At 36.5% G+C, this 144179-nt stretch overlaps 1 protein-coding gene across 2 annotated transcripts; it reads right to left on the bottom strand.

Moving 5' to 3' along the window:
- Positions 1-37042: 37042 nt before the first annotated feature.
- Positions 37043-113950, bottom strand: LOC149533136 (uncharacterized). 2 transcript variants are annotated; one of them, XM_089807774.1, is made up of 12 exons: positions 113529-113774; positions 110441-113357; positions 109958-110197; positions 101817-101949; positions 91997-92149; positions 91628-91872; positions 91475-91544; positions 75467-75673; positions 39345-39556; positions 38421-38499; positions 38182-38319; positions 37043-37957 (listed from the first exon to the last, which is right to left on the bottom strand). In XM_089807774.1, exons 1-12 carry the CDS (start codon positions 113641-113643, stop codon positions 37682-37684), a joined length of 4785 nt encoding a protein of 1594 aa, XP_089663900.1. In that variant the 5' UTR covers positions 113644-113774; the 3' UTR covers positions 37043-37681. The 2 variants fall into 2 exon arrangements, with proteins under 2 accessions (XP_089663900.1, XP_089663899.1); XM_089807773.1 differs by having other exon boundaries at positions 110441-113950.
- Between the last annotated feature and the right edge of the window lie 30229 nt (positions 113951-144179).

Raw genomic sequence — 144179 nt, 5'->3', positions numbered from 1 at the left:
CAAATGATATGTAGCATTTATTTAACTTCAAAACATAATTATTAAATCATGGACCCTCCACTAGTTTGTATGTAATTACTACATGTTCCTTGAATTTTCATCTAATGAAAAAAAAATTATTAACATGCATTTAACTTGTAAATAAAAATCAATTATGTATAAATATATATAATATAAGTGGAATCTCATAAATGATGAATCACATTCAAATTATAAAAATTTATAAATTTGATAAAATTTGACAAAATCTCAACAAAAATATTATGATTAACATATATTTGACTTTGAAATAAAAATCAAATTAAAATTATATAAAATATGCATTGAATTTTTAAAATGAAAAATCAAACTACAATTACATAAACTTACTGATAGCTTTACAAAAACAAATAAACATGCATTTAACCTTCACAATGAAACTCACACTAAAATTACATAATCCTATGTAACAATCATTTAAATTGAAACCAGATTTATCAAACATTTGGCCTATAATATTTTGCATGCAATTAATACATGTCTCTTCAAGTCCTCATCCACCATCCTCTATCATCTAAGTGTAAAGAAGACTCATTCGACTGAAAACTAAAATTGTACTATTGAAGAATAATAAAGGAAATTTAATCACAACCTTCTTGGATTCTAATTTTTTGAATAAGAGAATATCATTCTGCAAATTAAGAGGTCTTTTAGTGATCCTAAAAACTAAAATATCTATAGACAATTTTTGTTGTTCTTAAAACTACAAGATTTTCAGATTTGAAATGATTTCAAAGTTGAATATTTTATAGAAATAGTGAAAAAATTAGAAACTTATCCAATAGAAAGGAAAACAGGAAAATTTCCAATAGGCTTGACAAATAGTAAAAGGAAAGTTAAATATGTAAAAGATTTTTCACATCATAAAAAAGAAAAGAAAAGTTAAATTTCTAATAATTGATTTTTTTTACATGATTGGAAAATCATTAAACCAAGGTGGTCTTACAACTTTTCCATCAAAAAACTAAATTATAGGAGCAAAGCTCCCACACTAACCCTATCAACTTAATAAAGTTTTAAATAAAATATAAAATTGTTGATAAAATTTAGATTAAAACAGGGAAAATAATTTGTAAAGTAGTCATTTCAATAAGAAATTATTTATTTCTTTTTTCTTTCTTTCTTTTTTCGAAGTTTATTTTCAATATTTATGTAGTGGTTGCTTCACTAAAATAAGAGATATATCTTTTTTTAATTTTAAAAATTTGCATTGGAACACTCTATTGCTTAAATCTAACACTTTACTTTAATGGAATTCGCATAACTCTCAGAGTCTTATGTTAATAATGATAGCTCCAAGGAGTTTGTCCTAAGTGTTCTAATTGCAAATTAAGTTGAGTTTGTTGTATGTGTGCGATTATAGGAAATGCAAAGAAATTATTATTATTATTGTCTGTTTTATTTTGTCTCAAGGCATTGAAGAAGGGAAAGTAGCAGAGGCAATAGGAAAGAAGGACCACAGAGCAACTAAGAAATGCTAAAAGATGGACGGTCCCACAGGCAACAAGCAACAGAAGGAATACAAAAATACAAATCCCAACACCGAACACAAACTTCAATGGGTGTGTTTGATATTTTAGCTATCTTCTTTTCACTTAATATATTTTATGCACTAGTATTGCAAAAGCAATATTAAACCAAAACTAGTTGACACACAAACTGCATTGGTTCATTATCCTAAATCTTTCCAAGTTGGAACAAAACCTGGCACTATTTTCACATGGGGATCAGTCAAATGAAGTCAGAGGGAAAGTTAGAAATGGTCTTTCATGGGTCAAACACAAAAATTTCTCAAAGGGAGGTTGGGAATAATTTATTTATCCAACCAAGCCTAATGAATGAAACTAGTTTTAACAACAATTTTCAATTGCTAGGTCCAATGTTCAATGCCCTATATCAAGAGGGTTGTAATCAATTTTTGAGAGAGAAAACAAACTAATCACACAAAACCACTATATGTGGTTAATAAAAATGGTTTAATGGGTGTGTGGGAGGTTGTCATGCTGGACTTTCTGCAAAAAAAGGCAAGTATTGTGAACAAAGGGTTGATATTGGTAAATGCAAATCAATACAAAAGGATTTAAGACGCAGGCATAAATCAGAGGTTCAAGCAACTGCATAAGAGACATATTGTAATGTTTTTGCCACATGTGAATGGTGTCTCAGACAATATTGGATAAATCAATGTGGAACAAATAGGGCTAGAAGAGAAAGAGGACAAGGGGAATCAAAGGTAGGCAGTACAAAGCGAGAAATCTGAATCATTTACATACCAAGGAGAGTAAGGCACAGGGGCTAAAGCGGTCACCTTTTTAGAATCACGAGAAGATAAAATGTATTACATCCCAACTAGTACACCATTAATGTGGGGCTTAGAACTATACGTATAGGAGCTCATGGACTTAGAAAAGAGGCTTGAGGCTATGGAAACAAGGAATTGAGAAGAAGAGAACAAAGTGTATGAGGCAATAGAGTACAAAAATAAGATAGAGCAGGAAAAAAAATCTTTAAAGGAGTAGATCTCAGACATGCAGGAGAAAATGGAGATATGACAACAAGAGATAGAAACCATAAAACAATAAATTGAGCAATGGAGATTAGTTGGAAACAAAGGGACGGGTCTAATAAATGGAGTTGACATAATACAGATAAAGGAAATTCAAACGGCCATGGTGGATATGGAAGTCAAAGAGTCTCAATTAAAAGCACAAATATAAGAAGCAAGATCTTAGTCTTAGGTGGTTAACAGAATCAATGGACAAACAAAAGGAGATTATTGAATGACAAGTCAAAATACAAATGAAAGAAAAGGAAGACAGACGGGGCAAAATGGCTAAAATCATAGTTAAAGGAGTGAAAGATTTTAGAGTGAATGAGAAAATAAACACACTGATGAGAGATTTTCTTAGAGATCAGTTGAAGTGGATATGTAGCATTCAACAAGAAAACACATTTGGTAAATAGGTAGACAAAGGGAGGGATAGGCATATATGGGTTACCTTAAAAAATATAGAAGATAAGAACAACGTTCTTAGAAATAGATAGTTGCTCTAAGGCACAATTTTTTATTTGGATGGAGATCTTACCTTTTCCCAACAAGAAGATCAAAGAAGGGAGTGGTAAAAGGTGAAAACATCAAGAAGTCAAGAGAAATGGGTCTTGTTGAAGAATGGGAAAGCCCAAATCAGAGAGTGTTTCTCAAGGGAGAAATAGAAATTAGGGACCCCACAAGACCGCTTAAGTATTGTAAGCTGGACCTACAGAGGTTATCTGTGGAGAAGAGGTTTGGGTGTGGGGCCCATAGAAAAAGAGAGGGATATTATCATCCTTGTAGAAACACATGAGTATGATGGTTGCAAAGTACTAGATTTTGAAGGTTACAAAAAAAATTCAGTTTGGAATAAAGGGAATGAGACAAGTAAAGGACATGGTGGGATTACAGTGTTGATTTGTGCCTCAAGTGGTGTGGCATTGTGAAATTTGAAAAGGAGGACCCAAATAAATAATATATATTTAGCTAGAAATATCAGGGAACAAAATAAATTCCAGGTTAGTTTCATGTTACCTTTCTCCAAAAAACTCTAAGTTTTATAAGAAGAGGAAGCTGGACAATGAAGATCCTTATGCATCACTGAAAAAAGACATTTTAAAGTTCAACAACATCAAAGGCATAATGTTACTGGGTGACTTCAATGCTAGGATAGCTAACAATCAATCCCTATAACTGACTGAATGTGACGAAAATGAAAATAATTGTATATGGCTAGAAGAAGACAATGATCAACTTTGGAAGAGAGCCTCCAAGGATGGTGAGGGAGGTGTCTCACAATTTGGAGCTTAATCACTGGGGTTTTGTAGTATGTTTGATATGGTGATCTGCAATGGGTTGAAGAGTTGACCAAAATTAGGAGGTATCACGCATAAAACTTATAATGGACAAAGTGTAGTTGATTATGTAATATGTTCACAAAATCTTATAGCTAAAGTGCTTGAGTTTAAAATTGGGGTTCACCTCATAGAGTTGAATTCTGATCACATGCCTCTCTTTTTTAAGATGGACTTCACCTCAAATATCCCACAATATAAATATGATTGTCATGTACAAAAGACAACAACCAACAAAAGAAAAGGCAATATCATTTTAAATCAAGAGAACAAAGTCATTTTCAAGGCAGTGTTGGAGCAACAACTCTGTAAAAGTAATAATCTTTTGGTGGATGGAAATTTCAATGAGAAATATGAACCAATTCATAGTAGTGTGCTGACCTTTAGTATACATAAGGCTCTAGATGCATGTAAAAGGTCAAACAACAAAAAGAGGGCTACTAATACTTTTCTAGCTAACCCATGGTGAGATGAGGAATGTAAGGAAACAAAGAGATCGATGAACGAGAATGAAAAAAACAAAGAACTCAAGAAATGGTATAAAAATTTGATTCACATAAAAAAAGGTATGTCATAGCTAGAAGGAAAAAGTTAATATCCCTTAGAAAGCATGACCCCAAGAAGTTTTGGAGAGAGTTGCAGCAAGAGAAAAAAATAAATAAATAACAACATTATAGATGCAATGGCTTGAGTATGCTAAGCTACTTTGTGAGTGCCTACAAGAGGAGAACACCCCTCCTTTTGTGAATAAAATGAAGGAAATCTTCACGGTTGAGGATTTCAAAATAGAGATAAAGAATCTAGCGAATGGTAAAGCTAGGGACATTGATGGGTTGCAAGTTGAATTTTTAAAATGGGGAGTGGAAATCCTTACACCTCATATAAAGGATATCTTCAATCATTTTTCTTGTGAGGGTTTCCCTTTAGACTAGACAATTAGTGTGGTTATCCCCCTCTTTGAGAGTGGAGATATCAATAATCCATCAAACCACTACACTATTATGGTTAACCCACTTTTGGGCAAACTTTTTGGGAGCATGGTAGAACATCGAATCAACAAATGGGTAGAAAATAAAGGTAAGAGAGCAAGAGGGCAAGCCGGTTTTAGATCCAAACACTCTGCAACTGATCATTGCATAACTCTTTGGCACATAATAGAGAAATTGTGGGACAAATAGGGAGAAGAAGCCTACTGGTATTTTGTAGACTTCAAGAAAGCTTTTGACACGATGCCTAGAAATAAGTTATGGAATAGAATGAAATATTTGGGGATTTTGGATGAGAATAGAGTAGCAATGCATAGATTATATGATAAAGTTAGAGCCAAAATCAAAATTAGTGATGGAATGTTAGGATGTTTTGGGGGTGACATTGGCTCTAAAAAAGGATGTCCTTTTATCTCCCACCTTGTTTGGGTTGTACATCGCTAATCTAGAAGCTTGGTTAGATAAAACTGAGTGGAGGGGGGTGGGGGGGTGGTGTTCACTTGGCAAGGTACATGGTGAAGCTTCTTTTGTATGCCAATGATCTTATTTTTATATCAAAAATGATGTAGGAGTTAGGATATCATTTAGGGGCCTTAGAGAAATTGTGTCGGGAAGTTGGGATGCAGGTGAATATTACTAAAACTAAAGTATTGATTTTTTCTTTAAGGAGAAAAGAAAAGCATATCACATTCTTGTTTGAAGGCGGACCACTAGAAATTGTGAAAGAATACAAATTTCCTAGGATTGACTTCCTTTATAAGCTCGTCTGGGAGACTTGTAGAGAAAAAAGGATTCAAGGGGGTTGGAAAGTTTCATTTTCACTCCAATATAGATTCATGACAACAAAGCTATGGGACTAGAAAATCAAGAAGACTCTCTTTGGTTTGTTGGTCACACCAGTGGTTCTTTATGGCTATGAGGTGTAGGGAGGCAGCCTGTCAAAATGGGGGTTGAGACAAATAGAGAGAATTCATAAACAATTAATCTCAAGTCAAGAGTTTTGTGCCTTATGAAATTCTTTTGGTTGAGCTTGAGGCTTTTCCATTAGAGGCTTCAGCGATAATCTAATTACTTAGTTACTTAAAGAAGATTAAAAACATGCAAGATCATTGCTAGCTGAAAACTATGGAAGGAGAGGCTCTTAACCGAAGGAACAAAACATGGATGAAGTAAAACATTAAATGGTTGGCTAAATGGAACATCAAGTTACAAGATTTCCTGAACACAAATGCAGAAATAATAAAGTTTGTTAGAGGGAAGTTTCACAATGCCATGGGGAACAATAATATGAGTAGAAAAAAAGCCTATTATATTGAAGAATTTAATCCAACTAGGAACTTGGCAAAAAAGCATACCTTGGGGATACTATTAAAGGTAAGGCAAGGTTATTAGTGGTACAACTGAGGATGGAATCTCATCACCTCAGGTGTGAGAGGGGAAGATGGAAGAGACCCAAAGAGGCTTGGGAGGAGAGAATTTGCATATTTTGCAAGTCTAGAGTGGTTGAAATGGAATTACATTTTCTCTTAGAATGCATGGCATACGACAACATCTAATCTCTCTATGATGTCATCTTGAAGGCAGACAACATGCATAGTTTTTTTGAAGGGGACAAGATAAAGTAGACTACTAGTTTTTTGGTTAAGATCCATATCAAAAGATTAGAAATGTAAAGAAATTTGGGAATTATGTAGTGTAGTTGTTCTTCGGTCCCTTAGAATGCTTTGGTCTCATGGACATCATTAAAAAGCATTCATTCATTACAACTTTAATTGTCAAATCCTACCAAATTAATTATTTAAAGTTGTTATACATTTTTAGCTAACAAGTTATAAAAGCAAGGATGTGTTGATCTCATAGACACCTTTTAATTGATTATTTAAGTAATAATGTGAATATGGATTAGGTTGTATTTGAATAGGAGTTTTTAAATAGTGTATTATTTGAAAACTTGAGTAATGGAAATCATGTGGATAAATTAATTTTAACCTCGAATTTGAATGGGATTTTTATTTTATCCCAATACATGCAAGACCATAACCTTCATGAGAATATATAAAATAGATCATCAATTTTATAACTATATTGGAGACATTCTTTATTGAGATAGGTGGCTACTTTTTAAAATCAATGGTTGAGATATTGCTAATTTTTTCATTAATTTCTCTTCTTCACTAGTGAATTTTGTAGAAGCTCGTAGTAGAATGGAGCATAGACTATAATTGACAAACAATTGTACAAGACATTATAAAATAAGGAATGGGATTCAATAGTTCAAATGGGTGAACTAATGGACTTGGGCATGCCATACATTGCATTGGAAGGAAGATGACTCCCTAGGCTCAATAAAGCTTAAGTGTTGAATAGGTGAAATGATATTTCACTTGAATATAGGGTGAACTATGCAAATGTGTTTGAAAAATGCAAGATATAGGGCTAGAAAGAAGGAAAATGTGGTTTTATTTATGCACAAGATAATTGAGAACTAGCAGACCAATTATGAGGGCAAATTTGATAACTAAATATGGTAGCTCACCTCGAATCCAAACTTGAAGCAAAGTTAGATGGACTATGAAGGCTTGATCAACATAGTCTCAAGCAAAGGCTAGATTTGAAGTATTAAGTGTCATATACTTTGATGATGCAATGTTTCTTTGAATGTGATTATAAGTGTTGGTGTAATATCTTGACTCCACACAAGAAACCTAAAAGGAAATTATGAAAGATATGTAATACATAATGATTGTTGTAGTTTTCCACAATGCTTGATATAGAGAAGAGGAGTATCTTGAAAGCTTGTGAAGAGAAATCCTTTATTGGAAACTCAAAAATAAGATTATTTTGTTATGATCAATTTCCTTGATTGAAAACTTTATTAGCCTTCAATAAGGGAGAAAATATTTCTACGATGAAGAAGCTTTCCTTGGCAATTTTCCTTAGAATGTTTGAGTATCAAAAATGTTTGAGAGAGATTGAACTTATCTCTTAGTAACCCCCAAATGAGGAGAAGTAACACGTGTTGGAATAACTGACTCAAAGTCTAAGGACATACTGGTGGAATGACTAGTGCACTTAGTTATGACTATGTTGTCATTGATGTCGTGGTGAAGAAGGAATGATGACCTGTATGAATCTATGATCAGTGATGCACATTGAACTTAAATATGCAACTCTAGTTCATAAGGGTGATCAAAAAAAGGAAAGATCAAGCCCAATAGAGGTGATGACAGAAGGATAATCACTTAGATGGAGTCATGGTAAGTGAATTAAGAATGTCAAGAATGATGATAAGTATGCAGGGAAGATAGAACAACTAGTAGTTATGCAAGAGGGATTGTCTGAGTCAGCAAGAGGACGCATGTAGTAGGATGCCCATGACAACCATGTCATGAAGTAGGTAGAAGTGGACTCATCATTGTATTTAATGGTGACAAGTATTGTCACATCAAGGAATCATTGAAAGAATTAAATTTATTCAAAATTGAATTCTTTCCACTAATGCAAGTCATCGAGGTCACAAGAAATTCTATGGATTCTATTCATACACACTATATCTGATAAGAGTAGTGCATAATAGTGACAAGAGGACAAGCTAGAATAGGCTTTAGAATTTGAATTTTGAATTTACAATTTAGGGTTTCAAAGTAGAGCACACAAAGACTATAAAAGAGAACATTGCTTCAAGGGAAAAAGTTAAATAGAAAATTGATTAGCAAGAGAGCCAAGAGATTGAGTTAAGTGTAATCTTGAAGTGATAAGTGTGATAGTAAAAATTCGCAATCAAGGACTTAGCGTGTGAACCCAGTGAGCTAAAGAACACAAGTGAGAAAGCATGCAAGAGTGAGCAATGAAAATCACATTAGTGATTGAGGGAAAAACACAATTGCAAATAGGTCCAAGGAGCAGTAATGAGATCTATACTCAAGCTAAGTATAGTAGCTATTTCATTAGATCATTCCTATGTTGTTTACGAATCTCAACAACAACAAATTTTGTCGAGGGTAGACCCTAATAGGTTCTTTGTACTAAATCCCCTAACAAGGTGACACATTTACTTGTTATGAAGTCCTCTAACTAGGTTACTTCTAATAGGGTAAGATCTTCCAATGTATAATTCAAATCCCTTAACAAGGTGGTGTATACGAGGATTAGTAATGCAAAGAACACTAAATATTAAATCAAAAGTATTCACAAAATGAAATAAACATAACTTCAAGATAGACTAAGATGAGCTCTCAATTGAGAATATGAGCCATTAATGGGCTCTCTCAATGAGAAGCTCTCTTGTTGAGTAGCTTTGTTTAATTAGATAGGATATATGCTCGATTCTCCAAAGGCTTCAATGGTGTTATTGATGGATTTTGGCTTGGGTGAATGGATTGATGTAAAATGGCTTCTCAAAAATGTCATTATGGCTTTACTTCATGATCAAAATGGCATTACTTTGTTACTATGGGTGATTGTGTTAAAATGGCTTGGGAGAGGATTCCTTAAATAGGCAAAGGGCTTGAGGGATCAAGGGTAGGATGCAAGGATGGGAGAAAGCTTATGGAAGGTTTAGATTGAATTAGAGAAGAGCACATGGATTGTGCTTCCTTACAGCCAATCAGGGAGTGACACATGTCACAAGGTCATTGGTTAGAGAAAGAGGGGTTGAGGGGTCAACAAAGGAGGCTCAAAGCTCATAATGGCTTGTAAGAGCAATGAATGGGCTTGTAAGAGTCATTTATGGCTTTGTGGGCTTCATAAAGTTTTATGGTTGGGATATTTGTGAGAGAGTTGAGATATTTGACTTAGGTTGGATTAAGAAAGTCTTAAGCTTGACTTAGGAATGTGCAAATGATTAAGGCTTGGATTAGGCTTGGGTTAAGATTAGATTAGGCTTGTTAGAGATGGGGCAAGTGGATGGCATTTAATGAAGGTGGGTGAAGGAGGAGATATTTGTTGGCTTTGACTTGGGTTAGCAAGTCTTAACCCATGTTTAGGGAATGTGACAAGGTTAGGGGGGGGGATTAGGATTAGGGTCAAAGATAAGGATTGACATCTTCTAAAAGAGTCTAGGCTTTGGATGAGGATGAAGACTTTCTAGAAGAGTCTAGAACTTCCTAAGATGAGGATAAATAAGGTTTATTGGAAATAAATAAAGTTTTATTTATTTCAAGGGTTTGGGTTGAGGAGATATTTATTAAAATATTTTTAATAAACATGGGGATTAATATTTAATCTTAATTAAATATTTTGAGTTGGGATTAGGGGTAGGAAATGATGGGATTAGCCTTTAATCAAAATTAAAGAAGGATTAGAAGATTTTGGAAGAGGTTAGTGGTCTTAAGGAAATTGGCCAAGTTTTGGGCAAAAAATAAATAAATAATTTATTTTGAGATTTTTGGTCAATTTATTAATTAAATAATTAATAAATAAGAAAATAATGTTTAAATAAGATTTAAACATTTTTGGGAGGGATTCCTTAATTAAATATTTTTAATTAAGATAAAAGGATCTAATGGCATAAAAATAAATAAATTAATTAATTAATGATGATGTCATCAGGGGCCTTTTCAGAAAATAAAAATACTTTATTTTCTAAAAGATTTTTAGGTGTCTACATTTTGCCCCTCTTTGACATAGTGTTGAAACAACATTATTTCAAAGAAGTTTAGATATAAATGACATGGAGATGACTTTATGGAGCAACACAGTTGCCCTAGTCTTGGGTAGAAGAGAGAGAATGGACTACATGATGCCCCCTCAAGAAGGTGGTGGGGAGAGAAAACGAGGCTCAACGATTTCTTGAAAAATAAAAGAATCTAGGATGAGCAAGGAGACTTAGATTGGCAAAGAGAAGGGGCTGAATTAGCTCAAACTCTCACTACGGGAGAATGAGAAAGGGAGAATCAGAGGCACAAGAGTAAATAAGCTTAAGACTTTAGGGGAGACGGAGGATGAAGGAGCGGAGTGCCATAAAAAAGAATCCAAGATAAGGGAAGGGATGATGGGATGAGATAAAGCTGAGGCAACAGGATTTCAAAGAATCAGATTGATGGAAGATGGGTGTCAGAGATCCCTAGGACTAGGATTGTGGATCTCGAAAGATGAGGCTTGATGGATTGATTTGATGGGTGGATCCCTAAGACTAGGATTGTGGCTCCCTAAAGCTAAGAGTGATGATTGATTCAAAGAGATACTAATGCATAAGCTAGGGTAGGAGAGACGGATGTTGGATATGGATGGGGGATAATGGAGATGAAGGAAATCCATTGAAGCTTTTTGAGCAGGGGGATACTTCAAAGAGAAGTACCACCATGTAGTTGAGCACTAGATTTGCTATAGGACTGTTGGTTAATTTCCAAGGTTACCAAGAACATCAAGGTCATGTCACCAACCATCCAAAGGACTACAGACTGACTCAAAACAAACACACAAGGATTGCCCCAACATCACACATGAAACCTAGAGGAAACAGCATGGAACCGACACTGGGTAACCCACAAGCAAAAAAAAATAAACAAAAGACTTGATCAAAATTGTATGCTCAAAGTGCCCCATTCGTAGCATACCATGATATGGAAGATTGTGGCAACCTTGAGGAGGGAGCAAAAAGATTGCTTGGAAAAGACACTTCAAGACCCAAAAGGGAAGATTCCAAATCAAAAGAAAGCGAAAATCCAAAAGAGAACTATTTGCCAATGAGATGGGTAGGACGAGGTACTAACGGACCAAGATCAGACATGAGGAAAGCTATATCCTGCAAGGATCTATCGAAGAGCACCTAAGCTGGTGGATTTGGATGAGTGATGCACTTGGCAAGCTAAACTAAGAAGGATAACACTTTGATGATAGGAGATCTAGCTAAAGGATGCATTGGAATAACTAACCAAGATTTGTGCAATGTGTGCAAGATGTTGATCAAGGATGAACTGACACAAAAGTTGGATAGATACAATGGTACTAAGCTAAAGAGGATGTACAAGTTGACAGACCAAGATATGGTACAAATGTACAAGTTGTTTTGGATAAGATTGGATATACAAGCTATGATACAAGGTATGATACAAGCGTTGGATACAAGATTATTTACAAGCTGTATAGGAGCTCCGGATGATAAGATAGCTAGATGGCTCAAGTTGGTGTAAGATGCAGAAGCTAAGGATGAGGTGATAGTGGAAGATATGGATTTGGCAGGATGCATCCAATGATGATGATAGATGTGCGACCAAGGATGGGGACAATGCTAAGGTTGGTGGTAGCTGAGCCGATAGATGGCGCTAGAGTGAATGGCTAATGAGAGGATGACATTGGATTTGCATGAGGATAGCCTAAAGTGAGATACCAATGACAAGGGAGGATAGAAAAGACAAGATCTCCAAGGAATATAGTGCCCCTAGTCAGAAGATGACATGCGGAAGGAGGTCTTACGATGGATGTGATAGGATTGAAGCTAGGATGGAAAAGTTGAAGGCGCTAGGGAGATGGATGATAGCTAGGATGATGGGGTGAGGTTGCAGAAGATAAGTGGATAGTGATAGATAAAATCTGGAGGATGAAAGATAGGTGGATAAATTGGAAGATGGAGCTGGATGGCAAGATGTGACCAAAAGCATGAGGATGATAGGCTAAGTTGGGGATGGCTGGATTACGCATGATGCTTGTTTGCCAAGTTTTCATCATGGTACGTGTCCAAGGCACTTGAATTGCCAAGTTTTCACTAGTGGACGCTTTATTTTTCTTTATTTTTCTTACTTTTTGATGTTGGACTTAGCTGGAATTATTTTGGATTTCTTCAGCTATTTTTGGCTTTTTTGGGATTTTTCATTGGCTATTGGAATGTTCAATTTTGTTGCTAGTTGTTGGTACACTGAATGTGTGATTTATGCAATAGATTGGATTAGATGGGATTGATGGTAGGAGATGGAGGGATGAAAAGGCTAGAAAGGAGCATGAGATGGGGATGCTTGCAGGATCAACATTGGCACATGTTGGGACGAGTGTGAAAAGAGCATATGGGGGATAGATGGTAGATGCAAGTTTGATGGAGGATTTGTGGAAGCACACTTGGGGATATAGGCACCCAAGATGGAGTTAGGAGATGGGGGACATAAGTCACTGGATGGGGGATTAGTAATGGTGGATGCCATTATGCATTGGGTTTCAACTTTTTTCTTTGGGATCCACATGGTTTTGGATTTTCTTTTCATAGGCTTTTGCATTGTTTTGCATTCTTTAATTGGATTTTGCCTTTTTGGAGTATGTCTTTTAGAATAGACATATGATTGCCTAGGATGTGGATTTTTAGCTTTATGCATTTTGAAGTTGGCATTCACATTGATGTGGTAAGCTTTGGGAAGATGGTTAGGAGAAGCTTTGTGAGATGGAGAGGATATGGAAGAGCGTGTAGGGGGATGATGATGGATGATGTGCCCTGATATGTGCCTTTGTTGATCTTGCATAGGAATGGAGGGAATAGGATTTTTATTATGGCTGATAAGAGGATGGAGGATGGTAGATTTTGGGACATGGGGACCCAAAATGGATTTAGCGGATGAAGGGGGGATATGGTAGGTTGTTTTGGGTTGCAAAGATGGTGGAGGGGGGATGACATGAGATTTCTTGAAGGAGTGATGGGAGGCTAGCATGGTGGGCCTGGAGATAGGCTTGGTTTGGGGATGGCGTGTACCAACCCTTTTAGATGGTGAGCCTTTGGATACATATCCAAGACCATGAAATCTTGGATTCTTTTGTGCAATAATAGGCTTTATGATTCCTTGCTCTCATGGTCCTAAACCTTGACCTTGATAATGCCATCGATTGAGCATTTGAACGAGCTAAGGAAACTTTTTGCTTGTAGAAAATGGTAGAAGTGCTTTATTAGATGTACTGCAATGGGGAGATACTATTCTTAATTCTTCTGCTGAGAGGGGGCCACCATGGATGAATGCAAGTAAACCAAGAGGGTAGATTATAGATGGTGGAATAGCTTGGATAGGTGGTAAGATGGAAGCATGGAGCGGAGGAGATGGTAGGATAGGATCTTGATTTAGCTAATGGGATGAAAAGATATCCTGCAATAGAGGAGGTATGGCTTGAGGTTTTGGAGATGGAGGGGATGGTGACTGCACTATGGATGGAAGACATGGTACTATGATATCTTCGTTTATTCTATGGGGGATGTCAACATGCTTTTGGGCAGGATCTTGATAGGATTGGATTGGAGTGGATGGTGCGATAGGAGGTGAAGGGATGGATTCTTCAAAGGCAACAGATGGATAGATGGGAGATTCGGTAGTGGAGATGGGTGAGTAGAAGATGGATGCATAAGGGTCATTATGGGAGATTTGGGAAATGCTTGGAGGTGATGTGGATAGGATTTGGAGGGATTTGACAGGTGGTGGGATTTTGATGCTTGCGGGAAGTGGAAGGATTTTAAGCAATTTGATGGATGGTATGAGGATGATAGCTATGGGAGATGGAAGTGATATTATAGATGGGTAAGCTTCATCACTAACTACTTCACATGGTTGGATTAGATGACATGGCTTATCAACTATTGGTGGTGACTTTTCTTGTATTTCCTCTAGGAGATTCCTGGGAGACTCGTGTGTCAGAGGTGGAGGTGGTGGATTGACAGGAATAGCTGGTGTGATGGAGGTGGAAGATTGGAAGCTTGGTTGATTGGGTGATGGAGGAGAAGCTAGGATATGAGATGGCATGACTAGATAGTTTGGAGGAATGCTTGGATTTTGGGGGATGGTTGGCGGAAGGCATCTAAGGCTCTCAAGATAATAAGAACCTTGCTACCCAAGTATGCCACAAGGGTATCATTCATTCAAGAGCTGAAAAATAATAGAGAAAACATATGCATATTGTGATGCCTTAATAGGAAAGATCACTACATTTGAGATAAGAAACTATGATAATAATCAACCTAAGATTGAAGCAACATTCGAACCCTAAGTTGCACCTATTGCAACCTAGAGAGGAAAGAAGGAAGAAAGAACTTATAGATATAGAAGAGAATTGGAGAGTCACTATGTTGAAGAAGTAAAAAAAAAATATATTTTGAGGCTTTGTTCACAAAGAGAATGGTTAGAGGGAAAGTGAAGTACAAAGGTGAGCTTCTATTCAAATGCTTTAACTACAAGAAGGTAGGTCACCATGCTTCTAGATGTCCATGGCCTATTAATAAAAGGACCAGTAAAAGATGATAAAAATACTAAGGAAACAAGAAGAAGTGATGCTACATTACTAAGGAGGGTGTGTCTGATGAAGAGTCAACCAATGTTGACAACAAGGTTGAGAATGAAATATTCTTTGTCACTATCATGGAAGAAAGGGTGGAGAGAGACCTAATAAAAAGCACCATTATCCACAAGAACTATATAATTGATAGTGGTTGCTCTTGTTAGAATTTGAGGTGACTCTACAACACCCCTAGGATCAAATGAAAGACCAAGATAACTTCCACAAGAGAATGGAAAGACAACTGCGTGAAGATGCAAGAATGCAATTATTGATAATGGACTTGATTGACATCCAATGAATTCATTTAAAATGTACATAATTGGCCTCCTTATATAGGAGAGGCGATAAGAGATGATGATAAGGAGAAGATAAGCTATTACCCACACAAAGGTGGATCATCCTCCATTATGAAATGAAGTATGTGCGATGATGAGGATGATAATGTGATATGTGCATTAAAGGTGGAATGAGATAACAACTATGACCACCTAGAGTGGAATTCTCCTACACCATGTGTTTAATTGAGGTGCAAACTCCTAAGTTTCTCAATCACAAACTACTATGCAATGCATTATCTTAAGTAAGCTTAAGTAAGTGTAATTAGTGAATATTTAATTACACCAACACCCCCCCCCTTAAGTGCAACTTAGGTAAATGCCCTTAAACTCACAATGTAAGATGGGTCTCGGCTACTAGGCCATTTTAGGTACCCATGTACAATATGCAAAGCAATACATGAAATGCAATATCTCATAAAGTGGAGAAAGAGAGAAAACCTCTTGGGAAAAACCCTCCTCCAAAAAGAGATATGAAAACAAAATGCATGGATGGATGGAGTACTCAAGACCCCCCAAAAATTTCATACATCATGTATATACTAAGAATGATCCCCCCATAGGAAGGAAATAAAGAGACATGATATCCCCCCCATAATGAAGAAGCTCCAATGTAAATGAAGAGTACTCGCAAGAAAAATATAATCCAATGCCTACAAGAAACATGTCTCCCCTTAGGAAGAGATAAATACATCAAATGATGAAGAAACCACTTCGTATAAAAAGTGAGGAAGGAGGAAGAAGGTCTCCATGTATGTGTCTCTAAAGACTGAATAGGTGTCTCCAAGATCAAAGATTCTATCACACCATGAAGCTAACCTATGAGATGTGAAAAACTAAGAGAACATGAAGAGTTGGAAAACCCAATCTCCAAATAAGGTGAAGAAGTATCTCAAAGAGAAGCCTCCTCATATGTATTAACCAAATTTGCATTATGAGACTCATTTGAAAGAGCATCTAGGAATTCATCCCACACTGCAAGATCTGCAACATAAAGATTATCCCGCTAAATAGTAGAACTCATGTCTAAAAAAGCAGGAGTTGGAGGAGTAGGAAGTTCAACACTTGTCTTAAGAACAAAATGATTCAAGTGTCTAATATTCTCCTCACATAATTTTTTCACCCTTGATATAGGGTCAGGTACATCATGAATATCATCATCATTATCAACAAAATGTGTAAAAGAATACAAGCATGATGTATGATCAACAACTCCCATAGCTATGACATCTCTAGTCTCCATGTCCCTAATATAGACATAATCAGGAGTGAATTCAAAATTTTTACCTTGTGCCTCATGAGTAATTTGGTAAATGGAAAGGATATTAGTGGTCAAGGATGGTACACAAAGAACATCATTAAATGTACCCTATCCCATAGGAATAGAACCTTTCCCACAAACCTTCATGTATGTATTATTACCCATCAATATAGGTGGAGAATTACAAGGCTCAATAGAAGAAAACATATCCATAGAAGATGCCATATGATGTGATGCACCTAAATCAAGAAGCCATTTACCTTGCTCAGGATGTGTGGAAGCAATGAGTGATTTTCATTTGCCTCTAGACAATGATGTAGATGTAGCAGCTGCCTGATATTGAGAAGAAGGAGAAGACATTGATGAGGGCAACTAAATATTTTTCTTTTAAAGAATGTGAGTGAGCTCATCAATCTTCTTATGGAAACATTTATGTTCATCATGTCCTAACTTTTTGAAATAAGTACATTTATCTCTCTTTCTTCTAGATGTTTCCTCTCTTGAATAGGACTTGGATCCAATATTATGTTCTGAAGGAGAGGAATCACCTTTCTCATATTGCTTAGGATCCTTGTGTTGTTTGTTTCCTTTTCCTTTGGGAGCCTTTGGAAAGGAGTCATTTGCGACCAATGCTTGATGTTTTGAAGGTTTCAATTGACCCATGTGTGCTAACTTGCTTATTCCCTTGTGAGATGAGCTGCAAATTCATTAAGAGAAGGCATTTTGTATTCACTACCAAGAGCATCCATCATAGCATAGAATGTGAAAACAAAGATTGAATATTCAAGACCTAGCTTGGAAAGAATAGATAATATCAATTGCTCATCATCTTTACTAATGCCACAATTAGAAAGCTCTAATCTAATGGAATTGAACATAAAGAAAAAGTCTTGAATATTGTCAAAATCACATAGACTTAGACCTATAAGCTCATTCTCCAATTTGAATTTTCTTATTCTATCAAGTTTACCAAAGATCCCTTCCAATGTTATCTAGGCATCTTGTAGATGTGTGTAGGATACAACATGATATAACAAATCATGAGAGATAGTAGATCTAAGAGAGCCAAGTGCTTTATCCCTTCTATCAAACCATTTCCTTCTTTGTAGAACACCTGTAGCTAGTTATAGATCCTATCCAAGAATCATTCTAAGCAATCCAGTACTCATCAACTGATTAGAAACTACTTGTTTCCATTCATGATAGTTATATGGAGTAATGAAAGTTTTAAAAAATCCATAATGAAATCAAATGATGATTGAAATTAATTGATAACTCCTAATTCAAATTACTGACTCAATTAAGAAAATTGAAATCCAAGTATTCACCAAGTGTAAATATAGCCAAAAGAGCTATTTATGAAAGTGATATGTCTACTCCAAATCATTGAAATCTAATTATAGATATAGAAAGTAGAGTAAAAATCATGCACTTTCAAAAAAAAATTGTACTTGAAAATGTTACCAGATGTGCCCAAATAAAGCCTTGGAAGTTGCGAAAAATAGGATTTGCAATTTCAAAAAAATTCAAAGACAAAGATCCAAAATCACCTGCACCAATGTGTAGATTGTGAAATTCTACCTCAAAACAAAAAAAAATTCTCGGAAAAAGGAGTCCATATAAGGGAGATATCATTGTTTGAAAATTGCCTCTGAAATAAAAAAATTTAAATCGTCGTCGTCATACCTTCAAAAATTAAATGGCTCTAGATTTGGCCTTAAATGTTTGATTTGGATGAAACAAAATTTGATTTAGGGGTTTTTGGACCTCCTCGATATGATGCCAACCTCTAATTTGCACCAGCAAGCTTCAATTTTCACCTGCAATAGAAGGTCACAAAATAGGACTCTTGAAATCTCCTCCAAATTGTGATGTCCAAATTGCCAATTCTACACCAACAATGAGTCAAGCCAATATTGCACTTCTTGAGAAGAGGTCTTCACACCACGAGAGCTCTGATACCATGTTAGAGTTTTAGGTGACTCTACAACACCTCCAGGATCAAATGAAAGACCATGATAACTTCCACAAGAGAATGGAAAGACAATTGCATGAAGGTGCAACAATGCTATTATTGATAATGGACTTGATTGGCATCCAATGGATTGATTTAAAATGTACATAATGGGCCTCCTTATATAGGAGAGGCGATAAGAGATGATGATAAGGAGAAGATAAGTTATTACCCGCACAAGGTGGAATCACATGTCCACCAAAGGTGGATCATCCTTCATTATGCAATGAAGTATGTGTGGTGATGAAGATGATAATGTGATATGTGCACTAAAGGTGGAATGAGATAACAACTATGGCCACCTAGAGTGGAATTCTCCTACACCATGTGTTTAATTGAGGTGTAAACTCCTAATTTTCTCAATCACAAACTATTATGCAATGCATTATTCTAAGTAAGCTTAAGTAAGTGTAATTAGAGAATATTTAATTACAACAACAACTCTCACCACATGTCTAGATAGAGGATCAAATTACATGAGGTGGAGGCCTCTAATGGAGGAAGGGTGAAGTTTGGCAACAACACACCATGCACAGTGATAGGTAAGGTTATTGTAGCCCTAAGTGTGAAGGTTTTTATTTAGTGGAAGGTCTTAAATATAATCTATTGAGTGTAGCTCAACTAACGGAAAAAGGTTATAGCTTTGAATTTATCAAAGGGTCTTGTAGAATATTTGACAAGGTTGGTAAACTTTTAGCTACGGGAGAACAAAGTAGAGGTAATCTCTTCTACCTAAATACTTATGAGAATAAATGCTTGGTAGCTAAGAATGATAACAATTGGTTGTAGTAGAGAAGATTTTGTCATGTAAATTTCAAAAGCATTATGAAGGTAGGGAAGAACAAATGTGTAAGAGTTTTACCCAGCCTCTATTACTAAACCTAACAATGTGATGTGTAAAGATTATCAATTACGAAATTTGGCCAACTCTAATTTTTCATGAAAGTCATTTACCTCTAAATAATATTTAGAGTTAGTTCATAGTGACATATGTAGTCCTATTAGAGTGTATCTGGTGACAAATATTTCATTTTTTTTATCGATGCTTTTTCCAGAATGATGTGGACTATTTACTTAAAGAAAAAGTCAAAAGCCTTCCACATGTTCAAGGCCTACAAAGAAAAGGTTAAAAGGGAGACTGATAGAGTATTGAAATGCTTAAGATCAATTTGGGGTGGTGAGTTCACCTCATAAGAGTTTGAGAGTTACTGTCAAGAGCACAAAATTAGAAGATAGATGTTAGCTCCTAGGACACTACAATAGAATGGTGTTGCTAAAAGAAGGAACTAAATAATCATAGATTGCACTAGAACACTGATGATTTAGAACATTGTTGCACATATCTATTGGAGAGAAGTTGTGAGCACAATTGTGTACACCCTGAATTTGTTAGGATTAAACCACAGACAAAATAATCAATTACATGCGAATATAACCAATAACAGAAAATAATAGATCACATAGAAAAAAAATAAGACACCAAGATTTAATGTGGTTCACCCAATCCCTGAGCTACATCCACCAAACAACAAGTCTAATATTTTTATGATCCAGTGATTACAACCTAATTACAATTCGTAATCCCTTACAGCTCAATACCACCACAAGAACTAATTTCACATCACAACTATGAAAACAATCCCTAACCCTAAGCTCTTTTTATAAAAGTATTTTTATTGCTTTAGGGTTATAATTAATAATTACATGTCGGCCCCAAAGAATTTATAAAGTATGTCCAGTACTTTCCTTATCAATCACCACAATCTAATAGTCTCCCACTTGGGGACTAATCAGGCTCCACACTAAACAACAATCTCTCACTTGGAGACTGATTCTATAGCTATGTCACTATTCCATTAAGCTCTGACTAGATTAAACCACCCTGGACTCTATCGTTCTTTTATTCATGTTCAGTCTAGAAGACCAACCGAAGTTGAAGAGGAGTTCAACTTCTCTCATGTTACTACCTTTGTCAACATATATGTTGGATTGTCATTTGTGTGTATCTTCTCCAACTTTAACCAAAACTGACCGAATGAAATGGTACTGCAACTATATGTGTTTGGTCTTTGAATGTAGAGCTGAATTCTTTGCAAGATGAATGTCACTCTGACTATCTATGAACAAATAATTATCCTTCTAAGGATGTCCCAATTCTTCTAAGAAGAACTGAAGCCATATCATCTCCTTGGCTGCCTCTATAGTAGCAACATACTTTGCCTCTGTAGTGGATAGAGCATTAATTTTTTGTAACCTAGAAACCCAGCTCACAGCTACCCCACCAATAGTAAAGACATAACCTGTAGTATTCCACCTAGTATCAATATTCCCTGCCAAATTTGAGTCAACCTAGCCTTGTAAATTAGTAGTAGAGCCCCCAAAGTGTAAACACTTATTGGATGTTCCTCTCAAATATCTAAGAATCCATTTGACTACATTCCAATGCTCAATTCCTGAATGACTCATATACCTGCTAACAACTCCCACTGCATGTGTAATATCTAGCCTAGTACATACCATAACATACATCAAACTTCCTACATCTGAAGCATAGGGTATCTTGGACATCTCATACTCCTCTTCTTGTGTTTGGGGACACATCTCCTTAGTCAACTTCAAATGACCAAGTAAAGGTGTGCTGACAACTTTATCATTCTCCATAGAGAAACATTGCAACACCTTCTCAACATAATCAGCCTGAGATAGTGTCAATGTTTTTTCTTCCTATCTTTGCAAATCTTCATACCAAGGATTTTTTTTGCTTCCCCCAAATCCTTCAGAGCAAATGCATGTGCTAATTGGCATTTCAGCCCCTTACTATGATCCATGTTAGACCTAGCTACAAGCATATCATCAAAATATAAACATAAAATAATGTAGCTGTCATCATCCAACCTCTTAAAATAAACACAATGATCTAAATGACACCTATTCTTCTATCGTCTTTGCTTTTGTAATATTAAATGCCACTGATGGTGCTAGGCATAACTGAATGCTTCTGAGTGTCTTTTTGTCTAAAAGATCCCATTCATCATTTGACATAGATCCCTGATTCTTGGCTTTGCATTCTCACGACTTCCATAAATCATTTTAATACAAATAGTCTTCCATTTTTTCCCATTAAACCTATCAACCCTTAGCTTACCCTCGTCTGCCATCGCTCCCACTTAACCGTGAGACTTTCTTGTAGAGGATAACTGAAAAAACAACCTCGCTCTGATACCACTTGTTAGGATTAAACCATAGATAGAAATAACAATTACATGCAAATATAACCAATAACAAAAAATAATAGATCACAAAGAAAAGAACACAAGACACCAAGATTTAACGTGGTTCACCCAATCCCTGGACTACATCCACCAAACAACAACTCCAATATTTTTACGATCCAGTGATTACAACCTGATTACAATATGTAATCTCTTACAACTCAATACTACCGCAAGAACCAATTTTGCATCACAACTATGAAAACAATCCCTAACCCTAACCTCTTTTTATACAAGTATTTTTATTGCTTTAGGTTTATAATTAATAATTACATGTCGGCCCAAAATCTCGATAAAATAGAGCCCACAATTTTTTTTTGAGGCGATGCCTAGAGCCCCAAAGAATTTATGAAGTATGTACAGTACTTTCCTTATCACTCACCACAATCTAACAGAATTAGGGTACATGTGAAGAAGGGAAAAAAGAAAACTCCACATGAAATTTGGGTCAACGACTCACCTTTTGTAATTTACTTCAAGGTATTTGGAAGAAAGTGTTAAATCAAGTGAGGTGAGTACCAAGGGAAGTTTGATCCAAAGAGTGATGAGGGTATCTTTTCGAGATACTCTACCAAAAGACAAGTGTACTAGTACCTGAACCTCTTGACAAACAAGACAACAGAGTCTATTTGTGTAAAGGTAGATGATTTCTCAAAAAAAATGAAGAAGAAAGTAAGAAGGTACTAGAAGACTACAAGAAATTTGAATATATTCCACTAAATAACAAGAAGTTGTATCAATGTAGGCAGAAGCAATTTAGCCTTAGGAACCAAGACTAGTAACACCTAAAGGAGAGTCAGTGTTAGCCAAATATGTGAGAAAATACCACTCACTCAACCAAATCATTGGAGACAAAGATGTTGGAGTGATGACAAAGAGAAAGGTGAGAGAGATAGTATGTCTTCTCTCACAAATGGAGCACAAATCTATAAGGGAAGCACTCAAGGATTAAAACTAAGGAAAGCCCATGGAGGAAGAGATTGAGAAAATAATAAAGAATGACATAGGGATCTTGGTGACATGTTCAAAAGACAAGAATGTTATTGGCACAAAGTGGGTTTTCATAAACAAGATGAACGAGGATGGAGAAGTGGTCAGAAACATGGTCAAACTTGTCTGCAAAGGATATGCACAGAAAGAAGGCATAGACTACGGAGAGACCTTTTCACTAGTGGCCAGACTGGAAGGAGTCGAGATACTTCTAGACTTTGCAGCATACAAGAACTTCAAAGTATACTAGATGGATGTGAAATATGCACTTCTAAATGAATTTCTGGAAGAGGAACTATACATAGAATAGCTAAAAGGGTTTGAAAATTTAGAAGGAAAAATCAAGTGTCCAAGTTAAAGAAATCTCTATATGGATTAAAACAGGTCCCCAGAGCATAGTATGAGAGGTTACACTCATACTTCATAAAAATTAGCTTTATGAGAACAAGAAACAACAACATATATCTGAAGAAGGAAATATAAGGGAGTTTGTTTATTGTTGATATATTTGTGGATGACATCATCTTTGGAGGAGATAATAAGATGAGCACAAAATTCATTGAAGCAACAAAGAGAGATTTTGAAATGTCCATAATCAATGAGATAAAATTCTTCATTGGATTCAAGTGTCCCAACTAAAAGGAGGAACCTTCATAAGTCAGACAAAGTATGTGAAGAATATTATGAAGACATTTGGTATGGAGGAAGTCAAACCGATAGGCACTCCAACGATGACCAATTGTAAATTGTCAAAGGAAAATGAGAGGCCAAAAGGGATTGAAATGTTTTATTGATCTATGATTGGCAAATTGGAGTATGTTGTGCACAATAGACCAAATATTACAGAGGATGTTGGTATAGTGATCAGATTCTTGACCATCCCAAAGGAATCACACATGGTAGCTATGAAAATAATCTTCAGATATCGAAAGGGTACTGAAGAGTATGGCCTATGGAATCCTCGCAAGGGAAACTTTGAGCTCATATCTTTACTGATGTTGATTGGGTGGGGAACATAGATGACAGAGAGAGCACTATTGGTGGCAAGCTCTTTTATGGAGGAAGACTAGTTGCATGGGCCAGCAAGAAGAAAAACTCCATATCGTAGTCAATAGTAGAAGCAAACTACATAGCTGCAACAATGAACTATACTTAGGCTATTTGGATCAAAAAACTTCTTGAAGGGATTCAAGAGAAGATGGAGGAGCTAGTGGATATCAACTATGACAACACAAGCGCAATCAACATATCAAAGAACCTGGTTATGCACTCAAAGACAAAGCACATATCAATAAAATATCATTTTCTAATAGAGCAAGTAAAAATGAAAGAGGTAAGGTTGGAATATGTACCAACCAAGGAACAACTAGCAGATGTATTTATGAAACCTCTTCAGAAGGGTACCTTTGAGTATATGAGAGAGAAGTTAGGGTTATTAACCTCCATCGAGCCTAAAGTGAAACAAGAAGGAAAACATCAATCCATGTTCCATAAATGGTCAAATCAAAAGTTTGGATTGATAAGCAATGAGGACTACTCCACAAGGGGAGTAATCACATAGTTAAGTAAAATGCCTCTAGCATTGTTGTCAAAGGGGGAGAAGTTGAGAAGAAAAAGAGAAGTAACACATAGGGGGGTAGAAGTTGTGAATAAACAAGAAGAGCTAATAAAAAATGAAGAGTTCAGAAGTTAAGAAGTTAACCAATGAAGTTACCAATTGTTGGCCAAAAGAAGAAAAGACCACAAACAAGGAGGAAACAAAAAGGAAATAACAAAGAACAAAGAATAGATAGACGAAAGTAAAAGGGAAGAAGTTAATCAAAACCTAGTGAATCAACAATGACAACTCAAAGTGGTCAAAGAACATGGATGCATCATCTTAGGGGGAGATGTTGAGAGAAGATGAAAAGAAAAAGGTAAATTCATAATACAATCTATTAACCATGAAGTAGTGAACAAAGGCATAAATGATGCCAGTAAAGGATGAATTATTTCCATTAATGTCAAAGGGGAAATTGTTGGCATAACTGACTAAAAGCATAAGGATAGACTGGTGGAGTGATTGTTGCACTCAATTATGACTATGTTGTCATTGATGTTAAGGCTAAGAAGGAATGATAACTAGTGAAGCACATTGAACTTATATGTGCAACTCTAGTTCACAAGGGTGACTAGAGAAGGGAAAGACCAAGCCCAACATAGGCAATTATAGAAGGATAACCACTTAGATGGAGTCATGCTAAGTAAAGTAAGAATGTCAAGAAAGATGATAAGGATGCAAGGAAGATAGAGTAGTTGGTAGTTATGCAAGAGGGATTGGTCAAGTCAAGAATAGGAAGCATGTAGTAGGATATCTGTGGCTACCACATCATGAAGTAGGTATAAGTGCACTCATCATTACATTTAACATTCACAAGTATTGTCACATTGAGGAATATTCAAAAGAATTCAAATTTAAATTCTTTCTAGCGATGCAAGCCATCAAGGTCATAGAACATTCGTGACTTCTATATGTACACACTACATCTAACAATAGCAATGCATAACAATGATAGGAGGACAAGCTAGGAATAGGCTTGAGAATTCAAATTCTAAATTCATAGTTTAGGGTTTTGAAGAAGTATAAACAAAAGGATACAAAACAAAATGTTGCTTCAAGGGAAAAGGTTAGATTGCAGATTGATTAGCGAGAGATTCCAAAGAGTTGAGCTAAGTGTAATCTTGAAGTGAGAAGTGCGATAGTAAGAAGTCGCAACCAAGGAGTTAGTGTGTTGAGGAGAAGCCAAAGAGCCCAAACAACACAAGTGAGAAAGCGTGCAAGAGCGAGCAAAAACAAGCACATAAGTGATTATATTTGAGTGCTAGAGCCAAAATAAGGTAGAGTACAGTTGTAGGTGGATCCAAGGAGCAGTAAAGGGATATATACTCAAGCTAAGTATAGTAGATATTTCATTAGATCATTCATCTATTGTTTACTAATCTCTAAAACAACAAACCTCATCAAGGGTGGACTCTTACAGGTTCTTTGTACTAAATACCCTAACAAGTTGACACATTAACTTATGTTCTGAAGTCCTCTAACCAGCATGCTCTAAGTGTGATAATAAGAAGTCATGACCAATGAGTTAGTGTGTTGAGGAGAAGCAAGTGAGCTTGAAAAATACAAGTGAGAAAGCATGCAAGAGCGAGCAGTACTAAGCACATAAGTGATTTTGTCTGAGTGGCAAAGCCAAAATAGGGAAGAGCACATTTGCAAACAAGTCCAAGGATCAATAAAGGGATCTATACTCAAGCTAATTATAGTAGATATTTTATTAAATCATTCCTCTGTTGTTTACTAATATCTAAAACAAAAAATCTCATTGAGGGTGGACCCTAACGGGTTCTTTGTACTAAATTCTCTATCAAGGTGACCCATTAACTTATGTTCTAAAGTCTAACATGGCAAGATCTTCACAGGTCTTATTCAAATCCCTTAACTAAGTGGCACCTAACAGTGTCTTCATAATCTTTTAACAAAGATAAGCTCTTGATGAGGCACACTTCAAGAAAGTGCAAGCTTCGTGATGATCTACTCACACATCGTGGTTTTTACCTTAGCTAGGTTTCCATGAGATAAATATTGTTATGTAATGATATATTTGTCCCTATTGGTTTTTCTTAATTCTAACTGGTTGATTTGTAGCTAGCATTAACCTTTAGACTAGTGTGAAGTTAGACAAGTAAGAAAAGTTCTACTTATGTGTGAACCAACAACTTGCATGTATAGCCCTCACAAATACTTCAGATCTCAATAATTGAAGAAAGTCTATGAGAGTTTAAATTTCTCACTCTGTCTCCAAGACTACTGCACATCCAATTTCAAGGAAACCATAGGAGAACTGGCCAAACAAGTTCACCTAGTCATAGGATATTCCTTAAAATTTGAACCTTGAGTCCTTGTTGAGAAGGATTTGTCACAATAGAAGTCAAAATTGGGCCTAAACAACCAAAAAATAATGCAAGAGCTCATATATCCTAAAATAGAGCTTGACAAAATTAGGAGTTATATAGTGATGTAATTCTAGGATGGTACATTTAGCCTTCACTATAGCAAGATTATGAATCCACCTCATGCTCATGGTAAAGTAGGGGGGAAGGGTGAGATAAGGCATCACTAATCTCAAGGGAACAATACCCAAACAAATATATAAACTAAGAAAACCATGTACACAAAAAAATTACAAAGATTCCAAGTCAACTAGTTGAAGTGAGTTTAGTAGAAAAAAGTGTTAAGCACTAGTATCACACTTGGAATGTTATTGAAAAAACATAAGCAGACACCTTGATAGAGAAATGACATATATAAAAGACAAGACTCCATGATCCAACAAACTAGTAAAGCTAGGAGATCATGGAGGAGATAAGAAGGCAACCATGGATGCCATGAACTAGCAAGCTATGTTATGTTAGGTGACCTATTATAAAAAATAATTGTTGTAAAGATAGAATTAATAGTCTAGCAAGTTGTGTTGTGCTAGTAAGCCTAACCAAGGATAACTAAGCAAAGTATTATATGCAAGAAAGTTTACCAAAAAGGACTGCCCCAAGAAAAACATTGTTTTTGAAGGATATTGCCATAAGGATAGTCCAAGGAAAGTAATTTATCAAAGGAAATGAAACATAGGATAAGAATAGTCCAAGGAAAGCATTATCTCTAAAGAAACTCACTAAAACAATACAAAGGAGAGTCATATGGCCCTAGAAAATTGTTATGATAGTGTACTCATCTTGGGATGTTTGAAATGACCAAAAAATCTTGCTCCCTTAAGATAGAAAATAGGTATATGTTGATATCTTAAGCAGAAGACGAACAAAGATAAAACACCTTCAACACTAGTTGAAGAAGTCACAACTCCTATGAGGCAAGGAAGAAATGGTTGTAAAGGGATATCATAATAATTATAAAATAGATCATTAAGTGTTGCATCAAAATCAATTTGTAAGAAAGTTTACCAAAAAGGATCACCCCAAGGAAAGCATTGTTTTTAAAGGATATTGCAAAAAGGATAGTCCAAGGAAAGTAATGTATCAAAGGAAATGAAACATAGGCTAGGAATAGTCCAAGGAAAGCATTATATCCAAAGAAACTCACTAAAACAATACAAAGGAGAGTCATATGGCCCTAGAAAATTGTTATGATAGTGTACTCATCTTGGGATGTTTGAAATAACCAAAACATCTTGCTCCCTTAAGATGGAAAAATAGGTATATGTTGATATCTTGAGGAGAAGACGAACAAAGATAAACACCTTCAACACCAGTTGAAGAAGTCACAACTCCTATGAGGCAAGGAAGAAATGATTGTAAAGGGATATCATAATAATTATAAAATAAATCTTTGAGTGTTGCATCAAAATTAATTTGTAAGTGTGTCATCTAAAAATGAAAGCACTTTATTTGAGACCTTTTATCCCTCCTTAGTGTGGTGTTGGTCTCTCTCTTCTTCCCAATCTTGCCCAAATTTCTAGGTCATCTCTCATATTCTAACATGGTCCTTTAGATGTTATTTTATCACCTTTTTAGTCATGTCTTCCAGTGGTTTCATAAACTCCTGGATCTTTCTACACTTTCTTTGAGACCTCAAGGACCCCTTTTTTGGACCCCTTGAGAATAGTTTCACTTAGGTCAACCTATTCCCTGATGGATTTCCCAAGAGAAAATAACCTACTATGTTACAATGTTTTACCAAACATTTTTAAAAAGTTTATATAGTTCATAAGATAACATTGCGGAAGCAATACAGGTACACATCAAGTAGTACACATAAGCAATTATAAATATAGTTTCCATTCCTCAAGGGCTCCTTCACGTTGAGTCGCATTTAAGAAAGGTTTATTAATTAGTTTTAATTTTAAGTACAATTTCCACAATCATAAATAAATAAATAAAATATAATCTTATAAGAAAATACATAAGTACAACTGATACGATAAAGAGCGTCTAGATAACAACATCCACTACACATATCATATGGTATGTAATAATAAATACAAGCACATAAAATACAATACATCAACCCACTTGATTCAAAATACAAGATAAATAAATACATAGATACAACATTTGAATAGAAATCTCTAGGATAAGAACAAGAATGATAAAGGTACAACCGCATCAATGAACATCCAACATCAATGTCAATCTATGGAGAACCCAAACGGTAAGAATTCACTACCTACAGACCACATGGTCACCTAATCAGGCTCTCACTCCACCATGCAAAGGAGATAATGTACAATCCACATATAGATATCAAATCATAAAATCAATCCTAGGCAAGGAATCCTAATAGCCAAGTCTACCTCAAGGGTACACAAACTATTGATAAAGAAAGAAAACGAAAGTTGAACATACACTCAACCAATTCCAACACTACATACCAAAGTCAATAAAAGATACCAAGTATAAATCAAGTATTGAAATCAAAGAAATGCAACACAAAAAGGAAACCACTTCCAAATCAAATGCCAAGTGTCAAAAGAATAATAACCAACAAAAAAATAACTATCATCAATAAATGTCTTCCACCCATAATAATTAAGATCCAACAATGACCATCAACTCCTAATAAATACATCCAACAAGTACACCACCAGAGGAAAATATAAAAATGAAGAGCACTCAAGCTACATATTAGGATGTTGCATCACATGCTCAAACAACTTGAGTTACCGTGCACTAGTCTCTCTCTGGACCTAGACCTTCAAGTGTTGAGTTACCTTAGACTGGTCACTTTGGACCCCAAACCCTCAACGTGACACATGTGCAACTAGAATACCCTCTTATGAAAATGGGAAAAACTAGTCATACCTCTATCTCTCTCGTCCTTAGTCTATAGAAGCACTTAAGGCATGAGATGGACAATATCTCTAACTTATCTTTTTTATTGTGTGTCTAGATATTTTAATTACTATGTTGCACTTATTACACAGCTTACAATGAGCTACCCTGGCATCTACTTTGTGCCCCGAACCCCATTGCAAGTCACTCTCATAGAATGCACCTAGACTACCTTCCAAAAACTCACAAACCACCATTGTATCACATTCCACAAAATCGCTGGTAATCAAATTTGGTTCCATGATTGGCAACTCGAAATGCATTGGTTCTCAAAACTCAAGTCATTATAGTTGTTCGTCAAAATAAATCTCATAAATACAAATCTCAATTTGAATCATAAAATTCATCATGATATCCAATCAAATAATCATCATAAAAGAAAACTCAAAAGCCTCTAGTGCACGTCCTAGTTTGACCAACTATACAAGTCACATAAAATTATTACAAAATTAAAATCTAGAGACTTTAAACAAAAGATAAAGAAACACATAGCTTTCAACCATATGATATAATTTCATCATTTGTTATGTTTAGATTGAGCCATAAGGATGTATTTAGCAATAAAGTATATAAATGTTTACATAAATTGCTAAGCTCATATGTATATTAAAGAATAAGTATTTAAATGTTAAATTTCTTTGTACATATAAAATGGCATGCAATATTATCATGTTATTAATTTAAATAATCTTAAATCATAAATGATTCATATTGTTAGATTAAATATTAATATCAATTTCATTTTTAAAATATTAATATGACTTCAATTTATGTCCAATTTTAGTATTTACTGTCCTTTAATCCATAATGCAACTATAGCTAACTCAAACATGAAATTATAATTTAATTTAATTATTTATAATATCTCTCATAATATTAGAGATTCATAACTAGATGATACCATAATGAACTCCACCATAACTTCTCTTAGAGTATAACAAAATCACACATATATTTATTAACTTCCCACTTGCATTATAAATATATAATCACTTATATACAACTAATAGTTTAACTAGACTTAAGGAAACATTAATACTAACATCAACTTCATAAATAACGGAGTAATATTTATTTAATTTTTAAAATTAATAAATTATATATATATATATGTTTGTTTATTATTTTCACATGTTTATGATCTTTTGAAACATGCAGATATAGTATACTCAGTTTTCTATCTTGAATTTCTCTATTTTTCAGAAAGGTTTTCAATTAATAAATATGTTTAAATTTGAGCCATATGTATGTTTTGTTTGATAAATCTTAGTGGGGGTTTCTATTGAAGTTTTCAAAAAAAAATCTTTTAAACCCTAGCTGATAATAATCATTTTCCTTTAAAATTTAATGTTGAATTTTCACTTGTTGCTCAGATCTAGGTTTTCTAAATCAATTTTCAGCAACATAATCCTGAAGTTTATATTTGATAGTTATATTCAACAACGCATAAATCAAATTCTATTTCCGAATTGTAAATTAGAATTATTTCACATATTTCATTCTATAAACTCCAACAAATAAATTTCAGCAACATGGCAGACACGACGTACATAAGATAAGATAAGATAAGATAAGATAAGATAAATTTATTAATGTCCAACAGGAGACCAACAAGGGTCTAAGGGACTGGAAATAGTACAAAGGGAAAACGCCAGCAAGGGGAGCACCAAATGGTGTCTGCAAAAAGAACATGAAAGAAAAACAAAAAAAGAACCAAGAAAAGGAATACCAACAACTAAGAACTTCTCACAGGCAAGAAGTAGTCCAAAATGGAAAGGTGGGCATTAAAGCAATCAGTTACTCTAGAAGGTCATTGCTGAGTGTGATCTCTGTGGGGTCTTATAGATCTAGTGTGAACCGAGATAAAATAGGGAGGTCGCTTCAATCCTTGGGCAAGGACTGTAGGATTGAAGAAAGAGGTGATGAGCTGCGTAGGGATCAATGTTGAGCAAAGCTGGCACTGTATGGTCTGCTCACGAAGTTGCATGGTCTCCTAAAGGTAGAGTGCAAGACAATGCTAGTCAATATATCTGAAGAATGAGGGAAGAGATCGACACTCTCTAAAAAAACAATACAATCTCCCTCGGATCTCATAGTAAATGGGACAACAAAAAATAAAGTGAGCCTCGGTCTCAATCTCCCTGAGATGAGAAAGCCGACAGATCCTATCCTCCCTGTCGATTTGGTGATCAGTTTGAATATGTAGCTAGTGAGATCTGACTCTAAAAGATCTCAAGGAGATGCAAAGAGCATGAGTCCAACGACGAGTGAGGTACCAGGGGTGTAAGATGATCCCATCTTGAATATCAAGGAAGTGCTTAAGCATAGAAGGCCATCCATGGGTAGAGCCCACCTGGGGGATTCCTCGAGGTTGTGATAACATATTGTCTATAGATGTCAAGTCTAACATGTTCATTCGACTCTCGTTAAGGTGGAAGAAGATGGGTTGGAGCGTCTAGAGAAAACTGAAAGGGGGGAAGACGATCCAAACTAGTACCAATCAAGCCCAAGAGGCCAAACACCTGGGTGTACCAGAAACAAGACCTATGTCCAAGGTCCAAACTTGCAACCTCCATAGAGGAACAATAAGCCAAGTAGGAATATCTGTGACAACCATCGGAGGAATGAGTGAAGCTCTAGAGCCGATGAAGACGCCAAACTAAATCAAAGATGGTCCCCAATTTGAAAGTGCAAGCACCAAACTCTGCCAGAGTGATGTTGTGCGGTGTGGACTAGTGGCATTTGATAATGCGCTGAAAGAAAAGAGTTTGGAATCTCTCAACAGAGGTCCAATCAGACTCCAAGAGGGAGGGGCCCCAAATAGTAGTCATAAAGGATACTTGGCTTGACCAGGGAGTCAAGAAGGGACATCTTAGTCGTGGTGTCTTGGAAGTGTTGTTGAAAGCACTGTCACTCAAGAATAGTGAGTTCTGAAACAATAGCCCATCTTCTTCCATCTTAGACAAATATTCTAAAATAATTTCTAGAAAGGAGTTCTCAAACCCTACTTCAATCTAATAGTTGAAAATCTGGATAATCAAACAAATACATACAATCCAAATACTCTAAAACTTCAAGCTTTCAACAATTCTTTAACTCCAATTCTCAAATTGCTCTCCCAAAACTTGTGTCGAAAAATGAACTCCTCTAATTAAGAGTCATAACCCTAACTAGTGTTTCTATTCATTAATTTTCTAAAAGTTATTTACTTTATTAAAATATAAATATTTTATATTTTATAAATTTAATTCTTTCATGCACACTTATAGCCCTTTGTAATTTAAACAATATTATTTTTATTTTATTTTTTGTACTTAATTATTTATGCAAAGCACTTTTAAAAACATAATTTAGTATTTTAATTGATAATAATAATTAAAGTTCATTATTTAAATGCAACCCTAATTTAATCATATTGATTAAATAATTATAATAAATCAATATTTACTCTTCAATATTTTAATTCTCTTTTTATCAAAATTTTCAAATTAGACTTTTATATTCAAGTACATATTTAATTAATTTTCAATTAATCAAGAACCATCATGTTTTAATAATTTCCTTCTAAATCAAGTAATATTTAATAATTCAAACATCATAAGATCAATCCAAGCATCATAATTAAACCATTTATCAAGCAAATCTCATTGTCAGACTCACATAAAAGCAACATAAGCACGACTGACCAAAACCAAAATCTAACAACACAAGCAAAGATAAACTCATGTAGGGTAAGCAATCAAATACATGTCCTCATTCTCAAGACAAGTAATTAAGATTTGGTTGGGATTGGAACTGAACATTATCTCTCATTCTTACTGTTGAGTTATTGCAATACGACACGCTTATCGTAGCAATTAAGAGAAGTCCATGCCCAGTACCTACAACCTGCATAAAAGAAAAACATGTACATATGCTTATATATCTAAGTTAAACATACAATGGCATAGAGTGGTACATCATGGTATTACGACTCCCTCTCTCAACCACATCAAACATATCAAACATAAATATAAAATAGACATGCACACCATACACATGCAACTATGGGGTAAGTATAATCAATAAATCATAAGTAGAATTATATTCTAATATAAACAACTCATCATCATCATTTGAAGGCATATCATATGACATTCTTATGGAAACAATTACATTTTCTAACTAAGAGTAATTTACGAAGGTAATCATAATCATCGAATAGACACATGAAAGTATCATCATTATAAATAAATATCCATTTCTATCTAGTATAATCAATTACCCTATATATCAAAATGTCATATTTCAAATATCAAGGGCTAACATGTCCACAGAAGAGTCAAATATAACTTTAACAATGAAGTCTACAATGATAGTAAAGGCGGAGTATTACATCTCAAGGCTCAAAGTGGCCCACATGTTTCAATCATTTGCCCTTGCTCCCTAGTTGACCTGGTTTGTTCTTTATCCCAAGAACTAGTATATAAGGAGGCTTGTGCACTTCATTTTCATCCATCACCATCCTACAAGCAACTAAGAGCAAGCATGCACGCGTACTTGAGACATCAAACAAACAATTTCAAGCAATCATCAAAATCAAGCATTTCCTTCTTGCATCAAACTTCTACCTTAAAGGTGGTACCGAAGTTTGGCTTCTAAGGAAGGCCCTCATAATCTAGCTTTTTTAGTCCATGGCCTCTAATAGACCATTAGCACCATACCCCCTTTAAGGAGACTAGAGATATATATCAATCAAAATGCAAGCCAAAGTAGATGACCTAAATTAGCAATGATTGCCTCCACCTTTAGAAAATGACCATTAGAATTTCCAATGGCATCAAAGCAAGACATTTCCTAGAAATGAAGTGGGAGAGTGGGAAAGCAAACCCATATTGAACACACATTGAGTGGTTCAGTAAGAGGATTGAAAAAAATAGTCTACAATTTTGCAGAAAGGGAATGATTTCCCAAAACCCACTATTCAGTCAAGATTAAATCACAATCATCAAAAGAGGAAAATGAAGCAATTAAAACCCCCTTGCACAAGGATGAAGACCAATGTCACTAGAAGTTAGGGGTCCCCAAGTACTAGTTACCCAGTGGTGTAAATTTGAAAGTGAGGACCAAAGGCCACAAACATGCAAAGAAAACCACAACATCGGTAAGAATCCATGTTCTCTAAAACCTCAAGGCCACAAACCACCACAGAGGAGTCCTTAGCATAGGGCAATAGGTCAAGATTTCTCCTTGGAAAGGATGTTAGCAATAAACTTGGCAATGCTAGCATAGCTCTTGCCACAAAAAGTTATAGATTTTGGAGGGAGAATTCCCTCCATAGCACCCACAAGGCCAACACAACCAACAAAAGGAGCAAAGGTCATGACATCACTAGGAAATCCCTAAATTAAGCCGAAATTGCAAAGACCAACATAGGGACAAGGGGTCTAAAGACCATCGATGAAAAGAGACAAAGGGCACAAACTTCAATGACAATGGTTGGTAGGTTGGTGACACCAACAACCCCTTAGCAATAATGTGCATAAGAGGCCTCGACCATGGCTACAAGTCCAAGGGAATTTGAAATTGCAAATCAAGAAAGGCCGCCATTAGCATCCATTTGTTGTTCTGACTCCTTAAAATCTATATGGTCTTGGACATTTGTTGGATTTATGTTTACAAAAGAAATAAAAACCACCACCAAAGCTTCTTAGTGGCAAAATGCTAAATCACAACATTTAATTGTACATAGCCCCATCTAATTATGGGTTATCTCCTGCAAAATCCATGCAAGACAAAAGGACAGTGTCTTCTTGTATAGAAAAATTCATAACATAATATTGAAACACGTTAGTACTTTGAGAGTGCTAATAAAAAGGGTTTCTAACATTTTGATGGTCAGTCACTAAGGTTTCTCTTTTAGATCTTTCAAATTCTTCAAAGTTTCCCTAGTTGAGAAGTTAATGGGTTTTGAACTAGAGGGCATGGGAAATATAGTAGATAAAATATGTAACAACCTGATACTGTTGTAGTTTGATAATGGCTAACTACTTGGTATATTATCAAGAACGGCAATGTCTATGCAAGAGCCAAAATTCACTCCTGATTAGACAACTCATTTGCTTTTCTTAACTATTTTAAAAATCACAGCACAATGCTTTTGTAAATTTTAACTTATCTAACAAATATAAACAAATTGTTAGTCAGCTGCATCTTGGCTCGTGTATAGCCATTTTGATTAAGAACAGTTGTAACCTACCAAGGCCTCAGGTGAACACTTCATGGAACTCGTCCTCTTTCTTCAAGTGCTCTTTGTCTAAAGGAAAAGCTAGCACTCTAGCCTTTGATTTAATGCAGCACTTTCTACATGCATGTTGTCTGGTACTGTGCATTTAGAGTATTTGAATGGATCAGCCCTTAACACTATCTTAAAGCATTAAAAGACAAAATTCTGATCTGATGCTGAATGTTTTTGTGCATGTCTTCATCAATGAAGATCTTGACAAGTCCACTTGTTTGCGCATGATTTCATTGAGACCCTTAACATATTTGGTCTTGTGATTTGGAATTTAATTATTTCAATATAAGACAATGCAGATAACTAAACCTAATATTATATAGATGCATGTTTAATTCATAGATGTCCCTTCCCATAGTTCCATTTGAAGTGTTTCAGATCAAGCTGTTAGAGTTGTTATTTTGATTAAGAGTGGTTATGAAACAATCTCCAAATGCACAAAATATAGCATATCTGAACCTTGACGTACATATAATGCATCTCTCCCTCCAAAATTATAAATGCTATCCTACTGGCACCTGCTTTGAATCCAGAATCCAGATCAGATGATCATGCAATGAGATGAATGTCACACTTCATTAGCCACACACAGTGGCTGCTAGAAATGGCACAAGTTCTGCCACCATGCTATGTACCTTTATCTGTACTCAAGCAATATGACTGCTTACAGCTGTTATTACATTTTTTCTGCTGTATAACAAATAATCAGTCAAGAAGAGTTCTTATTCAATTCAATTGATAATCATACACTAGAAAAATCTATAATTAAAAACGGATGTGGTTCCCATGAAATTGCACTCTTTTGTACCATTCACCATCACCTCGACATTCATGTGTGTGAATAGCAGATACGTGCATGAAATGGGATAAAGAACCTATAAATAATTAGCTTCATGAAAACATATGCAACAGTTATATTACTCGTCTATACATGTGATCTTTGAATTTAACTCCCTCCTCTCAAGACCCCATAAGTTTTAATTTACAACTTAGTCATTTGAGAAGGAGGCTTCACTCATTTACCAAATAAAATAAAATTTTGCAGACTAATTAATCACAGACCTCCAAAACATCACAATCTTCCACATACATTGAATATGTAACAATCTGAATCATCAGTTTCTTGCACTTCAAGAAGCTTGAATTCAAGCCTGCCACACCTTCCATTCCATCGGCTGATGTGTTAATATGAGATTTATGATGGTGCTTTTAAGTAGCAAACCTCCACCTCCAGTGCTCTACTCTTGTACCAATGTTCGAGCCGATGTCCCAGAAAAAAAGTTGCACACATAGTAACAGCAGAGGACGGGAAACTCCCCATGCTCTAACATGGCATTTAGATTGATGTTATCAAAAAAATTCAGAGAATAGAAGTACGAATAGGTTCTTCAAATTATATGATACACCAATTTAAAATTGACATGAAGACAAAATGCCATGAGAATAATGGCATGAATAGGTGCTTCCAATTATAGAATAGGCCATAAATGAACATGTTGCTTCAAATATCATCCCAATCATCCCATCTAGATCTATCACTTGATCTGTTGCTATTCGAAGCCCACCGAGCATAAGTGTCTGGTTGAGCAGCATCTGGGCCATTTTGCCAGCGCTGATAGTGGCTTGTATGTCCATCCCATGATTCCCAACGTTCACGTTGCCGCCTATTGCTTTTTCCATACTGATAGCGGTAAGCTTCTGACACAGCTTCTGAACCACAGTTGCTTCCTCGTGTCCGTAATTTCCGTAGCTCCTCTTCAGTATCATAGCGCATCCGCTGTTTAGTCAGGCAAATTCTTAACATGATTTTTCATATGAAGAAATGCATATATCAGAGAAACAAATCATGTAATTTCAACCATTAAAAATAGCTAAGATATGTTTTGTCGAAACTCATGCAAAGTGAAAATGCTCAAAAATGTCTTTAGAAGGAAAGAGCAACGAGGAATTATGTAAATGTCAGTAGCCAAACCAACCAAATCCAACAGCACATATACAAACCTTGCTAGAGTCGGAAAGAATCGCATAAGACTCTCCAATCATCTTAAATAACCTCTCTGCATCTCTTCTAACCTCCTCCCCTACTTCCTTCCAATGGTTGTCATCACCACTATCACTCCACACTAAAAACTGTCCAGCCTGTGGCATTGTAACAAAAGAAATTAGGGACATCATTGCAGATTTGGTTTTTATGGTACACCCAACACTGTAATTATTGAATGAACAGTTTTACATAATACCTTATCAGGATGGTGTCTCAGGGCAGCTTTTCGATAAGCCTTCTTGATCTCAGCGCCACTACTAGAAGCCTCAACACCCCTGAGAAATAGAAACAGATCCATAAGAGTTAGCACCTGCTTCATGGCAACTTTTAGACAGTTTACATGAATGTGAAAATGGCAAATTGAAACATATGATCTAAGAAGCTTGCATTATGGCAGACAATTCAATTAAATATTATCAAAATAGAGCTTCCCTGTGGCCACCACTAAGGTTAGAGTGATAACAAAGTCTATTAATTCAACTCAATGCACTCTACTCATGTTGACATCTTAGTAGCATGGTGAAAAATTGGCATTAACCACTTGGCTTTATCGTAAGGGCCTCAGGGGATCAATGTATGAAAAGCTAGCAAATGGTGAAAGTTATGTCCACTAATTTTGTGAGCTACAAAAAAGGAATTTCATCATATCAAGCATTGCTCAAACGTATTATTTCACTCCCAGCAGTTCACATTTGTAGCTCTATTATTTTCTGAAATTATGTTCAAAATTTTAAGCAGTAAATAATTTATTTGCAACTTTTTATTCTTCTAAAAAAATAAGATACATATATGTTACTTATATAATCGGATGAGAACATTGAAAATAATGAATTGCAGTCTCTAAATAATTACATTACCATATTTTAGACATCATTCTAAACAAAACTAAACTTGAGCTGAAGCAACCGTTCACCATATTCTCCATGCATTATCAATAATCAATTACAGTGTACAAGAGGATGACCTATATTTATCTATTTGACACCAAAACTATTAATTACTTAGAACAAAAGTCACGTGTAGACCAGAACATCAGGCATACCCACAAGGACAAACCAGATAATTACAAACAATGAATGCAACAAGACTTAATCATCAGAAGGTGAAGCAGAAGGCATACAAGATCAAGTAGTGATCCAAAGGATGGTCCCTTTTCATTTCTTCTTCTGCCTTGGCAAATCGCTCACGAGCATGTCTGAGGTCTTGTGTACTGATACTGCTTCCTTTGGACTGTTGCTGCTTTTCCAGAAGAGTAATAAGCCTTTGAAGATCATTAGTAGCTAGTCCATAGTCACGCACCATCTCATGCAAAGTGGCCCTACGTGATATTGCCTGCTTCATAGGACCAAGATTAATTATAAAAATTAAAAGAATTAAACCTTGCATCCATTACAAGGACATCAAACCTACTTTGCTTTCTTTGCTTTCTAAACAAGGTGAAGTTTAATTCAAAGACAGTGATAGAGGAAAAAAATTAATTAAATAGCCTATTAGACTCATTGCTAAATTGTGGATCGGCAAAAATTTGTGCACAGTAGAGCCCTTTAACCTTTTCTGTATTACTAGTCTGTTGTGCAAACTTGATGTCATTAATTTCAAAATAGCTATTACGCCTAAAATTTTGCAAGTGATTTTAGCAAAACCAAAATGTGTGGACTTAACATATTGCACAATATGAATATTCTACCATTCAATGAACTATCACCACAAAAAACATAATTGGATTTATATTTTGCTACTTGATATGTGTATGATATTGACTAATTGAAATTGTATAAATTTATTCTCTTTCTTTTTAATATGTGCATGTTTAGATTTCATTATGTTTCTATAATTCACCCCCCTTGCCCCGAAAGAATAAGTTAATCGATAGATAATAATGAACCTCCAAGGAGAAGCACTCACCGATAGATGGGTGAGATAGACAAAGTTGTACAGCGGGAGAAACTCTAATCAATCCTACTAGGGGTTGATATAAACCCCCAACCTTCGTCGCACCATGTGAACATACTTTCTAGTTTCTACGGACACAAAAGTTCAGGCAGATAAAATGGGCTGGGGAGTCACATTTGCATTTCAAATTGGAAGGGGAATCATATACATAGACAGTGAGATTTTCTTCGGAAAATCACATTCTATTAATTAAATTTCTCTATTTTGTCTATAATTAGATTATTTTTATCTATTCACCTATTTCAATTTACACTTTTTTTATTCACATGTATACTTTTAGAATTTTTTATCATTTTAAATTTCCAAATCTCAAAAACACGGATTCGGACTATCTATCCACCTTATGCAAACAATAAGTAAATCCAGCAGAAATAGTGAATCTACAGGGGCACGCAGGTAGAAAAGAGAAATAAAGATGCAGAGTGAGACAGCAGTGAAAGACACCAGAATTTTGTCCATCTGCAATTTTAATCACTTTGCAAAGGTCGTCAACTCCCAAAATCTTGGTGCACCATGTGAACAAACTGTCTACACTTTTCTAAAAACACAGGTAAACACATGGCTAGAAAAGTAACATTCATAAATTAAAAAGATAATACACATGATTACTTGTGCTTAATCAGCACATCTTTGACCCACACTAACCCATGTATTTTCAAAAAAGAAATGTTAATAAAATCAGATGTCATTCAAGAAAACACACTGGCAACATGAGTTATTGAGAAACCACATGTTCACATTTTAAAAAACTGCCATGCTTTAGGGTTTAAGGTTCAATTTGCAATATTTTCTTGCCTTAAACCCATTAGTTGAATTGCATTTACATATTTAAAATGCACATAGGAAGGGAAATCTTAGAGGGTTGAATCCATCTTGCCCAAAAAAAGGCGAGCTTAGATTAAAAAATGGCTAGTGAAACTTCAAGAGATAGAGAAACTTCAGTCTTCTTGTGCAATGAGAAGGCACTGAAAGCAAAATTATCCAAGTGGGAAATCTTTCTGTTAAAACTTAAAAAGAAGGCTACACCAAGAATGTAATGTGAAATTTATAATACAAATATGTGAGATGTAACATATCCATCATCCTTAATTTTGGTTTGCCAATGCAATCTTCTATTTACGAATATGTTTGGAAAAACTTAGGCACAAGGGCCTTCATTTGTTTCCCACCAGTGAAACAAAATTAGGAGCAATGCTAGACATTCATGTGAAGCTTAGTTTGTAGTAGATGAGTTGACACATTTCTATTTCACCACTCATCATCAATGCAACAGCAATATGTTTGGCAGGACCTTTCATACTTTAGGGGCTGCTGATTGAACCGTAAAGAACAAGAAACTAACCTTCTATTTTGAGATTCTGCCATTCAATATAGGAGGTTTGTGTTACATCCCAAATTTTGACCTAATTTAAATTTATTTATAGCTGTTGAATTGAATGGATTTTCTTTCATAATCATGTGAAAAGCGTAGTTAAATATATTCATTGTATTCATTATGTTAACTGTTTAATGATGATGGTCGTTACCCATTGTTTGTCATATGATGATTAGCAGTTGCTTGGTTTCGGAATTATGGTTAATAATTAAATTTCTTATCTACATTAAATGTTATTATGGATTTATCATAGAACTTGATATTATCATGGAAAATGTTGCACGGGTGGTTGCAAGAGAAGATGAAGGAGAAAAGCATTGCTAAACGGGATCAACGGAATGGGATACTAACTTAGTCCAATTATCGGGTCAACAGATATGACCTTTAACTATCTTGGTAAGGACCTAGCCACTTGAGCATCAGGATACAATCGATGGACAAGTATGAGCTATTAAATAAACATTTAAAATATTAGATTATTATTTTTTAATTATTTAAAAATAATGGATACCTCAAATGGCTTTTGATTGACTTTTTCACCACATCATTATAATGTATATTTATGTACGTGCACATAGATATAGAAATAAAGGTGGCACCATAATATTATTTTTATACAAGATTCTATCTAATATGCACATTTAAATACATGTACAAGAAGATAAAATAATCTTCCAAATAAAGCATGTATTTAGATATACATAATGATAGATACGACCTTGGATAAAATAAATAATATGATGCCATCTCATAAATACATCTACGTGCAAGTAGATAAATATATTGTAAATTATCCTTGATTTATAACCTTCAAATCTTTTTCCATATTCATTCAATTTCTTGCTAGAAACCGAAATGCACATTTGGCATTTGATATCAATGAAGCAAGAAGACAAAATCTTTAAAGTATGTTTGAGTTACAGCTTGCTCCTTCGAATGCCTTTATTTATGAAGCCGTGAGAAACCATAGGACACAATGATTTGTATTTCTCCTCCCTTGCGATTTTTGAACTCTAATATTATGGTCACATATTTCCCTCTCAATATTCTTGCTTGCTGAAAGTCATGATTAGAAAACACTCTGAGCCTCGGCGTTCATAATTTCTGCCGTAAAGGAACTAGTTGATGGCATCCAGCCGAGGTTCAGTTATCTTAAAGACTTGCTAGGTTGTGTGGTTGGCTTCCATATCCGATTCATGCATATTTTTCTACTACTACATTTGTGTTACAACAATAAGATATAATTCCACAAAATACCGTACAATCATCCTTGCTTGATATCATTGAATAGTTTCTTTGTGAGTCTTCCCATGTTGAGTCAAGACCGATTGATCATGATGTGTTGTTACATCTTTTTCTTTTTATTGTTATGTATCAGAATCGAATGGTATTTTGTTTTACATGCCTTAAGATTATTTTCCTCAAGTCATATAAGCTGTGATATATTGAAACATGGAATATTATTATACCAACTGAAGATCAGCAAAATGAGTTGGTTAAACTCTGAGAATTAAACCCTTGGGACTCACCCGGTTGAATGGCCTTGGAAGAGGTGAGAAAGAATTCTGCAATTAACATGGAAGCAAAATCGGATTTGACATAACAAACACAAATATTTTTAAAAAGGGAAAATCATTTAATAGCTCATGCATGTTCATACTTATTGTTCCCCTGTTGTCAAGTCAAGCGGTGGCAATTGGGTCATTAAACCCATCCAAAAACCTTGGCCAAGGTCATTAAAGACATGTTTTCCATCTATGATGACTTCATGTCAGTAGTGCCAGTTATTCAGACATGTCCGTCCATAACTGTGCGGACATTTTAAACACTAGAATGCTCAGGTGGCTGGACTAGAAGTATCCCAAGCCTGATCCCGAGGTAGGGAGGGCCTTTCTATTCAGTAGATTGTGTGGGGATGAATATGGTCCAAGATTGGGAGGTTAAACCTAAGTCAATGCTTCTCCTCTTACCGAAAGCCGAGACTTGCACAACTAACTAAAGACTCACCAGTTACTTCTGTATGTTCCTCTTTCTATTTCATGTTATGCATTTACTTTACTTGTATGCAAAGAAAGATAATTAATCATTATTCAGCAATTTCAATTGATCATTATTACAGTTATTTTAGTTAATCGTTATTTCAGTTGATTCCTATTATGGTTATTTCAGTTGATCGTTATTACAGTTATTTCAGTTAATCATTATTTCAATTATTTTAGTTGATCGCTAATACAATTATTTCAATTGATTGTTATTACAGTTATTTCAGTTAATAGTCATTTCAGTTATTTCAGTTAATAGTCATTTCAGTTATTTCAGTTAATGTCTCATGAAAAGGATTCAAGATATTTTGTTTCGATAGTTAGTTGAAGAAAACTCTTTCATTCCTATGTGAAACCAAATATTAGTTCTCCTTTATTTTGTTACGAAAATTCATTTGTTACAGTTGGACCCTTTCATGTTCTACAGGCATTTAAAGATAAGGCACATCAACCTAAGAGGGATAGATTACGAAGATTGACTAGATATTGACATTGTAGAAATTGATTTACGTGTGTTTATCTATGTTAGTGAAATAGGATCTGTAACTTGTAATAACACTTGTGGATATTTTATGTGTTTTCCAAGTTACTATTCCAATGAATATATATATGATATAAAGAGGCATGCCTCTTGAAGAGACATGTCTCTTTAATATATTAACTTACATTAGTTATAGTTATAACACAATTAATATACTCCCAATATATATATATCACTCTTAATATAAGTTAATTATTCCATATATAACATTGTCATATATTATATATCTCATATATATCAAATATAATTTATCCAACAGAATTATAACATTAACACTCCCTCTTAATGAAGAAGGATAAAACACATAAATATTACACCATAGGTAATATTTCAAAAATAATATATATAGGAAATCTTTGATCAGAAGATTTCTAGAATATGATATAATGTAAGTATTGGCCTATCAGAATATCAAGATATGATATTCACCAATTACTATTTGATATCATATTTGGTAACATGAGCATTGGCCTATCAGAATATCAATCAAATGATATTCACCAAATACTTTGAGTAATGGCCTATCAGAACATCAACTAAATGATATCCACCAAGTACTCAATGTGGTAATGGCCTATCAGAATATCAAGGCAAGATGTACACCAAGTATTGAAAATATATCTATACAAGCAACTTGTAGATAATCAAATTAATGATATCAACCGCCTAGCTGTTGATTTATAAGATAAAGCCTTTACATGAATCAATTTCGCAAAATTGAATCATTCTACAAGTTATTGTAAGGACGTCACTTTACAACAACTTCTCCTAATACAAGTGATAATCATTTAGAAGTTGTCACTTCTTCATGATGTACACAGGGGACAAGCTCATACATGTATGACATCAAAAGTTTGCATGAAGTCTCCACGAATACTGTCATGTGGTGTTGTCACAACATTCACCATAAAACATATCAGAGAATAAGGTTTCTCCCTCTTAGTTTGATATCAACTTTTAGCACAAGATTCTCTTCGATGAAGTATCAGACTTCCTTTGAATCTGTTATGATCCTTCTAACTTCTTGATAGCAAGTCATGTCATGCTTCCTTAGTTCAATGGTTATCTTGATAGCATAAGGCCTTCCAGCCTACATACATGAGACTTTATCCCATGAATCATAGTCCTTTAGCTGTTATAGTTTCTGACTAGTGTTGAATCCATCAACAAGGTCTACTCCTTCTAAACCAATATCATCAAAAGTTTGATTTAAGCATTTTTATTTTCTGCTCCCTCTCTTTTTCCAAGGTTGTCTCTAATGAAATGTCAGACTCCCTCTCATAATTTCACTCATCAAGAATATTTTCTTCAACAAACTCACATTATCCAACCTAATCATTAGATGATTCGTGAATCCTAAATCACAGCTTCTTTGGAGCTACTATCATAAGATTGAGTCTGCGCACTATTTGGTAGCATGCCTAATGTACCAATCTTCTTTTCCTGCAAGAACATCCTCAGAGACAAAGGAAAAGATCAAGGCAAATAGCTCTTTATAGTGATTATAGAAATACAAAATAAGAGAGAGACTACAATGAGTAGATACATGCAATACCCGAGGATAATAAATACTTATCTGCAATAATAATATATGTTTGACCAATGAAGGTCCATATGCATCAAATCAGGAAATGCCTCCATGTAAGAATTTGTCAAACAATTTGAGTACGTCTTTTTTACTCCAGTATAAGGACGATTCAAATGGAAATAGAACATTGGTTATCATTCCCCCTTACAATGTTAGATTCCCACTCTTATATTATTGAATATACTCGGAGACAAAAGAAAAGAACAAGAGCATAAGGAGATAAATAACACTTTTAATGCATACAAGGATACATATAAGAGCTTGATTGCAAAATAAACAATAAAGAATATTAGTCTTGAGATAGAATACTTATCTCACTATTCTAAATCACATATAACCTTAGTTGGCATTATAACCTTAGTTTCTTTCTGGTTGCACGGTCCTAGAGCTTCTATTGGTCTCATGTATGACGTGTACACAATCCTTCGTTTCAGACTTGTATTGGTTCCTAACAAAATCCTTCAACTTATCTCCATGGTCGATAGTCAATAAACAATCCCGATGTATGTCTCTAGCTTACTTGACCCTTATGGGTGACCAATTTTTCACAATTTGGTATTCACCAAGTGCCCGTCCTTTTCTTCCCCACTCAGGGCACTAATATTAATGATACCTTGAATCGATGACCTCGACCTCCAAGAGAACCATTTCCATTAAATCACCTCTACAATGTTTTGACTTCAAGGAGGGAGATAATCGTCAACAATGTCATGAAAATCACTATGCTTATAGTCATCACATATACCTGGCATGCATGAAAATATTGTCCCTCATCTTCAATAGGGGCTTAACCTGATCAAATGGCTTTGGATAACATGGAGATAATATATCAAGTTTTGTTGGGACAAAGTAACTAGTGTTGTGAAAACATGCTTCATTATTTCCAAAGATAAAAGACCTTCCTCAAGAGGTTCCTGAGTATATGTCATAGGAGTAGTTGTGTCAATTTCTATGTTTTGGTGAAGATACATAATCCTTCTCTTAATCATCTCAACGACTGCCTTACTAATTGCATTTCCCATTCCTTCAACACAATCATAAATAAACGTCTCTCTCCTAGTAGAGTTTCTGCTTACGCAATACAATTCGTAGGACTCCCGTGGTTAGTTATGCGAGTCTCAAATAGATCTCAGGAAGAGGTTTCTCTGACCGCTGATATTTCTCCATTCTTTGGAAGCTTCAAGTTTTGCTCACTGATACAACTTGCTTGATCAAATACAGATTGTATCTTTCTGATCTAATGATGAAGGCTCGATCAAGATTTATTCTCTATGTTGCTTGAATATATCTATACATACTAACTTGTCTCTATTGCAGTATGTGCTCCAAGAATGAATTCATCACTGTATGAATTCTTTAGATTGAGTTGTCGTCATTATTCATAACATAAACCTTAGCAACTTGGCTCAAATATCAAAATCAAACACACTCTCAAATGTTAAATTTCTGCACTTCACAATATTGTCCTTCTAAACTTCACAGGCAGGTAGGGAACAAGCTCTAATACCATGTTAGTGAAATAGGATCTGTAACTTGTAATAGCACTCGTGGATATTTTATGTGTTTTCCAAGTTACTATTCCAATGAATATATATATGATATAAAGAGGCATGCCTCTTGAAGAGACATGTCTCTTTAATATATCAACTTACATTAGTTATAACACAATTAATATACTCTCAATATATAATAATGAGATATATATATATATATCACTCTTAATATAAGTTAATTATTTCATATATAACATTGTCATATATTATATATCTCATATATATATATATATATAATATAATTTATCCGACATAATTATAACATTAACAATCTGCAATGACCATACCCTCTAACCATAGTCCTGACCTATAGAATGTAATGTCCCCTGTTAGGCTTAGGTGATTACTAATTTAACCCAAATTCAATATTTAATATTTATGTCCAAGCCAAAATGGATGAAGACACAACAATTTAATCAAAGTAAGAATTGTTCATTCATTTAATCCAACTAAGTTATCTATGTATATTTGTTGACATCTCAACTGGCCTTATTACTATTCCAAACACCATGGACTCCTTAAGAATCTACTGGTCCCAGCTCGTATCCTATCTTAGGACTTGCCCTCAACGCTTCTAGGATGCTAACCCCTACCCATATTGAAGATTGAAGCTGCAATAGAGATTTTTTTCTTTGGAAATATGGAGCGTTATTATCATTACAATCACCTTCTGTTGAATAGGAAACTTATGATTAAATTGTAATGGCATGTGTCATACAACATGCATTAAGTTATGGAAATACGCAGAGTTATAATTGCAATTGTCAAGTTTTCGAAAATTGGTGAGACCTTTGGTTGGAATGTGAAGTCTCTCTTTAAGTTATATATATCGCCTCTAGCAATAGACATTGTACGCTTGACTTCATATTATCAACAAAATGATCTTTTGTTGTGTGGTTGGGTTTTTCCTTTCATTTTTGAAGGGTTTTCCCAAGATATCTTGTGGTGTTGATTGTATCTATTTTATGGTTTCTTCATTGTTGTTTATCATCTTATTTTCTAGGCAGTAATAAATTATATCTCCAATATGTGTTCATTATAGGTGCTTCGAGCACAGTTTTTATTTAGCTATCTGATATAATCATCAAAATCATTCTTATGCTTGCATCTTCCTTTGGCCAATTTATTGTCTGAAATCTATCTTCTGTTGGATCATGAAGTCCTGTGCAATTTTGATGTTTGCATTAGGGCTCTTTAAACAAAGTCTGCTATGATTTCTAGCGGAGATTCAGAGGCCAAGTGATGTGTTGGAGAAGGATGTCGAGAAGATCATTTACATGTGGTGGAATGTGGTCGTTACTTATCCATAGGCAAGATCACATTAGTGGACGAGAGGGAACAACTTTATATCTTTGATTGGTATTTGGTATAGATTTTGAAATTATTATTTTTTATTGGAGAATCGCAAATGTGCATCTGGGAATCTTCCGCCATTGCTTTGGACCAAGATATGACCTTGTTAATTGTCAGAGAGGCTCGCCTACGTCAGTTACTTCATTTCAAGGAGACAAGAATGATGACCACAATTCGTCATTTCTACTCACCAGGAAAATTCAGTAGACGATGCTTCCACTAGTTCTCCTACAAATGAAAATGGCAAGGTGGCTATGGAGGTATTGCTTGGAGATACATTTTCCCTAAACTGCGTCAACATGGTTGGAGTCTTCCAATGTGTGGCGGAGTATTGTGCTCAATTAGTTTTGGATTTAATCTTTTTCTATTTGGCATTTTCGTTTTTTCTTGGAGGTGTTCATTCTTGCGTGTCATGGTATTATACAAATCATGCATTTGAGTTTGATATCTTTAGTCGGTTTCTTGTATTCGAGTATTTCAGTCGGCTCAATGGCAATTTCACATTTATGAGTATCAGATCTTTGTATCTATTGTCACTGTGGTGCCTTTTCTCCCACCCTTTTATATACATGAGGTCTCTCTTTAATTTTGTGTGCCGTTGAGAATCTTTATAGGCTTGTTTGAGGAAGAGGATTGAGCTACGGGCAACCACATGAAGTCACCTGGCACTTAACTCCAGTTTGGTGACACCTGCGAAGATTTTACTATGTTTGTGACCGCATATGTAATGGGTTGCACATCTGTGTTGTGGGAGATGATATTTTATGTAACGGTTATTGAGAGGTAGACAACTATTTGTATAGAGCCATATTATTATAGCATCCACCTCTATTCTGAGTGATACATCAGAAGATTTTAGCTTTGTGATTTGTTGGATGTCAAAATAAGCTCGTGAAGTTTTGTATAAAGGATTTTATTGGTGAAAGATACGTTGCATTTCTTCCAAAAGCTATATATCGAAAAGCAAGGGTAGATGTGTCATGTTATTTGCACGATTATGGGTCTCTCAACTCTAATTGTGAGGATTCTCGAGAGATGAGTATTGCCTTGCATGTTGTGAATATGCAAATTCAAGAAGACTAGACTACATAAAGATTAGTATTTTTAAAAGTTTATATAACTGGTAAGAATGTTTTATTTTTAGTATTCATCTCCTTATATGATAGATTTGTTTACTAATCTCTTTTTGTTACAGGATGCAACAAGAAAAGCAATGATTAAGAGGGAGGTGTTTTAGCTTCTAAGGGAGGATTCATAATTAGGAGTGAGTGCTTATGGAATCACCTTCACTCTCATATGTGCTTGTAATGCTTATGGTATTTGTTAAATTTGAGACTTAAATGGATTTAAGTCTTGTTTTTGTTATGCCTAATTCAATTCTTATGTGAATAAATAAGATTGTAGGAATCAGCTATGATAACTCTTTCACTCTAGGAGTGATCATCATGTGGAGAGAATCGGTGATGGGTGTTCAATGTCATGTTGAGTAAGCTCATGATAGTTGATGCAGTACAAGGCAGGAGAATCTCCAAAGGAGATGTCCTATCCTTCAACAATTTGCCACACAACATAATATAAACAATAACACAAAGATTTAGATCCAAAACAATGCCAATTCTCATAATAGAATCATAAGATTTACATCCAATGTGCCCAACTGTAGGGCCTTCCAAGTTATGGCTGAATATAAAGCAATTAAAATGAACAGTTCTACAAGACCTCACAAAATCCAAATTCTAGCTACACCAAACCTGTAGTCTGGTAGAGAACCCCAAGAAGAATCTAAACTTGTGCTCACAAGCCACCAAGCAACCTTCTTGTTTCCCAAGCTCATACTTAGCTACTAGCTCTGCTAAACTTCGCTCCTCTCAGCTACTTCATACTGAACTCAATGCTCCATGATGAATGAATGATTCAAGTAAATACAAGGCCCTCTACTTATACTAAACCAAGTCACAAATCGATCTAGCAAATTACATTAAATAAACTCTCAAGCCACAATTCAGCTTGCAATAGACATTAAATTCATAAAATAACTAAATACTCAAGACAAGCCCCAACTTTACAATGCATAACTAACTCATAAAACCACATAAAACTATGCACCCTTAGGCATAGGTCCATGTGTCATCCAACTATTCAACTCCAAAAGCGCTCATGCCAACCTCTTCGGATTGAAGCTCATGAATACGTTCTCCAATGCCAGCTAGTAAATCAAGAACACCTTACTAACAGCCACCTAAAAGGCTCTAACTTCAAGACGATTGCTCCAATCATTATGCGCACTTAAGACAAGGTTGCCCAATATGTCTCCAACATAACCCTAGTTGTGTGAATCATAGGTCCACAAATCTGATCTCGATGCTCCAGTATATAGGATTGTTGACTACCCCAAGATGCTCCTACATCAGAAACCCCAAGTTCGAAGAAAAGATGTTCTTAACAACTGGAAGAACATCTTTCAAGGTTCAACACATAAACCATGAACTAGTTCTTCACATACATGTCCTCCACCACATCAACTTACACACTCTTTCATTTGTTCCACTTTTGCAAATCTTTTCCTACAACAAACAATTGTTTACTTTGTTTTTTCACGTCCTCTCTTGATGTACCATAGGTTTGTTTTCCATGTTGATCTCTAACCCTTTAAGAATTCTTCAACTCAACTCAACTACCAAAACTCAGGGTCCTCCTACCAAGCTTTGCATTCTGCAAAAGAATCAAGCAAAAATTCTTGCCACGCCTCTCAACAATAAACACATTTCTAACACAACCATGCACAACTCTGCAATCATACTGCCAAGGTCTACCAAGTAATATGTGACAAGAACTCATGTCCACAATATCACACAACACTTGATCCATATACTGTCCAATCTGAAAATCAACAAAACACTACTCCCTTACTTCCAAAGCACGTTCATCTTGCAAAGAACTGTTCTTATAAGGACAAGAATGTCTCACCCTCTTCAAACCAAATTTCTGAACCATCTCTTCAGCAACTAGGTTATTAGTGCTACCACCATCTACAATCACATTTCGGCATTTACCCCCAAACTTGCAATGAGTCCTAAACAAATTCCTCCTTTGACAAGGTTCCAGCATCGTTTTACCAAGCAACTCTCACTAAACCAGTAAATTCCCCTCATGCTCGGTCTCATTCACTAAATCCACGTTCTCACTTACCACAACAACTCTTCCATCACTAGTCTTCTGGAAACATTCAAAAGATCTATGTTCTTCTCCACCACATCTATAGCAAATACCCTTAAATAAACCTCTATCTATTCTCTTCCTTTATTAAACAAATTTCAGTTCATCCTCAGCCACTAACTTATCCTTCACCTAGTGTACCTTCTTTTCCTTCCCTCGAGAATTACCTTGATGTCTTCTCTTCAACTTTTCTTTTGCCCTCAGAGCATATTGATACACTTCCAACTGAATATTGAATCTCAAACCATTAACATATCTAGTCACATTTTCCTTACAAAGTTCTCTATCTCCACACTGAATTGTTAACTTATAGAACTCCTCAATGTAATCCTTCACAGTCATATCCTTCTATTTCAAATTTTGCAATCTCTTCAACAATTCAAGTTCATAATCAACAGGAATGAACTTAGCCTTCAATTTTGTCACCATCAATCTATTCTCTTCCTTTATTAAACAAATTTCAGTTCATCCTCAGCCACTAACTTATCCTTCACCTAGTGTACCTTCTTTTCCTTCCCTCGAGAATTACCTTGATGTCTTCTCTTCAACTTTTCTTTTGCCCTCAGAGCATATTGATACACTTCCAACTGAATATTGAATCTCAAACCATTAACATATCTAGTCACATTTTCCTTACAAAGTTCTCTATCTCCACACTGAATTGTTAACTTATAGAACTCCTCAATGTAATCCTTCACAATCATATCCTTCTATTTCAAATTTTGCAATCTCTTCAACAATTCAAGTTCATAATCAACAGGAATGAACTTAGCCTTCAATTTTGTCACCATCAATCTCCATCTAGTGATCTTCATTTCACCTTCTTCTTCTCTATCTCTTTGCAATTCTTTCCACCATAAAGCAACATATCCTTTCAACTTAAATTATGCCAATCTCACTCTGAGTGGGTGTCCAATATCATCTAACTCAAAGTAGTCTTCCAATTCACCAATCTAATCAATTAGGTCTTCAGGATTCACAACACTTGAGACATTAGAAACATCTATATTGTGCTTTAGCTTCAAGTGAACTCCAAATCTATCCAACTGACCAGTTTTGTCTTCTAGAGGTCTCTCCATCCAATTAATTGCCTTCACCAATAGATCCAACAACTTCAAAGTCTTCAGAAGCTTCCTCATAGCCATCTTTGGTACCCACATTCCTGGGTACACCAACTATAGCTCGCATGGTTTTAACAACCATATCATTCTTCATCAACTCCATTTCAAATCTGAAATCCAATCTAATCTTCTCTATAATCCTTAGCTCCACAGCATCACAAAGATCTGCAATCGCCCTAGCGTCCAATCTTCTCGGAGGCAACTTCCAAGATCTTTGAAATCCCAAGGCAACAAATCCAACACCACAAGATCAACCAACTTTGAGACCATTTGATGCAATATAAAGCAAGAGAATCCTCAAAGGAGATGTCCCAGCCCCCAACAATCAACCACATAGTGGAATATAAACAATAATACAAATATTTAGATCCAAAACAATGCCAATTCTCATAATAGAATCATAAGATTTACATTCAACATGCCCAGCTATAAGGCCTTCCGAGTTATGGCTAAATACAAAGCAATTACAATAACATTTCTGCAGGACCTCACAAGATCCAAACTCTAGCTACCCCAAATCCACAATCAAGCAGAGAACCCCAAGAAGAATCTAACTTGTACTTGTGAGCCACCAAGCAACCTTCTTGTTTCCCAAGCCCACACTTAGCTACTAACTCTGCTAAACTTCGCTCCTCTCAACTTCTATGCTAAACTCAAAGCTCCATTATGAATGAATGATTCAAGCCACCACAAGACCCTCTACTTATACTAAACCAAGCCACAAGCTGGCCTAGCAAGTTACATTAAATAAACTCTCAAGCCACTTGCAACAAAATTAAATTAATAAAATAACTAAATACTTAAGACAAGCCACAAGTTTACAATGCATAACTAACTCATAAGACCACATAAAACTACGTGCCCTTAGGCATAGGTCTAGATGTCATCCAACTATCCAAATCCAAGAGCACTCATGCGAACTCCTTTGAATTGAAGCTCGCGAATACAATCTGCAAAGTTTGCCAGTAAATCAAGAACACATTACCAACAACCACCAAAAAAGGCTCTAACTTTAAGCGATTGCTCCAATCATTAGGACAAGGTTGCCCAATATGTCTTCAGCATAACCCTAGTTGTGCGAACCATAGGTCCACAAATCTAAGATCGATGGTCTTGCATACAGAATTGCTGATTACCCCAGGATGCTCCTACATCAACAATTTACGTGGAGAGAATATTTGATTAAAGGCTTAGCTGGGGTTCTTACATATCTATCATGTTGAGTGATTCCATGATTATGAGTAATTGTTTCAGATTTTTCATGTTGAGTTTTTCCATGAAATTTTATAGGATTCATGTTATTAGATTTATCATTGACATTTTGGTTGCAATCTTGGGTGATTGATCAACTAAAAATCTCTATCTAGCTAAAAGGGAGTGTTGTAGATTGTAGCTGCGATCAAGATCTTTATCTCTGGAAATATGGACGTCATTATCATTATAGTCACCTTTAGCTGAAAAGTCCACTTATGATTAAATTGTAATTGTAAAGATTCTGCACCTTCTTTATATCAGACTTCTAATTCCTATTTCCTTGAATGCTGATTATTATTACTGAGATCTGAATATTGATGAAGTCTGTACTTGTAAATCTGATCTTTGTATATAACTGCAGGTAGAACAGTATGATAATCTTCTTAAGAAAATAGCCTTAGATTTGAAGACTTGAAGAACACTTTTATTTCAGACACAAGAAGGAAGAATCGATTGTTTGATCTGATATTGGAGAATATCTTAATTCTGTTAAATATTGAACAATGATGCTTGGAGGAACAAACTAAACTTTTTTTGTTGTGTCCGACAAGTCTGTATCATCATCCCTCTAAATATCTAAACCAAGGGACGTCACCATCAAAGGGCATTTCCCTATCCTTGGTCGGCTTTGATACCCTTTCTCATGGATTGGCATCTCCAAGACAAGTTAGAATTAACACTAACACATTATATTAGTTTAGGATTAAATGCAATTTGTTCTTGAAAAGTAGCTGCCTAACATAGGAAGGAGAGAAGACATATAAAGCCATCATAGATATCTAGACTAAGAAGATTTAAGTGTGTCCTACACTTTAGGATCTGTACATTATCACGTTAAATATTTAACACTCCCTCTTAACTTGATAATCATACAGAGAGATATTATATCTAGCAACATCAATACAGATGAATAAGCAAGAATTAATACTCAATATCTATCTAAATCTTCTTAGTATGTGGTATTATAGAACACATAATACACTATCATATTACTAAACCTGTGATATGACAAATCATTGATACTAGTGATAAAAACACAAGTTGTAACTCATAGAAACTAGTATTTCTATATCACAACGAGATCCTAAGTTTAAGATCTACCAGAAAACAAGATAACCCCAGAGAATACTAAAATTCTCCCTTTATCCAACTTGTGACTCATAAACATAGCAATGTCTACATCACAATATGATCTTGAACTCATCTAGATCTTACAGTAGAACTCTATTGTTTAGCACATTATCTAGAGGATCGTCACCTCTCATAATGTTTTAAACAAGTGTTCATTATTTTTCAAAGATCATCACCTCTTAAAATAATGAATACAAATGGTGGAGCCCATAACAGTCAATAGCCTGACAAATAAAATTATTTTATTAATAATCAAGAGAGTACAAATGGATTACAACTCAATCATACCAAGTCTCCTCCTGAAGTGTTCTATCTTCATTCTAGATAGAGGTTTGGTGAGTATGTCTGATGTTTGATCTGCAGTGCAAATGTATTCCAATTTTACAGAATTCCTGTCTACCATATCTCTTACATAATGATAAGGAATTTCAATATGCTTGGACCTATCATGAAAAACTGGATTCACTGAGAGCTTGATGGAATTCTAATTATCACAATGAATAATCGTAGCATTCATAGCTTGCCCAAATAATGCCACAAGTAACTTCCTCAGCCATACTGCTTCTCGAGAAGCCATCGCTGCTGCAATGTATTCGGCTTCTGTAAAACTTTGTGCTACTGAAGACTACTTTCTACGTATCGAAGATATCATTGCTGATCCCAAACTGAAACAACATCCTAAAGTACTTTTCTTGTCTTTAACACTTCCACCCCAATCTGAATCAGTGAATCCATGTAAGTCTAAAGCAACTTTCTCATATTTGAGTCCGAGATTAAGAGTGTCTTGTAAGTATCTCATAATGTGTCTAACTGCGACTAGGTGAATCTCCTTGGGTTCACATATAAACTAATTTAAGGCATTAACTGCATTGCAAATATCTGGTCTTGTATTTACTAAGTACATAAGAGATTCAATCATCTGTCTATAGAGAGTAGGATCTATGGATGGTGATTCTGCAGCTGCTTCTTTAAGTTTATGTAGATTAGTCTCCATTGGAGAAGACATAGGTTTGCAATTTCACATTCCAAATCTCTTTAAAATATCTGATGTATACTTCCCTTGATTTAGTATGATACTGTCAAAATGCTACCATACTTCTAGTCCTAGGAAGTAATGAAGGAGTCCCAAATCTTTCATCTCAAATTCTCTAGTTAGATCTTTCTTGCACTGATCTATGAGATGATCATCACCTGTTATTGGTAGATCATTAACATACAGTATCAAAATTACCATATCATCTTCATCTCTTTTATAATATAAATTTGGATCAACTTCATTCTTGGAGAATCCTAAGTTGGTGAGATACTTATCAACTCTTTCATACCAGGCCCTGGGAGCCTGTTTAAGCCCATAGAGAGCTTTCTTGAGCCTATCAACAAAAGCGTTAGGATCATGAGTTTCAAATCCTTCAGGTTGCTCCAGACATACTTCTTCTGAAATCTTTCCATTTAGGAATGTTGTTTTCACATCCATCTGATTTACCTTCCATCCCTTTGATGCGGCAATTGCTAAGACTGCTCTTAGGGAGGTATATTTGGCAACAGGAGCAAAGGTTTATTCATAATCAATCCCCTTCTTTCTGAGAGAATCCTCTGGCTAAAAATTTGGCTTTATACTTCTCAATACTACCGTCAGCAGCATGCTTTATTTTAAATATCCACTTGGAAAAAACAACAAATTTTCCTTTAGGTCTTGGAACAATTTCCTAAACATCATTTTTCATGATAGATTGGTATTCTTTTGTCATAGCTTCTTTCCAAGCTATATGTTTAATAGCATTAGAAGGATTGGTTTTCTCTATTTTGGATAAATCACTCGTGTTGGCTGTATAACCAAAGAATCTTTTAGGTCTTTTGCTTTCTCAGACTGTTCCGGAAGGTGCAGCAAAGTCTTGAGCTGCTTCAACTGTTTTAATGGCCCAAAGTGGTCTTTTCTTTGAATTTTCTGCAAAATTCATATTTTGAATTTCATCTTCGATTTCTTCCAAGTTCTCCCTCTGGGACCCAGATTCACTATTTCTTTCAAAATTAGATCAGGGAGAAAGTTCATCAAAACTTATGGCTCTTTTGAATGCAAGATCTTCTTCAAAGATTACATCTCTGCTAAGTTCAATAATTTTCTGTCCAAGTATGAAAATCCTATATGCTTTAGAAGTTTCACTACACCGTACAAAAATACCTTTCCTCCCAAAGGGTTCTAACTTGGTTCTCTTTTCTTTTGGAACATGGATATATACAGGACATCCAAAAATTCTAAGATGACTTGTATTGGGTTTAACTTTAGTGAATAGTTCTTCAAGGGTTTTATCTTTAAGATATGAGTGAGGGCTTCTGTTTTGAATATATAAAGCAGTACAAGAGGCTTCTGCCCAAAGATAATATTCTAAATTTTGGTCAAAATCCATAGCTCTAGCAGCTTCTATAATTATCTTATTCTTTCTTTCTGCCACCCCATTTTGTTCTGGATTATAAGGAACAGTGTACTCCCTCTTAATCCCTGATTCTTTACAAAACCTTTTAAACAAATCTGAGGTATATTCTCCTTCGTTATCAGTTCTAAGGGTTTTAATTTTATGCCCTGAAAAGTTTTCAATTAATGTTTTGAACTCTTTAAACCTTTGTAGGATTTCTTCTGATTCTTTGCATTTTAAAAAATAAATCCACTTTTTTCCTAAAGAAGTCATCTATGAACAAAATATAATACCAGAGTCCTCCAAGCGAAGGAACAGACATAGGTCCACATAAATCTGAATGAATTAGTTCAAGTGCATTATTTGTTTTCCTAGTACTATCATGAAAGGGACTTCTGGTGTTCTTACCCAGAGCACAACCTTTGCAAATACTTGGGTGATCTTTATTTAGTTTGGGTAATCCAGTAACCATCTTCTCCATAGTTGATATCTGTAGCTTCATGAACTAGGGCCTGAATAGATTGACTAGAATCTATATTCAATTCATATAAATATCCTTTTCTTTGACCAATAAATTGTGCTTTCTTGATGGAGGAGTTTTGGGCCCAAGTTAAAACTTTGCCATCCACAAATGCAACATTGTGCCCATCGTCTTCAAATGTTGTAATAGAGATTAGGTTTCTTTTAATTCCTGATACATAGAGTACATCCTTAAGCAGAAGCACATTTCCTGATTTTAGTTTTAAAATACAATTTCCAATTCCTTCAAAGGAGTGTGTTGAATTATCACCGATTGTAACTTCACCGTTAACCTTCTTTGATAGAGTCTAGGGTTTCTTTGCATCCCATTATATGTCTAGAAGTGTAATGTCCCCATTTTAGCAGTTGACCAAGTGTGTGTGCGTTAGCCTTGTTCTACATGGTCCCGAGGGCTAACGAAGGGTTTAATGGGATCCTGGAGTGTTTTGACCTAGTCATTTCCAGTTTGGGCCAAAACGAAGTTGATTTACTCAATTTCAGGCATACTTACTATTTTTAATAAGTCGGCAGGACACAGTGCAAGTCAATTTTGGTGATTGGATTCGATACTCCTCGGTGAGAGCTTTCCGATAACCTATCACTCGCACTATTCGGAGTCCGATTGCTAATACATTTTAATTCCTGAAGTTTTATTAAAGTAACGTCTAATTTAAATATAAAATATTAAAGTGTTACTTTAATATTTATTTTATGGTGATGTGTACCCAAGGGAGACATAAGGGGTATTTTAATATATGTTTTATATATTACACATCTTTTATCCCACATTGCCCATATGAGTTAAGCGGACCCTTGGAAATAGAATAAAAGGAAGCATTTGTGGCTTCATTAGACAGGTTAAATATGAGAAGAAATTGGTGTGTGAGTTGCAGCTCCGTTCTTGGCATTTGAGGACGTCTATCCTCTCTTGTAACATTCTAGACGTCATTCCCTTGGGGTTTGGCCTTTGGAATTCTTTGCTATTGGCTTCATTATCAGGCAGTTTAGTTGCATTTCCGGCTACAGGCAGATTTGGTATTTTGCTCATATCTTCTTCACTACTTGTCCGACGCTTATGCCGCTTTGAGGGAATGGTATTATGAAGGTAATGGACTGATTGAAGGACAAAGTATTGTAGCAGCAAGTTCGAAAGCATGGGCTGGAGTATTATGTCAATACTGCTGAAGTAATTAGTGAGTTGATAAATCTGCCATGTATTTGGTTTTATGAATTCTGAAAATAACATTTTATTAGCAGTAGTTCATTTCCACTTTGCATATCATTGTAGTTTCTTTCTTGCTTATGTTGTATGATACCAATTCCATGCATGAAACACAACAAACAAATAAACGTTTGATTTCCGGAGTTATAAGGGGTTTAAAACATTAAATGGAGAAATAAGAAGTTGAATGCAAACTATTTGACATAATTCCTTTCAGCAATTTGGTTTAGTCATGCCATCCCGTGGAGGTCTTATAGGAAATTTGGAACGGCCGGATAGAGGGAAAAAGTGTTTGATGAAATGTCAAAACACTAAAATTAGAAATAAGTAAAAAACACAGGCTAAGCATTTATGTTTGAGCATGCGACAGGGGTCTTATAATTTTCGCGATACCAGAGCAAGACAAAATAGGATTTCAGACTTGCAAAGCAAACAGTCTAGTACATCCGTGCAGGTGGACATTGAATCCAACCATACAGACACAGAGGAGATATTCTTTGATCAGGACAATAATATGGGTGATCGAGATGACAGGAATACAGGATTAGGCGGAGGCAGAAATGTTGGTCGAGATCAGGGGGAGGTAATGTTCAGACAGTTACTGGATACATTAGAGCAGGGGCAGCGTATGCAGCAGGAGCAGAATAGGCGAATGGACATGATGTTGCAGCTCATGGCTAGACAGATGGGTGTCAATATTAATCCAGGTGATGCCAACAACAGAAACAATAACAACAAGGGAAACAATAACAACGGGGGAAATAATAACCATAGAGGCCAAGGCAACAACAATGGTCCTGAGAATAACATTAATGGTAATAATGGACACGGCAACAATGGGAATGAGGCTGATAACTTTAGACACGTTGCATGCCCAGCACGGACTGCGAGCTCGAGACCTCTTCTACCCACTTTCCCACCCAGAGATCCGGTTCAACCAGTAAACGAACCGCAGATTACCGAGTTACAGGATCAGTTGAGGAGGGACTGGGAGGCTAGTGGACTGGAGTTTCAGGCGGATATTTCCCTTAGAGATTATATGGACTTGAGGATGAGACACATGCCTAAAGCAGGAGGGAGGAATCAAAACTTTGAGCTGAGGAAGAAAGTTGGAAAACTTTCTTTACCTTATTATGATGCTTGAGGGAAGATGACTGCACGAGCTTGGGTGCAGAAGGTAGATACATACTTGCAGCTAAATCCTATGCCTGAGGAGGAGGCTATCAAGTATGCGGCTATACACTTGGATGGCATTGCACATGAATGGTGGCATCATGGCATGGTGACTTTGGGGCATAATCAAATTACATCCTATGAGGAATTCACCGAAACATTGATTGAGAGATTTGACACTAAGGATCCGGAGTTACATTTCAAGGAGCTAGCACAATTAAAACAGTCAGGTTCTGTGGATGCTTACATTGCCGAGTTTCAGCACTTGTCTGTACTTGTTACTGATATCTCTCCTAGGAGATTGGTGGTGTTATTTTGTGATGGTCTTGCTGATCCATTACGAGGTTGGGTGAAGAGACATGATCCACTCACCTTAGCTGAAGCAACTAAAAAGGCACGAGATTTAGCCCCTTCAGTATACAAAGGAAAAAACCATTCAATAGATTCTTCCTACCGCAAGGACAAAGACAAAAAACCGTTTCAGAAAGAGTATAGCAAACCCAAAGAAGGATCAAAAGGACTAGACAATGAAACCTTGAATGAACTTCGAAAGAAGAAGCTGTGCTTCCATTGTAGAGAGCCTTGGGACTTATCTCATAAATGTTCTCTCAAGGCTAAGGCAAATCAAATGGAGTATTTTTCAGCAGAAGAGTCAGAGTCAGAAGGGGAGGATCAGCACTCCGATTCAGATGAGGGTAACAATATAGAGGAGAGCAACATTCCTAAGGATGATAGATCGTTGGCACGCTTGACAGGGGCCCAAAAGGCAATCACATTTAAGGTCAAGGGTACTATCCAAGGGCAAAAAGTGATATCTCTTATTGACACTGGGGCTACACATAACTTCATAGATGCAGAGTTGGTAGCCAGGAGAGGGTTACAGACAAAGGAGCATGATGGGTTTAGAGTCATGGTGGCTAACGGTGATAAGTTATTATGCACTCGGAAGATATCTAATCTTCGCATCAGGTTTGGAGATGGCTACGAGTTGGAGGATGAGTTCTATGTTGTGGACATGGGAGATTATGATGTCATCCTCGGCATGACATGGATGGCTTCACTAGTTGAGTTCACACTCAATCTAGCGAAATTGGAGATGAGATTCCAGCATGAAGGCAGAACTGTGGTACTTAGAGGACTTTCAGATGGAGGTTGCAGAGTAGTGTCCTTGAGGAGAATGCAGAGATTTTTTCGTCATGATGACATAGAGTGGGCGACAGAGTGCTACATTATGCCAACTTCACCAAAGCCACAAGAAAAGAGTCATCCACCAGATATCCAGAAGATACTTGATAGACACGCTAAAGTATTTAGCGATATTCCTCATGGGGTTCCTCCTGACAGAGGGATGGAACATGTTATTGAGCTTGAGGAGGGAGCCAAACCAGTTATGATTACTCCTTATCATCATCCTAAGAAACACAAGGATGAGATAGAGAAGACGATTAAGGATTTGTTGGAGATGGGGCATATCAGGCCCAGTAAGAGCCCCTTTGCTTCAGCAGTAGTATTGGTAAAGAAGAAGGATGGGACGATGCGCATGTGCATCGATTACAGGGCACTGAATAAGAAAACAATTAAAAACAGATATCCCATTCCTAGGATTGATGAGTTGATTGATGAGTTGCATGGGGCATGCTTCTTCACCAAAATTGATTTGCAATCCGGATACTATCAGATAAGGATGAGAGCAAAGGACATTGAGAAAACAGCCTTCCGATGTCACTATGGCCACTTTGAGTTCATGGTTATGCCATTTGGTCTAACCAATGCACCTGCTACATTTCAAAGTTGTATGAACTAGGTATTCAGGAAGCAGCTGAGGAGATTTGTCTTGATCTTCTTTGATGACATCTTGGTCTTCAGTAAGACCTGGGAGGAGCACTTACATCATCTGGAGGAGGTGTTATCTATTCTGGAGAGAGAGTCATTGTATGCCAAGGAATCTAAATGTGAGTTTGGCATGACTGAGTTCCTTTACCTTGGGCATATCATTAGTACAGATGGCGTTCGGGATGATCCCGAAAAGATTAGAGCTATTGTAGAGTGGCCTACTCCCACAAACCTTACACAGCTTAAGGGATTCTTTGGTTTATGTGGTTTTTATAGGAGGTTTGTTAAGGGATTCTCACAGATTGCTACACCCTTGACAGATCTTACCAGGAAAGGAGCCTTCGTGTGGACAAGGGCAGCACAGAGGTGTTTTGAGCATTTCAAGCAAGTAATGTCTTCATGTCCAATTCTAGCTCTACCGGATTTCACGAAGCCTTTTGAGCTTCATTGTGATGCATCAGGTGATGGGATTGGAGCAATATTGATGCAGGAGAAGCATCCCATTGCATTCGAGAGTAGGAAGCTCCGGGGAGTTGAGAAAAGTTATTTTGTCTATGACCGGGAGATGTTGGCCATAATGCATGCATTGGCCAAATTTCGATCATATTTGGTAGGTGGACATTTTGTGATCAAGACTGATCACAGCAGTATTAATACTTCATGAGCCAGCGTGATCTTAATGACCGGCAACAAAAATGGGTGACTAAATTGCAGGCTTATGACTTTGACATAGAGTTTGTCAAAGGTAAGAAAAATGTGGTGGTTGATGCCTTATCTCGGAGACCTCACTTATGTGCTCTGGCAGAGATTTCAGGAGATTGGAGAGATCGGATTATAGCAGAGTATGTCGGAGATGCTTGGGCTTCTGGATTGATTTCAGGTACCATACAGGATATCGCTATGAGGTGATAGATGGATTGATCAGAGTTCAGAACAGGGTTTATTTGATTCCGTCATCACATTTGAGAGAGGCGATACTGAAGGCATTTCATGATGCACCCACAGCTGGACATCCGGGGGTCTTCAAGACCTACAGGCAGATCCGAGAGCGGTTTTTGTGGAAAGGGCTCAAGGATGATGTTCAGAGGTATGTCAGGGAGTGTGTGGTTTGTCAACAGAATAAGGGAGAGCACACATTTCCTGCAGATTTATTACAGCCCTTGCCCATTCCTTATAGAAAATGGGAAAGTATTTCGATGGACTTCATCATTGGTTTACCACGAGTGCAAGGAAGGGATTGCATCTATGTGGTGGTGGACTGCTTGACGAAGTTTGCTCACTTCTTTGCTATTCCGTCCACTTACACAGTAGCACAGGTGGCAAATCTTTTCTTTAGAGAGATATTCAGGTTACATGGGCTGCCCAGATTCATTGTCAGCGACCAGGATAGTAAGTTTATGAGTGTTTTTTGGCAAGAGTTGTTTAGGTTGTGTGGTACAGATCTTACACCTAGCACTAGTTATCATCCGCAAACAGATGGGCAAACAGAGATTGTGAATAAATGGGCGGAAGGATATTTGAGGAACTATGTAACTACACAACAAAAGGCTTGGATCAGATGGTTGCATATGGGAGAGTATTGTTATAACACCACTTATCATATGTCCATCAAGATGACTCCTTTCATGGCACTCTATGGTTATGAAGCACCTAGCTTCATGGATTTAGTTTTGGGGGACAGTAGAGTGCCCAAAGCCAAAAACTTATTGCAGGATAGTCAGGACCTCCTGAAAGTGCTCAAAGAGAATATACAACAAACCCAGAATCAACAGAAATTGTATGTTGATCAGCACCGAATAGAGCGTAGCTTCGAGGTAGGGGATATGGTTTACTTGAGGCTACAACCATATAGACAGTCATCGCTTAAGAAGAGTGGAGCTGAAAAGTTGAAACCTAGATTTTATGGTCCCTACAGGGTGATTCGCAAAGTGGGCAAAGTCGCCTATGAGCTTGAGCTTCCAGAGGGCAATCGAGTGCACAATGTGTTTCATGTGTCTAGGCTGAAGAAAGCCATTGGTCAGAGTGTAGTGCCTTCTGCAGATTTACCCCCTTTGGATGAGGAGGGGAAGCTTGTGTTAGTACCCAAGGCTATTCTGGACACCAGAGAGAGGAAGCTTAGAAACAGGATAGTGAAGGAGTATTTGGTCAGATGGAAAAACCTGCCGGAGGAAGATTCTACATGGGAGAGTGAGCAAGTTATTCAGCAGGCTGGACTGAGATTGCTTGAGGACAAGCAATTTCAAGGGGGGCGGACTGTAATGTCCCCATTTTAGCAGTTGACCAAGTGTGTGTGTGTTAGCCTTGTTCTACATGGTCCCGAGGGCTAACGAAGGGTTTAATGGGATCCTGGAGTGTTTTGGCCTAGTCATTTCCAGTTTGGGCCAAAATGAAGTTGATTTACTCAGTTTCAGGCATACTTACTATTTTTAGTAAGTTGGCAAGACACAGTGCAGGTCAATTTTGGTGATTGGATTCGATACTCCTCGGTGAGAGCTTTGCGATGAGCTATCACTCGCATTATTCGGAGTCCGATTGCTAATACATTTTAATGCCTGAAGTTTTATTAAAGTAACATCTAATTTAATTGTAAAATATTAAAGTGTTACTTTAATATTTATTTTATGGTGATGTGTACCCAAGGGAGACATAAGGGGTATTTTAATATATGTTTTATATATTACACATCTTTTATCCCACATTGCCCATATGAGTTGAGCGGACCCTTGAAAATAGAATAAAAGGAAGCATTTGTGGCTTCATTAGACAGGTTGAATATGAGAAGAAATTGGTGTGTGAGTTGCAGCTCCGTTCTTGGCATTTGAGGACGTCTATCCTCTCTTGTAACATTCTAGACATCATTCCCTTGGGGTTTGGCCTTTGGAATTCTTTGTTCTTGGCTTCATTACCAAGCAGTTTAGTTGCATTTCCGGCTACAGGCAGATTTGGTATTTTGCTCATATCTTCTTCACTACTTGTCCGACGCTTATGCCGCTTTGAGGGAATGGTATTATGAAGGTAGTGGATTGATTGAAGGACAAAGTATTGTAGCAGCAAGTTCGAAAGCATGGGCTGGAGTATTATGTCAATACTACTGAAGTAATTAGTGAGTTGATAAATCTGCCATGTATTTGGTTTTATGAATTCTGAAAATAACATTTTATTAGCAGTAGTTCATTTCCACTTTGCATAGCATTGTAGTTTCTTTCTTGCTTATGTTGTATGATACCAATTCCATGCATGAAACACAACAAACAAATAAATGTTTGATTTCCGGAGTTATAAGGGGTTTAAAACATTAAACGGAGAAATAAGAAGTTGAATGCAAACTGTTTGACATAATTCCTTTCAGCAATTTGGTTTAGTTTTTGGGACATCCAGGGGTGCCCATTACAAGAAGATCCACTATCAATTACCCATGCTTTATTTGAAATCTCATTTGATAGAGGAATACAAAACACGGTTTTCAAGATCATAAGTATCTTCTTCTCTAATAACATTTGTACAACTTGCTTGCTGTTTCGAATTTTCAGGACAATTAGATTTTTAGTGTCCAAATTTTTCACATTTAAAACACTTTATTTTAGATAGGTCTTTCTTGGGTTTTCCATTCTTTTGATTTCCCTTTTTCTTCTTGAAATGCTTCTTCTTGCCTTTATAGGAGTTTGTATTAAGTATGTGAAGTTCTTCATCTTTTACTTTTGGTTTCCCTCTTTTCTTTTCTTTTCTAGATACCTCTTGAAGACAATCATTCTTGAGTCTGTTATAGTTTGGAAGCTGATCTCTAGCACTTATTCCTTGTGCGAATGTTTCCCATGAATCTGGCAATCCATCTATAGCCATAAGTGTTAATTTTGTGTCATTAATGATGGTTCTTATGCTTGATAGTTCATCTCTAATGCCAGCAACTCTTCGGAAATAAGGATTTATCGATTCTCCTTTCTTTATCTGAATGTGATTCAGTTGCCTTTTTAGTACAAGAGCCCTAGTTGCGTTGTTTACTTCATATGCATTTCGTAATGCATTCATCATATCAAAGGCAGTTTGACATTTTGTAAGCATTGGTACGATATCATTTTTAACTCCATCCAAGATGATTTCAATAGCTTTTCTATTTCCTGAGGTTCAACTGGAGGCTGTTTGGATGCTCCAACAATGAATTGTTTCACATTGTTCTCTTCAAAAATCATTATGATTCTGAATTTCCAGGCTTCAAAGTGTTCTTTCCCATCAAACCTGTCCTCGGGTCTGATTGTGTATGCCATTGAAGATAGGAGAAAGTTTACTAAATATATATGAAGTCTGATAACTGAATTTTGCAGAGCCCTAGATTTAATAGCTTGGCTCTGATACCATGTAAAGATTCTGCAACTTCTTTATATCAGACTTCTAATTCCTATTTCCTTGAATGCTGATTATTATTACTGAGATCTGAATATTGATGAAGTCTGCAATTGTAAATCTGATCTTTGTATGTGACTGCAGGTAGAACAGTATGATAATCTTCTTAAGAAAAGAGCCTTGGATTTGAAGACATGACGAACACTTAATTTCTTTTATTTCAGACACAAGAAGGAAGAATCGATTGTTTGATCTGATACTGGAGAATATCTTAATGCTGTTAAATACTGAACAATGATGCTTGGAGGAACAGACTAAACTTTTTTTGTTGTGTCTTAAGTATATTATAAATATTTATTTGTATGTCTTAAGTATATTCATCAATTATTTAACAATTGTTTTCAGGCTTCAGCACTTACCTGACATATATATACATACCAGTTCTGCCGATAGAGAAACGGCAGTTCTGAATCTCTTTGAATATCTTCTATTTTGATCCCCATTGTGCCTTTCCGTCACTGATTACTGATGCTTTAAATCCCCCTTTCATACAAAGGATGCACCCGTTACTGTGCCTTCTGGATGAATTTATGGCAACCCCTATTCCAATTACGGTTTGTTTGTTATACTATGACGATAATCTGTATGGGTGGATGATTCTGCCCATGTAACCTTGTGAGGGAACGTTGGTATTAATTTTGCCATTGTCGTTAACAAGAAGAGTGTTGACCATCTGTATTTCCTTTGTGATCATAAATAATGGTCAATAAAATTTTACCTTGACTTGATGATCATTACTAATACTGGACTCGAGACATCAGTTGAGCATACCTTGTCTTGCTGTTGACGTCAATGGGCAGCACCATCTGAGTATTTATTCAATAATTATTTATGTATTGATTAACTATTAATTTTATTGATTAAAAGTTTTTTTTATTGTAATGATGCGAATTGAACAAGTGACCTCTTGGAAGGGAGACTTTTCCAATTCACCGCTGAACTGTGGGTGGAACTCATTTTATTAATTAATAGTTAGTCTAAGTGATTCATTATATGTTTCATCATTTACTTTTTATTTATTTATTATTTATTATTTATTTAAAGTATATTATTTAATTTTATATATTTGATTAATTACTCAATTAATTATTTAATATTAAGATTGATGTTCGATATATATATGTTTGCATAGTTAATCTATATTTTTAATTTATTTATTTATATAATATTTATTTAATATGAGAGATATTACAATCCTACCCTCCCCAAAATTGCTTGTCCTCAAGCAATTAAATGTTTCCTCATTATTTGATAGTGACATTTGGCAACTTAAGTTTTCTCTCATTTTCTAGAGAGATGATTTTAGACCATTTTATAATAATAATTCCGATCTAATTTGGCCAAATACACAAGATAAACCAAAGTAGAAAAATTCATGGGTTATGCACTTAAAAAGTATGGAATATACATGCATGAATACAAGAGTGCACAAAATATTAATGCATGAAGATACAGAGCAAACACGAAGTATGCACATAAATGCATGAAGACAACATACACATAATTCACACATTGCTAGATTTCTTTATTAACTAGAATGATTCCTTGTTCCATCTTTTGCCCTGCAAGATGGCTGGATCATTCTCTGGTACCATTTCTAATGCCCTCTGCTAGGTTTAGGCCCATTTTAACCCCAAATTTAATATTTATTTCCTATAACCTAAATGGATAAAGATACAATGATTTACTCTAAGATATTCAATGTAAAGAGAATTATTCATTCATCTTTTTGGATTATCTATATATATTATTAACATCCACACCAGCCTTACTACTTCAACTCAATGAAGGAAGGATTGGGCATGTAACCAAGGCGTCTAGAGACCGATTACAATTAGGCATGTATCCAAGGTGTCTAGAGACCAATTACAATAGGCTCCCTCAACAATTTTAGGTCCAAGCCCGTAAACTATTTTGGGACTTTAACTCAAAGCTTTTGGGATGCTAACCCCTACCTTGTATTGGGACTAATATTATTAATTGCATTTAGACAAGCCCCTCCTTGGAAACATTACAGCTCGATTCTTCTCAGCAAAACTAGTAATAAGACTGAACCTGTAATGTCCCCAACAAGGAGACTATTCATTCTCAATGTTTAACACAATTTATCATGCAACCAAATCAATTCAACTAAGAACTGAATGAATAGTTCATAATAAATTTGGTAGTAAAAATATTTGAGCCCAGATTTCTTATGTCTCTCCTAAACCCTACCCTACGGAGTTCGTGGATTTATTATTCATCCGGCACTAAACAACCAGTACATTTTTTGGATTTGAAATTGTAAAACCTAGAACGAATGGAATAAACAACTCGATTATTGCATTAACAATGAACTCTTATAGAGAATTTGCAGACAGTAATTATAGTGTAGTCTAGAAATAGGTTTAACTGAAAAAACTAAAAGAAAGCCTAAATTGCCATTAAATAAGGTTCTAGAAGAACTGGCTAATTATAGAAAGAAATGAATATACCAAAAATAACCTAATACCCTCCCTTAATGATCATTCTATGAACTACCTTGTAGAAGACAATATATGTCTTGTAGTTACAAAAAATCAGAGAAGGTAGCCCCCTTCTCCAGAATGATGTGCAACAAGAGCATAGAGCCTTTTAATTTTTTATCAGAAGAGAATTTTAATTCTGTTTACTGTTTTGCAAATGTATATATATCTCACCAATGATCGCACCTTACACAGTTCAATGCCCTTCAATGGTTTCTGTTTTCAATTCACAATAATAAGTTTATTATATCAATCTGCTATGAAATAGTAATATTGATCTTCTGTGACTTGATGTCACTGAGATAGGAATAATCGAAGGGCTGAATACTTTTCTTGCTCTGCACTTGAAAATTTCTGTACCTCACAAGATATCAGTTTTTTGTCTAATATATACAGTAATATGAGGAGACATGTCTCTCGTACAGAGATCTCTATGAAAACATGGCTCACATAGAGACATGTCTTTACGTGATACAAGTTCTCATAACAAAGACTGATCCATGATAACAACCTTCAACAATCATTAATGATATGTTTGCTGTGATATTAATATAGCATGATTAATAAATTTTATATTAAACCTGATCATGTACACACACACACACACACATATATACATGATTTATTAATTAACTAATTATTGGATCATGCATTATAATAACGATAATTATAGAAAATAATCAGATCAGTATACAGAAAAGGATAGAGATCAAATGTTCAAGGCCGATAGGCCACTGCATTTGATTTTATCAGTTAGAATAATCCGACTGAAGCTACAATTCTCTAACAGAGCCTGCCACAGGCTCTTCCACTGACCCTCCCAGAATCTTACATCAGCTGCAGTATTTTACAAATGAGGAAAAGGAGCTACTTGATTGTAGGAGATAATCAAGAATGGTTCCTAATTACAGTGGTGTATGTATTGATAAAGGACGGTGAGTTTAAATTCATGTTCTATGAACAACAAAGTTCCAGAAAAGGTGACTGTAAAGGTTGTTTGGTAAGCAATGTAGTTGCAGCCAAATGATTATACATTATTTGTATACATGTCTATTTAAATTAAATCTCTCTATTTTTGTTTCTCTCTCTTCCATAGATTTGCTTCTATTTCTAATGGTCACTCTTCTTCTATGTTTTTATATTCTCTCTGTTCAATATGGAAACTTTCTCTCTCTCTCTCTTCAGAATGTTTCTATTTCTCTCTTTATTTATTATAGAACCATTCTTGTGTATACTTCTATATATAGATCATTTATGATCTCTGTTTAATAACGCATTCATTATTTTATCATAATATGGTATCAAAATTATTTTTGTGAAAAATAATAGTTTCATTATTGAAATTTTCTGAGCTATTTTTCAAAACAAGTTTTGAAAATCTTTAATTTCTCCATGAAAAATTTGAACTCAAGATTTTAAAAATCCTTTGCTTGAGTGTCCTCAAAAATTTGTTTTCAAGGATATTTTTTTGTAAAATCCGTCTAGGATTTGTGTACTTTTTTTCTCTGAGCAGCTCTTCTCTTGCATTGTCTGTCTTTCCCCTAACCGCACAACCAACTTTCTCTGAAAAACGACTGGCTTTTTTGGTGTTTTTGGGCCTGCATTTCACTTTTTTTTTGCGAGCTTGTTTTCAACAATTTTGTGGCCTTCTTTTTCTGAGCTATTTTTCGAAACAGGTTTTGAAAATCTTTAATTTCTCCATGAAAATTTTTAACTCGCGCTTTTCAAAATCCTTTGCTTGGGTCTCTTCAAAAAATTGTTTTCAGGGATATTTTTTCCTAAAATCTGTCTAGGATTTGTGTTTTTTTTTGTGAGCGGCTCTTCTCTTGCATTGTCTGCCTTTCCCCTACAAACGACTGGCTTTTTGGTGCTTTTGGGCCTGCATTTCACATTTTTTTGTGAGGTTGTTTTCAACAATTTTGTGGCCTTCTTTTTGGGTGTTTTCAGCCTATCTTTTTCTACACATCTTCTACAAAGTGCGGCATTTAGGGGTTTTAAACCCTCTATCTTTTATTTTTGTTCAATAGTGTTTGTTTTTCCACCATTTTTATAGTCAAACCTAAACTTTCTTGTTTTTAGCAAACACCGCTAGGGTTTCCTGCGAAACTCTCAAATTTGTCATTTTGAATTTTTCTTGCAAATTCATGGTGGGTTTTTACAGATCTCAACTAAGTCGGTCTCTATCTTTTCTAGGTGCATCATTTTCCATGCCTCAATTTTTGAGCCAATGGATTCAACATCTAATTTTGGATTCTTTCTTGGTTTTTCGAGCCTTCTTCTGGATCTTCTGTCTTTGCCTTGAAGTTCATGCCTTTTTTTAGATATTCACATTTTTTTGCATAAAAAAACTTGCCATGGCATCTCACCAAACTTCTCTTGGAAGGGAGTCAACAATTCAACAGAAAGAACTACAACACCTAAATGTAGAGAATGATGACAATCTTTGAGTAACATAGCTTTGAGGCACTTGTTCTAGGTATTGACACTCGTCTTGGCACAGTCAATGCGACAACAAAGCTTTATGGTTGAACATACACAACAGATTCCCCTGCAAATTTTTGTTTTGAAGTTAGATAGACCATTAAGGTAGGGCATTAGAGTTAAATCTCTCTATTTTTGTTTCTCTCACTTCCATAGATTTACTTCTATTTCTAATGGTCACTCTTCTTCTACGTTCTCATATTCTCTCTCTATTCAATATGGAAACTCTCTTTCTCTTTCTCTCTTCAGAATGCTTCTATGTCTCTCTCTTTGTTCGTTATAGCAACATTCTCGTGTATACTTGTATATGTAGATCATTTATGATCTCTGTTTCATAACAAATTCATTATTTTACCATTAAAATGTCAAAGTGCATTGCACATGTTGTTTTAACATGTTATCTTGAGGTCCCATTGCATAAAAACAGCTTTGACTTCATTCTTAATGAGTTTCAATTAAAATACTTGAATCTATCTCCAAGGTGACAACAGCCAAACAGTGAGTTACAGTGTCATGTCCCCTATCTAGTCTGACTACCAGAGTCATGAGAGTTGGTTCTATAGTCAATTTGACAGTCAGTCAGGGCAGTTCTTTAATTTTTGGGATTTTCCTAAAATTTAGGAGGTTGTGGCAGTGATCAAATTTGAGGCTCCTCAGGACCAATATACAGTTTCAGTTTCAAGTTGACAGGGTATATTCCCTAGTTTCTAGGAGCATCCCTAGTTTTTAGGGATGGGACTATCAGTTGGCCCACATTGCCCAACATTCGTCACAGGCAAGGGACAGGGCCCGTTCACTGATTATTTGGTTGGTTTGGTTTTCCAATTGAATAAAAGGATATATTTTTAATATTTCCTAAGTTTGTGTTTAAATAAATTAAAATAAAGCTATTTATATAGCTAATTGGAGTAATAAAGGGATTTTGGCTTCATTTGGTCAAGCAGGCCTATGTGTTATAGCTCGTTGGAAAGGTCTTGAATTATTATAACTTATTTTCATCATTCGGAGACCTTCAGGCACCTAGAGTTATGTTATTTGAGGAAAGGGGTGTTTTCCCTATACATAAAGGCCTTTTAATTGAGAAGATGTCATTTAATAATAATGGGAAAGCCATATTCTCCTTTTAAGGTGTGATTGGCTTTGAGAGGGAGATAAAAAGAGATGTTGGCTCATTCTTTCATTATCTTTTACATCTTCATTCTTAGTATTTGCGATTTTGCTCCGAGGAGCGATTCTAGAGGATTGCGACGCAAACCCTAGAGCCTAGCTATTGGGACGCAAACCCCAACAGATGGTTTCAATAGCATTTTGCAGTATTGTTTCAGTAGTTGACATAGATTGTTAAGTTTAGCGTTTGGGGATGCTTGTGCATGGCACGTTGAGGGTCTTGTTTGGCACATTGGGATCTTCTTGTGGCCTTGGTGTGACTATAGCAGCCGTACAGCTGCCTTTCAATTGGCACCTGATTTGTTGGTTGGCTTACGTCAACCATCTCCACCCTTTTGGTGCGTGGCTGGTCCATTCATGCAGCTGGCTTCTTCATTCCTTGTTCGTAAGCACCTTTGCTGGCATAGTGATTACATATCTTGCCTGGTACAATTTGTAGCTATTCTGGTTGACTGAATATTATACTATTTGCTGATGTTGTTAATTATTGTTTTACTTATATCTGGAATATACAAAAAAAAAGAACCAATCTTTCTACAACTTGTGTCTAATTCTCTAAGGACCACAAGTAAAGCACAAGATAATCTATTATTTTAATTAAACTTTACCAAAGCTCAGTGAAAGGATCCTTTTGGGATCTTTCATACAGAAGCAGAATAAAGTGAAACAGGAGCAGAAAACGTTCTGATAGAAGCTTTGTTATTACTTATAAACTATGGGATTGTTATATTAATCATATTTGACGATATAATGATATTCATGATTGTATCCAATGTTTGGAACATTCTTTTTTATGCGGGTGTAATATATAAGTTTTAAATTTACAAATTCTGATGGTTAGCTATTTTTCCCCAGAAGAACAGTTTGTTCCAAACATCTGGGAAAAGATGATAAAAGGATGAAAACTTGATTGATACTAGCCAAGAGAGTGGAACGAATGAAAAATAAGACTTTGTGCAGGAAAGAAGAAAGGCTTTTAATTTGTTCAGAAATTTATTTCCGCAGACTTGAAATTATATAATTACTGCTACAGTGAATGAGAAGTGTGCAAAGCTTTCAGTGATTCTCTTTGAGAGATTATTGTTTGTGGAGTGAAGAAAGTAATCGATGCTTGGAGAATGGTTAATTAAAAAGGGAAAATGAAGAGACATCACAAGAAGTATGACCAAAAAACAGTTGAGAAGAAAATTTAAAAATAGGAGAGTGATAAAGTAATGAGACTTTTCTTCATAAATGAAGAGAAGAATTAATGCCATTCAAAGAAGTTTTAATCTTCTTTGAATGGATTTTTTGAGAGGTACTTTTCTGATAAAACAAAGGCAGCAGAGAAAGGTTTTGTATGTAATGAATCTGAAGATTGTATTCTTGTAAAAGAAAGTTTTATTTTTCAGATTGCCATTTGTTTGTATTTGTTGTTTGAAATTTGATGATTATGACAGAGAAACTTTTGCAAAGATCAGATTAACATTATTGATGTATGTCTGACAAGACATAATCTCTGGAGTTTCATGTGAGGAGATTGTATGAAGAAACAATTCTTCTGCAGACTGGTTAAAACTAAACAGCAAGCCAATGTTTTAATCCTATAGACTCTGAGGAATGTGTTAAACTATTGCAGAAAGGAGGAGCAGAAGAATGGTGAAGTTTGTTCCTGCAGATATGTAATGGGATTAAAGGCAGGGAGCTAATGTATTGAATACTAATGGCAAAGTTATCTTTGTAGATTTGTTTTAAGACTGCAGGGTATTTATTTTATGATGAATGGTTTGCATTGAAACAGAGTAATCCTCTGAATAAGATTATTGCTTTTTAGGTTTTAAACTTTTATGTAGGGGTTCGAGCTCTGCGGGTCGGAACCCCAAACATTGCCAGTGAGACTTGTGTTGCTAATGAGCATTTATATCCACAGTAAGGGTTTGACTAGTGAGATCTTTGCCAAAGAGGCATACAAGTAACCAGTGAGGTTGTGGTCAAAGAGGCATACAAGTAACCAGTGAGGTTGTGGTCACTGATGCCTAATAAAATTATATTTCATAATGCTTTTTCACCCTTCAAGGGTTTCCCAACCAAATACATGTGCTATGTGTTATGCTTATCTGCCTCTTGTGTTGCATTGGTGAACATGTTAATCAATCGCAAGTAAAACTATTTCATCAATGTTAATCCACTGAATGAAGTATAAGACACAAGGATGTAAGCTGATAGCAGTGTATAAAATTTCAAGTGAAGAGAGACAACTGCTTGCACATAGCTACGAAATGCCAATGAACACACAATTGTAAGCTACAACTATATCATATCAAAATGGCAAGAAAAATACAACCATTTTAATATACATTTGATTTTACCTCTACAAAACGTAATAAATTTTAAAAAAGATTATGAAGACTATGAGATGCGCACAAACCTTGCGGTAGTTTGGATCAAGAGCTATAGCTCGGCTACAATCTGCAATAGCATCAGCAATATGGCCCAAAGCTTGGGAGGCTGCTGCTCGATTGCAAAAGCAAACTGCTGTGAAAGGCCATGACTCACCATTGCAGGCCAACGCAGCCGTGTAATGCTCCACTGCTTCGGAATGCTTACCTGCTTGAAAAGCTTTATTTCCAGCAGCCTGAAGCCATTAAAGCATCAGTCCATGCCTTCTTCCAGGAAGGCACATACTAAATAAGAAAATACACAGGCTACTTCATACAGTGCAATTGAAAATTAATGATCAACAACTTGCCTTTTTCTTTAACAAATTAGCAGTGTCATTAACAAAGACAATACCAAAACAGTTGCAGTCTTTCACTCTTGGAGCAGGAAAAAATGATGATAAATCCAAAAAACTATTTTGGCTACCAACGGTTACACTTCATTTCCTCATATGCGAGAATAATATTGAGATTTATCTGATCACTCAATATGGAAATAGTGACAATTTATCATATAATGACTAATCAAATAAAATTGCAATTCAAAGGTAATGAGGTTGGGAATAAGGTATAAATTTTAGTAAAATCCACAAATAGATGCATGGTAATACTGAAAATATTTACTGATGTTCTGAAAACGGCAAATTAACCATAATTAATAGTGGTCACATTTTGTAACTTTTCATGTATACTGTTTTCCCCAGTAACATGAATCGGAATCGGCAAGGCCGAATCGAATCGCGAATTGGCCATGAATTGGAATCGAATCAGCCACAAATCGACAAATTCATAAAACCCTTGAAATTTAGAGATTTTAACAATTTAAAACTTATTTCATGCACCCTTTATTGAATATAACTTAAACACACTATAACATCATCAAATAGAAGCTAACATACATAAACATGGAACATAAATGATAAATCCATCACATACGTAACTACATTACACGTAAAATGTAAATTGTAGCTGAAGTAAATAGAAACCATAGGATCATATTGAGTCGAATCATAGAATGTATGTAAGATGAAGATCCATTAGTCATCAAATCATAAATGTATGTAAGATGAAGAATCAAGATCCATGAAACGTATGTCCATCTGTTTGTGTAAATGTATGTCTATTAGTATCTATAAACGTATCCTTTCTTGGCTTCCTTCTTGTTGGTTGTAAACCTATGGTATTTCTTTTCTCTTCTTCTCTCTCACTTTTCCTCTCTTCTACTCATGCTAAACAATTAGAAGGGCCTTTAGGGTTTAAACAAAGAGCAAAGGCCAAAAAAAAAAAAAGATGTATTTTTATTAAAATTTGACTTGACTTTTTCCCTACCTGTGAGGCTGATTTTTTGCGATTCACAAAGGTGATTCATGTCATGAAATCACTGAACTGATTCACCTGTTCCAAAAAAAATCGGGAACCATGAATCGAATTGCCAAACTGGTGATTTAGGCGATTATCGTTACTATGGTTATCCCATGCTGCTGAATTTGAAGACTGGTTTTTTCATTTTTAATTGACTAATCCTTCAACAATTTCCATTCAAATATTTATTCAGAAAAATCATCTATAATTTTTCATTTTTTTCCAATTCTTCCCACAATATTTGAGCATTAAGAGTATGAGATAAGAAAAAACATCAAGGGTCCAAAGGGAGACATTTCCGACAAATGAAGTACGGCTGTCATTTGTACAAAAAAGACTAGAGGCAGCCACACAAGGGTTTAAGCCCATTTTTTAGGCATAATAAACAAGGGCAACCTAGTCTGTCATTGCCTACCTACTACATAGATGTTGAGAATCATAGAGGAACAAAAAGGGCAACTAGAGTTGCTGATACGTTCAATATACAATCATAAGAAGTGACAGAGTCTTCTACTGCCAAAAAATTATGCAAATGCCATACCATTTCATATGGCACATTCTCCTTCATTTGTCCACCTCCATGGAAGACAAACTATGCACCTTCCTCCTTGATAGAAGAATATTCCAAAGTGTGCAAAATGGAGGAGATGAAACATGTTTAGATAAGATATGGCTGCTCTATCATCAAAGATGGGTGGACAGATATTAGACATCAAGCACTCATCAATGTCAATGTCACAAATTTTGTTCCCTCTAATTATCTTAGAGTTGTTGACTGTTTAAGGAACAGAACAGAATGCAAATTTCAAATTTCAAATTTTGAAATATACCATAGAAGAGTTTAATCCTCTAATTTTACACAGATAATGACTAATTCAACCAAAATATGTAATTTAATTGACTTGAAAGTGGAATGTAATCACAAGCACAATTCCTAGATCCGTTGTTGTGTTCATTGGTTAAACAATGTATTGAAAGGAAATGGGAAAATAGATTAGGCTAAGGCAATGGTAGCAGAGATTAGAAATATACCAATGTTCTTTTGTAACAATCACACCTCAATTACTTTATTTTTCAAAAATTTTCAAGCAATGAATTCCTCGAATTTATGTATACTTGTACCCTCTTAAAATGGAAGCACCCATCATTTAAGATCTTTTAACTCCCATCATTTAGTGAACTTATGGAACATGGATGTATTTCTGCTCAATCATCTCTCTCTTGTTTTGCCTTGTATCTTTCACTTTTATCAATGCAATTTCCGAGACCTCAAGGTTAGCTCCCTGTGGCCCAACCCTAGAATAGGTCAACCTATTCCCTTGCACATCTTGAGGTGAGTATCATATCATTCATTTCACTCTTTCGTCTAGACCTATTTCCATATCTTAATTGGGATGACTGCATATATTTAGCACCAAGATCTATCTTACACTTCTCATTTAATTAATTAGTTCAATTTCACATCTTAAATCAAACTTAATATTCGCACTTGCGCACCACCTCTCATGACAACTTCTACACAAGTCTCCCATCCTTTTAAGTGTTGGTCTTTTGAACCCTCCACTTCCCTCAAGTATTCGTATACCTTCTTCATTATCTTAAGATACTGTTGTTCCTTCCACAAATTCCAATCCTCTTCCAGATCCTTCTAATCCTCCACCAACATCATTTCCTTCCACTTCCAACAACTTTGCTAATACATCCAATATGTTTGTCTATCATTGTGTCTTCTAATCCTACCATTAGTAGCTTGGTTCAAATTCTCACTGCTTTGAAACAAGTGACTCAATTCACTCAATCAAAGTATGGCATCCCTACATGTGACATTGCTAATCCCCTTGTAAAACGTTGAGATAACTCTTCTTAAGACTTATAATGGTAAGGGTGATCATGTGATTCATGTAAGGGCTTTCCAAACTATATTTAGTGATGTTGCTCGTGACTATAGACTTATGGCTAAGTTGTTCACGCGTACTTTTAAGGACAAAGCTTTGCAATGGTAGTGCTCTTTACCCCCTTATTTTATTGATTCCTTTCAAAAACTTGCCAGCGCCTTCATTCAACAATTCCAAAATAACATTGGTCCTTGATTTCTTTGACTGATTTAATGCATTGTAATTGGTAGATGCAAACACTTGTATGCTCAAGTATCTTATATTGTGCATGATCATGATATCCAATGTATTTTCATTTCTAACTTGCAAAAAGACATTAGAGATTAGATTCTCCTTATTGAGTATACTTCTTTTTCACATCTTTGTGTTGTGCTTCACCATTATCAATTACAAGTGAGCCAGCTTGAGAGCTCTATTCCAATGGCTCCCTTTACTATTGATAAGAGTGATGTCTTCGTTCAAGTTCTCTAAGTCTAAACAACTACATCAAAATCAACAAATCAACCAACACAATTAATGATCAAGTAACTACTACATCTAAATGTATGGCTACTTTTTCCTTTGTGTATCATCCTAATCATAGGTACAGTCTTTTATCTAAAACTTTGCATGTGGTGATGACTAAGTTGATCATGATAACCAATGCCTAAGTTATTTGATCAAAAAGCTTTTTGTCAATACCATCGTCAACTTGGTCATGATACTCAAAAGTGCTATGCATGACAAATATTATTCAAGATCTTATTGATTCAAATGCTATATTTGTTGATGTTGAGGATAATAGAACGAATAAATTTGTAGCACCTTCTAATCAGAATTTGCAAATCTACACGAATCCTTTACCTTCACATTCAACAAATCCATTAACCTTCTCCTCCTATTACTAACATTAGTAATTATGACAAGGTAGAAGAAGCTAATCATGTGGCTAACCATGTTGAGTCTAAACCTTTGATCATTATGATATGTTTAAAGCAGCTAATGGTCCTCTTTACACTACTGTTAGGGTTGCTCATATCCCTTCCCGCGATGTTTTGATTGATCCTTCGTCCTCTGTGAATGTTATCACTAAAGAGCATCTTTATAATAATGACTTACCTAAGGTTTTTTTAATCGTCCTCAAGGTTCTATCAATCTCCCTGTTACCCTTTCCGATACGGTTGTCTATAGTGCCCCTGTTGTCATTCCTTTCGATCAATATCAAGTTAAACTCAATATTATATAGCTCTCTTCCATGCAAGTTGTAGCCTCTCCTATACATAAGTACATAAATTTTCCCCTTAATGGAGAAAATGTCACCAATAATCATTCTCTTTATAAACCCTCGCATCCTCGAGACGGTGTTGAGATAGATTTCTATTACCATCCCTCCTCAAAAACAACCTAATTGTCGTGATCATCTTTATCGATCCTATCAAAAATAAGATAAAAACATATTCTTGAGCTTAGCCTTCCCAAGGTTGATCCTCCTTCAATTGTCTTGCCTACCCCACCTATTCCTCTGCCTATAATTCCTTACCATGTAGTTGTTCCCTCTCCAGCCACTGATCCTAATCCTTCAAGTTTATCTTGTAAAACCATTCATAGCCAACATGCTTGTAAGCGTTTCAAGAACCATCAAGCTAATGCCAAGGAGGGATCGTACTCTTAGTTCTCCCACTACTTCATCTCAACCTTTGCCTTCTTTGATCAACCCATGTTTGAGCCTTTAAAGGAGGCTAATCATAGTAATAACATGCAAATGGATAAACATGATGGTTTTGTTCATATTTTAGATTCTATTAATCTTGATATGGAAGATACTCTTGATGTTGATTCTAATGGACATGTTAGTGATGATGAATATGAAAATATTGATATGGATTATGTTTTGCCTAACATGTTTTCTATGCAGTTAACACTCGGCACTACAGAAGAGTATAGTGACTCCCACCAAATTCCTTTGCTTGAATCTAGTTATGATTCCTACTATATTGAATGTTGTTCCTCTTGCAAGTCGCCTACCTTTCCCTGTTGTTATAGACCAAGATAGGGGGAGTGGCAAGCGGCACACTTAAAGTGGACTTCTCTAGCATGGTAGTCTGTGTGTTTGTGTTGTGTTTCCCTCGTATTGTGCTCTTTGTTATATGTTTTGTTATATGTATTCTTGTTGCTCTATTGGCGGAAGATGATAAAGTAATCGAACATGTCATACATTCTTCCATTTGTATCTCTTTTCTTCTTTAAGTCGTTACATGTTATGTTGTATATGTGTTATTGTTCATGTATGTGTCCTTGTCTAATCTACTTGGATGCTTACAACATGATAGCACCGATTCTTTTTGGTCTCTGTGTTGTCAACCAAAAAGACTCTTCTTCGTATCTCTTGCCTAATTTTCCTCCATTGCGTTGTAGTTCTACTTCCTTTGGGAAATGATGACATTTCATACTCAATATAATATTACATATTATCATACTGACCTCACAGTGTAAACATTTTTAGTGGATGAATGCACATTTCATTAAAGCTATTACTTCAGTTGAGGTGTTTGCAATCGCTTAATCGTGGGGGCATACACTGCTCACTTTTGCACACATGCACTTTAAGAGTGTTGTTTCCTCTATTGAAGTATTGATAGTTCATGCAGGCCTGTTCCTTGTTGCTCCTTTGGATCTCTCTTTGGACTACTAACAATTTGGGAGGCTCGATCCTTGTTTTTGATCCCTCTTTGGATTACTAACATTCTGGGAGGCCAAGTTGTAATTTGATGCTTCTTTGGACTATTGATAGTCTAAGAGCCTTATCTTATTTCTGATCCCTTAAGGACACTCACATCTTTATGCTTGGGTCATTGTTTCGATTCTTTTTTTTGGGATATGGAGTTCCCTACCGGATGAATCCTTTCAATGAATTGACTTGCATGCCACACACACTTGCTAGATCATTCAATTTATCTTCAATGGGTTGACTAGCATGCCACACACACTTGCTAGATCATTCAATTTATCTTCAATGGGTTGACTAGCATGCCACACACACTTGCTAGACCATTAAATGCCATCTTTTGTTGTAGCACACCTTTATTTTTCATAATTCACAATAAGGAACACGAACCTTATTGCGCGAGTTGGCACACCTTTTTTTGTCAATGACATCTCCCTTGGCATAGTTTTGGATATGATGAAGACTCAAGTCTGTTGGGGGCTTGTTGGTGTCTTCGTCTTCTTAGCCATAATAGTATTTGCTTTTGCTTTTGATCTACTTTACCGTGAGTTTGAGGTCACTCATACTACCGCTAAAGTGGGCGCTAAATGTACCATTTTAAAATGGAAGCACCCACCATTTAAGACTTTTTAACTCTCATCCTTTAGTGACCTTATGGACCATGGATGGATTCGTGCTCAATCATCTCTTACACCTGTTTTGCCCCGTATCTTTTATTACAATAATAGATAAAACGTCTATTATTAGTTAATGGTTATCTTGTAAATATCTTTAGCTTTAGTTTGCTTTCGTTTTTTGCTTTCTCTGGAATAGAATGTTTCTATTCTTTACGATCGTTTCCTAAGGAAACATCGTCTCTTCCTTTTGTATAAATTGACCTTTCGGTGTCTGTTATTAATAAGCGAGTATTTACCAATTACCTTGTAATATGGTATCAGAGCTAAATACTTAAATTTTTTCGGAAAAATTTATAATTTCTTCTTGAAATTATTTGTTTAAATTTTTCCAAAATTATTTCAGCTAATTTCTCCAAAACCCACCTAGGGTTTTTCTGCTTGGAGAAATTCCCGAATTACGGATCTGCAAATCGCGTGGAAATCGTGGCCATTTTTTGAAGACTCGCGTTTTTGGGGTGAAAATCTGCATGTTTCTGTATCAAATCTTCATGCTCTTAGCCGTCTCAGTCTGTCATCGTGCTCTGGGAAGCAGATTCGACCATTTTTCATCAAGAAATCTGAAGTTTTTTCAAGCTTTTTTCAGCTAGGGCCGTTTTTTTTCGAAACCCTAATTTTTGGGGTCGAAAAAAAATTTTGTTTGCAGATTCTTGGTGGGTTTTTCGAGAGCTCAACTGGGTTGTCGTCCGTTTTTTCTGGGTGCCTCGATTTTCGAGCCAGCGAATTCAGAAAACAGTAGATTCCTTCTGGGTTTTTTGAGCTCTCTTTTGGGTCATTCTCTGATTCTTCTGGGTCTTTCGTATTTTTGCCTCAAAAAACGTGCCTTCACAGATTTTCACAATTTTTCATTGAAAAACGTGCCATGGCATCTCTGACAAATATTCTGCTCGAGCATAATTCCAAATTCAATGGTCGCAATTATGGAACTTGGAAGCAGCGCATCATCGCAATCTTCAAATATCGAAACACCGATCAACTTGTTCTGGGTGTTAAGCAGCGTCCGACTTCTCCGGGTCCTGATCAAGATACATGGGATCTAAACAATCGAGAGGCAGTAATGCTTCTCAAACTCTCCGTAGCTAATGACCAGTTTTCTCAGATTCCATCCGGCAAGACAGCGGCCGAAATCTGGACACATCTAAAAGGTCTTCACGAGACTTCCGACAAGAGCAGAGCCTTCTTTCTGAAAAACACTCTGTTTTCTATTGTCATGGATGAGCGCACCTCGCTCCAAGCACACCTGAATCGGATTCAGGAAATCCGTGATCAGTTACTTGCCATCGGTCGCAAGATGGAGGAAGAGGATATTGTGGTAATCACTCTTCGGAGTTTACCAAATTCCTATGAGCATTTTATCGAGACTCTCAACATCACATCTACTGGTGTTGATCTAAAGTTCACTGATCTCTGCACCCTGCTACTTCAGCAAGATCGGTGGAAACAACAGTTCGGTAGCAGCTCCAGTTTCACCTCCACTGAGCAAACCTTTGCTGCGAAATCCTTTCAGAAGGATAAGGGCAAGTTTCAGCAACCATCTCAGCAGAAGTCTTCTGCTCCACCATCCGATGGTACCAAAAAGAAGACCATTCAATGCAACTATTGCCACAAGTATGGTCACATGAAGGTTGCATGTCGGAAACGCTTAGCTGCCCAGTCTAAGCAATCAGGTTCGCAACCCAAAGCGAACAGTGCAGAGCACACTGAGCAAGTGGAATCTGCCTTTTATGCCTTCATGGCTAAAAGACCCGCAGATCATGTACAGTCATTTGCCTGGTACATTGATTCAGGTGCCTCTCGACATTTCACTCACCGCAGAGACTAGTTTACTGACTACCAGCCTTATTCAGATTCTGTTATCTTTGGTGGTGGAGAAGAGTACACGGTTGTTGGTAAAGGCAACATTCAAATTCAGTCTGTTGGGAGGAAGCTCATATTCCTTGATGTGTACTACGTTCCACGGATGGAACTAAATCTACTCTCAGTTAGTCAGTTGCTGCGACATTCTCCACACTTGGCAGTCACCTTCAGTTCACATCAGTGCACCATCACTGATCGGGCGACTAAGTCTACTATTGCAGTTGGTCTTGAGGATCATGGTCTTTTCAGACTTACTGATTCTGGTGATTCTCAGGACTTAGCTATGGCTGCTCGGCGATCTTCCATCAGCTCACTTTGGCATCTGCGATATGGGCACTTAAATGTGCATTATCTCTCACAACTTGCTCGGGATGAGCTTCTTCTTGGTTTGCCAAAGATTCAAACCCAACACCTTGGAGTTTGTGACGCATGTCAGGCTGGGAAGCAACATCGCACACCTTTCCCCAGTGGCGATTCTTGGCAAGCTTCTCAAGTACTTCAGCTTGTTCATGCTAATATCTGCGGCCCTATGGCCACTCCTTCTGTTCTTGGGTACAGGTATTTTCTGTTGTTTGTAGATGATTTCAGTAGAAAAATGTGGGTGTATTTCCTTAAAAAGAAATCCGATGCATTTATTGTATTTCAGAAGTTTAAACCCTTAGTTGAAAAAGAGTCTGGGAAATCTATTATTACTCTTAGATCAGACAATGGGGGGGAATTTTGTTCTAATGTTTTCTCCAGCTTCTTGGATACACATGGCATCCAACGCCAGTTCACCACACCCCACACGCCACAACAGAACAGTGTAGTTGAACGTCGGAACAGGACAATCATCGAGATGGCTCGTTCCATGCTCGAACACAGACATGTTCCGAAGCGTTTTTGGGCAGAAGCAGTTAACACTGCAGTTTATCTATTGAACCGGTCACCCACAGTGGCGGTCAAAGGTAAAACTCTGAAAGAGGCTTGGTCAGGTCGCAAGCCCAGAATCAGTCACTTGAAGGTTTTTGGCTCTCTTGCTTTTGTTTGGATCCCTGATGCTTCACGCACCAAGTTGGATGCCAAGAGTCAGAAACTGATGCTTGCTGGATATAGCAGTCTTCACAAAGCCTACCGCCTTATTGATGTTGAGACATCTCGTCTCATATACAGCCGCGATGTAGTCTTTGATGAGCAGCGAAGACCATTCATGCCTGTTTCTCCTGTTCCTGATCCAGCAGACCAGCCTATGCAGGTTCATGATTTGGGAGTTCGGCTTCCATTAGGTCCACCTGATGGGAGGGCTCCAGTAGCTCCTACAGCTCCAGTCCTGCCAGTGATACCTGTATAGCCACCTTCGGCTTCTCCTGCAAGATCACCTCGTTTTGAAGATGCTTCACCTGAGTTTGATCCAGATTCTTTTGATCAGGATCCTGCTGATCAAGCATCTCCTAGTACTACTGTTGGTCATTCTCCTCTCCGGCCTAAGTGGTGGGCTAAGACACTTGCTGATCTTCATGATGATGAGCTCATTGATGGGAGAACTACTCGAAAAAAGAGCAAAACTATAGATTCTGTTAACTTTGCTCTTATGGCCAACATTCACAGTGTGTTTGAACCTCAAACATATTCCGAGGCTAAAGGAATTCCAGAGTGGGAACAGGCCATGCAATCTGAACACCAGAGCCTGCTGAAGAACAACACTTGGGTCCTTTCTGATCTTCCCCCAGGGAAGAAACCCATTAGCTGAAAATGGGTCTACAAAATCAAATACAAATCAGATGGTACTTTGGATAAGTACAAAGCTCGTTTAGTGGCAAAGGGCTTTTCTCAGCGTCAGGACATTGATTATGAGGAGACCTTTGCTCCTATTGCAAAGATGAGCACCATCAGATTAGTCTTAGCCATGGCAGCACAGTTTGGCTGGAAGGTCCATCAGATGGACGTAAAGAGTGCTTTCCTGAATGGTGATCTCCATGAAGAGGTCTACATGACGCAACCTCCTGGTTTCAAGGTTGTTGGTAAAGACCATAAGGTTCTTAGATTGGTAAAAGCTCTCTATGGTTTGAAGCAGGCCCCTCGGGCATGGTACATCAAGATTGATACGTACCTCAGTGATCAAGGCTTCAAGAGGAGTTCTTCAGACTCAAATCTGTACATCAAGACTACTGACAGTGACATCATCCTTCTGGTTATCTATGTGGATGATCTGATCATCACTGGCAGTTCGACATCTTTGATTCAGGGAATCAAACAACACTTATGCCAGTCTACTGATATGACTGACCTTGGGCTCATGCATTATTGCTTAGGTGTTGAAGTTTGGCAACAGTCTTCTGGTATATTCATCTCTCAGTCCAAATATGCCAGAGCCTTGTTAGACAAATTCCGAATGCAGGATTGCAAACCTGCATCTACACCTATGGAGAAAGGTCTCAAGTTATCAGCCAAGTCTGATTCTCCTTCCGTTGATGATACTACGTATAGGCAACTAGTAGGCAGCCTCATCTACCTATCTGCTACTAGGCCTGATATCAGCTTCGCAGTCAGCTATATTTCACGCTTTATGACAGCTCCTAAGGCTGATCATTGGATGGCAGCAAAGCGTGTGCTTCGTTATGTGAAGGGCACTTCTGATTATGGACTTCTGTATTCTCGGAGTTCTAATCCTAAACTCAGTGGGTTCACAGATTCAAATTGGGCAGGCTCTGTTGATGATAAAAAGTCAACATCTGGATATGTGTTCAGTTTGGGATCCGGTGCAGTCACATGGACCAGCAAGAAGCAGCAGGCAGTTTCTCTCTCTTCTACAGAGGCTGAATATAGAGGGATTGTTAAGGCAGGATGTGAAGCTGTCTGGCTTCGTCGGATGCTTGGGGATATGCAGATGTCACCAGCAGGACCGACTACTCTGTTTGTTGATAACGAAGGCGTTATCAAGTTAGCACAGAATCCAGTCTTCCATGAACGAACCAAGCATGTGGATGTTCATTGTCATTATATACGACAGCTGGTTGAAGACGGGACTATAGATCTGCAGTATGTTCCTACCTCAGATCAGACTGCAGACATTCTCACCAAGCCTCTTGGTCCTGATAAGTTTGTCAAATTCAGAGGACAGCTTGGTGTGTTAGATAGATTAACCATTAAGGGAGGGTATTACAATAATAGATAAAACGTCTATTATTAGTTAATGGTTATCTTGTAAATATCTTTAGCTTTAGTTTGCTTTCGTTTTTTGCTTTCTCTGGAATAGAATGTTTCTATTCTTTACGATCGTTTCCTAAGGAAACATCGTCTCTTCCTTTTGTATAAATTGACCTTACGGTCTCTGTTATTAATAAGCGAGTATTTACCAATTACCTTGTAATATCTTTCACTTTCACCAATGCAATTTCCAAGACCTCAAGGTTGGCTCCCTGTCAACCACACCTGGAATATGTCGACCCAGGTTAACATCTTTTGGAATAGGTCGATGTTCCCTAGAGATGACAAATCCCAGGACCAATTTTATCTCGAGGTTGTAAATTTTAAATTCAGGTGACCCTGTCGGCTTGCTTTGCTTTTGCACCTGAAAACTAGCATAAAAAGAAGCCTAAGCACCTCATTTTGACATCCATGAACATCCACATCCATTATAACAATCGCATGTGCAAGCTCAAGTATTCAAGCATTCAAGCAAGCAGATTTTCAACAAGCAATCAAGGCATTCACAGAATCAATGATCCTTTGTAAGCATTTCCTCTTCAAGATCTAAAGTATGTTGGCCATCAAGGGAGGAGATCTACATTGAGGCATTCATCATCTTCTCCATTGCTGTACATTTACATCCATGGCCCCTCTTTATCTTGTATTGAATATTAATGTGCAAATGGTTAGTTAATGAATTCATCTTGCATAATTTATATTGTTAAATTCATTAACCACATCCATTTGTCTCCTAAACAATACTAGATGTGTTAGCTACTTTATTTTCTTGATGATACTACTTTAGGAGTAGAAATCTTTGTCAAATATTTTGGCATTGATGTCAAAGCTAGTCAGTAATTTTCTTAATTAGTGGCAATTATATTCTACATATGCCATTGTTTGGTAAATTAAATATCATTTGTTGGACATGGTAATTTAGTGAGGCGATATAGTATTTATATGGTGTACGGTGGCTGCAGGTGTCTGTATACTCTGACATTTCAGAATTTGATTCTTGTCAACTCATTAATTTGTTTATCCTTGAGCAACAGTTTCAGACTCTTCTGTTGATTGTGAGTGGGGCAGCTTATTCCTACTGATTGTTTGGTAATGTCGGCACTAAAAAATCATTTTTGAAGCAATTGATAAACACCTCGGTTGTTTCTTCCTGAGTTAGAGGTTATAAAGATGAGCATACATGTTGCATGTTAAACTTTTCAAGATTATTGTTCAGCCATTAATCACTGTGCTCATTTTTGGTGTGGTATATATTTCAGTTATCTTTTCAACATGTTACGAATAATCAATCAAGAGCAGTGAAGCATTTTTATCACAATTTTGTTAGTTTCTTCTAGAACATTTTTCTAATTCTTTCGAGAACTTTCCTCTAATTGTGCTATGGAAATTATTTTCCCCATAAGATTTGGTTTTCTCCTTGTTGATATTTGCTCTCTTTTCTATCTCTATTTTATGTGCTGTTGTGTGTTTGAAAATTCTAAAAGACTAATTCATAACCATCCTCAACCCAGTATTTTTTGTGCACTCTTCAGTCTCTACCATTAAAGATGGTTAATTCAAAGTTGGGAGATGCCAAAGGCAAGCACCAATCAAACAAAAACTGTGAAACAAAAAAACCTTGATATTTGGTGGACCGTGGTGGGATAAAATCATTGTTGATTTGTTACTGTTGATTTTTAAATTACTAATTTTATTATTAGACAATTGATTTCATCCTTTGCAGATATGTTTTTCTTCATCTTGCCTATTGTGCAAGAAATAAGATGTGTTAATACAAACTCTCCTTGCCTTTGCGAGATTTATGAAGCATCTAAAAACACGCTTAGGTAGGCGGAACAAGTCATTTAAAGCAAAATCATATATTATAACATTATGTAACTAGTTGAGATCCTACATGTTAGAAAATCATTGAAACATAATCCACAAAATAAATCACTCATCAAAATCAAACTGATATAATTAAATCACTGTTCATAACACTAGTTAAAATGATCTATAATTTTAATGTCTCTAATAAGTGATATTTATTTTGTAGATTATGTTTCAATAATTTTCTAACATGTAGGATCTCAACCAGTTACATAATGTTATCTAGGACATTTACAAAAGGGGACATTACAATGAGCTTAATGTGTTCATCAAGAAATTCCAAATGCGCATTTTGCTATAAACGACTTGCTCCACCTACCTAAGCGTGTTTTTCGATGTTTCATAAATCTCACATGAGCTTTAACTGATGGCCTTTGTCATCCATATGAGATGTTGTACCTAGTGAGAAATCCAAAGTCTATTAATCCTCCACCTAGCAGATATTCATCTCTCTTGGCATCATGCGGCCGTTGCTACCCATATGAGGAGGTGCACCCAGTAAGGAATCTATAATCCATTTATTCTCTGCCCTGGGCCCAAGAGCAGATATCATCCGTCCTAGCCTCATCTGGTCCTTGACATCCATATGAGAGGGTGTACCTAGTCAGGAATCAATAGGAGAATAAATCAATGTATTAAGAATCTAGAAAGGTCGGCAAAAAGAACAATATGTTAGATATCATCTTCATTATGCATACTAAGTATACATCTCATGCATATCACCCTTAGAAGGAATGCCATAGCCTGCAATAATTAGTACTTTCTGATCTGATCCACCTATGTGCCTGATTGCTAATCTCTGATGAACTGATCTGCTCTTATGGATCAGTGCTTGTGATCCTTGGTTCAATCCTCATATTCTTCTTTCAATTCTGCTGTATTCTTGTGTCTTCCGTAAGTATTCATGAGTTTGCAGAAAGAAATAGGATGTTACTGCTTGCAACTTAATAATAAACCTTATCTGATCTGTTCACTGAAGTCAAGTCGCTGTCATTAAGGTCTGCTCAATTTGGTCCTCTCTTATCTGTCCTGATGATTGGATTGACCTGCTCTTACAAGCCATGTCAATAGGGTTGATCTGCTCTTGTATTAAAGGATAATCAAGAATTGCTTGCTTACAAAACTCTCCAAACTCACTTCTTATATCATCTAAAAGAGGGCAACTGATTGGAAGGACCTTTAATTAATATGCACCTTTTAATGCCAAAATTAAATATATTCTATAATTAAATTGATGTTCCTAACCCTAATTGAAATGATCTGTACCTTAATATCTCTGGGGAGGAAGATTATTTTGTGGATTATGTTTCAATTATTTCCTAACATGTTGCAGAATCTCAGCCAGGTACACGATGTAATTAATTCTATTTTACTTATCATTTATATGGAATTTGAAATTTAGACAAAAACTAGAATATTTACAAAAGGAAATATTACACCCATTGTGATATTTAGCAAGGTTTAGGAGAGTGCCTCCATCTCATGAAAGCTTTTCAAGAGATGTCTTGCAATGAGGAGTCTAGCTTGCTTAAAACACATGAGCTCCCCTTTACCAATATATGTGGTCTAAAATTCAGAAAGTGCAACAATTGATAAAGCTACAATAACTCACACTGACCCTTGGATGGTGAACATGGCATGGCAAGAATGCACCAATGTTGAAGGTACTTGCCACTTATCTCCTTACATAGTTGTCAGTCTCCCTACATCAGAGAGAAATTGGTCTACATATAGATCGATCTATTCAATTAAGTAGAATCAACTTCCCTCTCAACACTCAGACAAGCAAGTTGTCATGCATGGTACCTCGTGGCTTTAGGATTGACAGTCTCATACGTATCAAAAAGCTTCAACCACACTTTTGGATGCTGATCCCAAAAAATGCCACACAAGATGACAAGAAAGGATAGGAGGAATTGGTTGCATTCCATTGGATGAGGTAGCCACTCATAGTGGCAAGAATGTAGACTTGGACTCCCACATTGATGCAATGTTACCAGATATTGATTACAGAAAGCTATATAGTTTTTTTTGTCATTTTGTAGTTGAAACTTGCAGCCTTAAGGCAATTTGTTGTAATTTTGACAAAACAAGCAATTGAATTTCACTAATTTGTAAAGCAACACCCAAGTGAAATCTAAATTCAACTCTAATGTTATAAATTAAGACTCTATGATGTACATGTTGAATGCCTAATCAATGCTAACATAAGAATATTTTTAAAAATTAAAATTTTCAGATAGTTGTTCCCTAAAAGATGGCCTCCCAAACAAATTCTGTCCTGAAAACACTCCCATCATCCTCATCCTATACTTTCTGTGACTAAAAGTGCAAATCAGGAAAGAGCACATATATTGTGTAGCACAACTCCACACAAAAGAATCATCACACATTGTACAACAAAATGTCCACATTTTTTTCATTAAGACTGATTTTAAACAGCAGAAATACCTTGTGGCGTAATAGGTCACGGACTGTAGATATAAAGGATGTCAGTGGTTCCTGGCCCTGAATACCAGTCCTGCAGGCCCGTACATTTGTTCATAAGAACCTTGGGAACTCAAATAGCAACTATATCCAATAAAATAGAGTCAATGCACACACCTTTCCGCTAGAGAATTTACTTCCTCATACTTCAACAGTAAATCAAGGGACTCCTCCAATTTGCCCAAGTGGAAATATGCCTTAGAACTTATACGCCACCGCCATAGCTTAATAGGAAAAATTGCCAAGCTCCCAAGTGAATCTTCATTTCTCAGTTGAGATTCATTGTTTGTTAAAGAATAATTCCGAACCGCAGAATCCAAGCTTTGCTCACATGCCTGTATGGCCTCGTCATATTTCCGTAACTATAGAAAACAAACAAGATTTGAAGTTAAAATCATACAGCTGGGAAGTGGAGCAATTCCACTGAATTTGCAAGCTAATCCCAGCATAAATATTTTTACATTAATGAACATGCATTGCACTCACATATAAAAATCCACGAGCTTTTAATTCAAGCAAACGCTCAGAATGTGCACTGATTGATAATGCTTCATTTAGTAGATGCATTGCATTTGTTGCGTCTCCAGGATTTCTCATATCTAGAAGTTCTGCTGCGCGATCTGTATATTCCAACCCTTGCTGCCATTTAAGGAGAAACTCAGAAAACATTGAGAAATAAATGTCAAATTAGACTCTAAAGCTTCACATAAAAGCATTAATTGGCCGCGGAATGGCATCTTAAAAAACTCTACATAGAGACAGCTAGCAGAGGAATCATACATAATTTCAAAATCATTTGAGACAATCTCATATGAACAAAATATAAGCACTAATAGCAAAGAATTGACTGTTTGAAAGCAAACAAATTCAGTTATTTTTAGATGCTTCCTAAGCACAGAAAACATACTGACCATAAAGTAATTAGAGCAGCTAAATCATGGCTCCTGATCTACATTTTATCCACAAATTATACTGGGAAATTTTCTACATTTTTACATATGACACAATAAGTGATTGCTTGTATTGAACAAATATTTCTAGTCCAGGATTAAGACATTGGGAAGAGAAGAGTGGACTCATATTGTTTATTTCCTAACTTTTAAACAACATATAACCTTTGATTTGCAAGTGCAAATTAAGAGCTACAATAATGCAAACCTCAGTGGTCATTTTCCCAAGCAAGGAAATGTATGCTTGTTATTGCCACTATATTTGGGCATGTGCCTCTTCTGTACAAGGGGTTCAATTAGATACACCTCAAAAAGATTTCTATTTGACTTCTAATTAATGTGTCCATAAAAGTTTACAGCCCATAGAAATATGCTGCCTCAATCATACAAGAGTCGTGATGGCTACATCAAATAAATGACAGCTCGAAGACCAAAAGACTATAGTAAAGAATAACTGATCAACTCTCACCAAGTTAGACTTTAAATAGCGGAGGCTACAACTGATAAAAGAGGGGATTTGTGTGTGAGAGGAGACCAAAAGTCATCTTCATGAGGGCTGCTGCTTCTCCTATGCAACTTTGCTTTGCCATTGTGGTCAATGGGTTTTTGTAGCTTGTTACTGTTGCTTACTTTCAGTGTTAAGATGACTTGGGTTTACAAGCAAAATTGTGGCAAGAATTCAAAGGGTTGTCTTCCTTATTTTAGTTTATCCAAAGTTGGAGATTGAAAGATCTCGACATTTTAAGTGCTGAAATGGGTACAAATTACTAATGTGCATGCACAAATTTGGTCTTTTCTCGATACCCTCTTAGACACATTGCATTCACCCTGCAAGTTGAGAAGGCTAGAATTATGCTCCCTCATATGCATACTAGGGGTTTGATTTCTGTCAGTTCAATGTAGGTTTTTCCAAACTCCCTTGAACAATAAGAAGATGGTTTGTAAGCTTACTGGTGTGGTAGGCCTCACTGATTGTTTCCTCATAAAATAGCTAAGTTGCCGATTCCGGTTCAGGGAAGGATTCGGGTTCAGGGTTCGGGTTCGTGGGTTTGGGCAAAAAATAAAAATTTCCAATTTGGGTTCATGGGTGTGTTCGTGAGTGTGTGTGTATATATATATATATATGCATTACAGTCCAAATGAAGGACCCTGCCCGGACCCGCAGTGAACCCAGGCATGAACTCAGACCCGTGTGAACCCGGACCTGGATCCAGGCAGCAGGGTCCGAACCCGGTAACTTAGGTGTTTTGTGTTTATCTTGATTAAATAAAAAAGGGAGCATTACACCCTGAGATCAAGTTGGTATGGTGACCCCAAAACAGGCTTCTCCCTATTGCAGATACTCATGACATAGTCTAAGATCCATCTCAATATAAGTTTCGACCCAATCCAGTTTAACTCCTGTAATCAAACCTTTTGGGAAAGGGACCTGATGCGTGAAATCCTCATACCTGAAAGACATATGATGCATCCCATTTGCAATTAAATTCCACAAGTATCTAAATAATATTCTCAAATACATAAGTGGTGCCTTGGAGAATAAATTTTGCCCTGCCTCCAACATTGAGTTTTATGCAAAATTATAAATTTTGAATTTCACTGAATCATTTCAAAATAACTAGATCAATTGGGATGAGGAGCATATTACAAGGAGTGCTTAAATAAAAACCATGATACCATGACAGATTTCCCTCTTCATATAAAACTTATCCTAATTTTGCTTTCCTCCTCTGAATAAGGATTGATAACTAGAAGCAGAAACCATTCATTGTATTTACATTACATTCGATTCATAGAGGATCTTTAGTACTTTTAGGCAGTGTTACTTGGGGACACATTCCTGGTATCTTTTAAGCTGTCCTTGTCGTGGAAACATCCTCAGGATTGGGGACGTCTAGGGGACTTTGACATCTAGAGAAAATTTGACTATAACTCTCAAGGTTTTATTATGCATAAGTGCATGCTTTATTGATGTTTTCATATGGATATTTTAAAATTCTCTCCTATTTTAGTTTTCTGTATTGTTATATAGTCGCCTCCTTCACCGTTCCCTAGCCATTTCGAAAGTTGGCAAAACAAATTGTTGTCATCCTAGGGTAACACTGCTTTTTGAAGAAATGCTTCATATATATATATATATATATATATATATATATAGATTTGTGTACATAAATTGAGTGAATTCAAGGGAATCACCATCATTTTACAAGTCTACATTGTTGGACGATCTAATTCTACATAGTACCAAGATAGTATCATTGCATTAATTAATCCTTTCATTAAAAGGCATTGTCACCACACAAACTACACACATTATTAATAATTGAAGAATTAAATAAAAAGAGTCTTCTGCAATTTTATGGAAAAATAAGCATTCCTAAGAAATTGCAGAAGGGAACATCACAATGGTATCAGAGCATAGTTCTGCTATCCTATGAGGACAGTTCATGCAACCTATCACACAAGAATGGTACAACTGCCATGGCAGAGCAATTAGCAAGCAAACTGAAAACATTCATGAAACAAAGTAATAGAAAATCTGAAAGGACCAATCAATTAATTCTTCCAAGTTTAAGAAGAGATACTCTCTCAAAATCGTTTTGAGAATGAACATTCAACACAAAGTCCCATCCTTAGAAAAATCATTCCACCATTTCTACCAAGGGAAAAACCCATCACACAGGAAGAAGAGCCAGTCAGAAACAATGTAGAGGAACTTGCACAATTGTATTTAAGGTTAGACCAAACAATTCCAAGTCAAATACCCTTTAAAGAGTATTACGAAGCCAAAATCCAAGCCAATTCAATTAGAAAATTTAGCCATTCTGACAAAGACCTCAAATCAAAGATAAACAAGATAAATCTACCATGCTTTGATGGCTATTATAAAATTACCGCTCAATTGTGGGTCCAAAAACTTGACACCTGTTTATACTGAAAATGCTATGACGTTTCCCATACTCCACCTATTTGGAATAGTCCATGACTGATGGCATCATCGCATCATCACTCTAGTCCATCAAAATATAACAACCTACAGCGAGTTTACTCAAATGCTGATTAGCAGATTTGACCATAGACATCCAGATTGTACTTCAAGGAACTCACATAACTTAAACAGTATGGAACCGTGGGCGACTTTGGAAATGAATTTCAAAACTTATCGGTCATGGTTCCTGACCCCTCGCAAAGAAGAGTCATTTATTTATTGATGGCCATAAAGAATTAATAAAAACTTAAAAGTATAGTAAACCCCTTAAAACCACAACCAATGTGAGAAGCAATACTCTTCAAAGAAAAAAAACCCAAAAATTACTCAACTAGGACACAATACGAATATGAAAGGCCAAGAATTACTCATCATAGGGTATGGTATCATGTTTGTGCAAAAACAATTAAAGCTACTTCTGGCTGGTCAAGAACTGGAAGTATTAGGGTTACCTGTTCGACTGATTTCTAGAGGAAAAGGGGATCATTTTTTATCACATGACCTTTTTTACTAAGTTACCGGGTTCAGACCTTGCTGCCTGGATCCAGGTCAGGGTTCGCGTCCGGGTTCACTGCAGGTCCGGGCAGGGTCCTGCATTTGGACTGTAATGCACACACACACACACACACACACACACTCATGAACCCACCCACAAACCCAACTGGGAAAAAAATATTGGCCAAACCCACGAACCCAAACCCGTCCCCGAACTTGCATCGGCAACTTAGGAAAACACCCATGGGCAGTGATTTAAAATATATATAAGAAAGAAAGCCTCAAATAAAATTATAATATAAAATAAGAAAATTAAAATATTATAATATAGAAGATGATGTAATTATTAAACATGATGTAATTAAATTAAAAATATAATAATTTCTCTCAAAGATACTGAAATAATGTCTAGAATTATGGCCATTGAAGAAAAAGAGTATTTAAAAAGAAACCAAGCAAGGAGAAGGACATCATTGAAAAACATTTTACAATCTGGTTTCATGACTTGTGGAGCATAATTTATGGTTAAATTAAACAAACAACAAAACTCCTCATGGCAGAATTTTAAGGACAAAAGCCCCTTAATTTCCATCATGAGTTAGTGGACAGAAACCACTGATTCAGCCAGACTCCATTACATTTTAAAAACATATAAATTAGACGATCATTGGTGATTGGAGGAAAATTTACATCATAGATCAGAGAATAATTTCTATATATTTTGAGAAACATATTAAACATAAAATGTGAATTGATTAGTAACTGTTAAGCTACAATCTCTAGTCTAATTTAAAATTTGTAAATAGTTGTCCATGTTAGTGATAGGATCGATTAAATCTGATCTATAACTTGTAATAGCACTTATAGATATTTATGTGTTTTCCAAGTTATTATATGAATGAATATATATATGAAATAAAGAGACATGTCTCTTTAATATATTAACCTACATTAGTTATAGTTATAATACAAGTAATATATTCTCAATATATTATAATGGCTTTATATATATATATGACATAAGTTAATTATTCCATATATAATATCTGCCATATATTATTTATATATCTCATATATATAATATAATTTATCCGACAGAATTATAACATTAACACTCCCTCTTAATGAAGAAGGATAAAACACATAGATATTATAACATAGGTAATATTTCAAAAATAATACATATAGGAAATCTTTGATCAAAAGATTTCTACAATATGATATCATGTAAGTATTGGCCTATCAAAATATCAACATATGATATTCACCAATTACTATTTGATATCATATTTGGTAACATGAGCATTGGCCTATCAGAATATCAATCAAATGATATTCACCAAATACTCTGAGTGATGGCCTATCAGAACATCAACTAAATGATATCCACCAAGTACTCAGTGTGGTACTGGCCTATCAGAATATCAAGGCAAGATATACACCAAGTACCGAAAATATATCTATACAAGCAACTTGTAGATAATCAAAATCAATGATATCAACCGCCTAGTTGTTGATTTATAATATAAAGCCTCTACATGAAACAATTTCGTAAAAATGAATCATGCTAGAAGTTATTGTAAGGACGTCACTTTACAAAAACTTCTCCTAATACAAGTGATAATCATTTAGAATTCGTCACTTCTTCATGATGTACACAGGGGATAGACTCATACATGTATGACATCAAAAGTTCGCATGAAGTCTCCACGAATATTGTCATGTGGTGTTGTCACAACATTCACCATAAAAACGTATCAGAGAATAAGGTTTCTCCCTCTTAGTTTGTTATCAACTTTTATGACCTCTTAGCACAAGGTTCTCTCCGATGAAGTATCAAACTTCCTCTGAATCTGTTATCATCCTTCTAACCTCTTGCTAGCAAGTCATGTCATGCTTCCTTAGTTCAATGGTTATCCTGATAGCATAAGGCCTTCCAACCTACATACATGAGACTTTATCCCATGAATCATAGTCCTTTAGTTGTTATAGTTTCTGACTAGTGGAGAATCCATCAATCAAGGTCTACTCCTTCTAAACCAAGATCATCAAAAGTTTGATTTAAACATTTATTATTTTCTGCTCCCTCTCTTTCTCCAAGGTTGCCTCTAATGAATTGTTAGACTCCCTCTCATAATTTTAATCAAGGATATTTGCTTCAAGAAACTCACATTATCCAACCTAATCATTGGATGATTCGTGAATCTTAAATCACAGCTTCTTTGAAGCTACTATCATAAGATTGAGTCTGCACAATATTTGGTAGCATGCCTAATGTACCAATCTTCTTTTCTTGCAAGAACATCCTCAGAGACAAAGGAAAAGATCAAGGCAAATAGCTCTTTATAGTAATTATAAAAATACAAAATAAGAGAGAGACTACAATGAGTAGATACATGCAATACCCGAGGATAATAAATACTTATCTACAATAATAATATAAGTTGCTCCAATGAAGGTCCATATGCATCAAATCAAGAAATGCCTCCATGTAAGAATTTTTCAAACAATTTGAGTACGTCTTTTCTACTCCCATATAAGGACGGTTCAAATGGGAATAGAACATTGGTTATCATTCCCCCTTACAATGTTAGATTCCCACTCTTATATTGTCGAGTAATTTTGCATCACATCACATATGGAAAACTTATTTTTCTTCTTTTTTTTACTTCATTTCAAAGAATCATCCATCAAGAGCATAATAAAGAAAATAACTCTTATATTATATACGTGGATTAGTTAAAAGATTGCCTACAATATGCAAATAAATGTAATAATCAAGAGATGGAGAACTTATCTCATTATATAGGAGCAACTAGAACAAGCTTTCAACCCTTGTAGAGAATCACATCATAATTGAAATCAGAGTCCCTAAGGCCTCCCATAGAACTCAATAGCTCATGTACTACAAAGTCAGTTTCTATAGTATTCATCTTCCTTTAGTAATTTATCTAAGACTTGGTTATTCGCCTCAGACATGTTTTCACTCTCTATTAATCAATACTTGCAATGCCTGCACTTCCTTCTCTCATCACTTTTAGCTACTTCACTATCAGATACTTTGCTTGTCACTTCAAAATCCAATTTTGTTATTCCAAGCAATTTATAGAAGACTTGAATGAGTGCAAACAGATAAGATGACACGCCTTTTATCATCCACATTCTCTGCCCGTTCCACCAATCTTTAAAAGTGCCTCCTGCCACACATATATATTCTAAAGCACCGCATGCATATGCAGAGACTGCTAGAAATGCAAAGAGGAGAATCCATGGATCTGAAATCTGCAGAAAGTTATAAGACTGGGATGAAGATCTAATTGTGAAGTTTTTTGTCAAATTTGCTCTGACTAATGGGTGTTTAATGATGAGATTGTTTCAAGGATAAGTTTTCTTCAATTGTTATTCTATTCACAAATTGTTCTTCCTTCCTAACTACGGTCAATATTCTCTAGCCAACGTGTTCCATCGTGATCCATGAACCACAATAGTTGATATCGAGTAGTGAGTTAACAAAGGTGACAAGAGCATGAATGCGAGAGTCGTAACAGTTTAGTGACCCAAAGCCAACGCTCACTCGCCCAATCACTAGTGGCATTTGACGAAGATGTTGGACAAGCGTCCTGCGCCCGATCACACATCACCGGATCAAGACACGCCAGTCAGGTTGACATTATTTTTCCAAATAGCTCCAACAACATTGATGCATGAGCTGAGCACACACAAACCCAGTCCATGACCAAACATTGCCCCGCCAACCTCCGACCTATCTTAGTGACTATGTTTCCCGCCACAATGATAAAAAAAAAAACACTCAATCCAGCTTCAATGCGGACATATTTCTCAATCCGTGAGTCCCCACTTGGCTGTGAGCAATGAAGACAAAGGGAACACCCCAACACTCTACTGTGAATATCGTCAGATCTTCATACGAGTTAAGCAACATTGACACAATCTTTCCTTGTACATCTGACTTGGCAGGGTTAACATGTCTTCAGTTTACAACACCCATTGATCTTGCTAGCATCTTTTGTATGCAGATCAAACATATGATCTTTATCAGATTCCTAGTAGATTGTTTCCTCCCAATCCATCTTTGAGCAGCATTCCACGCCAAATCAACATCCAAATCACTATTTCCATTTCCATCTCCCAATCTATCACTATGATCCATCTTCGAGCAGCATTCCCCTGAGGCAAAGCTTGCCCCGATAAACAGAGATATGACTGACTCAATTTGATTCCACATGTGTCACAAGAGTTTCCTTAACTTAATTACCCATGTGAGTGTTGATAACCTTATCAATGTTGACCGGCTTGTGAGAATAACTCTTCCAAGATTGTAACTCTGCTCTGATACCATGTTAGTGATAGGATCCATTAAATCTGATCTATAACTTGTAATAGCACTTATAGATATTTATGTGTATTCCAAGTTATTATATGAATGAATATATATATGAAATAAAGAAGCATGTCTCTTTAATATATTAACCTACATTAGTTATATTTATAATACAAGTAATATATTCTTAATATATTATAATGGTTATATATATATAACATAAGTTAATTATTCCAAATATAATATCTGCCATATATTATTTATATATCTCATATATATAATATAATTTATCCGACAGAATTATAACATTAACAGTCCAACTATTATTATAAGTGAGGATTTACTGTATTTAAAGAAAACAAGGGAAGTTTAAAAGGCGTGATGTCCCAGCCCAAATGCCATCGTAATCCAAACTCCCATTACGCGTATACCCAAAGGACCACCCACAATCGCTCAGCCAAGTGTCCATAAGGGGGCTGTGCTTTGCTAGCACTCTAATAGGACAGAAACCCCACTCTTAATGTCAGTGGGTGCCATTCACCATCAATAAGGGCTTTTGCCATTGTCATTGCTTTGCTTGGTATCAAAGCCGAGATCTTGAGATCAAGCCTTGCGGAGCATGGTGAGTTGTGATGTCCTAGCCTAAATATTATGTTGGTTCGTGTTCCTGCTGGGCGTGTATCAAGGGTTGGGACCCACCCACAATCGAGCAACCACATGTCCATGTACAAAAGCCTGGACTTATGGTTAATGGAAGCCATTAGCATTAAGAGTGGGACTTTCATCCCACCACAGTGTCAGCAAAGGCGAACCCCTCATGGACATGTGGCTACCTAAGCATGGGTCGGTCCCAACCAAGTTACACATGCAGCAAGATTCTGCACTGCCGCATCATTTAGGTTGAGACATCACAGCCCACCACACTCCACAAGGGTTGACCTCAATACCTCGGCTCTGATATCAAGCAAGGCAACCACTATGCCAAAGGCCCGGATTGACGGTATATGGCACCCAGTAGCATTAAGAGTGGGGTTTCTGTCCCACCAGAGTGTCAGCACAGGCCAGACCCCTTGTAGACATGTGGCTGCCCAATCATGGGTGGGTCCCAACACTAGGTACATGTCTGGGACAACACAAAAGGGCGCATTACACAAGGAGCTTAAATATTTACCTAAAATTTCATTATGGAAGGCAAGAGCTCAACTACATCAAGAAATATGAATTGTTAAATACGTATTTATGAATATCAAATATCCCTTTTACTTGCAATATGATTCTAAATATCAACCAAGACATCAATGAACTAAAGCCTACATTCTATCTATTACTTAGCAACCATCAGCCTCTCAGCATAGAACAGAGAAATCACAAACAACACAGCAAGGTTCTCATCAACCACATGGTTGATGTTCACAATAAAACATTATCTCAGCTAATTATTCTGCTTATAATATGACAGTGCTCACGTTTACACTACAACAATAAAAGTAGCAGAATATTCCTCGATAAAAAATACATTGTACAACAAACCTGTGCCCTTCTCAATCCTTCAGAAGCTTCTGATGCTATCTTTAGGTCTAGGTTATCAACCTCTTGTGCCAAGCATAAGCATCTTTTGAATAATGAAACTGCAGCCTCACTCTCTCCAAGGGAAAGGTGGCAACTACAAACACACATACAAAAGAATCATAAGAGTAACCCCAAAAAACTAAATAAATTCTGTTTGAAATTATACTGCTATAATTTAAAGCCTGTCAAATATGCATTAATCAAAGGAATGTGAATAGGAATATCTGAACCCTGGCTGAGATTATGCTATTATGGGGTCCCCATCGAAGCATCTCGCTTCTTTGAGTTGACATTAGCTTAATGGCATTTCACTAAAAGAAGAGCTAACTGTGCAACACTATTTACAAAAATATTATGCTAGATTTTTACCATGATAATCTAGGAAACTGAAACTCTGATCTTAAATTATTAAAATTTCATTGATTGCATAAAAACTATATATATAAGACATGCTTCAAGCAGAAAGCATCAATCAACACTAAAATTGTGTTCATGAAATATAATGCAGCTGGAAATGATTCTCTCAAATACAAGAGAAGAATAGTTTACATACAATAGGAATGTTCACAAGTAATTTTAGGAAGTAGCATAATGCTCCTTAAAAAACAAAAAACTCAGGTCGTTTAAAATCTACGTACTGGAGAAGAATTCTCATTTTTACCATCTACATACTCACAAAAATATTATGCTAGATTTTTACCATGATAATCTAGGAAACTGAAACTCTGATCTTAAATTATGAAAATTTCATTGATTGCATAAAAACTATATATATATAAGCACGCTTCAAGCAGAAAGTATCAATCAACACTAAAATTGTGATCATGAAATATAACATAGCTGGAAATGATTCTCTCAAATACAAGAGAAAAATCATTTACATACAATAGGAATAAACTCAGGTTGTTTAATATCTACGTACTAAAGAAGAATTCACTCACAAAATTAAAATTAACATCTGTTTATATACATCGAAAAAGGATGAGCATTTAACGTTTAACAAAATTGATATGAGTGTCAATACATGGCATATTGTTAATGAATACCAATAATTCACTTCTAACAACGATCCTAGTGCTAAAATGTTCTCCAGCACTGGCCAGTTATTGTACGAAGCAATAATGGAATTTTTCAACAGGCCACACCTACACGAACTAGCACACACAGCCCCAACCCCCAATACAATAGGTCATATGTGGGCATCATAGCCTCCCTCCGCTTGGTCCACCTCAATAAATGCTCCACCCCTCTATAGAATGGTAGGGCACTGCTCTTCCCCCATTATATCCCAAACGGCATTAAGTTGGGAGAAGGAAAAGCAAAAATGCAATACAAGGCCCCCAACTATAGAAAGGAAGGGCTATAGTTGAGAGATATTTGGGACAGTAAAACCTGATTTTGGGGCTAGGTCAGCAACATCAGACACGAGCAGACTGCAGGAACCATTGCTGGATTGTTCAAGAAGTAACTACTAAAGGGATGTATTCTTATTGAACTGAGAGAAGTAAATAGAGTCAGCCCCACCCAAACTCTCACAAACAAGCCATTTTCTGGATCACCTGTGCCTGTGATAAAGAGGATGACGGGCATCCATTATGTTGGTGGGCGAAGCCTCCCTTTCCCCAGGAGTGATGGGTGTCCTTACTATCCCCTCCCTTTCCATGAAGCCAAATACCTATTTTTTTATAGCAGAACTGCTTAATTATTTTAGGAAAATCTTTTAGGTCCACTAGCACAATTAGTTTCTGTGCTGATTATTTTAAATAATTGACAAATAATGAAATGTAATAACTAAAACCGATCAAAGAAATGTAATAACTTAATTTTAGAAGTAAAGGATAAAAAAATGTTAAAAAAGAAGAGAAGACAAAATGCATAGCCACATGAGAAATTTGTGGTTTCCCAGTAGCTGCATAATTCAGCCTGCACTCTTCATCTGTAGTCAAACATGCAAATCCTGAAGAATAGCTGCTCCACTCATTGAATAATAAACTATTTTATTGATCAATAAAAGGATCATTTTTGTGTCATATTTAATGGAAGGTACAATAGAGCTTCGGTAAACATATGGAACAAAGAATATAAAAAATTCAAAAGGGAAAAAGTGAAGGCTTCATGTGCAACCTGTTTCCCACAGGTGCAAGCAGTAGTTTCAGGTGCAACAAGTGGCACTCTCAGTCAGCAGTAATCTCATCGTGCCTCAGCAAGCCAACCCCATACACGTCCAAATAATATTTCAACTCATATCTCATCCACTTTCTTTGCCCTCTGGCAGTTTTAGTGGATCTGTACTTCCATTGGAAACAGTGGAAATATTAAAATGGCAGTGCAACTAGTTAGGACCATGGAAGGCATTCTAAAAATCTGCGTTTGCACAATGTGTAATATAAGGGGATGGATTTGTATAGGTACCTGTAGAAGAGAAATTAGAGACTTAAATCCTATTTGATTCAGTTTGTTTAATGCAAGGGATCCTAATACTGTAATTACTGTCAGAATTGAACAATCAAGTAGTAACTCATTATTAATTATTTGCTGGGTTTCTTTTCCTATACATGACTTCTCCAGCCTAAATACTCTTATTTCATATTTGTGTATGGTGTTTTGTTCTTTTTGATTTCCAAGTTTCAGCTCTTGAAAAACTAGTAGGCATTTCGTTTATTTCCCAGACCCACTATTGACAAACTCGTAGATATATCAAAATGGCGTTGCAACTAGTTAGGAGTCAGGACCATGGAAGGTGTTCTAAAATTCTGTGTGTGCACGATGGGTAATATAAGGGGATGGACTTGTATAGCTAGCTGTAGCAGAGATATTAGAGACTTAAATCCTATTTGATTCAGTTTGTTCAAGGCCAGGGATTCTAATACTGTAATTACTGTCAGAATTGAACAATCAAGTAGTAACACATTATTAATTATTTGCTGGGTTTCTTTTCCTATACATGACTTCTCCAGCATAAATACTCTTATTTCATATTTGTGTATGTTGTTTTGTTCTTTATGATTTCCAAGTTTCAGCTCTTGAAAAACTAGTTCGCATTTCTTTTATTTCTCAAACCCACAATTGACAAACTAATGAAGACACTACAATCTGCAATCAACAAACTAATGACTAGACTCCCAAATCCATTGCAAAAAAAACTAATGAATAAACTATCAACTGCAGTTATGGATCTAGCGGTACTGGAGTACTTTATTTCCTTTCCTTTATGGAAGTGAACATTTTGCAGGCTCATGCCTACAATGAGACCAAGTGGAATGATGTCGAGAAAGAAACTAAGTAGGTGAAGAGTTCTTAGATAGGAAAGCAACGTTCTCCAAGATGGAAGTCAACATAAATGAACCTAATGGAGATGCTAGGAGAGACGATTTGATCTATGGAAAACACCAAAGGCAACCCTACTTCAAGGAGGATGACAAATTCAAAAGGTGAAACAGTGTACCAAACAAATCCCTATTCAAAGCAGAAGCTAAAATTGAGATTATATCACTCAAAGGAGATATGGATGGGAAAAAGCTTAGTTTTTCATTGGCACAATTGAGCATTCTTTTACTTTGGAGACAGAATTCATTTGTTAGATTTAAGATTAGCAAAGCATATTTTGACTTGGTTTGAGAGTCTCTTGTATTTTATAACTTTAACAAAGAGAAGAATGGATATTTCATGCAAAATCACATGTTTCCCACAGGTGGTAATTATTATGTAAAGGACAAGTAACAGTCTCCATTCGCAGCAGTTTTGCAGACAACAGCAGTCTTCTCACCCGAAAAATGGAGGTTTCATCATCCACTGATGACAACCAGCAGTTTCATCATGTGTCAAGGAAATGGCCCACAAATGTCCAAGAGACACTTCAGTTCCCAATTCTTCCACGTCCTCTGCTCTTTGGCATTTCTTGAGGGTCTGTTCCAACTGTACCTTTATTAATGGCTGAATGAACATCCTGAATGAAATTAAGCGAGAAGATTGCAAGTTGAAAGAATTCATTGGGGCACAATGGGTGGTACAAACCACTGCACCAAAACCCCAAGGTGCTAGTGAAGGCCACCCACTAGGATCATAACATCCCACCACACTCCACAGTCCAAACTCTAGGCTGGATGTGCGCCCATATAGTGGGCCCTCCCTTGGCCATATGAACCCCGCACGAACACTGCAATGCCAGCGTTGCCACCCACTCTGAGACTCAAACCTAGGTGGAGGCTCTGATACCACTTGCAATGAAATAACTTGCACAATAAAAGAAATAATATGAAATATTATATAAATACTTGTTAATAACTGAGAGTAATAGGCCACTTCGAGGGGGCAACCTCCAAATATCTCCATTGAGAAAACACTTCACAATCTTACGATGAAATAAGACTCACAACCTCCTATATATACCTAATTATGCTTAGGTTGAATAGACACAACCCTACATAACACCTAGGCCGACCTACCTGCCTAAATAATAATATAATAATGATAACATGACTTAATGAAGGATTAAGATAGCAACAAGTTGGCTATTCATAACCCTATATACACCAATATTAAGGTCGTAGCATGCCCCCTCTCTTGAAGGAAGCATTGTCCTCAATGCTAACCAACTGTGGATTCTTTTGAATGAACTCCTCATCCTCCCATCTGGCCTCTTCAACTAGTAAATTCTTCCATTGGATGAGATACTAAGTCATGGTTTTGTTCCTCAGCTTCTTTGTGCGTGTTTGAAGAATGCACTCTGGTTCCACCATTATTCTTCCTTCTTCATCAAGTTTTGGTAGTATTGTTTGAGTAGGAATATTTTGCCCAATTACCTTCTTCAAACAAGAAACATGAAAAACTGGATGTATCTTTGTTGTTGGTGGCAACTCAAGCTTGTAGGCAACACTACCAATCTTCTGCATGATTTGGTATGATCCATAATATCTTGGAGACAACTTGCTATTCTTTTTTTGTTGCTTCATTGAGATTTGCTTATAAGGCTGTAATCTCAAGAAGACCCGGTCCCCAACTTCAAAATTTCTTTCACTACGATGTTGGTCTACTTCTTGTTTCATTCGATTTTGTGCCATAGCTAAATTCTCCTCGAGTCCTGAAAGTACCTGTTGTTGATGAAGCACGTGGTCCTCAAATGTCTAAACTCTTTGTGAAACCTTTAATGATGATGTGATGGAAGAAGGATGATATCCATAAAGTGCCAAAAATGGAGACATTTTTAATGAGCTATGAAAAGAAGTATTGTACCACCATTCTACAAGAGGTAGCCAATCTACCCATTGAGATTGTTTTTCTGAAGTGAAACAACGTAGATATCCTTCCAAACATTTACTAACCACCTCAGTTTGCCCATCTAATTGAGGATGGTATGAAGAACTATGAGCCAATTGATTACTCAAACATGAGAATAAATCTTTCCAAAAGTGACTAGTAAAGATAGGATCACGATCACTGACAATAACCTTAGGTGTACCATGTAGCTGTTGGATATTCTCCAAGAAAACTTTGGCCACTATACTTGCTGTAAAAGGATGTGATAATGCAATGAAATGTGCATATTTAGTGAGGCGATCAACTACTACCATGATGACATTATGACCTTTAGATTCGGGAAGCCCTGTGATGAAATCCATGGATACCTCTTCCCAACGTTGGCTAGGAATAGATAAAGGCTGCAAGAGACCTAGTGTCTTAATTGTTTCCCCCTTATTTCTTTGACAAACCAAACATTCAGCCAGAAAAAATTGAACATCACCCTTTAGCCCTTCCCAAAAAAAATCTTACTTGAGATATGTCTTCAAAAATCCTGAATGACCCTCATTAGTTCGAAATGCTATCTTAAAAATATCTTCCTCCTTAATCTGAATTTGGTGATAACCCAATCTAAGATCTAACTTGGTAAAATACATAGCTCCATTCAATTCATCTAGAAGATCATCGATGATTGAAATAGGAAACTTATCTTTAATGGTGTACTTGTTGAGCACTCTATACTTTGGACACATGCGCCAAGTTTCGTCCTTCTTACGCACCAACACAACAGGTAAGGAGTAAGCACTTTGGCTATGACCGATAATTCCTGCCTCTACCATTTCCTCAACAATTTTTTCTATCTCACTTTTTTGTAGGTGTGGGTACCTTTAAGGCCTAATGTTTGGTGGCTGGCTCCCTAAAACTAGTTGTACGGCATGGTCATGATCCCTCTTAGGAGGAAGTCCTTTAGGCATATCTCCAAGAATCACTGAGTGATGATCAACTATTGCTTGTAAATATGGATGAGTAAGAGCATTAGATTGAGAGACTTCTAATGAACATTGTTGGGCAACAAATCCATCAGCACCTTTCTTAAGAAGCTTTTGCATTTGATGAGAGCTTACCATCTATGAGGATTTTGCCCTCAATCCTCTTAGCTCCACTACCTTTCCTTTTGATTGAAATCGCATCAATAGTTCTTGGAAGTTCATCTCAATTGTTCCCAATATAGTAAGCCATTGTGCTCCCACAATATCCGCTGCACCCATGGATATCGCATACATTGGGGTACAAGTTGATAATCTCCCATGGATAATTTGATGCTATGACACTTCCCTGAGCAACTAATTGTGCCCCCATCTGCAATCAAAACCTAAAACTCTGGGGCTGGATATATAAAACAATTTAGAAGAGTTGTCAACTTTTTGTTGATGAAATTATGAGTACTACCTGAGTCAATCAATACTGTTACTTTCTGCTTCTTTAAGAAACCCACTACCTTGAGACTTTGTGGTGCACTAAAACCTGAAAGTGCATGACAAGAAATGATTGTTTGAGAATCATGTGATTCCTCACTTGACTCCCTATCCTCCTCTGATATGGGCTCATCCTCTTCTTCCTCACTTGGACCTTCAATATAGAAGGATTTCTTTTCACTATATTTATGTGTTCGACTATATTTACTATCACAATTGAAACACAACCCTTTTGCTCTTTTCTCCTCAATTTTTTATGGAGTCAACCTAGTAGGTTGAGGAAGAGAAGATGTTGAATATCCTTTTTCTCTTGTCAATATCCTTTTTCTCTTGTCACATTAGCCCTTTGCTTTCTAGGAATCAAGAACTTCTCCTCTACCTTGCATGCCAATATAAAAGACTCATTTACTGAGCTGGGACAAAACATGCGTACCTCATGCTGAATGTGATCCTTGAGACCACCCAAGAATAAATTATTCAAGTTCTCCTCTATAATTGTATCCACTCTTAAGGATAGATTTTGAAATTTTTGAATATAATCCTTAACTGATCCTGTTTGTTGAAGCTTAGCAAGTTGGCTAAAGAAGTTTTCTATCACACTATTGCTATATTGTGCTTGGAGTTCTTTTGTAAAAATTGACCATGATAGAGTGAGACCCGTTTCCCTCCTATGAGTACAAAGCCAACAATACCAAATGAATTGATTGGGTTCTAGATATAAGGAAGCCATCGTAACCTTTTGTCCATATGGGATTTGATGTACTTCAAAAAAAATCTCCATTTGATTTATCCATGTTAGAGGATCCTTGCACATATCCACCTTTGGAAAAAAATTCCAACTGTACCTTTATTAATGACTAAATGAACATCCTGACTGAAATGAAGCGAGAAGACTGCAAGTCGACAGAATTCATTGGGGCACAATGGGTCATTGTAGGGGAATGAGGCTGTATGAAGAACTGTATTAGAGGCTAACAGTCTGGAATTTTTGTGATTCAGTATGGTCAAGTGCCAAAAGTCCTAAAACTCTAATTGCCATTGATATTGAAAGCTTATGTGACTGATAGCTCACAATTTCCTAGAGTTCTTTCCCATGTATAGATTTTGCCAGGTTATATACTTTTTTTTCCTTTCTGTATGGGATGCTTTACTTTCATTTACATTTTCCTGGTTTCATATCACACAACTGACTATTTGTTGCTTATTTCATTTCCTAAATCCAACATTGGTGAACACTTGAATGTACCATTCATCATAATTACAGGTCAGGTATCACCAAACATGAGACCATTTCTATAAAAAAATAAAAATAGCAGAAGAAAGTCTATCTAAAATAACACTCAAAAGCATGCATAACAATTCAATACTGAGAGTGCATAGAAAACCAACCTAGCAGCTCTTAGTTGAACTCTCAAAAATTTTGGATCAATGGCCATAGCTCGCATGCAATCCGAAAGTGCCTCCCTCATTCTTCCAACAGCCATCCGTGTGGCTGCACGATTGCTATAGCACAGCATCGATGCTCTGATACAGCTTTCAGATGTCTCATTAGGAGATATACTACTTGCCCCTCGTGAATAAAAATCCTCCGCTTTGGGAAAGTCGCCATTTGCATATGCCTGATTTCCACTGATACAACAAACATGCATATATATACAATATAGCACATTAGAATGGGTCTAAGGCATACATAAAATAGCCTACAACTTTGTTAAACCATCAAATACATAATGTAATGCGGCAATAGTTTATGCTAGATTAATTCACATGCCCTTCTGTAGCAATAGAACCACATAAAAAAGGAAGCACATAATATCAGGTAACTTTATGTTTCAAAAAAAATTAAACAGTATCAGTCGATGAAATCCTCACCGGAGCCGCCACTTTTCACAAGCCTGCTCTGCCGCTGCACTCTTCACAGATCTTGGACTGAAATCCATTGTGCTGTTCTCTTTTTGGTTGCACTGAAATGGAAAAGAAGGCTCTGAAATGGTAGATCCATTAAACAGTCTACCAAGAACACCAGAAGCTTTGGTCTCTCCTTCACCTTTCTGTACTGTATCTTTAGATTTACCTCCTCTAGGTATTGAATTATGCCCTTGCATTCCATCTCTTTCATCAAAACTTAGTGTAGTGACCTGAGGCATACCAAATTTTAATTCACTATTTGATGTACACATGTTTTCTCCAACTTTTGGTCGAAATTTTCTTCTGCCAAATTGTCTTGGTCTTGATGATTGTGTAGAACTTGTTGGGGAAGATGCCCCAAAGGTAAATTTCTTATCATCTTCTGGAGCATCGTTAATACTTTTGCAGTCATCAATTTTCACTTGCTCCATTCTAGAACTGAAATGATCAGTTTCAGAACTGGGAATAGATGTCTGCTCTTCAATTTTCACTTTTTCTAATCTAGCACTTAACAACTCACTTTCAGAACTAGGAATAGATGTCTTCCCCTTGATTCTCACGTTCTCCATTCTAGCTCTCACTTGTTCTAATCTGACACTTAACAACTCACTTTCAGAACTAGGCATAGAGGCCTTTTCTTCAATTCTCACTTTCTCCAATCTAGCTTTTAACTGCTCAACTTCATAACTGGAGATAGATGTAGGACATTCAAAAGACGACACATTACCTTTACCGCCTATATTACTAGCATTCCATTCTGATTCATCGATTCCACCATTCATCTGCCTTGAGTGTTGCTTTTCCCCCATAGATGACTCCTCTTGTTGGAAAATTCTGTGACTTCTGTCATCATCATCACTAATATGCAAATTTGCAGCTGCAGCTCTTAGCTCGTCAATTTTACCTTCTGTATCCAGGGATTCATGCAATTTGTTTTCTGACTGAACATTGGAATGAACAGGAGTTGCCCACGCAGCAGAAGATGATGTCAAACCTGGCATGTTATCATAGCCAGCAGGAACTTCCTCTTTAGCAACAGTTTCACTATAAGGAGAAAAATCCATTGGTGATCCTCCATCAGCATTATTGGTATTCAAGGAATTTGGCATATGCATTCTTGCATTTGAAACAGATCGTTTTCCAAACTTACGATGCACAGAAGCAGATGAATTAATTTTCTCTCTCTTTTTCCGTGCACTGTAATTCTTGCTTGGTCCTTTATTGGAGTTGATCTCAGATAACTCATTTAAACTTGATGATAATTTTTCCATGAATGGCCAAGCGCTCTCCTTTTTAGGTGATGAAACCCCCCGTCGTGGTGTTTCCAAAACTGAAGGAACGGATCCCATTTCCCCACTACTGCTTAGAGCAATAGATGGATCTTTGTTGGTTGTCTCTTTTGCATACCCACAAGGAGCCTGCGGAGCACTGAAAGCAGAAGCTGATCCTGAAGACGAGTTAAAAGGCTCAGCCATTGGAGTTGGTTTTGAAACTTTCTTGTTCATACTCTCTGGCTTACCTGCTGCTTTAAAGGTGAAGATGGAAGGGACTGACTTACTTGATGCAAGTCCAAACAAACTGTCAGATGCAGAACTTGCAATATTCTGACTAGAGAGTGGTTTCTGAGCATCAAATGGATTATTTGAAATACAAACATCACTGCTTTTCACTCCAAAAAATGGTGCTGAGCTAGCAAATGAGGTACCAAATTTGCTTCGCCCACCACTCTTCAGACCCTGGAATGTACTACCACTACTGCTACCAGTGGCAACTCCTTCCACATTGCTGCGCAAATTATGCCTACGCCTAGTTGCAGTTCTACGCTGTTCCTTCTGCCCCGCATTAAACACAAATGAACTTGGCAGATTAGTGTCTGTGGAACCAAAATTTATCTCATTTACCTTAAATGATGGCTGTCCAGCATCAACCTCTGAGATGCTCTCACGGTTGGCCTCCTTGGCTGTACTTCCACATCCAACATTAACATTCCCAATCACCTCTGGAAACCAAGAAACTGAGCGTACACCTGCCTCATTTTCATTTTTCTCCTCCGACGGTACCTTGTTATCATATGCCCCTGCCTCGTTTTGTCTGTTGTCCTTGAATGGTTCCTTATTATCATATGCCCCTGTCTCATTCACCTTTTTCTCATTCACTGATACCTTATTTTTGACTACCCCCGCACCGAAGGTAAAACCCCCAGCTACAGACTTTTTAAGATAAGGATTACCAGAAGAAACCCCCGCATTGCTATTAACCTCAGAGCTTCCCGTGAAGAGTTTACAACTGCTTAACCCATCAACAAATAAGTCACGTTCCTTAGCTGCATTGTTCCTCACGTAATCTTGCGGTTTGTCGCTATCCTGTCCCAGCTTAAAACCCTCGGTACCAACATTCTCCGCGGAAAAACTAGAAAAGGAATTTGGATTGTTTTGATTTGCGCTTACATTGAAGGTTGACTGATTAGAATTCCCCCATCTAAAAGGATTGTACCCAGAATTTTCATTATCGACGTTATTTTTACAATTTCTACCCGAAAACAAACTATTACTGGCCGCTGATTTTCCCTTCGTCGAAGCAGAAGACACACCCCGTCTGACCTTCCCCATCCTTGGTCTTGGAGCTGAAGTCGAATGGGGCGGTACTTGTTTCCGAAAATTTGGCCCCATTTCACAAAGCGGCGTGGATTTCCTGGGCGAAAAAATAAATGAAGAATTCGTACAAGAATTGGCAAAGGGATTAAAGTTTCCAGTGGCATTCATCTCATCGTTATTTAAACCACGCGGCAGCGATGAAGAAGATTCAAAAGTAAAGCCCGTGTCTTTGATCTGGTTTGTTTTATTCAACCCTATAGATGTGGAATTACTGAATGCAGCATTTTCTGCGGATGAAAAAGAAGAGGAAGAACTATAAAACGGGAAAAACGATCCCCCTCCAAAGCTACTCCCAGACGAAGATGCAGAAGAAAATGACTGAGGAGCCGGAGAATCCTCTTTGAAGACAAAATTTGAACATGAATTAGGGTTAGGGTTTGAGTTAGGATTCGAATTACCCGCAACGAAGGAAGAAGAACTGAATAAAACGGGCTGATCGCGGTTTCGAATCCCTTGGCCTCCGTTTTCCCTGCTACTGCGATTTGCATTGCGAGCATTCACTGTTGTGGACATCGTAATAGTTATTTATTCTCTTTTGAAAGAATTCGTTGGTTGTTTTTGGCGATTTTTTTCCCTCTCTCCTCACAGCTCTACATTTGGTATTGAAATTCTACGTCTGTAAGGAGAGGATCGCTGGCTGATCCTCCCAAACCGAGTTACAGAGAGATTTCCTGGAACTCTCTCTAAACAGCTTTCCTAGGCCGCGGAAAAGTAGTTTTGGAATGTTCAGAGAGATGTCGATTCCTTTTGATTGCCAAGAATTGTACTGCAGGCAAGATCCAAATATAGAGATTCTATTACAGCAGCCTCTTTGTGTACGCTCCTCACCTTGCTTTAGTGTCTTTTTCAATGATTTTTAATTTTGAATTTTCCTTTAAAACGATGACTTCTTCTTAAAAGCAGGAAGTGAGGTAGGGCAAGTAAATTGGGAATCATAATAATAATTGTAACGGTAATGCCATGCTTGTGCTTGTTTGTCTTTATTATTATTAGATTATTTAGAAAAGTTATTTCATAGAGTATTGTAGTGTATGATTTTTATTTTTAGACTTGATTTTTAAACAAGGCTGCTTCAAGGTGAAGGTCGTAATCAAAGTGCTAAGTATTGTTATTGCATTAGTTTACTTATTGCGTTAGTCTTATGTTACATATTTCATTTGTGAAAATTTGAAGTTTGTACATGCAAACAAGGACACAAAGCGTCAAAGTTCCTGCCTTAGTATAGTTTTTGCATATGACATGTAGCAGTTTAGATAGTGTTTTATACATTGGATATGCAATAGGATAAAGCAAACTATGCAATTTTTATTGTATTTCAATAATAATTTACATTAGCAAAGCATGTACTCAATTATGCTATGCAACTTGATAGAGAAAAACTATGTCTTATAGCATATCAATGCATACACATTATTTCATTATACATATATGACACAGAGAGTGTACTTGGGTATGAGACTCATGCGTATACATTGTTTGATTGCACACCTTTCTTTGTATTGACTAGTGTCTTTTGTAACTACCATTAATTATAGCTTGATATGTCATTATAGCTATCCATGATACCTGCAAATTCCATTTTGTGCATGTTAGTATATTGTGATTATGTCTCATAATAAGTTGCTTTTAATATTTTAAATAAATGCTAATTTGCGACTAGTCATGTTTACCTTTTGTTCTAAGAAATTGTTCAATCTCCATTTGTCACAACATGATTGATGGCATTGTTCTAGTTTAATGTGAATTGACCTTTGACGATGAAATCTCGAAGGATAAAGATGAAGTTTGATCTATCTTGTCTGTAGTCCTCAACTTTTGTGTCTTTTAGGCTTGGTAGTAGTCATTCAACAATGCACTTGTCTATTGAAGACTGGATAATTTGTTTTTTTTCAGTTGTGATGATAGTCTTTAGGTATAATGAATATACATATGGAACCTCTTGATTGCATCTATTGCAATGAGTTGTTTTGTCTTCTAACATTCCATAGTCCTCAAATTTTAAGTTGCATTGGGAACAAAATGCATGAAATGGATTTGTGAATGTGTTGGCTACTTTGAGAACTCCATCAACCTGCAAGATATGTTTTGATATTAATGTAGCTTGTGTAAGAATTAATTAATAGTTGAAGTGTTGAATTATTTGAGTTTGCTTACCTGTAGTGTTGTTTGTAGCAATGCATTCAAGGCATCCAATGTTCTCTTGTCTTTTAGTGTACAAATGTATGTAGCAACCCCTGTGCGAAATGTTCTATCCATGTCATTTCGTCGTACAATGTTTCTAAACAACATTGCAGGAGTCTCACCTCTTTGTAATTGGATTGCTATTTGCATGGATTCTTCTTGGAATGCAGAGTTGATTTTTAGCTAGTAATTGACAAAACAATTTTATTTTCTACTTTTAGAACTCTGTACTTAATAGAAACATGACTACTATACATGTTGCATAAAAAGAAGAAGTATTTAGTGTGTTTTTTACCTGTACTTTGTCATCATCATTATTTTTGTCTTTTATGTCAACAACATATTGGGAGCCAGTCTATCGTCCTGCAACTACTAATGCACCTATTGTACCAATGGCATAGGTACTTGTGCTTGTGAGTAGCTATTTGATTGTGGAGCTTGGTATGAATTTGTATTCTTGGCAAAGTCGCGGTATAGTTTCAATTGTGTTTGAATCTTGGAGCTTCAAGATGCAATCTAAATCTCCACGGTCAAAGGTTGTTTTGTGTCCTAGTTGAAATCCTGACACTATAATGGGTGTTCCTGGAACTATCTTGTGTTTATTCAAAGTTATTGTCATTTCTCCTTTAGAGTCTGTCAAGTCTGCACGTAGCACCTCTCGTGTTTTGTTTTCTCTATCCAATGTTGTTGTATATACAACAAGTATGTCTCCTTCAAAAATATTTCCTGCTTTTCTTGCATTCAAGTCTTCAATTGATATTGCATTGGGGTTTCCTAGTTTTGACCTGCACAAAGTATTATGGTGTTAATCTAGTATTGTAGTGGTTTGATATTTAACATTTCTTCAAATACTAGAAATTCATGTATTGATTTGTTATTTTTCATGTGGGAATTCATGTTATTGGAAATGAGAAAAGCTCAGTACCTTTTTTTTGTTTGCTCTTGCTTGACATGTGTTCCCTTTCCTGTTCTTTTGCTTCCTTCCATTATTGTGCTGCACAAAAATGTAGAACATTGAAATATATACCATTATATTAGAGTTATTGTCTTTGATACATAAAACTCTAAGGTGTAAGATGTATTTGCATTCTTGTATGTGTTCTTCTATTTAATTTTGTGTTTGGTTGTCTATGTATTAGCAATCTAGAGTGGAGTATGGAACCTTATGAATGTAGCAAGGTGATCAGTCCAGTATGCTTCTGCTTTGTAACAACAACATATATTACTTGAGTTTGTCCATATGTGATCAATTGATGGATTGTATACATTTTGTGTTTTTTCTGTGATGTAATTCATGTTGTGTTATTGCATATATTTTTGAAGATTTTCTTTCTTAGCATTTCTTGTTGACATATCAATATTGAAATCACCTACAATGTATAGATTAGTCATTGGTTTGACATATGCGGTGACTTGTTGAATAATAGTGGCAGATTCTTCAATGGGTGTGTTAGGTCTTGCATAAACATTACATATATTTAGTTCATTGTTCTTGATCAAAGTTGTTATTGTAATAGATTCTATATTTGTTGTGTTATGTTGCTTTATCTTTGAAATGACTAGGGTTTTGTTGGCTAGTGTCATTATACCATGTATGTGGTAGGCATTGAAGTTGTTGAAATGTTGGAATTCATCATTTATTTTAGGGATTTGCATGTGTACTTCTTGAATGCACATGATGTCAGATGACATTAAATCATAGTCATTAGTTATATCATTTATGTGAGGCTTTAAATTACGTGTGTTTAGTGTGCATAATAGCATGGATGGTGTGTTATGACAACATGTATCATCATTCTCAAATTGCCATTTTGCACTTGATTCTAGGCAGGACATTTTGAGATGTATTCTCTCTTTGATTTTAAAACTTTTTGGTGTTAGAGGTTTTAAAAGGAATAATGAGTCAATTGTTTTAGTTCATGATAGTGTTGTGTATGTTAATCCATGTTGTCTAACGCCTGTGGGGTCAAAAGCCATTGCCTCCATTGTAAGTCCTCGTGACCTATGTATTGTTCTTGCACATGCTATTTGTATAGGGAATTGTTTTCGTACAATAATGTTATTTTTTACCGATGCCTTTTGGATAGGTCGAATAATGCGTAGTATTGATACCCAGTCATTTTCAATTTTTTCTATATAGCATTGTATGAGTTTCTTGCGTTGTTGTTGTCCAATTGTATTGTCGTTAAATCTTATCCAAACTATGTCAAAATCATTATATTTTGTGTATGCTTTGAATATTCCATCTGATCCATTTACTAGACCATCTTTTGTGTTGTAGTTTCCTGCATATAGTTCTACCAAAATATTTGGTTTGAGATGAATTTGATGTGGGAGTGAAATTGTTCGTGTGTGTAGGCGTAATGCATTGTTATTTTCATCATGTTCATCAATGGCATTGAGGACAGTCATTTCACCAGGAACTATTGCAAGCATTTTTGTATTATGAGCATCAACATCGATTGTTCTATAGAAAAGGAACGACAGTGTTGGGTCCAATGGTGGTTTTCTCATGCATTATTCATTGCTATAGTGCAAATCTTCATTTGTTTGCATGCCTATTCGTATTTTGTTGAGAACATTAATGAATTTTTCATCGTTTTGCCTTATTGTACGTGTTAACGAATAACATTTAACGTTGTCTATCCAAAAATTGTAAGGCATCAATTCTGACATAGTTGCTTTATTTTCAAATACGACTGCATCAAGTACTGGTTGTGCTTGGTACAAGTCTCCACAAAAAATTATATCGACATTTCCAAAGTGTATGGTAGGCATTTGCATTATCTCACGCAATCGTTTGTCAATGTAACGTAGGAATGTTGCACCAACTAATGATATCTCATCAATGAGAAGTACACGTAACTGATCATAGTGCTTTGACATTGCATCTAGTATGTCGCTATTGAGTGGCAAGAAGTCAGATGTGGTAAAAGGTATGTGGAATGCTGAATGGAATGTGACTCCACCTACATTGTGTGCTGCCTTTCCTGTGTAAGCCGTTATTAGGCCTTTTGGTTTGTTCGGATCACTGTCGATGTACTTATTGTAGATCTGAAGGAGAGCTTGGTATATAACTTTTGCAATGAAAGTCTTTCCAGTTCCGGCTCCGCCTATCAAGAATAGATGCAATGGGTTCTTGTTGTTTTTAATTTTTTTTTTAACAATATCTTTGACGATTGCTTGTTGTTCTCTATTTAGCATTTGCCTCAATTTGTAGTACTCATCGTTGTCCATAATTTGTGGATGGTGGCTTATTTCAAAAGTGTTATAACGTATGTTGCTTTATATCTTCCTGTACCTTGTGTTGGATGTCTTTTTGTATGTCATATTGCTCAATTTTCTTGTGTTTGTTGACTGTGAGGGTTTGGCTATCCATTTTGTCATTTTCAGTATCTAGATCCTTGATTGCTTTTTCCATGTCACCCCATGCAGGCGTTGTGTTATGGTTAAACTTTGCTTGATTCGTTATGATTATTTTCTGATAGTATAAATGTGCTTGTTCCCATGATGTAAAACTTTGTTTCGATGTGCTCTCATTGATTGTAAATGGAACATAGAGTATTAATTGTTCTTTACAATAATTTTCTAGGTCCATGTGTTTGCTGAAGTTGATAAATCATATTATACTTGATTTTGCTTTTTGTGTGTATTTTGTGCCCTTTTTGCTATACTTGGAGACAAATTCTGCAAGGCATATGTTATGAAGGATTGGAGATCGACTTAAATAGTAGTCCACTAAGGATTTTGAGAGGACATTTTCTGACTCATCAGGTTCTTTAAGTAATTCTTTATTGCTTTTCAATATAAATGTGCGATTGTGATCATCTCTTGTGTCTATGAATATGCACTTTCTTAGCTATGATTTAGTGGCAGTGATAGAACTATGTGTACTGCTTGTTGTGATGACATTTGTTGTAAATTTAGTAGCGCATTTCCTAGCTTTGTTATCATTCGTATTGCATCAATACTATCTTGTTTGTGGTCATTACATATTCTTTTAAATGTATTTGTCATTATTTTGTCCACTTTTGTCATGTATGAGCTACAATACATTGTTGTAGCATATGCGTTCAGTACAAATTGTGCATTAGTATTGGCTCTCCATAGTTGTGGAATTCTCTTCGCAAAGCTATTGTTCCAAATTTCTAATGGCTTTCGTCGCAATAAGAGCGTTGATCATTGTAGAGTTGATCTTAGAGCCAAGATATATTCTTCTTCATTCGTTCCAATTTCATCTAAGAACATTTGAAATGTGTATGACACGTCATAGTTTGCCTTTTCTAATATTGCAAAGATACTTGTTGCTTTTGAACTTATTGCTTCATTCTTCTCTGACAATGGTTCAAGTATTACTATCCTTTGGAGGGGTGGAAAAGGAAAATTATATCTGCATGAAATCTTTCTTAGTCTTCTACATCGCTTTGTGTGGTGGTGCTTGTGAATTGTACGAAGACTAGGCTCTATATGTTCAGTTGCACAAGTAGTGTACTTGTCAATAAAGTCTATGATGGATGTATTGCTATCTATTCCATATATTGGTGCATTTTTTACCCAGAGTAGGAAATGATCATGTTCATTTCCTCGATTTTGGAATTCAGTTACAAAGAAGTAATCCAGAACATTTCCAAAGAACGATTCATCAGTTAAAATTAATTTCTTCATTGCATCTATTCTATGCCTATAGTATCGTGCACAAGTCACTGGGTCTTTCTTTATCAGATTGAATTTGTCACCTTTTGTTTCATACTCTTTTTGTTGTTCAATTTTTGACTAATGCACATTGTGCAATTGTTCGAGTGCAGTTAATAGTGGATCCCAATTTTGTTATGCACTAGTAAAAGTAACAAAAAAAGTTGGAGGCCCTAGTTGGCGTATCATTGCAAAAACATTCTTCTTAAGTTGGTGTACGTAGTCTGGTGATATTCTTATTCTTTTGAAGTCAACGTATCCAATGTCTGATTTGATAATTCTTTCCAAGTTGGGTTTTTGCTTAACATCTTTTGCTTGTAATTTGTGTCCTTTTAATTGTCCCTTTCGTATTCTTATCCACATTGTAGAGAGTACCTATTGCACCAATATCTTGATAGTCTTGAAGAATATATTTGTCGTGTGGTATGCAAAGTACCTTTTTGATTGTAGGAGTTCCCATCGTGCAATCTTTTGGTAAGAAAATCTTTGAATGATGTCTTCATCACGTGGTTTACCAAAGAATAATCTGGGAAATTTCATTTTCTCAGCATATTTGTCTTTGAATATTCCAATTGGGTGGTGCTCTTGTGCAGGCGTGATGTCAATTATCTTGTCTTGCATTTTACGTATCGATCTAGATTCAGTGAATCCATGTACCAAGGTTTCTGAAGGCTCGTTATGTTCTTCGTCATCGTCTGACTGTGTTGCATTTTCACTGAATGGAGAGGATGTTTCATCTTCTCAACTTGCATATGTCCTTTCATTCTCAACATTAATCTCAAGAGCTTCTTTCCAATCTTCTTTTATTTTAACATTTTCCATTATGTATAGTGGTGTACTTGTGAGTTTTGAGAGTGCTTGCATCACTACATTTGGCCGCACCATTCCTATTTGAAATGCATTTTTGTATTCTAGTCGCCTTTTGAGAGCAACGACAATAGTTGTTGTGCTATCGGTTGTTTGTGGTAGTGCATTTTGTATGATATTCATGTTCACAGGAACATTGATAATAGAACCTGTCAATCCCACTTGTGATCTTTTGTATCCTAATTCCCATATTTGAGCAAATGCAATTCTCATTGACACTAGTCGTTCTTCTAGTTGTGACAATATTTGCACATCTTCTATTAGTTCATTAATTCTAATATTTTTTGGTGTACTATATGTTGGGAGCTTGAAGTGTTTCAATGAAAACAAGCATGTTCGATAGATGAAATTATTTGGCACTTCATATTTTATTTGTGTCAGAGTATAATAGTTGTTCTTTTCCTTTTGTTTCATTGGTCTAATGTCTTTCATGAAACACAATAGTTGACAAATTGAGCATGTGTGTTTTGGTGTATCCTAGACTGTTGTTTCAAATATCTCTATTGGTGACAATCCAGTTTTTATTTTTTTACTAGATGACACTGTCCTACCTCTTTTTTTTGTTCTTTGGATTCTAGCTGTGCATGTTGACTTATTTTGAGTGTTCTTGCTCCGATTTGCATTATTCGTTGTATTATTTTGCGTATCTCTAATAAATTTCTTAAGATGACATAGTCGAAGTGCATTTGTTGTATTTTTTGTAGTATTACTTGGAGAATCTCTAATAAATCTCTTGAGGTGACATAGTCGAAGTACATGTTTTCTATTAGGGCTCTCTAGTTTGATATTTTTAATGTGCATGTTGTCATGTCCTATATTATTTTTGTTTGCAACTTCTACAATGTGTTGTGTGTTATGCTCTTTTATAAATCTCTTCAGTTTGTTGTGTTGCATTTGTGCTCGATGAATGACTCTTTCTGACTGTAATCTTAGTAGTGGTTCAAAGTGACCAGCAATAGGATTTGTATCATGAAAGAGGATTGAGTATGCTTCTTCTTCTGTTGATTCATTGAAGTGCAAGTACTTTCTTGTTGTTGTTGTTGTTGACCAAATGCATATTTGTATTTTTAACCACTTTGATAACCAGTGAATGCAGAATATATCTCCCCATAGTCCGACTTCTCCATTGTGTATGTTTTGCTTTGCAAAAAGTCGCATTCTACGCAAATATGTTTCTGGATCATGTACTCGGTGCAATTCATATAGAGTTTGTGGATGAAGTTTTGTACTATACGAATGCAATGCTTCTGATTCACCTTCTTGTTTGCATTGTAAGAAGTAATCAATGGTTCCATTTCTTAGCTCAAGTGATGTATATCTATAATTTAGTAGGAATTCCAAGGCGTCAAATAAGCAGTCTCCTATGTTGTACTTGAATGTTGGTACTCTGCGTAGTCCTTCATTCTTTAGTGCAATGTCAATATTGCAAGTTCTATCTTGACGTGTTGGCTTGTAATGCTCTAGGTCTATAATTTCTATTTGATTTTGTATCATTTTTTGTTTTAGGAAGGACTAGTACCACCTTGGTTTTCTTTTCACTTGTATACTTACACTATGTTTCTTTTCTGCATGCGGATATTGCTTTCCTGCATGACAAGATGCATCTTTTCAATATACTATTTTCAGTTATCTTGGATTATTTACTTTGATTTTTCTATTCTTTAAAATTACACTTGTCATAAGAAACTATACTATACATTGCAATATGTAGTCCCATTTTTTCAGAAGTATCTAGTATGGAACAATTCAACTTTCATAGAATGATTTAGATTTGCACTATGGTTTTCATGACAAGAAAGTGTACTTCCACATTGATATTTTTATAGAGGAATAATTTCATACACTATCTCACAATGATAAATATAACTTGAAGACATGCAGGCCATACAAAAACTTGTACTTCTTTCTACTATTGCATAGTAAAAAAAGATATATTATGATACTAGAACAGAAAACCCATAACATGTTGGATCATTAGAATTCCTTGATGAAATATTCAAAAAACAACATGCTAATATTTTTATAGAGGAATAATTGCATGCACTATTTCACAATGATAAATGTAACCTGAAGACTAGGCAGTACAAAAACTTATACTTCTTATCTCTTCTACTATAGCATATTAGAAAAAGATATATTATGATACTAGACTAAAACACACATAACATATTGCATCATTAGAATTCCTTGATGAAATATTCAAAAAACATAATGCTAATAGAAAACACAAGTAGCAAATACAAACATTGATACTCCTCTTGTTTTTTAGTCATGTCTCCATGTTATCTTTATGTTTTTTTTCATGTTTTCTCTTCACATTGCCACCTCAATATTAAACAGTCATTGATGAAGTAAAGAAAAATGCTAATACAAAACACAAGTAGCGAATACACAAATTGCTACTATGCTTTTCTTCAATCATGCCTCCATATTATCTTTTTGCTTTTTCTACCTTCTCTTCACATCTCCACATCAAATATGATATGTTGACTATGTCATCAAGCAATAGAAATAATGTTGAGATTGCTCTATGTTTGTACCATTTGAATCATAAATTCAATGGTGAAGCTCAATGACATTATTCTCTGATGTCACATGGAAACTAGAGAAGTCAAAATGTGTCATGGTTAACACCACACATGTCTATATTGTTAGGATTGGCAGCAAGATTGTTTAGAAATGAAGGAACATTTTCACTGGGAACATTACTATCATATTTTTCTATAATTGGATCCATGTTGAGAATTGCAGAATTCCATTTTTCATGAGACAGGTGCATGGGGGAAACAACTTGTTCCAGTTGTTGCAATGGGCATGAGTTTATCAAATTTGAGGGATGTATATTCTGATAACTTGTTTCAAAATTGGGTAGTCGAATTGTAGTAGGATAGGTTGATTGAAATAATAGATAGTGAATTTTTGTGTCACTTTCTGAAGAATACATGCTATCTATGCTAGTAGCATATATGGAATTGATATGTTCTTTTGATGGAAGATCTTGTACTAGATTTCTATGAAAACTTTCAAGAATGTTAGGTTTCATGTGCATCATGGTTAGATAGTGCTGGTTCTCAGTGATGGGTATTATTTGACCAAAATGATCATTTGTATAGACCATTGACATTGGACCATTTTTACCTATTTCTATTGGACATCTTTCAACTTGAAGGGTCAATCGAAGTTGATCTTTCTCTAAGTGAGAGATACTTTTTGTTTCATGTATCTCTGTATCTGGATGCACAATATTTGTAATGGCTTTGTATCCTTTGAAGGATATTGCAGCCAGATCATATGCGATAGCAGCTTCCTCTTTGGTATCAAATGTTCCTAGCCATTTTTGCTTTTGTTGTATAGGATTCCACACTTGTGCAACATAACGACCACTTGAATGTTTCCATACACCTCGATATGACTTTTCTTTTGGAGAGATTTTAGATCCATTGCAAAATGACATATGTCCTTTTTTTTCTTCAACTTTTTCAGAATGTTCTTGCAATTCAGAAAATTTCATGTATTTAGTTTTCTTCCTGTTTGATCTCATTACATTTGAGATCTGAGTGCTCTGCACATTGGAAGATTGATTATGACGTGTGCAGTTGACATTGCAAAAGTTGGTGTATGCATTACTGCCTCTCATTGACATGTTGGCCATATCATAGGCAAAGGCTGCTTGTTCTGCTGTGTCAAATGTTCCTAGCCATTTTTGTCTTCGTAGCTTGGGCAATGTTATCTCTGCTGAAAATTGACCAGATGCTTTCTTGTGAACACCCCTGTATGTCTTCTCCATTTCTTCTTTTGTGTTTCTATGGCACAATTAAACTTTTGTTAAGACATGTCTCAATACACACATGTTTACATTACACTACAAATGACCAATCCTCTCAAACAACAATTTCAATTATAAAGAAATGAAAATGATATGCAATTCCAGAAAATAGTAGGTCAAAAATGATTGTTGTAATATTGTTCATAATCATCTTTTGTCAGTAGTTACTTGTAGCTTATCTCCATTATAAACATTATTTCCATACTATGATCAATTAGAACACTACCAGCCGATAAATACTAATTGTCATTACTACTATCATGACTAGTGACATTACTATTATTGTATGTTGCTTGGTTACATACCAAATGCATACAATATGGCTACCGTACACAGTACAATTAACGTTACAAACCATAGAGTATTGTCCACTGTGAAGAATAGTGTAAAACCTACTAATGTTATCAAGATTAGTGTCATCCATGCTTTTATTACAAGTTCTTCATAGGTAGGCACATGCTCAATTTTGTTCTCAGCCAACTTAGTCATCATGTTCTATGGATATGCTCCATTCACTGCAAGGGGGTCAGCAATCCAGAGACATTGTTCAAAAAAGTGGAAAACAAATTGTTTGACTGTGGGTGGTCTCGACTTACAAATGTATATATGCGTTTTAATCTATTCTATGAGGTTCTGATTATAGATTTTGTAGTCAAGAAGACAATACAATTAGTAATTTTGCATCTTTGAGATCTATTCAAGCACATTGCATCGTTGACTTCTTTTGTTGGCAATCATTACTTTGAAGACAGAAACTTATGCCAATAGAGATCTTATGAAATGCTAACATGGATCTTAAGGGAATAATACACAAAGAAACAAGCAAATTTTGGAAACTTGTAACTTTGAAATTTCTAGATTCTACTCAAATGTATAACTTTACTTACTATTTTTTTCTTCACTCAACTGCCAAGCTTGTGTATTTGGTCCTTGTTGATTTTCCTGCTTTGCAATCAAAATTTTGTATTAAGAAAAGTATAATCAAACCTTCACAACATTAGATGTAATTAATTAGGTCACTAGTTCTTATTCTACATATGTGAAAAATAATGTATTGTGTGGCATAATCATTGTGCACAAATTAAACATAGTAGATCAAACTTTTACTAGTTCGTAGTCAACTTTGCAAAAAAAATGATTAGCTAAATAAAGCTATCTGCATGTTTGCAACAATCAAAGTTCAAAACAACTTCTAATATATTATAAAGTGAGATGGAAGTTACTAGATACATATTGTAATATATTTTTTGAAGCCTCAAGGGATACTTCACTAAGAAGCAAATGACATTGAAATTACCAGATACATATTATACTATATCATAGTAAAAAATATTATAGCTTTTACATGCAAGTTGTGAACTTTCATTCATAGTAAGCATAAACTTATACATCATCACTATATTCTTGTGGTAATTGTCATCTTGTCATCATTAGTTCATCAATAAAGAAAGCGCCATCTCCCAATACCTACTACAAGATGAATGCCAAGTGGCTCAAAACTATTCTCAAATACAAACAAAAAATGACATGAGTAATGATGCTTTATGGTCTTAGCTGTCGACGCTCCTGTACCATTATCATACCATTGCCCAATAATTTCTGTGTTGTCATGTCTTATAATCCATTCAAGTGAAAACATTGGATATGTTACCACAAGGTTTATTATGGACAAAAGTGTTTCATCTTCAGCAACCGTGCTAAATGGTGATAGTTCACAGAATAGTATCTTGCATGCTGGATTGAAAATGGTTGTTAACTCTTGTGCAGTGTGATTTCCAAGAGGGAAATGTCTTATGATATCTTCACAATGAACTATGATATGAGCTTCCCTATATCGCCGCACCAGATGTTTTAAGTAAATCAATTCACCATTAGTCATGAATGGGGATAGAACAAGAATTTGATTAGTGTGTGGTATTGGCTGAATGTCTCCCCATCCATCATATCTGAACATGACAACATGCTTATCATAAAAATATCTTTCCAATATTTTCCTTTGGCATTCCTCTGGAAGTTCTAGAATTTTTTCAAGAATACTAGATACTGGACTTTCAGAGAGGTGATCTGTATCACGTTCCAATGAAACAAATGCATCAAGAAAATCCATTCTTGTGTAATATGGAGATGAAAAACCTGTTTTCAATGAGGAACATTTCTTAGAATTTATCGAGCATCAGTTAGTTCTAAGATATATGTTGCACTTAGTGTCATTCTTTCATGGATATACTTTTTATGGCAATAATCATACAAATATCATTAATATAAACGATTACATACATACTATTGAATAAATGTGCAAAAGATGACTATCAATTACAATGTTTCATTTTCCATCAATGGTTTCCACTATTCATTGCATGTTAATAGTATACTTTTCAATAAATGTGCAACTGATGACTATCTATTACAATGTTTAATTTTGCATCAATAAATTCCACTATTCATTGCATCTTAATAGTATAATTAGTATTCAAGTTCTAAACTTCGCTATAGTAATAATAGTATCATAAGTTTACAACCAATTATATTTATAACAAAGCTCGAAGATACATTACTTTAATAACCTTTTTCTTCATATATCGATACAATATTCACATTACTTGTACATACTTATTCATTCATAGCATAAAGTACCTAGATAGAGCACCTAGTCTCTGTAGTATTCTCCATACTTTGTAGATACATGTAACAATACGCAAAGCACAATAGTCTATGTGTTATTTTTCACACTTCATACATACATGTAACCATAGGACAAGGACGATGTGGTAATTGAACTTTGACATTAGTACTTGCAATTTATGAGCAAAAGTTAGTTTATAGTACTACTAGACAATCAAACAGTTCATGAAGAGTTTGCAGTTGAAGGAGTTGGAGCAGTCAAATCTATAGTTGGAGCAATGAGATTTGCTTCAGTTGGGAGTTGTTTGTCACTTGGATGCTTCTGTTCACATGGAACACTAGTTTCTGTTAGGATAAACCACGGACAGAAATAAAAACTACATGCAAATATAACCAATAACAGAAAATAATAGAACACACAGAAATGAACACAAGGCACCAAGATTTAACGTGGTTCACCCAATCCCTGGGCTACGTCCACCAAACAACAAGTCCGATCTTATTACAATCCAGTGATTACAACCTGATTACAATCCGTAATCCCTTACAGCTTAATACCGCCGCAAGAACCAATTTCGTATCACAACATTATGAAAAATACCCAACCCTAAGCCCTTTTATACAAGTATTAAACCACTTTAGGGTTATAACATGTTGGCCATATGTCGGCCATAATATGTCAGCTACTGCCCAAATTTTTTTTTTTATGAAGTATGTACAGTACTTTCCTGATCAGTCACCACAATCTAATAGTTTCCTTGGGTAGATTTGTGTACAAAGACATGAATGCATTGTACAAATTTGTCACTCTTGTCACAAGGCGTTCACCCAAATGAGTAGCGTGTGCATTTAATGCATGAACTAGAACAAGGTCACATTCATTAGCAATAGCTAAATGCGCGACACTATAAATGCATGATGCAACCTCACACTCTTCAACTGCTTTATGAGAAAAGAGGCTGCCAGCGATAGATGCATGTGGAGTTCCTCGATATGCACAAATTGCTTCATAGTATCCTGTCGGTGGTACAAAGTACTCTCGTACATAAGCATTTGCTACTTTCTCAATGATTGTTGCTTCTTGTATGAAGTCCATACAATTCGACAAGAATCGTGAAACAATATCAGCATAGAAAAATTTTCCTGAAGCATTTTTCAAAAAGTCCTCACCTATCAGTGTCCTCAGAGATTGCTCGACACATGAACAGTCAAATATGAAGACATGTCGCATTATGGTTGATTCAATTGGTCCTATAATAGGACAGTCCCACTGCGGCCTTGGAATACATACTGGCTTATCCATTTTCAAGTTGTAAAGTCTGTTATCAACTTTTCAATTGTCAGATTCTACAGTGCTTTGAATTTCTAAAGCTAGTTATATTAGTCACTAGTATAATTCTCCTAATAGAGAAAGTAATTGCTCAAGATTTTGAAAAACATGTTGCAAGTATTGTCTATAGCACAAGCTTTTTTGATTTAAAAGAAAAATCAACAAGATGCACAATAATACTATTTAGTTTTCCATTATTTTGTTATATTTTATTTATTATAGCAATCAATTAACATAGAAGCATAGAAATGAATTATAACATTTCAAAAAATTTGATATAAAAATCCAAAAACAATACTTGAAAACTTATTTAATTTTCTTTGTTTTTAGTGAATCATTATTATTAAAACATCTTAAATAGGTATCATAATGAAATGTAGTTATATATATAATAATAATAATATATTATACATACTACAGTTAAAATACTACTACAAATTGCCACTCTTCTATGAGTGCTATTTCAAGCTCTCTTGTGGGGCCTTTTACATCATTATTAGCTAAAATGAATAGTAGATCTTTATTATTGCATGATTATATTTAACTGATAAATGAGTAATTGAAGAGAATACCAAGTTAATGTATGAATTATTGTACAATATTAAATCAATTTATATCATATATGTTATTGATTAATAATTTAAACATGATATAAATATATAATATGAAAATAGTCAATAAAACTAAAAGCAATTTTGTCATAAATCTTATTATAAATTATTAAATGTAGAATATAAAAGTTACATTTGGAATTTCATTTTTAATTTTTTTTTTAAAACAATATCGAACTTAATGTAATGCATTGTAAAATTACAATCATTTGATAAAACTCATACTAGGCAAATAAAAACATATTCTTGCCTATAATATTCGACTTGAAAACTCAAAAGAGCACTTGTTAAGGAAAATTCAATGGGAATTGGAATTGAAAGATATGTATACACATCCGTAAATATTTCTAAGATCTTATAAATATCGATTCCTTAAGGCGACACCACTACAAGAGATATTTTGGAAACTACAGCTTTACAAAGACATAATTATTTTATAGTGAGTGCACAGTTTGACTGTCGTATGGATTTTATCAATATGCCATGAGTCCTCATCTAGCAATAGAAGATATCAGAGGAGATACTTAATGTAGAACAAGATTTAGTATGCAAAGAACATTAACAAATAAAGTAAACATTCACAAACCAAAAACTAAATTCACATATATGCTTAGACAAAGAAAGCAAACAAGAAGTGCAAACCTCACGAGAGAAAACACTCCATGCTTTCTAGATTCTGTAGATGTGTCCTTTTGCTGTGGATGTATGCTCAAGATGCTCAAAAGCTGCTTCAATGGAGATGGGTAATGAAAAATTGGTAGCTTTGTGAGCTCTCAATTTGGCATTATAAGGGTAAGATTGATGGCTTTGGTTCTCAAAATAGCATGGTAACTTTAGCTCAAAGATTGTTGATGAACTGGCTTGGGATGGGATTCAATTTATAGGCTAAGGGGTAGAGGGATGGAGGGCTTAGATGCAAGGATGGATGAAGGCTTAAGGAGGGCTAGGATGCACTCAAAGGAGAGCACATGGATTGTGCTTGTTTAGCACTAGTGGGAAGGTGACACTTGTCACAAGGAGGATGAGTGTGAGAGGGTAGGGTAAAGGGTTGGTTAAAGGCATGATGAGTGGGGTTGAGTATGTAAGAGAGATGTAAGAGGAATGAGTGTGGAAGAGGGAAGAGTGTGGAAGATGGGTGTAAGAGTCATGAGTGGGCTTGTAAGAGTCTTTTATGTTTTGTAAGAGCACTCATGACTTAGTGGTTGGGTTTTTTGAGGGGAGACTTTGGTTTGGATTAGGAAAGTCTTAAACTTGTTTAAGGAATGTGACACCATTAGGGGGTGGATTAGGCTTGGGTTTAGGATCAGATTAGGGATGTTAGAGATGTGCAAGTGGATGGCATTAATGAGGGTGGGTGAGTTAGTGGCTAAGCTTGGTTAGTATGGGTGGATGGGGTGGATTAGGCTAAATGGAGGATTAGAGATAGGTTAGGGGTTTTTGAATTTGAGGATTTCATTTATCAAATAGATTGATTTAATAAATGAGGATTTTTGGAATTAGATAGGAGAAAAGGATTTAATTGATAAATAATAGATTATTTGATTTATCAATTAGGACTATAGATGATTAATTAAATTAATCAACTAGGGATGGAAAAGGATTAATTAAATAAGAATTTAATTAATGATGCCTTTAGAGATGGCTAAATTAGATTACCAAAGCAGTGTACTCAAATTTAGGTGTCTACATTTTGCCCCTCTTTGACATAGTGTTGAGACAACACTATTTCAAAGAAGTTCAAATGAAGACGACACGAGGAAGATGTTTTAGCAACAATATTGCCCCAGTCTCGGATAAGAAGAGGAGAGACTAGACTTAGATGATGCCCCCTCAAGAAGGCGGCGGGGAGAGAAATGAGGCTCGACGACTTCTTGAAAAGTACAAGAAATTGAGACGAGCTAAGACGCAGGTTGGTGAAGAGAAGGGGCTGAATTAGCTCAAACTCTCACTACGGGAGAATGATAAAGGGAAAATCAGAGGCACAATAGTAAAGCAAGCTTAAGACTTTCCAGGATTGGGGGGGGGAGATGGAGGAGCGGAGCGCTATAAAAGGAATCCATGATAGGGAGATGGATGATAGAATGATAAAGCTGATGCAACAGGATTTCAAAGAGTCAGATTGGCGAAAGATGGGTTTCGGAGATCCCTAGGACTAGGATTGTGGATCTCGAAAGATGAGGCTTGGTGGATTGATTTGATTGGTGGATCCCTAAGACTAGGATTGTGGATCCCTAAAGCTAAGCGTGAGGAGTGATTCAAAGAGATACTGATGCATAAGCTGGGGTAGGAGTGACAGATGTAGGATAATGGAGATGAAGGGAATCCATTGAAGCTTTTTAAGCGGGGGGATACTTCAAAGAGAAGTACCACCATGTAGTTGAGCACTAGATTTGCTATAGGACTATTGGTTAATTGTCAGGGTTACCAAGAACATCAAGGCCTTTTTACCAACCGTCTAGAGGACTGACGAACTGACTCAAAACAAACACACAAGGATTGCCCCAGTATCACACATGAATCCCAGAGGAAGCAGCGTGGAAACGACACTAGGTAACCCACAAGCAGAAAAAGAAAACAAGAAAAAGACCTGATCAAGACCTTACGCTCTAATTGCCCCATTCGCAGCATACCATGATATGGAAGATCGTGGCAACCTTGAGGAGGGAACAAGGAGATTGCTTGGAAAAGATATTTCAAGACCTAAAAGGGAAGATTCCAAATCAAAAGAAAGTGAAAATCCAAAAGAGAACTGTTTGCCAACGAGATGGGTAGGATGAGGTACTAACGGACCAAGATCATACATGAGGAAAGCTATATCCTGCAAGAATCTATCAGAGAGCACCTAAGCTGATGGATCTAGATGAGTGATGCGTCTGGCAAGCTGAACTAAGAAGGATAACACTTTGGTTACATGAGATCTAGCTAAAGGATGCATTGGAATATCTAACCAAGGTGTGCGATGTGTGCAAGATGTTGACCAAGGATGAACTAACACGAAAGCCGGATAGATACAATGATACTAAGCTAAAGAGGATGTACAAGTTGACAGACCAAGATATGTTACAAATGTACAAGTTTGTTCATGTTTTGGTTTTTTGTGAGATGGAAATGTTTGTGAAGGATGGGATGTCTATAATAGTTGATAGGTAGATGGTTTGTGAAAAGCTTAAGGAAAATGGGATTCTGTGTGTGCATGTGATAGGATACAGGCTAGGATACAAGATTATTTACAAGCTGGAATATGGTACAAGCTTTGGACAAGATTCGGATATATACAAGGTATGGTACAAGATTTACAAGGTATAATACAAGCTTTGGTACAAGATTTACAAGCTATACAGGAGGTATTGACAAGCTCCATCAGATTTTGGATATTTGATTGGAACACCAAGGGAACAAGCAGGTGTTTTATGGGATGGTGGGTGGATGGATGAGGGATAGGATAGTGATAGATAATGGATTAGTCTTTAGCACACAAGGCGCCTGAATTACCAGGTTTTTACCAAGGTACCTATCCAAGGCGCTTGAATTGCCAAGTTTTCACCATTGGACGCTTATTTCTCTTTATTATTATTATTATTATTTTTTTGTATTTTTTCAAGAGCTGGGTATACCAAGGATCTTCAAGCATAGAACTTCTTGAGATGAATGATGTTAGTGGGATCATTCAAGAGTTCTCCTTCTGGTGTAGATAATTGATAGGCTCCAGAGCCAAAGGAGGCAGTAACCACATAGGGACCAAGCCATGTAGGTTCAAACTTGCCTTTCTTTTCTCGATCTGCTTGGACTTTAATATTTTCTTTGAGGACCATGTCACCTGGCTGAAAGTGTCATGGGAGCACCTTCTTGTTGAAATTCCTTTTGAGACAAGTTTGATAGACTGTGAGATGGTCATAGGCTTGTTGTCTCTTCTCGTCTAAGAGATCTAGCTGGGTGAGTCGAGCTACTCTGTATTCTTCATATGAGATTTGCCCTCGCAAAGATATGCGTAGTGAGGGAAGTTCAACTTCTATAGGTAATACCACTTCGGCACCATAGACTAGGGAGTATGGAGTTGTGCCTGTGGATGTACGGAAGGAAGTTCGATAGGCCCATAGAGTCGGATTTATTTGAAGGTGCCAATCACGGCCGGAATCATTGACAACTTTCTTTAGGATTTTGAGGAGGGTTTTATTAGTTGCCTTTGCCTGGCCGTTACCTTGTGGGAAATATGGGCTAGAAAAGCGGTGATGGATGCGGAGGGAAGTGCATAATTCTTCCATGTTGAGATTTTCAAAGTTACCTCCGTGGTCAGTGAAGATGGTGGATGGGATGCCGAAGCGGCAAACAATGTGGTACAAGATGAACTTGGAGACTTGAACTCCTGTAGCTGAGACTAGGGGGACTGCTTCCACCCACTTAGTGAAATAGTCTGTAGCTGTTATTATCCATTTATGTCCATCAGATGAGAGAGGTGTGATAGTTCCAACTAGATCAAGGCCCCAACAAGCAAAAGGCCAAGGTGGTGCAATAGGCTGTAGATCCTGTGCTGGAGCGTACACAAGATTTGCATGCTGCTGACATGGGAGACACTTTCTGACAAATTCACAAGAGTCTTCTTCAATGGTAGGCCAATAGTAGCCTGCTCTAAGGATTTGTCGTGCTAGGACAATACCACTTGTGTGGGCACCGCAAAGTCCAGAATGTACTTCTTTTAATGCCATCGCAGCCTCATTTTCATCTAAACATCGAGAGAGGGTATCATGATAACCCCGACGATATAGGGTATTGGCTATGATAACATAGCGGGATGATTTTCGAATAAGGTTCTGGCATTGGGTGCCTGTGAGGTGAGGGGATATGATACCATCGTTAAGGTAAGCATGAATTTCATGGTACCAAGGGGATTGGGGACCAACCAAGATACAAACACGGTTTGAATCCTCATTCGCATAAGTGGGTGTGAGGAGCTGCTCAACTAAAAATTCATACTGCGTAGCTTCTTGGGGAATTTCCAAGAGCGAGCCAATAGTGGCCATGGCATATGCTGCCTTATTCTGCATTCGAGGCACTTGTGTAAACTGAAGCTTTGTAAAATGTTGGGTCAGCTGATCAACTAGCTCTTTGTAGGGTAATAGCTTTTCATCTTTGGTTTGATATTCATTTAAGACTTGTTTGATGATGAGCTGGGAATCGCCAAAGATTTCTAACTCAGTGATATTCAATTCTGCAACTATCTTTAATCCTGCTACAAGAGCTTCATATTCTGCTATATTGTTGGTGCTAGGGAATTATAGCTTGAAGGCTTTTGGAATGTAATCTCCTTGAGGTGTAACTAATAATATTCCTGCCCCTGATCCATGAGAGGTGTATGAGCCATCAAAATAAAGCTTCCATGGGGGCTGTTCTTCAATTAGGTAGATATGCTCATCTGGAAATTTTGTGAGCAAAGGATATGCATCTACTAGAGGTTCATCAGCTAGGTGATCTGCTATAGCTTTCCCTTTGATTGCCTTTCTGTCCACGTACTGGATGTCAAACTCACTTAGTAGCATAACCCATTTGGCCAAACGGCCTGTAAGTGCTGTTCTGGAGAGCATATACTTGAGAGGGTCAATCTTGGAGACTAATTGGATGGTATGACTTAGCATGTAGTGGCGAAGCTTTTGAGTTGAGAAAACAACTGCCAAACAAGCTTTTTCCATAGGAGTGTAATTGAGTTCATAACCAACTAGGGTTCTACTGATATAGTAGATGGCTCTCTCTCTGCTATAATCATCATGTTGTGCTAGAAGTGCCCCTAGTGCAGTAGGTGTTGCTGATATATACAAGATCAAGGGACGACCAGGAACTAGTGGAACCAAGATAGGGGGATTGGTGAGATACTGCTTGAGCTGATCGAAGCTGCGCTGACATAAAAGATCCCACTTGAAGTTCTCATTTTTCTTTAGCAAGTGTGAAAACGGTGTACACTTATCTGCAAGTTGGGAGATGAAGTGCCGGACAGATTGAAGTTTTCCCTGAAGGGAGCGAAGCTGTCGCAGTGTTTGGGGAGGAGGCATGTCTAAGATAGCTTTGACCTTTTTGGGGTCGATCTCTATACTCCGTTTAGAAACTATGAAGCCTAGAAGCTTGCTAGATGTGACCCCAAAGACACACTTCTTGGGATTTAGCATGAGATGATATTGGGCCAACCTATCAAAGACTTTTTCCAGGTCAGCAAGATGATCCATGAAGGTGTGAGATTTGACTAGGATATCGTCCACATAATCTTCCAAAATGCTATGGATAAGATCATGGAAAATGCCTGTCATAGCTCTTTGATAGGTAGCCCCAGCATTCTTTAGGCCAAAAGGCATCATGGTGTAGCAAAAGGTTCCCCAAGGGGTAGTGAATGCCGTCTTATGCTGGTCCTCTTCTGCAATCTTGATCTGATTATACCTGGAAAATCCATTCATAAGGGACAAAATTTCATGTCCAACTGTAAGATCTACAATCATATCTATGTTGGGCAGGGAAAATCATCCTTTGGACAAGCTTTGTTAAGATCTCTAAAATCAGTGCAGATTCTGATGTCACCGGAAGGCTTAGTGACAGGGACCATGTTGGAGATCCATTCTGAGTAGTCGATAGGTCGGATAACCTTAGCAACTAACATTCTTTCTAGTTCAGCTTTGACTAGTAATGCCACCTTGGGGTGCATTTTTCTAAGCTTTTGTTTGACGGGCTTGATCTTTGGATCGACTGCAAGATGATGAACTACAAGCTTTGGATCAAGTCCTGGCATGTCCTGATATGACCATGCAAATCGGCCAATGTTCTCTCGTAAAACCTCAAAGAGGAGGTCAGCTTGGTCTTGTGATAGGGATGCAGCAATGTGAACAATTCTAGGGATCTCTGAAGAACCAATGTTGACTTCTCTAGTATCCTCTATTAGAATAGAAGACACCTCTGGTCGATTATCTTGAGGAGGCAATACTAAATCCTCATGTTCTACTTGTGGCTCTGGATTTTCTTGCTGAGGGGTTCTCTTCGTTGCCTTAGCTAGTCCCAGATTTACCTTAGTTTCAGTTTTGGGTGTATCGAAACTAGGTTGGGGATTTTCTCCAAAATACCCTTTGGGATCTAGCTTGTAGATGTAGGCAGAATCTGGCTTTGTCTTCTTATGAGGAGTTTCGGCTCCCATGAATCTTAGAAGCGCTTCCTCTGATGCGAACTCATCAATATGTATGACACTTGGTTGGTCCCAATCTATGAGTTGTGGATGAGCAAGTGGTAGGTCAATGAGATGGATGGATAGTTCTCGGAGAACAGAGTCTCCTAGGAAGATTTGGTCTGAGATATCGTCATAGGCTCTCTTTTCAACTTCCTCAGGAATGTCTTTGATTTTGACAAGGTCGCGGTGGATGTTCGAAAAAGCGTGACCGTTCTCGTTGGTGCCCCCAGTTGTGGGTATGCCAAAGCCAAGACCTGACTTCGTTTCCCAATTATGTGCTTCGATGGGACATTGCATGCCCCTTTCTTTTGGTCCTAGTCCACCTCCTTGATAGTTCCATTTTTCAGTGATGAGCTTATGTTGTTGGGGATACTTCTGGCTGAAGTGATCAAGGTGTGCTTGATTTCTTGGAGGTGCATCCTTATGTAACCAATTGTTGATATCTGGAGTGAGCTCCTCATGAAGAGGCATTTTTGAGGACACAAAGGTGGTTGGGCCAAACCATTTGTAACGAGGAGGTGGAATCTCCTTAGCTTTGTGATATGTTGGCCGTCCATGGGTATGTGGATCAAGTGGGATTGCTCCGACAGCAAATGCATCCGATAGACTATATTCTCCACAGCCTTTGTTATTTATCTTTACAGTAGATAGGGTGGAGGCAAGGATGGTTTCTGCATCATTATAAGTGTGGGATGAGCTGGCGATGGTTGTGCCGATTTCTATTCCAGGGCAATGGTTTGTATATGAAGCTTCAACCGCATTGCAGTAAGCAAAGGGTTCTAGATCGGCATGGATGGTTACCTCAGTGCCTTGATGCAAAATTTGATGCACTGATGGTAGGTGGATGGAATAGCCTTCATAGCATGAATCCATGGGCGACCGAGGAGGATGTTAAATGGTAGGTTTAGATCAACAACATGGCAAACTGTCTCTTGGATGACCGGCCCAACCTTGATTGGTAGCAAAATAGTCCCTTCTGTGGTCCTTTCCAAGTTGTCATAAGCTTTGATGGTGATAACCTCACTGATCATATCTACCTCAGTATACCCAGCTTGTTTTATGAATTTTAGGGTGCAAATATTCAAGGCTGATCCATTATCTATCATTACTCTTTTCACGGCAAAATTGGATACCATGATGGCTATGCGAAGCGGAAGGGTGTGATCTGGCTCAACCGCGGGTATGTCGGTGGGTTTGAAAGATAGGGAACATGAGGATGAAAGGTGTCCAAAAAGATTACAAAAATTAGTAGCATTGATATCAGAAGGGACACGGGATTCTATGAGAGCACTGTCAAGGATGTCTTTGTACACAGGACTAGTGCAGAGAAGGTCTAAAATGGATATTTGGGCTGGCATGTTCCCAAGGTGTTCCAAGATATTGTACCAGCTTTTTGATGGAGCTGATGGTGCTGATGAAACTGGTGGGCCTGCGATGTTAAATCACGCTCTTCGAGTGGTGACCGCACACTCATTGTCTGGTCCTCGGATATTGATAACATTGACAGAAGGCTCTTTCTCAGATATACAACCTATAAGGCTACCATAGTCTATATAGGATGAAGTGTGGTCATTGTTCTTCCCATGCTGTTGGTTTGGCTGGCAGTTGTTGGTGTTGTTTTGGATAGGTGCTTTTCCAAGATTTTGGTTGTTGTGTGGAGGAAAAGCATTTTGATAAATCTGTAAGCCTGCATTGGGAGAGGTTTGGGCACCAACAGTGATTTCCTTCCGATCAATGAGGTCCTGCACATAGTCTTTCAGTTTCATGCATCTGAGGGTGGTGTGACCGTTTACCCTATGGAACTTGCAATACTCATTGTCCTTGTACCATGCAGCTTTGGATTGGCTTGGATCAATTTGCTGGGTAGGAGGAAATTTGATGAGGTTTTCCTTAGCCAATTTCTCAAAAATAACATCCAATGGCTCACCAAGGGGTGTATAGTTTCTAGGTGCAGGTTGGAATCTGGACTTTTGCCCTGCAGCTACATTGATGGCATTAGCTTGATTGTTAGACCCTTGGAAGTTGGGTCTTGTATTGTGGTTTTGATAGCTTTGGTTATTTCGTTGTTGGTAATTGATAGCTTGTTGGTTGTTTGTTTGATATGGTGGGTTAGACTAGTTTTGAGAAGGACCAACGATATTCACATGTCTGGTGTCAGTAACCCCATCTGTTGCAACATGCTTGTTTTTGTTCCAATACCTAGACTTGTCATTGGAATGTGATTGATTTTGGTTGGCCTCTTTGTAAATATTTACCACACCATCTTTGATGAGTCCTTGCTCAAGAATCATTCCTTTCTCTTTGATATCCTTATAGGTCTGCAAACAATTCATGGTCATGTGGTGAGCCAAGCTAGGATGTGCATTATCAATAAACATTTTCACCACATGGCATTCTGGCAAGGTGCAAGATATGCGGGTGGTAAGAGTTTGCCATCTTTGCAGGTATTCGGCAAGGCTTTCTCCACCTTTTTGCTTGGTGTGGACAAGATCAACTATTGATAGCTCTGTTTCAACAAGATGGGCATATTGGGCTACAAATGCCTCAGATAATTCAACAAAGTTTTTAATTGTGCCATAGGGGATTCTATAAAACCATTCAAGAGCTGGTCTAGCCAAGCTTTTGGGAAAAAGTCACAAGAGGAAGACATCATTGTATGCCACGTCCTGGCAATGCATGTAAAATTCTTTGATATGTGTGACAGGGTCTCCTTTTCCTCTGAATTTGTCAAATTTAGGTACCTCAAAGTGTTTGGGAAATGGTGTCATGGTAATGGCTCTGTCAAATGGGTAAGGACACACATTCTCAAACTTGAATGTCTTTGGATCATTCCCTTCTTGGATGGCTTTCAGAGTTGTCTTCATTTGCTCCCACTCTGAATTGATAGGTGATGGTTGGGGTGCCCCCAATGTAGGAGTGCCTTGAGGTAGGTATGTGTTGGATGGGGCCATTGAATATGGATAGCTGTGAGGGATTTGCTGATAGGGATTGTACATTGTTTGGGCAGCTGCATGGTGGATGACGAGTTGTTAAGGGGGAGGTGGCACATATTGCTGCATGTGCTGCGAGGCTTGCTGTTGATATGGGATTTGAGGTTGGGATTGAGGAACATAAGCTGGCTGTGGGATAAATGGATTGCTTTGTGGAGGTAAGGTATAAGATGTTTGTGAGGCTTGGGGAAAGGATAGGAGGGCTTGTGGGGTTTGACCAATATATGTGGGTTGTGCCCCCATTTGGGATGGTATCTACAAATAATTGGTGGTTGGCTGGGGTGGTGGATTACCTCCTAGAAGTGGCATTGAAAAGTAGTTGGTAATTGGAGGTAATGGATTAGTTGGTGGTGGAGGTGGTGGAAATTGAAAGCTTGGGAATGGAACTGATGGGGTTTGATAGCTTTGTGGCTGGATTTGGAAGCTTGGTAGAGTGGTGGTGGGAGCTGGGGTAACTTGGGAGCTTGGTAGAAGATTGGCAGTAGCTTGTGGGTTTTGATAGCTTTGTGGAGTGAAGGTAGTAGCTTGTGGATTTATGGCTAGTGGTATTGAGCTCCCAAGACTTAATGGAAATGATGGGATTGTACTTTGGGCTGTGGTGAAAAAGCTGGGGGCGATGAAAGGTTGATTACTTGGCCCCATGGGTGGCATCCCTGTTGTATATTGCTGAGGTTGGCCAAAGATGCTAGCACTAATTTGGGAGATGGGTGGATTTGGAAGGCTAGGTGTGGGAGCAGCAGCAATAGTGAAGGGGGTGAACGGTGAGGTGTTTTGAGTAAAGGGAGTTTGGAGCGGAGAGGTATGAACCAAGGATGGAGTGGTGGTGGCTGGGTTGGCTTGCGGCATGGAGATTTCAACTTGGGTGGATGATGGTATGTTTGGGTCTGTTGGGTCATATGGATTGGCTGGAGGCTCTTCTTTTGGAATATATTGAGGATAATTTGGATCATAAGAGCCTATGGGTGGTGGCAGCTGCCCAAACAATGGGTGAGATGGATCTAATAATGGAGGGGGTCTTCCAAAGTCAAAGGTTCCTACATTGTCCCTTCGAAAATTAGCCATGATTTTCTCTTTGTTTTTGTCTATAATGGCGTTTACCAATACTGCATTTCCTGGTTGGTTCATGAAAGCTTCAATGTCAGTAGGTGATGGCATAGCTTGCTCTGGGTTGAAGGATGGCTGAGTGCTCAAGGGGGGTGAGGCTGTTCGATCCAAATGATAGGGCTCCATTGTTTCTTTCTTCTTGGCTAAGCGAGTGACGGGTGGCATGAAAAATGCTCCTAGGGATGAGATGCAATAATGCTGATGGATGCAAAAGGGGGAAGGCTTTTCTATGCAAATGATTTCCTAGGTTGAGGCAAAGCTATATGACAAAACCTAAGGAGGATTGGGTTGGGGATTCTAACTTCAAAGATATGTTGTCAAAGCACCAAAGGTTTGCTTTCCTATGTGCAAGCTTGGTGGTGATTGTGTCAACTTAAGGATAGACTGATGATTCTTTAGGAAGAACACGAGATTGACCACTTGTGGATCCCAACCTTTAGCTCAAGGTGATGAGGGATAACAAGTGACAAAGCTAGATTACCCTAGACAAAGCTCTGTCAAAGGGATAACCTTGGTGAGATTGGTGGATTTGGAAGATTTTAGGAATGGCAAACTTTTAGCAAGGTGACAACAATTTTGAAAGCTTAGATGTGCAGATTTTTGATTATTGGCTAGATGGTATGATTCTAAATGAGATGGATGAGCTAATAATGCTTAAGGGGATAACCTAAGATGGCTGGCTTTTCTACAAAGATGACTCTAAAGTGAAGCTTATCCAAGAAGATGTGGAGAAACAAGGGTGTCTAATCATAGAAATCATGCCTAGTTGGTAAGGCATAAGCAGGATTAACTCCTGGATGTTGGCTAAATTTGATGGTGCGCTCTAACCAGGCCTCTTGAAGTGCTTCGTCGGTAGCTTTTTCCTCTGCTTTGTGGAGTTTGGCAATTCGTGGGCTTGGTGTTATTTCTTTTCTCTTGGCTGAAAGTTCTTGGTATGCTAGAGATGGCTTGAGTTTGACCTTGTGAAACTTCCATTTGGGTTTGGGTTGTTCCGACATAAATTCCTGAATTTGCTTGGCTTTGGGGAAAATCTCAGTTGTTTTGCTTCAACTTGTTCAACTTCCAAAATAGGCAGTGACTACGCTAAGTGTGCCCTAAGCTAGGATTGACCAAGTTTGGAAAACATTCATTCAATAAATAAAAACAAGCAATAGATAGGAACACCCAGATAGAAGTTTGTGGTTCTCAGAATGTGATACTTGCGCCGAGGAGTGTGTATGTTCTACAAATGTTTCGATCAATCACTCCAAACACATTAACATCCTAGATGGTTTTCTGCAAGGCTGACAATTGGTTTAGCTAGGGAGTCCTCGATATACGCAAGGTACATGAGGCCCAAATCCGTAGATGAGACCAAAAGGATGTCACACAACCGAGAGGAGAGGTAACCCACTTCTCCTCTTTCACTTCTCAAGGGTATAAAGTTCCTTCAGGCTTAGCCCGAATGACAAAATCTTGATCCCAAGAGAGGTGTCTTTCGATTCACCTCTCGATTCTTATACTCTACCGGAACGCTGGAGTTGAGGTCGTCCAAGGGGTGATGAAATCCCCAAGCAGGCCTCTTAAAAAGAAACAAGGTTTTGGATCCTAATCTTATGCACCCAAGATGGCCTCGAAAGACGACAAGGGGAGAGAAGACTTGGATGACCTTGGGCTAAAAAACACGCTTGTTCTTTTACCAACTGACTCTTATGTGTGCTAATCTAGACTTTGCAAGCACTCATGTTTAAGAGACAATGTTCAATTCCAACTTGAAGCGCCAAAAAAAGTAAATCGATCGAAGAATGCAAACAATAAGAAGAGTTAGGGTCAACAAAAGCAAACTCGCGCGCCCGGAGGCCCTCCACGTCAAGTATCGATTAATTTTCTTTAAGGCATTCAAGATTGAGTGTGAGTTTTTTTTAAGCCCAAAACAAAAGTGTGTGAGATTCGATTTCAAGCGCGCGCCCGGACGCTCTCCACGTCAGTTGTTGTTCAATTTTAGTGCCCAAACTTGAAGTGTGATCAATTTAATCTAGAGTTTTGGCCATTTAAGAATTTTGATAAAGTTAAAGCAAACGTTCAAAGACCAAGTGAGTGAGTTAGATTGTGGAACATTTAACACCTTTTTCAAGTAGACCCATCCCCATAAATGGCGCTGAGATTGCAACCAATGGTTAATATTTGATGGGTGATTAGAAAAGAGGTGAGTCCAAGGAACTACTCAAATTGATTTTTGTAAATTTGTATTTTAACTTAACAAAGTTTCTTAAATGTCCAAAAATCAAACTTTACCTAGATTGCATGTAGAAAAGAGATTTGTTTTGTTCAATTTTAGAAGCTCCAAATGAAGTGTTTGATATTGCAATGGTTAATTGATCCTTGGCATTCAAGATTGGATTTGTTGTTTTAAGCATGCATTCCAAGGAAAGTTGATTTTAATCCATGACATTCAAGAGTGTGTTTTGAGCAATATTCATTCAATGGAAAATGTGTTTAACCATTCAAGTTCATTTTTTTAGCAACATGCATTCAAAGACAAATGGTTAAACATTCAAATTCATTTTTTGAGCAACATGAAAACCTGCAAGAAACATGGTTAGTGGTTCCATATGTGCTCCAACCTGCAATGAGACAAAAAAAAAAAAAGCAATTTAGTTAGTTAGCCAAAATCTTAAAAAAATGAGGGCTTAACTATGGGAAATTTTTTAAAAACTTTTTTTGCTGTTTTTTCTACGCGTAAAAATGCTTAAAATGGTCTAAATCCTACGGAACCACTAAAAGTCAAATTTTGATTTATACTCTTTGTTTTTTTTTTTTTTTTTTTTTAAATTATTTTTTTTTTTTTAAAATTTTTTTAGCTACAAAGTGCAGAAATAAAGATTTTAAAACAGAAATGCAACATAAGCAGGCAGAGACGATAGTCTATCAAGCGGAGACGCCAAAATACGAAGATGCTGAAATACAGAGACGCTGGTATTCGAAGACGACAGAACAGATTTGCGGCACAGAAAACAGGTGGCAAGCAGAGACGCTGATTTGCACAAATGCGGATTTTCGCAGATGATGATTTGGATTGGCGGTGGCGGAGACGTCGATTTTGCGTAGACGCGGATTTTTGTAGACGTCGATTTGCGCAAACACGAATTTTCGCAGACAGAACAGGTTGCAGATGCCAAAACTGCGCGAAAAAAGTTGAAAAACGCAAATTTTTTTTTTCCAGATGGTATTTCTTCTTCCTAAGTGCGTTCTTTAACTTGCAAAAACAAGCAAAACACCCTCACAACACACTCAAACAACAACAAACATTAGATGGTTAGAAGAAATGACATATAGATGAAAATAGATGATTAAATGACCCATAGTGGGGTCCCACCGGGCGTGCCAAAATGTAGAACAAGATTTAGTATGCAAAGAACATTAACAAATAAAGTAAACATTCACAAACCAAAAACTAAATTCACATATATGCTTAGACAAAGAAAGCAAACAAGAAGTGCAAACCTCACAAGAGAAAACACTCCATGCTTTTTGGATTCTGTAGATGTGTCATTTTGCTGTGGATGTATGCTCAAGATGCTCAAAAGCTGCTTGAATGGAGATGGGTAATGGAAAATTGGTAGCTTTGTGAGCTCTCAATTTGGCATTATAA

Source organism: Cupressus sempervirens, chromosome 10, assembly GCF_028749045.1.
Source record: "Cupressus sempervirens isolate cs-2001-9-10 chromosome 10, ASM2874904v1, whole genome shotgun sequence".
In the NCBI taxonomy this organism is placed as follows: domain Eukaryota; kingdom Viridiplantae; phylum Streptophyta; class Pinopsida; order Cupressales; family Cupressaceae; genus Cupressus; species Cupressus sempervirens.
Note: the sequence above shows the minus strand (reverse complement) of the source record. Positions and strands in the feature narration are given on the sequence as shown.

Coding starts and splice junctions, on each gene's coding strand:
- LOC149533136 (XM_089807773.1), bottom strand. CDS start 113,643: ATGTCCACAACAGTGAATGCTCGCAATGCAAATCGCAGTAGCAGGGAA. Junction 91,545..91,627: donor GTAAATTCTCTAGCGGAAAG/GTGTGTGCATTG, acceptor ACGGGCCTGCAG/GACTGGTATTCAGGGCCAGG. Junction 38,500..39,344: donor TTGGATCACTACTTGATCTT/GTATGCCTTCTG, acceptor TCTATTTCTCAG/GGGTGTTGAGGCTTCTAGTA.